Below are 142,890 nucleotides of genomic sequence, written 5' to 3' on the forward strand. Positions count from 1 at the left end.
GGCGCCTGGAGACAATGTCTGCATCCACCTACCGGAGGGTGGCTGGTCGGCAACCGCCGAGGTTCTCCGCCGCGTGGCTCCCCGCTCGTTCCTGGTTCGCCTGCCTGATGGCTCCATTTGCCGTCGTAATCGACGGGCCCTTCGGCTGCTTCCGCGCTCGCTACGTGATCATGCACCGTTGCCACGCCCTCCTGTTGTCCCTGCTGTTGACTTCATTGAGCTTCCTGCCACTCTGCCTATTCCTCTCTCGCCCGTGGCCAGGCCTGTTCCTCAGCCGGTGGATCCTGACCCACCCTTGAGGCGGTCAACCCGAATTCGTCGCCCACCTAATAGACTGGACTTATGAGCCTGTTTGCACATTGGACTCACTGAATTGTTTTGCAATAATGTTAACGTGTTTCTTTCTTGTCGTTCCAGGAGTTCTCTTTCGATATTTGTTTTGTTCGTGGTACGACCTCGTTGCTCTGTTGCACCTGACATTTTCCTCTGTATATAGTTTAGCCTCATGTACATGTTGTAAATATTGCACACACATACTCAGCCGCACTCAGTACACACCAATATTTATTACCATGTAGGCACATATTCTTGTGAAAAGGGGGGATGTCATGATATCCACATTAGCATATCATGGTACAATCACACACACACTGATGGACAGGTAGTTGGACCAACCAGCACAGACACAACATCGCAGCCAATCACCAGTGAGAGCACACGCACTATAAAACAGGGAACACCACAGTTCCCGCTCATTCTAACAGGAGATAGCTCAGAGCACAGAGCTCACAGCGCACCACTCAGACATACACCATGTGCTGAGTGCCTCTCTAAGATAGTGCTAGGGCTGGGTCCACAGGTTAGCTGGTGAAGTACGAAGTTAATAGTTATTATTGTACAGAATAATAAAACAGAGTTCTACCATCCACAACCGTGTTGGTTCGTTTGTGTATCGGAACACCCAACACAACACCATCTACAAGGTGCACTGCAGGAACTCACCAAGGTTCCTTAGGCAGCACCTTCCAAACCCACGACCACTACCATCTAGAAGGACAAGAGCAGCAGATACCTGGGAACCCCACCACCTGGAGATTCCCCTCCAAGTCACTCACCGCCCTGACTGGGAAATAGATCGGCCGTCCCTTCACTGTCGCTGGGGCAACATCCTGCAACTCCCTCCCTAACAGCACATCTGCTGCAGAGGTTCAAGAAGGCAGCTCAGCACCACCTTCTGAAGATGGGCAATAAATGCCGGCCGAGCCAACCACACCCACATCCCGGAAAATGAATTTAAACAAAATAATAATTGAGAATCAGGAAATGGCATAGGGGTTCAATAAATACTTTGCATCAGTCTTTATGGTGGCAGACACTCATAGACTTTCCAAAAATACTAAATAATCGAGGGACAAATGTGGGGCAGGAAATAAATACAATAAAAAAATCATCAGAGAAATAGTACTAGGGAAAGCAATGGGGCTAAAGGCTGTTGGGTACCCTGGACTGGATGGGTTGAGTCCAGGATATTAAAGGAAGGAGCTACAGAGATAGCGGATGCACTGGGAGTAACTTTAAAGAATCATTAAATTCTGGAAAAGTCCCAGCGGATTGGAGACCTGACAATGTAACACCCTTATTCAAAAAGGGAGAGAGACAAAAAACTGGTAACTATAGGCCAGTTAGCTTAACATCTGCCATTGGGAAAATGTTAGAGTCCATTATAAAGGATGCAACAGCAGAGCATTTAGAAATACAGAATATAATCAAACAGAGTCAGCATGGCTTCATGAAGGGAAAATCATGCCTGACAACTTTATTGGAATTCTTTTGAGGTAGTAGCAAGCAGGATAGATAAAGGGGAACAAGTAGATGTGATATACTTGGATTCCCAAAGGGTGTTCGACAACGAACTGCACAAAAGGCTACTGAACAACATAAGAGACCATGGTACTGGGGGCAGTACATTAGCAAGGATGGAGGATTAGCTAACTGATATAAGTCGAAGACATGGGAAGCGAGGAGCATTTTCAGGATGGCAACCTGTAACTAGTGGAGTGTGAGAGGGATTGGTGCTGGGGTCACAATTATTCATAATATATATCAATGACTTCGACGAGAGAAGTGAATGTACTATTGCCAAGCTGGTGAATGACTCAAAAATAGATGGGAAGCAAAGACCCGGAACAATGTGGTCTTACCTGCCAATCTCACTATTCAACGTTGATGCAAAACCTCTGGCAAAGAATTGAGGGTTGTGCGGCGGATGTGGTTGGGGAAGACCAGACCAGGTTTGTTAAGGGTTTGTTATTAGTGACTAACATACGGAGGCTGTTGGAAGGAGGTGGATTTGGATTTGGATTTATTGTCAGGTGTACCGATGTACAATGACAAGTAGTGTTGGCCAATGATAAATTGCCCTTAATGTCCAAATTGCCCTTGGTGTTGGGTGGAGGTGTTGAGTTTGGGTAGGGTGCTCTTTCCAAGAGCTGGTGCAGACTCAAAGGGCCGAATGGCCGCCTTCTGCACTGTAAATTCAATGATAATCTATGATTAATCTAGGACAAAGGTTCGGCACAACATCGTGGGCCGAAGGGCCTGTTCTGTGCTGTATTTTCTATGTTCTATGTTCTATGTTCTATGTTCTGCGTCCAGTCCAGACAAATCATTCCATACATTAGGACATAAATAAATACACAATGTAAACACATAGACACAGACATCGGCTGATAGGCAGCACGGTGGCGCAGTGGTTAGCACTGCTGCCTCACGGCGCCGAGGTCCCAGGTTCGATCCCGGCTCTGGGTCACTGTCCATGTGGAGTTTGCACATTCTCCCTGTGTCTGCGTGGGTCTCACCCCCACAACCCAAAGATGTGCAGAGTAGGTGGATTGGCCAAATTAAATTACCCCTTAATTGGAAAAAAAACCCATCTTGTGAAGCATTGGGTGAAGTGATGGTGACTGTTGGATGCGGAGAAGCCGACTGAGTGGAGTGGGCTCACCCCGAAGGTGAACGCTTTGACGAATGGGGTTAACTCTAAGTATTTCACCCTGCAGCGTGGGACGAGGCAGGGGTGTCCACTCTCTGCATTGCTCTTTGCCCTTGCGATTGAGCCATTGGTGATGGCTCTCAGGACCTTGAGGGAATGGAGTGGTATTGAGTGGGGGTGAGGGGGTGAGGAGGAGGGGGGGGGAGGGGATTGGAGCCCCGGGCCTCCCTTTATGCGGACAACCTCCTGCTGTATATTTCAAATGCTGAGAGTGCCTCGACAGGATATTGGAGATTCGGAACGAGTTCGGCACCTTCTCTGGTCATCAGCTCAACATGACAAAAGGCTCGGGCCAGATTCTCCAATCCCTGACACTGAAGTCACGTTCGCCGAGGGGGCGGAGAATCCCCCATGACGGGAAAATCAGGGACGCCACCGCTTTTCCGATGCTCCGCCCCCTGAAAAGCGGCGTATCCACGGCCTCCGGCCATTGCTTGAGGCCTGCCCACGATGCTCCGTCCCCGACTGGTCAAGTTCCCAGCGCCGTGGGACTCTCATTGTCTCACCCATCTTGAACGTAGCGTGGCGCCTGCGGACTCAATTCGGCGCTGCCAGAGTTGCGGGAGGGCTGATCCGCAGCACGGGGGGGGCTCCATTCAGGGCTGGGGGCACTGTGGGGGCAGGGGCAGTGCCAGATGTGCAATGATCTGGTAAATATGTCGCACTGTCACACTGCTCAGCTGGAGCCTTTGATGTTATGCCCGGTCCAGCAGATCCGCGAATGACAGGCACTGCAGGTGCAAACAAGGCCTCATGCGGAGCACCTTCTCTCCTCAGCCTGTTAGGCAGCCGGCTCTCTAACCTGGGAGGCTGCCACCTGCTCCGCTGCTGCCCGCTCCTCTGCTGCCCGCTCCTCTGCTGCCCGCTCCTTTCTGCAGCTTCCTCCTCCTCGAGCAGCTGCAGCTCGTACAGCCGCAGGGCATCCCCCAGGGCCCCACCCCAGCCGCCCCAGCCTGTGTCCGGCCCAGCAGCCGGCACTCACTCCTCTCCGGGTGCTACCTCCTCCCTCTCCCTCAGCAGCCACCACACCAGTTTCTCGCTTTTTAAAAGCACAAGTGAACCGCGCCATCGGGAATTTACTGTACGTGCGTTCTGGAACTTCTTCAAAAAGTACGAAAACATTGGGGGAGGGGGAGGGGGCAAGGGGGCGTTTGGGGGATATATTAGTTCTCTTTTATTTGGGGTAAGGGGTGGGTTGAGCGATATTTTGGTTAGAAAACTCTCTGAGGGAGTTCGGCAGTGCTGTATCTATGGCGGGTTGAGCATGTTATATTATTATATTGTTATATATGTTACTGCTTCACGGTTTGTTTGTTATGGCTCTTCGATTGTTTTTGTCTCCACATTTACCTCCAATAAACTATCTTAAAAAAATAATAGATGGGAAGGCAAGTGGTGTGGATGACACAAAGAGTTTACAGAGGGATATCGGCAAGTTAAGAGAGTGGGCAAACTTGGCAGGTGGAATATTATAGATGAAAATGTGAAGTTCTGCACTTTGGTAGGAAGAATAAAGGAGCTGAATATCATTTAAATGGAGAGAGACGGCAGAAAGCTGCAGCACAGAGGGATCCGGGGGTCCTAATGCATAAATCACAAAAATCTAGCATGCACATTCAGCAGGTAATGGATGGATTGGATTTGTTTATTGTCACGTGTACCGAGGTACAGTGAAAAGTATTTTTCTGCGAGCAGCTCAACAGATCATTAAGTACATGGGAAGAAAAGGGAATAAAAGAAAATACATAACAAGGCAACACAAGGTACACAACGTAACTACATAACACCGGCATCGGATGAAGCATACAGGGTGGAGTGTTAATGAGGTCAGTCTATAAGAGGGTCACTTAGGAGTCTGGTAACAGTGGGGAAGAAGCTGTTTTTGAGTCTGTTCGTGCGTGTTCTCAGACTTCTGTATCTCCTGCCCGATGGAAGAAGTTGGAAGAGTGAGTAAGCCGGGTGGGAGGGGTCTTTGATTATGCTGCCCGCTTTCCCCAGGCAGCGGGAGGTGTAGATGGAGTCAATGGATGGGAGGCTGGATGGGGGAAGGCAAATTAAAATTAGACCACACCCGGAATATTGTGGACAGGTATGGTCCCCTTATCTACAGAAAGATATCCCTACATTGGAGGCAGTGCAGAGAAGGCTCACTCGGTTGATCCCGGGTATGGAGGGATTTTCTGAGGAGAGGTTGAGTAGGCCGGGCCTATCCTCATTGGAGTTTAGAAGAATGGGAGGTGACCTTATTGACATTTAGGATTCTCAGGGGGTTTGACAGGGTCGATGCTGACAGGATGTTTTCCCTTGTGGGAGAGTCTAGGACCAGAGGCTGGTTTAGCACACTGGGCTAAATCGCTGGCTTTGAAAGCAGACCAAGGCAGGCCAGCAGCACGGTTCAATTCCCGTACCAGCCTCCCCGAACAGGTGCCGGAATGTGGCGACTAGGGGCTTTTCACAGTAACTTCATTGAAGCCTACTTGTGACAATAAGCGATTTTCATTTCAGAGGGCAGAATCTCAGAATAAGGGGTCACCATTTAAGACAGAGATGAGGAGGAATTTCTTCTCTCAGAGGGCAGTGAATCTGTGGAATTCTTTACCGCAGAGAGCTGTAGGGGCTGGGTCGTTAAATATGTTCAAGGCTGAGATGGACAGATTTTTAATCAGTCAGGGAATTGAGGATTATGGGGATAAGGTGGGAAAGTGGAGTTGAGGATTATCACATCAATGGTGGAGCAGACTCGATGGGCCGAATGGCCTACTTCTGCTCCTAAATCCTGTGGTCTTATGGACACACAATGCTGATTCTCTCAGGATAATTTACTGATGTTAGGAAAGTGGCTACAAGGAAATCACTACATTTACAAAACAATTCAACTCTGTAGCTAACACAACCTTACCATTTTTGCTTCTCTGGTCCCCACAATATACAGGGGTGGGATTCTCCGTTGCCTGATGCCAAAATCATGTTCGGTGATCAGGCACAGAATGGATTCCGTGCTGGAACTGGGGCCGGGGCTGGTTTGACGCTGGTCTGCCAATGCTCTGCCCTCACCAACCGGAATCGGCGAGGGCTCCGTGCCGATTTCCCTGTCATGAACCTCTTGCGGATTCTCCGTTTGCCTCAGAAACGGAGAATCCAGCCCCATAAATGGCAGTTCCCCCCTTTTATGCTGGTGGTACTATTCCCAGGACTTGCCGATTAGACATCTACCTGCAGCTTTGGAAAAGGGTAGGTTTAAACTTTGGTACATACTTGGTACAAAATCCATGGTCCAAGTATTCAGCATGACCTTAACCCAAGAACTGGATTGTTTCCCGTTCCCGCAGCAGCTGTCATACAAATCGTGACGAATTGTGGATTTAAACTTATGTCAGGTGAACCTAGGATGGAGTTGAGATTTGCAAAACCTTTCTTTAAGCAATCTCTCAGTGACAAATAGGGATTTCTTTCTCTGAGAAAACGGTTGATGATGAGTCAACACCTTGTTTACCATCAGTATTGTTTTTTCGTTTCTTACATTTATTTTGATGACGCCAAAGTTTTTCAATCCTCTGGTCCATCAACACAGCGTGTGATTGGGATGTGTTTGCGATAGGGCACGGTGGAAATTTAGACATCGATTTAGCTGCTGGTTTAAATTGAAAACAGAATTTTGAGAAATGCACAGCATTGAATTTTGTGGGAAAGAACTTAAAATGGGAGGCATTGCCGTCGTGGCATTTTCGCTGGACCAGTAATGCAGGGAGCCAGTGAAACATTGCCATCACTGCCGGGTTCCAATCCAACCACAACACATGGTGGAATTTGAATTCAGTAAACAATCTGGAATTAAAAATGTATTGAATCAATTATCGTAAAAACCCACCTGGTTCACGGACGTCCTGAAGAGAAGGAAATCTGCCAGCCTTATCTGGTCTGGCCTAAATGTGCCTCCAGACCCACAGCAACATGGCTGACTCTTAACTGCCCCACTGAAATAGCCCAGCAAACCACTCAGTTCAAGGGCAATTAGGGGTGGGCAATAAATGCTGGCCTTGCCAGCGATGATCACTTCCCCATGGAACAACAAAAGCAACAGCTTGCCCACACCCCCCACACCCTATCCAGACACAGAGCAGAATGTTTACCATTTTACAAGCAGATCCAGAGCTTCTGGGGATGACCTGTTGGGAATCTCGAAGCTGCCCCGAGCAGTGCAGCAATTCCAATGGAAGACCCGCGTAAATGTCGGTGCCCACTCCAATTTATTTCTAACGTTGCCTGTTCAGGTCTACAGCCCAGTGAGCTCGGGGATCCCACTAACCCTCGGGCTCTGCCAGCATTCCCGCCCCCCCCAGCATCGCCGCCCCCCCCCAGCATCGCCGCCCCCCCCCCCCAGCATCGCCTCCACCCCCCCCAGCATTCCCGCCCCCCCCAGCATCGCCTCCGCCCCCCCCCCAGCATTCCCGCCCCCCCCAGCATCGCCTCCACCCCCCCCAGCATTCCCGCCCCCCCCAGCATCGCCTCCGCCCCCCCCCCAGCATTCCCGCCCCCCCCAGCATTCCCGCCCCCCCCAGCATCGCCTCCGCCCCCCCCCAGCATTCCCGCCCCCCCCAGCATCGCCTCCGCCCCCCCCCCAGCATTCCCGCCCCCCCCCAGCATCGCCGCCCCCCCCCAGCATCGCCCCCCCCCCAGCATCGCCGCCGCCCCCCAGCATCGCCGCCCCCCCCCAGCATCGCCGCCGCCCCCAGCATCGCCCCCCCCCAGCATCGCCGCCCACCCCCCAGCATCGCCCCCCCCCAGCATCGCCGCCCCCCCCCCAGCATCGCCCCCCCCCCCCCCAGCATCGCCCCCCCCCCAGCATCGCCGCCCCCCCCCAGCATCGCCGCCCCCCCCCCAGCATCGCCGCCGCCCCCAGCATCGCCGCCCCCCCCAGCATCGCCCCCCCCCAGCATCGCCCCCCCCCCAGCATCGCCGCCCCCCCCAGCATCGCCCCCCCCCCCCAGCATCGCCCCCCCCCCAGCATCGCCGCCCCCCCCAGCATCGCCCCCCCCCCCAGCATCGCCGCCCCCCCCCCAGCATCGCCGCCCCCCCCCAGCATCGCCCCCCCCCCAGCATCGCCGCCCCCCCCCAGCATCGCCGCCCCCCCCCAGCATCGCCCCCCCCCAGCATCGCCCCCCCCCAGCATCGCCGCCCCCCCCCCCAGCATCGCCCCCCCCCCCAGCATCGCCGCCCCCCCCAGCATCGCCCCCCCCCAGCATCGCCCCCCCCCCAGCATCGCCGCCCCCCCCCAGCATCGCCGCCCCCCCCCAGCATCGCCGCCCCCCCCAGCATCGCCCCCCCCCAGCATCGCCCCCCCCCAGCATCGCCGCCCCCCCCCAGCATCGCCCCCCCCCCCCAGCATCGCCGCCCCCCCCCAGCATCGCCCCCCCCCCAGCATCGCCCCCCCCCAGCATCGCCGCCCCCCCCCAGCATCGCCGCCCCCCCCCAGCATCGCCGCCGCCCCCAGCATCGCCGCCCCCCCCAGCATCGCCCCCCCCAGCATCGCCCCCCCCCCAGCATCGCCGCCCCCCCCCAGCATCGCCCCCCCCCCAGCATCGCCGCCCCCCCCAGCATCGCCGCCCCCCCCCAGGCATCACCGCCCCCCCAGCATCGCCTCCGCCCCCAGCATCGCCGCCCCCCCCAGCATCGCCGCCCCCCCCAGCATTCCCGCCCCCCCCAGCATCGCCTCCGCCCCGCCCCCCCAGGCATCACCGCCCCCCCCCAGCATCGCTGCCCCCCCCCAGCATCGCCTCCGCCCCCCCCCCCAGCATCGCCGCCCCCCCCCACCATTCCCGCCCCCCCAGCATCGCCGCCCCCCCCAGGCATCACCGCCCCCCCAGCATCGCCTCCGCCCCCCCCCCCAGCATCGCCCCCCCCCCCAGCATCGCCTCCGCCCCCCGCAGCATCGCCGCCCCCCCCAGCATCGCCGCCGCCCCCCAGCATCGCCGCCGCCCCCCCCAGCATCACCGCCCCCCCACCATCGCCGCCCCCCCAGCATTCCCCCCCCAGCATCGCCGCCCCCCCCAGCATCGCCTCCCCCAGCATTCCCGCCCCCCAGCATCACCCCCCCCCAACATTCCTGCCCCCCCCAGCATCGCCTCCCCCAGCATCGCCCCCCCCCAGCATCGCCGCCCCCCCCAGCATCGCCTCCCCCAGCATTCCCGCCCCCCAGCATCACCCCCCCCAACATTCCTGCCCCCCCCAGCATCGCCTCCCCCAGCATTCCCGCCCCCCAGCATCACCCCCCCAACATTCCCCCCCCCCCCAGCATCGCCCCCCCAGCATTCCCGCCCCCCAGCATCACCCCCCCAGCATCGCCGCCCCCCCCCTCCAGCATCGCCGCCCCCCCCAGCATCGCCCCCCCCAGCATTCCCGCCCCCCAGCATCACCCCCCCAGCATCGCCGCCCCCCCTCCAGCATCGCCGCCCCCCCCCAGCATCGCCGCCCCCAGCATTCCCGCCCCCCCCAGCATCACCGCCCCCCCCAGCATCGCCGCCGCCCCCCCCCAGCATCACCGCCCCCCCCAGCATCGCCGCCGCCCCCCCCCAGCATCACCGCCCCCCCCAGCATCGCCGCCGCCCCCCCCCAGCATCGCCGCCGCCCCCCAGCATCACCCCCCCAGCATCACCCCCCCCAGCATCGCCGCCCCCCCAGCATCGCCGCCCCCCCCCCAGCATCGCCGCCCCCCCCCAGCATCGCCGCCGCCCCCAGCATCGCCGCCCCCCCCAGCATCACCCCCCCCCAGCATCGCCGCCCCCCCCAGCATCACCCCCCCCCAGCATCGCCGCCCCCCCCAGCATCACCCCCCCCCCAGCATTGCCGCCCCTCCCAGCATCACCGCCCCCCAGCATCGCCGCCCCCCCCCAGCATCACCCCCCCCCAGCATCGCCGCCCCCCCCAGCATCACCCCCCCCCCAGCATCGCCGCCCCTCCCAGCATCACCGCCCCCCAGCATTCCCGCCCCCCCCAGCATCGCCGCCCCCCCCCAGCTTCACCGCCGCCCCCAGCATCGCCGCCCCCCCCCCCAGCATCGCCCCCCCCCCCAGCATCGCCTCCGCGCCCCCCCTCCCACCTTACCCCCCACCCCCCCCCCCAGACTCTGCTCTATCTGCATACTCGGTACACGTGTCAATAAACAAATCCAATCCAATTCGATACTCCCGTTTTGTGATTCATTTACCAGGACACCGGGATACAGGAAAATAATGGAAAATAAGAAAATGATGGATGAATTGAACAGATATATTGTGACTATCGTCACCGTAAAAATAACACCCCAGAAGTAATTGGGAGTAAGTGTAAATTAGGAGGTGAAAGGGAGGGAGGAAGTTAAAACAATTCCAATGACCAGGTAATGTGCTGAGAAAATTATTTCAACTAACTTAATTGAGGCATACAAGATGATCAGAGGATTGGATAGGGTGGCCAGTGAGAGCCTTTTTCCTCGGATGGTGATGTCTAGCACGAGGGGGACATAGCTTTAAATTGAGGGGAGATAGATATACGACAGATGTCAGAGGTAGGTTCTTTACTCGGAGAGTAGTAAGGGTGTGGAATGCTCTGCCTGCAACAGTAGTGGACTCGCCAACACTCAGGGCATTCAAATGGTCATTGGATAGACATATGGACGATAAGGGAATAGTGTAGATGGGCTTTCGAGTGGTTTCACAGGTCGGCGCAACATCGAGGGCCGAAGGGCCTGTACTGCGCTGTAATGTTCTATGTTCTATGTTCTATGTAACGACTCTCCAGGTCCTGATCGACTTCACCCTAGAGTCTTAAAAGAAGTGATTGAGTCATACAGCACAGAAAGCCCTTTGGCGCATTGCGTCTATGCTGGTCAAAAACAACTACCAAACTATTCTAATCCCATTTCCCAGCACTGGGCCCCTAGCCGTGTCTGCCCTGGGATCGCAGGCGCACATCTAAATACTTAAATGTTCTGAGGGTCTCTGCCTCCACCCCCCTTTCAGGCAGCGAGTTCCAGACTCCCACCCCCCTCTGGGTGAAAGGGTTTTCCCTCACATCCCCCTCGAAACCTGCTGCCTCTCACCTTAAATCTCTGCCCCCTGGTCACTGATCCTCCACCAAGGGGAATAGTTTATTCCTGTCTACTCTGTCTATGTCCCTCATAATTTTATACATCTCAATCATGTCCCCCCTCAGTCTCCTCTGCTCCAAGGAAAACAACTCCAGTCTATCCAATCCCTCCTCATAACTAAAACTCTCCAGCCCAGGCAACATCCTGGTAAATCTCCTCTGCACCCTGTCCAGTGCTGTCACATCCCTCCTGTAATGTGGATTCCAGAACTGCTCACAATACTCTCGCTGTGGCCTAACCAACGCTTTATACAGTCCCAGCATAACCTCCCTGCTCTGAAACTCTACGGGCGTGATTCTCCGCTTCACTGGCAATGCACTCACGCCCATGGATTTCCCGACGGTGTGGGGGAGCCCACAATGGGAAACCTCATTGGCCGGCTGCCGGGAGGGATGATCCCGTTGCCAGGGGGAGTGCGCCTCCCCCAAAAATGGATGCATCTGGTCACCTCTTCGAAAAATTCAATCAAGTTGGTCAGACATGACCTCCCCGTAACAAAACTGTTCCTGATTAATCGCTGCCTCTCTAAACGCAGATTAATTCTGTCCCTCAGAATTGATTCCAATAGTTTCCCCACACTGAGGTCAGACTGACTGGCCCGTAGATTCCTGGTTTAACCCTTCCTCCCTTCTTGAATAACGGTACCACATTGACTATCCTCCAGTCCTCCAGAATCTAGGCTGTGAATCGCTATGATAGATTGGAGATAGTAGACACATTAGTTTTAATTTTTCAAAATTCTCTAGGTTCTAGAAAGGTCCCATCAGATTGTAAAATAGTGAATATGACTCCTCTATTCAAGAAAGGATGGAGATAGAAAGCAGGAAACTACAGGCCAATGGAATCTATTATTAAGAATGATATCGTGGGGCACTTAGAAAATCTGTGCAATCAGGCAGAGTCAACATGGTTTTGTGTAAGGGAAATTATATTTCACTATGAACACACCACCACCTGGAGTTTCCCCTCCAAGTCACTCACCCCCCTGACTTGGAAATATATCACCGTTCCTTCACTATTGCTGGGGCAACATCACGGAACTCCCTCCCTAACAGCACAGTGGGTATACCTACACCTCAAGAACTGCAACGATTCAAGAAGGCAGCTCACCACCATCTTCTCAAGGGAAATTTGGGAGGGGCAATAAATGCTGGTCTAACCAGTGATGCTCACATCCCGTAAATTAATTTTTCAAAAAGTACTATTCTTTGAGGAAGTAACAAGCAGGGTGGATAAAAGGGATGTTTTTTACTTAGATTTCCAGAAGGCATTTGACAAGGTGCTACATGAAATATTACTGCATAAAATAAGAGCTGATGGTGTAGTGGGTAACATATTAACGTGGATAGACGATTGGTGAGCTAACATGGAGCAGAGCATGTGTGTAAGTAGGTCATTTATGGGGCAGACAGGATGTGACGAGTGGAGTGTAACAGGATCAGTGCTGGGGCCTCAATATTTATAACTTACATCAATGACTAGTGTTACGGGCCAGGGTTTAGAGAACCCTAAAGTGTATCATGGAGTTTACCTGACCCACAACGTTTAATAGATTGTGGTATGAGGAGCACACGGCCCACTCTACAGGTGTGGGACAGCAGAAATGGAAAAGTATTTTTTAAAGCAAAACAATGTTTATTCTATGAACTCAAGTTAACCTTTTAAAAACATAGAGTGAACATCTTAGCAACCATTAATTCAAATACAACCCCCAAAGAATACAACACTAAGTAATCCTTTAAGCTTTCCTTTTAATATCCATAAGACTTAAAACACCTTTTGCCAGAAGCACATCAGGTTAAAGTCACTACTGTTATTAATTTTAAATCACCAGGATCGATTTACAGTCTTTAGATTACAGAGAGAGATTCATACACCTTCTGGCTGTGACTGCAGCTATCCAGCTCTGAAAACGAAACTAAAACACACCCTCTCTCACATGACACCTCCCCCCAAGAAAAAAAACATCAACTTAAAGATGGTTTCATTTTTCACCTTTTCACTATCCTTTAAGAAATTCACACAGTAAATATCCTTTTTGTTTAAAAAAACACACGCAAACAGGTACAATAATATAGTCCATTTCTTTTTTTTCTTCTTCCTCCAACTGAAATTGCTTTTGTTCATCACATTCGTGACAAAGCATCGGCTATCACGTCCTTCGTTGTCGTCCTGTAGAAGCACCGCACCTACGCCCACATCACTCGCATCAACAGCCACTTTGAATGGTTTGGGATAATATGGGATGACTAACACAGGAGCAGTGGTTAACACAGCCTTCAGGCCATCAAATGCCTGTTGACACTCCGCTGTCCACTGGAATTTGCTACGCTTCTTGTGCAAGTCCGTCAGTGGAGCGACCACACTGCTAACATCTGGTACAAATTCCCAGTAAAATCCACTCATACCAAGAAACCGCATTATTTCCCGTCGTGTCGAGGGTATCAGAAACTCCCCAATAACTTTTGTTTTCACATCCCGTGGGACCATTCGACCCTGTCCGATTGTGTGGCCAAGGAAAGTGACTTGGGCTTTTCCAAATTCACCTTTGGCTAGGTTTATCACCAAACCCGCCTCCTGAAGTCGATCGAATAACTCCATCAGATGTTTTAAATGTTCTTTCCACGTCTGGCTGAAAATTACCAGATCGTCGATGTACACCGCACAATTGGGTAATCCTGAAAAAAACTTTGTTAGTTAACCGTTGAAATGTGGCTGGGGCGTTTTTCATGCCAAATGGCATAACTTTGAATTGGTATATACCATCTGGAGTCACAAAAGCTGAAATCTCCTTCGCCCTTTCGGATAAAGGTACCTGCCAGTAACCTTTCAGTAAATCCAATTTGGAAATAAAAGCTGATTGTCCCACTTTCTCAATGCAATCCTCCAAACGTGGGATAGGACAAGTGTCTGTTCTTGTAACTGCATTAACCTTTCTATAGTCCACACACAACCGTTGGGTACCGTCTGGTTTTGGTACCATCACTATGGGTGAGCTCCATTGGCTGCAACCCACTTCAATTATGCCATTTTTAAGCATTCTCCCAATCTCTTTGTTAACCTGTGCCAATTTTACGGGTTAAGTCTGTATGGATGTTTGATTGGAACAGCATTTCCCACATCTACATCATGTATAGCCATTTTAGTACTCCCCAATTTATCTCCACAAACTTGCCCATGTGATATCAATAACTCTTTCAGGTCAGTTTGTTTTTCCTCTGGAAGGGAACTCAACAATTTATCCCAATTTTTAAGAACATCCTTGTTTTCCAATTTAATTTGAGGTATGTCAAATTCACAGTCATCTGGATTTGGTTCGTCACTGAGTCAGAATCATTAAAACCGCCTCCTTTCTCTCTCCCCCTTCAAAGTACCTTTTAAGCATATTCACATGACACACTCGGTGAGTTTTCTTTCTATTCGGCATTTTTAACCACATAATTCACCTCACTTAATTTCCATTCAATCTGATAAGGTCCACAAAACCTAGCTTTTAAAGGTTCACCTACCACTGGTAACAACACTAAAACTTTATCTCCAATGGCAAAACTATGAACTTTGGATTTCTTGTCCGCTACCCGTTTCATCACATTTTCTGAAACTTTTAAATGTTGTGTAGCCAATTCACCTGCTCTATTTAATCATTCCTTAAAATTTGACACGTAATCCAATAATGTAATTTCCGATTTCTCAATCACCAATTTTTCCTTAACCAATTTAAATGGTCCTCTTACCTCATGACCAAAAATTAGTTCAGAAGGACTAAAATTGGTTGACTCATTAGGTGCATCCCTTATTGCAAACAGTATGAATGGAATTCCTTTATCCCAATCCTCTGGATAATCTTGACAATAAGCCCTCAACATTGTCTTTAATGTCTGATGCCACCTTTCTAATGCTCCCTGCGATTCTGGATGGTACGCAGTTGATTTAAATTGTTTTATTCCTAAGCTATCCATACTTTCTTTGATTAACCTTGAGGTAAAATTTGATCCTTGATCTGATTGTATTTCTGTGAGTGGTCCATTTCTAGTAAAGAATTTAAGTAACTCCCCCACAATCTTTTTAGCTGTAATATTACGTACTGGAATGGCCTCTGGAAACCGAGTAGACACATCCATTATAGTCAAAAGATATTGATTCCCACTTTTCGTTTTAGGAAGCGGTCCTACGCAATCAATTAGGACCCTTATAAAAGGTTCCTCAACTGCTGGAATGGGTATTAAGGGTACTGGTTTTATCACTGCTTGAGGTTTCCTATCACTTGACATGTGTGACGTGATCGACAAAATTTAACTACATCTTTATGTAGTCCAGGCCAATAAAAATGTTTCTGGGTTTTAGCTTGAGTTTTCCTTATTCCCAAATGACCTCCCACTGGTACCTCATGTGCCACTCGCAACACCTCCTTTCCATACCCTCCCGGCAATACTACTTGATGAACGTCTGCCCACTTTTCATCCGCCTGCATATGTAAAGGTCTCCATTTTCTCATCAAGACATCACTTTTACGGTAATAACACTCTGGTATACACTCAGATTCCTCTTCCGTATATGCTTTCTGATACATCCGATTTATTTCTACATCTTTCTGTTGTAACTCCGCCAATTTTCCTGAACTAAAAATATTCGTCTCATCCTCCACCTGTTCTTGTTCTTTTCCAACCATCTGATCAAAAATCGTTTCTGATAATTGCACTTCAACTTCATCTTCGCTCTCTGATTTCTCCTCTTGTCTTAACCTGTGACTTTGCGACCTTGTTACTACACAATCCGGAAAAATCCCAGGATATTCGTCCTTCAACACTTCAGTTGTCTGATTTTCCACTGACTTATTCACCACAAGTAGGCATCACTCCCTTCTGCGATCCAGCTATATCATTACCCAAGATAAACTGTATTCCTGGACAAGATAGTTTCTCTATGACTCCTACTACCACTTCACCACTCTTCACTGGACTTTCCAACCTTACCTTATGTAATTTAACACTACTCCTCTCACCCTGAATTCCACATATTACCACATTTTCTGTCAACATTCTTCCCAAACTACATAACTCCTCATCTCTTACCATTAAAGATTGACTAGCTCCCGTATCTCTTAAAATTGTGACTTCTTTACCTGCTCCTCCTGATACACATGAGTAAACTTTACCCACACAAGTAAATTCTTTAAAGAGATCTGGCACCTTCTTATCAATCAACTCTTGATCAGGCTGTACAATCTTTTGCACCTCCTTCGCTTCCCTTGGGCTTTCCTTTACCCCTTTCACAAACCCCACTGTCTTATCCTGTTTTACCACATCAGCCTTCCCAGTGCTTTTCTTCAATCACCAACACTGTGACTTTACATGGCCTAGTTCATTACAGTTGAAACATTTGAAACTTTTCATTTCTTTTCCACCCTCCTGGATTTCTTTTTTAATCTGAGGTACACTCTCCTTATTATCTCCCATCAGATCACCTTTACCTTTACCACTTGAGTATTTCTCATGTCCTCAGTTTCTATCCCTCACAGGCTGAAACTGATGTTGGAAACCAAGCTTTGATTTTTGAACTAATTCATAATCATCTGCCATTTCTGCTGCTAATCTCGCAGTTTTAACCCTCTTCTTCCACATGAGTTCTCACTACATCAGGAATTGAACTTTTAAACTCCTTCAAAAGTATAATTTCTCTGAGAGCTTCATACGTTTGGTCTATTTTCAAAGCCCTTATCCACCTATCAAAATTACTCTGTTTGATCTTTTCAAACTCCATGTATGTTTGACCAAATTCTTTCCTTAAATTCTAAACCCTAGTCTGTAGGCTTCAGGCACTAGTTCATATGCACCTAAGATGGCTTTTTTCATCTCATACGTCCCAGAAACCTCCTCCGGTAGTGATACAAACACTTCACTAGCCCTACCTGCCAGCTTTGTTTGAATCAATAATATCCACATGTCCTGTGGCCATTTCATTTGTTTAGCTGCCTTCTCAAATGAAATGAAAAAACCTTCTACCTCCTTCTCATCAAACCTTGGCAATGCTTGGACATATTTAAATAGATCCCCACCAAGACTTTGACTTTGACGCTCTTTCCCACTATCCTCATCACTATCCACCAACTGTACGTTTCCCTTTATGTCTGCCAATTTTAACTGACTGTCATGTTTCATGGCCATTTTCTGAAGTTCAAACTCTTTCTCGTTATCTTTTTCCCTGATCTGTATCTCCCTTTCTCTATATTTTTGTTTTGCTTGGGCTATTCTTTCCGTTTTTCTTTCTTCTCTCTCTTTTTCCTCTCTCTCATTTTCACTTTCTCTTTCTTTTTCCTCTCTCTCTCTTTTGTATTCAAGCTGCTTTAATTCTTTCTCATGTTCCAATTGTTTAATTTGTAACTGAATTTTTGCCATTTCCAATGAGTCAAACAGTATCTCAGGCAACTTTAAATGCTTAGCCACCGCCATTATTACCTCAACGTTTCGCATTTTGACAGCTAATGTTAACTGCAATGTTTTTGCCAAATCTAACAGTCTGCTTTTAGTCTCTGTCCATAAGGTACTGCGTGTAACCGTCTCCACCCCCAAAAACTTCAGAGCCTCTGAAAGAGCCATTGTCCACAAAACACTCCCTACTTAAACTGAAATACCACACCTGAAAAGAACCACAATATTCACCCCTCACTGTCTTTACGTTCACTAAGTCAATCCAATAGATAAACTTTTATCCCGAATGAGCCCCCAATTTGTTATGGGCCAGGGTTTAGAGAACCCCAAAGTGGATCATGGAGTTTACCTGACCCACAACTTTTAATAGATTGTGGTATGGGGAGCACACGGCCCACTCTACAGGTGTGGTGCAACAGAAATGGAAAAGTATTTTTTAAAGCAAAACAATGTTTATTCTATGAACTCAAGTTAACCTTTTTAAAACATACAGTGAACATCTTAGCAACCATTAATTCAAATACAACCCCCAAAGAATACAACACTAAGTAATCCTTTAAGCTTTCCTTTTAACATGCATAAGACTTAAAACATCTTTTACCAGAAGCACATCAGGTTAAAGTCACGACTGTTATTAGGTTTAAATCACCAGGATCGATTTACAGTTTTTACAACACAGAGAGAGATTCATACACCTTCTGGCTGTCACTGCAGCTATCCAGCTCTGAAAACGAAACTAAAACACACCCTGCAGAAAACAGCCTAAAATGAAAGACAAAAGCTAACAGACAGCCCAGCTCCACTCACTCTCTGACATTACTGCGGTAATAAACACCCATTTCTTAAAGGTACTCTCACTGCAGATACCTATATACACACCCATTTATAAACACCCATTTCTTAAAGGTACTCTCACATGACACTTGGATGAAGGTTCGAATGTATGGTTGCTAAATTTGCTGATGACACTGTGATAACTTCGAGATTCAGTTCCTCCAGTTAACACCAGAAACAACCATTTATTCCAACAGTAAAAAACTATTTACAGAGTGCTTTAAAATGGTTTTTCCATTCTCAGCTGCAGGGTCAGCTCGGACAAGTCCCAACACGTCCCAGTGTATTCCCAGCTCACATCCCTGATTGGACTAGTGGTTTACATGACCCCTCTCTCAGAAAATGTCCCTTGAAGGGGCTAGCTTCTTAAAGGGGCCAGCTGCTACATCCCTCCCCTTTAAGTGCCTTTTTACGTATTGAAATAATTAAATTTCAGAATTGCCAAAACAGATCCTGTAAACTTTTACATTGAGTCTATCAATAATTCAGTCTGTTTGATGACTTCTTTCTTGTAGAGCAATGTAGCTCCAGTGACTGAGGTTCTTAGGCAGTTACTGTTGGCCTCATTCCACAAGGACTCACTCCTTGTACCAATGTTTCACCTTCCTCTGTTTCTGCTCTTGCCTGGGGGTAACACTCGGGCCTGTTACTCGCTGAACTGACAGCTCACTCCTTAGGCAACCCACACTGCTTCCTGCTGGTACAGAGGACCAGGTCGTAGCACTGCCTCTTGTAACGCCTCTCACCACACAAGTGGTCCACATGCTTCTTTTCAATCTTGTCCTGTACTTTCACCTCATTGGGCAAGGCCCTGTTCAGGCCACAACAACCACTGGAACCCAATTTTCCTGTTCACGAAATTCTTCCCAAACATTGGAGCCACGATCTCGAATGGAGGCAGAGACACTAAACTCTTTTAAAAATTACCTGGATCTGTACCTTAAGTGAACAAAGAACAAAGAAAAGTACAGCACAGGAACAGGCCCTTCGGCCCTCCAAGCCCGTGCCGACCATGCTGCCCAACTAAACTACAATCTTCTACACTTCCTGGGTCCGGATCCCTCTATTCCCATCCTATTCATATATTTGTCAAGATGCCCCTGAAATGTCCCTATCGTCCCTGCTTCCACTACCTCCTCCGGTAGCGAGTTCCAGGCACACACTACCCTCTGCGTAAAAAACTTGCCTCGTACATCTACTCTAAACCTTGCCCCTCTCACCTTAAACCTGTGCCCCCTAGTAATTGACCCCTCTACCTTGGGGAAAAGCCTCTGACTACCCACTCTGTCTATGCCCCTCATAATTTTGTCGACCAAGTGCCCAAGTGCTGTAAGACACAGGGCTATGGACTGGGTGCCAGAAGGTGCAGTTGGAAAGTGCACCTGGGTGTCTTTGGGACAGCATGGACAAGGTGGCCTGCATGGCCTCCCTTTGTGCTGTATCATTTCTATGGTTCTATGGAATGCCCTTGCACAGGGGCTGGTTTAGCACAGGGCTAAATCGCTGGCTTTGAAAGCAGACCAAGGCAGGCCAGCAGCACGGTTCAATTCCCGTAACAGCCTCCCCGAAAAGGCGCCGGAATGTGGCGACTAGGGGCTTTTCACAGTAACTTCATTTGAAGCCTACTTGTGACAATAAGCGATTTTCATTTAATTTAATCGAATTGTGGTTCCTCTTCCGGTTCCTCTGGCTTGTCTCCACCCTCCCCGCGATGTTTGGGAACATCAGGCTTAACCTGGTCCTCAACCAACGACCCATCAGCAGTTCAGCTGGAGAGACTCCAGGAGTTGTAAGCGGGCTCATCCTATATGACAGCAAGACCTGTGCCCGCCCTGGTGTTTAAAGATTTGGGTGGATGCTTCTTCAGGTCGCCCTCCCGGCCAGTCCATTGGGTGAAAGAAGGTACAGTGCCAGTCTGAGATGTTTAATCCCATGAAGTGTCACAGACCTGTGAAACATGGCACCATTGGAAACCGTTCCAGTCTCAGAAACGAGGACCTCTGTTCGCCCGCGGATTGGAAAACTCTGGCACAGCTTCTGAGCTGTGACGTACGCAGTTGTGGGTCTCATCACAAACACCGCCATCCACTTAGATTGGGCGCCCACGCACAACAAAAACATTGTGCCCATAAATGGTCCCACATAGTTTACGTGGACTCAAACCCATGGTCAGCTGGCCATTCCCATGGATGTAACTTCTGCTGAAATTGAAACTGATCACAGTGTTTTTCCGCTCTTTCAATTGCAGCATTGATACCAGACAACCACACTTAGCTTCTCACCAATATCTTCATTTTAAACTAGCCCGGATGGGCACCATGTAACTCTTCCAGTAATAATTCTCTTCCTGGCCTGGGGGCGATCACTATCAATCCCCACAGGGTGCTCCCATCCTCTTTGCCAATTTAATAACTTCAACAATTGGCTGCTCCAGTTAATTCATAAGATTTATGTCAACGATGAACAACTATTTGCAGCGAGCTTTAAGTTGGTCTTCCCACACTCAGCTCTGGGTCCAACCGTCAACACATCCCGGTGAATTCTGAACTCCTGTCCCTGGTTGGAATAGCAGGCCTCCTCCCTCAGAGAACATCCCTGAAAGGGGCTCGCTACTACAAACACAAACATAGGGAGAGTAAGTTGTGAGGAGGGCCTAAGGTACCTGAAAAGGTAATTAGCTGATACAAGTGACGGGGGAAACGTTTGGCAGATGGAGTACAATGTGGGAAAATGTGAACTTGCCCACTTTGGCACGAGGAGTGGAGAAGCAGGATATTCTTTAAGTGGAGAGAGGTTGCAGGAAGACGAAGGGAAGCTACAATGTAGACTCACCCTGGCAGAGGGCAGCAGACCCGAGTACCATAGAGGTCCTGTCACTTTGCTAGTGCAGCATCTGCTGGGTCAGGCTGTTGGGCTGTTCAGAGAATCTGCATGGCCTTTTGAACACTGAGACCCACAGCCATGGTCACTGCATTCTGGAACAGCCTGGAAACAAGCTGCTAATTCATTGCCTCAAGAGCATCCAGAGCATTTCCAGGAGGGGGAGAGAACGAGGGAGCCGGAGTGCAGCTTGGGATTCAGGTAGGTGCTTAAACTTACCCCCAGGTTCCAACGGCCTTCATTTCCGGGAGCGGGAGAGAGAGAGGGAGCCGGAGTGCAGCTTGGGAATCAGGTAGGTGCTTAAGTGTTTTATTTTGACCTGTATATAAGTTGGGCGGTTGCTAAACCCGAGACACTACACTTATAGTTTAAACCACCCTTCCACCTCCTCTAACCTAAGGGGGTGAGTTAAAATCAGGTAAGCTTTTTCTTTTCTTTTATCCGCAAGTTATAGCTTCAGATTCTCGGCGGGAGCAGTGGCCAGGGGTCTGTCGGGAAGGTAAGTTTCCTATTTAAAAACTTACCTTGCAGGAGAAGCGGCCTTCAGATTGGTAAGTAAAATCCTTATGCCTTTCACTTATTCATTATTTGATATTATATTTGTAAGCAGTTAAGGTAAAGTGTAAAAATGGCAGGAGATCCCAGACCCGTGTTATGCTCCTCGTGCTCAATGTGGGAATTCAGGGATTCGGCCGATTCCCCTGACTCCTTCATGTGCGGGAAGTGTGTCCAGCTGCAGCTCCTGTTAGACTGCATGACGGCTCTGGCGCTGCGGATGGACTCACTTTGGAGCATCCGCGATGCTGAGGAGGTCGTGGATAGCACGTTCAGTGAGTTGGTCACACCGCAGATTAGGATTGGTGAGGGAGACAGGGAATGGGTGACCAAAAGGCAGAGAAAGAGCAGGAAGGCAGTGCAGGTGTCCCCTGCAGTCATCTCCTTCCAAAACAGGTATACCGTTTTGGATACTGTTGGGGGAGATGACTCACCAGGGGAAGGCAGTAGTAGCCAGGCTCATGGCACTGTGGCTGGCTCTGCTGCACAGAAGGGCGGGAAAAAGACTGGCAGGGCTATAGTCAGAGGGGATTCAATCGTAAGGGGAGTAGACAGGCGTTTCTGTGGTCGAAAAAGAAACTCCCGAATGGTATGTTGCCTCCCGGGTGCACGGTCAGGGATGTCTCAGATCAGCTGCAGGACATACTGAAGGGGGAGGGTGAACAGCCAGTTGTCGCGGTGCATATAGGCACCAACGATATAGGTAAAAAATGGGATGAGGTCCTACAACAGAATTTAGGGAGTTAGGAGATAAGTTAAAAAGTAGGACCTCAAAGGTAGTAATCTCAGGATTGCTACCAGTGCCACGAGACAGTCAGAGTAGAAATTCAAGAATAGTCAGAATGAATACGTGGCTTGAGAGATGGTGCAGGAGGGAGGGGTTCAGATTTTGGGGACATTGGAACCGGTTCTGGGGGCAGTGGGATGATTACAAATCGGATGGTCTACACCTGGGCAGGACAGGAACCAATGTCCTAGGGAGTGCTTTTGCTAACACTGTTGGGGAGGTTTTAAACTAATGTGGCAGGGGGGTGGGAAACAGAATAGGAAGTTAGAGGTCAGTAAAGAGGCAGCAACTAAAGCCAGTAAGGTACTCGATAATAAACTCAATGTGACTAAGGGGAAGAGTAGACAGGGAAGAGATGATGAACGCAAAGGGGCAGATGGTCTGAAGTGCATTTGTTTCAATGCGAGAAGTGTAGCAGGTAAGGCAGATGAACTTAGGGCTTGGATTAGTACCTGGGAATATGATGTTATTGGTATTACTGGGACTTGGTTGAGGTAAGGGCAAGACTGGCAACTAGATATCCCAGGGTATAGATGCTTCAGGAGGGATAGAGAGGGAGGTAAAAGGGGTGGAGGAGTTGCATTATTGGTCAGAGATGATATCACAGCTGTGATTAAGGAGGGCACGATGGAGGATTCGAGCACTGAGGCAATATGGGTAGAGCTAAGAAATAGGAAGGGTGCACTAACATTGTTGGGACTTTACTACAGGTCTCCCAAAAGCGAGCGTGACGTAGAGGTACAAATATGTAGACAGACTATAGAAAAATGTAGGAGCAATAGGGTGGTCGTGATGGGAGATTTTAACTTCCCCAGCATTGAATGGGACTCATGTAGTTGGAGGTGTAGATGGAGCAGAATTTGTAAGGAGCATCCAGGAGAGTTTTTTAGGGCAGTATGTAAATAGTCCAACTCGGGAAGGGGCCATATTGGACCTGGTATTGGGGAATGATCCCGGCCAGGTGGTTGAAGTTTCAGTCGGTGATTACTTTGGGAATAGCGATCACAATTCCGTAAGTTTTAGAATACTCATGGACAAAGACGAGAGTGGTCCTAAAGAAAGAGTGCCAAATTGGGGAAAGGCCAAGTATAACAAAATTCGGCAGGAGCTAGGGAATGTGGATTGGGAGCAGCTGTTTAAGGGTAAATCCACATTTGAAATGTGAGAGTCTTTTAAGGAAAGTTTGATTAGAGTGCAGGACAGACATGTCCCTGTGAAAATGAGGGATAGAAATGGCAAAATTAGGGAACCATGGATGACGGGTGGAATTGTGAGACTAGCTAAGATGAAAAAGGAAGCATACATAAGATCTAGGCGACTTAAAACTGATGAAGCTTTGGAGGAATATTGGGAAAGTAGGACAAATCTCAAACGCGCAATAAAGAGGGCTAAAAGGGGTCATGAAATATCTTTGGCTAACAGGGTTAAGGAAAATCCCAAAGTCTTTTATTCGTATATAAGGAGCAAGAGGGTAACTAGAGAAAGGATTGACCCACTTAAAGGCAAAAGAAGGAATTTATGTGGGGAGTCAGAGGAAATGGGAGAGATTCTTAATGAGTACTTTGCATCGGTATTCACCAAGGAGAGGGACATGACGGATGTTGAGGATAGGGATGGATGTTTAAATACTCTAGGCCAAGTTGGCATAAGGAAGGGGGAAGTTTTGGGTATTCTAAAAGGAATTAAGGTGGACAAGTCCCCAGGTCTGGATGGGATTTATCCCAGGTTACTGAGGGAAGCGAGGGATGAAATAGCTGGGGCTTTAACAGATATCTTTGCAGCATCCTTGAGCACGGGTGAGGTCCCGGAGGACTGGAGAATTGCTAATGTTGTCCCTTTGTTTAAGAAGGGTAGCAGGGATAATCCAGGGAATTATAGACCTGTGAGCTTGACGTCAGTGGTAGGCAATTTGTTGGAGAAGATACTGAGGGATAGGATCTCTTCACATTTGGAAGAAAATAGACTTATCAGTGATAGGCAGCATGGTTTTGTGCAGGGAAGGTCATGTCTTACAAACCTAATAGAATTCGTTGAGGAAGTAACAAAGTTAATTGATGAGGGAAGGGCTGTAGATGTCATATACATGGACTTCAGTAAGGCGTTTGATAAAGTTTCCCCTGGCAGGTTGATGGAAAAAGTGAAGTCGTATGGGGTTCAGGGTGTACTAGCTAGATGGATAAAGAACTGGCTGGGCAACAGGGGACAGAGAGTAGTGGTGGAAGGGAGTGTCTCAAAATGGAGAAAGGTGACTAGTGGTGTTCCACAGGGATCCGTGCTCGGACCACTGTTGTTTGTGATATACATAAATGATCTGGACGAAGGTATAGGTGGTCTGATTAGCAAGTTTGCAGATGATACTAAGATTGGTGGAGTTGCAGATAGCGAGAGGGACTGTCAGAGAATACAGCAAAATATAGATAGATTGGAGAATTGGGCAGAGAAATGGCAGATGGAGTTCAATCCAGGCAAATGTGAGGTGATGCATTTTGGAAGATCCAATTCAAGAGCGGACTATATGGTCAATGGAACAGTCCTGGGGAAAATTGATGTACAGAGAGATCTGGGAGTTCAGGTCCATTGTACCCCTGAAGGTGGCAACGCAGGTCGATAGAGTGGTCAAGAAGGCTTACAGCATGCTTGCCTTCATCGGACGGGGTATTGAGTACTAGAGTCAGCAGGTCATGTTACAGTTATATAGGACTTTGGTTAGGCCACATTTGGAATACTGCGTGCAGTTCTGGTCGCCACATTACCAGAAGGATGTGGATGCTTTAGAGAGGGTGCAGAGGAGGTTCACCAGAAGGTTGCCTGGTATGGAGGGTGCTAGCTATGAAGAAAGGTAGAGTAGGTTAGGATTGTTTTCGTTAGAAAGACGGAAGTTGAGGGGGGACCTGATTGAGGTCTACAAAATTATGAGAGGTATGGACAGGGTGGATAGCAACAAGCTTTTTCCAAGAGTGAGGGGGGCAATTACAAGGGGTCACGATTTCAAGGTGGGAGGGGGAAAGTTTAAGGGAGATGTGCGTGGAAAATCTTTTACGCAGAGGGTGGGGGTGCCTGGAACGCTTTGCCAGCGGAGGTGGTAGAGGCGGGCACGATAGCGTCAGTTAAGATGCACCTGGACAGATATATGAACGGGCGGGGAACAGAGGGAAGTAGATCCTTGGAAAATAGGCGACAGGTTTAGATAAAGGATCTGGATCGGCGCAGGCTGGGAGGGCCGAAGGGCCTGTTCCTGTGCTGTAATTTTCTTTGTTCTTTGTTCTTGTTAGTATTTGGGCAGAATGTAAGACTGCCCCATTGAATAGGTTTGTAGGTGAGGGGCTTACTAAATGCAACAGGAAGCATGTCGCCCCCTGCCTCATCCCAGTTAGACCATTGGTGGAGTGGCATCACATGACCTTCATGTCCTGCACCTGAGGCCCTTAAGTGACAAATTAACAGTATCGGTGACTTGTCTCCAGAACTTGCCGCACCCCTAGCCAAGCTGTTCCAGTACAGCGACAACACTGGCATCTACCCGGCAATGTGGAAAATTGCCCAGGTGTGTCCTGTCCACAAGAAACAGGACAAATTCAACACAGCCAATTACCACCCTATCAGTCTACTCTCCACCATCAGCACAGTGATGGAAAGGGTTATGAACAGAGCTATCAAGCTGCACTTACTCCGCAATAACCTGCTCACGGACGCTCAGTTTGGGTTCCGCCAGAACACAGAACACAGAACATAGAACATTACAGCGCAGTACAGGCCCTTCGGCCCTCGATGTTGCGCCGACCTGTGAACCCACTCTAAAGCCCATCTACACTATTCCCTTATCGTCCATATGTCTATCCAATGACCATTTGAATGCCCTTAGTGTTGGCGAGTCCACTACTGTTGCAGGCAGGGCATTCCACACCCTTGCTACTCTCTGAGTAAAGAACCTACCTCTGACATCTGTCCTATATCTATCTCCCCTCAATTTAAAGCTATGTCCCCTCATGCTAGACATCACCATCCGAGGAAAAAGGCTCTCACTGTCCACCCTACCCAATCCTCTGATCATCTTGTATGCCTCAATTAAGTCACCTCTTAACCTTCTTCTCTCTAACGAAAACAGTCTCAAGTTCCTCAGCCTTTCCTCATAAGATCTTCCCTCCATACCAGGCAACATTCTGGTAAATCTCCTCTAGACCCTTTGCAATGCTTCCACATCCTTCCTATAATGCGGCGACCAGAATTGCACGCAATGCTCCAAATGCGGCCGCACCAGAGTTTTGTACAGCTGCAACATGACCTCATGGCTCGGAAACTCAATCCCTCTACCAATAAAAGCTAACACACCGTACGCCTTCTTAACAACCCCCTCAACCTGGGTGGCAACTTTCAGGGATCTACGTACATGGACACCGAGATCTCTCTGCTCATCCACACTGGCAAGAATCTTACCATTAGCCCAGTACTCTGTCTTCCTGTTATTCCTTCCAAAATGAATAACCTCACACTTCTCTGCATTAAACTCCATTTGCCACCTCTCAGCCCAGCGCTGCAGTTTATCTATGTCCCTCTGCAACTTGTAACATCCTTCCGCACTGTCCATAACTCCACCGACTTTAGTGTCATCTGCAAATTTACTCACCCATCCTTCTACGCCCTCCTCCAGGTCATTTATAAAAATGACAAACAGCAGTGGCCCCAAAACAGATCCTTGTGGTACACCACTAGTAACTGGACTCCAGTCTGAACATTTCCCATCAACCACCACCCTTTGTATTCTTCCAGCTAGCCAATTTCTGATCCAAACTGCTAAATCACCCTGAATCCCATGCCTCTGTATTTTCTGCAGTAGCCTACCGTGGGGAACCTTATCAAACGCTTTACTGAAATCCATATACACCACATCAACTGCTTTACCCTCATTCACCTGTTTGGTCACCTTCTCAAAGAACTCAATAAGGTTTGTGAGGCACGACCTATCCTTCACAAAACCGTGTTGACTATCTCTAATCAAATTATTCCTTTCCGGATGATTATACATCCTATCTCTTATAAACCTTTCCAAGATTTTGCCCACAACAGAAGTAAGGCTCACTGGTCTATAGTTACCGGGGTTGTCTCTACTCCCCTTCTTGAACAAGGGGACAACATTTGCTATCCTCCAGTCTTCTGGCGCTATTCCTGTAGACAAAGATGACTTAAAGATCAAAGCCAAAGGCTCAGCAATCTCCTCCCTAGCTTCTCAGAGAATCCTAGGATAAATCCTATCTGGCCCATGGGCAATCTATTTTCTATCTATTTTCACACTTTCCAGAATTGCTAACACCTCCTCCTTATGAACCTCAAGCCCTTCTAGTAGCCTGAATCTCCGTATTCTCCTCGACAACATTGTCTTTTTCCTGTGTGAATACTGACGAAAAATATGCATTTAGCACCTCTCCTATCTCCTCGGACTCCACGCACAACTTCCCACTACTGTCCTTGACTGGCCCTACTCTTACCCTAGTCATTCTTTTATTCATGACATATCTATAGAAAGCTTTAGGGTTATCCTTGACCCTGTCTGCCAAAGACTTCTCATGTCCCCTCCTGGCTCTTCTTAGCTCTCTCTTTAGGTTCTTCCTAGCTAACTTGCAATTCTCGAACGCCCTAACTGAATCTTCACATCTCATCTTTACATAAGCCTCCTTCTTCCTCTTGACAAGTGATTCGACTAGTTTAGTAAACCACGGTTCCCTTGCTCGACCACTTCCTCCCTGCCTGACAGATACATACTTATCAAGGACACGCAGTCGCTGTTCCTTGAACAAGCTCCACATTTCCATTGTGCCCATCCCCTGTAGTTTCCCTTCCCATCCGATGCATCCTAAGTCTTGCCTCATCGCATCGTAATTGCCTTTCCCCCAGATATAACTCTAGCCCTGCGCTATATACCTATCCCTTTCCATCGTTAAGTAAACGTAATCGAATTGTGGTCACTATCACCAAAGTGCTCACCTACCTCCAAATCTAACACCTGTCCTGGTTCATTACCCAGTACCAAATCCAATATGGCCTCGCCTCTCGTTGGCCTATCTACATACTTTGTCAGGAAACCCTCCTGCACACATTGGACAAAAACGGTCCCATCTAAAGTACTCGAAGTATAGCTTTTCCAGTCAATATTTGGAAAGTTCAAGTCCCCCATAACAACTACCCTGTTGCTTTCGCTCCGATCCAGAATCATCTTTGCAATCCTTTCCTCTACATCTCTGGAACTTTTCGGAGGCCTATAGAAAACCCCTAACAGGGTGACCTCTCCTTCCCTGTTTCTAACCTCAGCCCATACTGCCTCAGTAGACGAGTCCTCAACAAACAGGGATGGTGCAGGCGGGAGGGATTCAGATTTTTGGATAACTGGGGCTCTTTCTGGGGAAGGTGGGACCGCTACAGACAGGATGGTCTACATCTGAACCTGAGGGGCACAAATATCCTGGGGGGGAGATTTGTTAGTGCTCTTTGGGGGGGTTTAAACTAATGCAGCAGGGGCATGGGAACCTGGATTGTAGTTTTAGGGTAAGGGAGAATGAGAGTATAGAGGTCAGGAGCACAGATTTGACGTCGCAGGAGGGGGCCAGTGTTCAGGTAGGTGGTTTGAAGTGTGTCTACTTCAATGCCAGGAGTATACGAAACAAGGTAGGGGAACTGGCAGCATGGGTTGGTACCTGGGACTTCGATGTTGTGGCCATTTCGGAGACATGGATAGAGCAGGGACAGGAATGGATGTTGCAGGTTCCGAGGTTTAGGTGTTTTAGTAAGCTCAGAGAAGGAGGCAAAAGAGGGGGAGGTGTGGCGCTGCTAGTCAAGAGCAGTATTACGGTGGCGGAGAGGATGCTAGATGGGGACTCTTCTTCCGAGGTAGTATGGGCTGAAGTTAGAAACAGGAAAGGAGAGGTCACCCTGTTGGGAGTTTTTTATAGGCCTCCTAATAGTTCTAGGGATGTAGAGGAAAGGATGGCGAAGATGATTCTGGGTATGAGCGAAAGTAACAGGGTAGTTATTATGGGAGACTTTAACTTTCCAAATATTGACTGGAAAAGATGTAGTTCGAGTACAATAGATGGGTCGTTTTTTGTACAGTGTGTGCAGGAGGGTTTCCTGAAACAATATGTTGACAGGCCAACAAGAGGCGAGGCCACGTTGGATTTGGTTTTGGGTAATGAACCAGGCCAGGTGTTGGATTTGGAGGTAGGAGAGCACTTTGGGGACAGTGACCACAATTCGGTGACGTTTACGTTAATGATGGAAAGGGATAAGTATACACCGCAGGGCAAGAGTTATAGCTGGGGGAAGGGCAATTATGATGCCATTAGACGTGACTTGGGGGGGATAAGGTGGAGAGGTAGGCTGCAAGTGTTGGGCACACTGGATAAGTGGGGCTTGTTCAAGGATCAGCTACTGCGTGTTCTTGATAAGTATGTACCGGTCAGACAGGGAGGAAGGCGTCGAGCGAGGGAACCGTGGTTTACCAAGGAAGTGGAATCTCTTGTTAAGAGGAAGAAGGAGGCCTATGTGAAGATGAAGTGTGAAGTTTCGGTTGGGGCGATGGATAGTTACAAGGTAGCGAGGAAGGATCTAAAGAGAGAGCTAAGACGAGCAAGGAGGGGACATGAGAAGTATTTGGCAGGAAGGATCAAGGAAAACCCAAAAGCTTTCTATAGGTATGTCAGGAATAAGCGAATGAATAGGGAAAGAGTAGGACCAGTCAAGGACAGGGATGGGAAATTGTGTGTGGAGTCTGAAGAGATAGGCGAGATACTAAATGAATATTTTTCGTCAGTATTCACTCAGGAAAAAGATAATGTTGTGGAGGAGAATGCTGAGCCCCAGGCTAATAGAATAGATGGCATTGGGGTACGTAGGGAAGAGGTGTTGGTAATTCTGGACAGGCTGAAAATAGATAAGTCCCCGGGACCTGATGGGATTTATCCTAGGATTCTCTGGGAGGCCAGGGAAGAGATTGCTGGACCTTTGGCTTTGATTTTTATGTCATCATTGGCTACAGGAATAGTGCCAGAGGACTGGAGGACAGCAAATGTGGTCCCTTTGTTCAAAAAGGGGAGCAGAGACAACCCCGGCAACTATAGACCGGTGAGCCTCACGTCTGTAGTGAGTAAAGTCTTGGAGGGGATTATAAGAGACAAGATTTATAATCATCTAGATAGGAATAATATGATCAGGGATAGTCAGCATGGCTTTGTGAAGGGTAGGTCATGCCTCACAAACCTTATTGAGTTCTTTGAGAAGGTGACTGAACAGGTAGACGAGGGTAGAGCAGTTGATGTGGTGTATATGGATTTCAGCAAAGCGTTTGATAAGGTTCCCCACGGTAGGCTATTGCAAAAAATATGGAGGCTGGGGATTGAGGGTGATTTAGAGATGTGGATCAGAAATTGGCTAGCTGAAAGAAGACAGAGGGTGGTGGTTGATGGGAAATGTTCAGAATGGAGTACAGTCACAAGTGGAGTACCACAAGGATCTGTTCTGGGGCCGCTGCTGTTTGTCGTTTTTATCAATGACCTAGAGGAAGGCGCAGAAGGGTGGGTGAGTAAATTTGCAGACGATACTAAAGTCGGTGGTGTTGTCGATAGCGTGGAAGGATGTTGCAGGTTACAGAGGGATATAGATAAGCTGCAGAGCTGGGCTGAGAGGTGGCAAATGGAGTTTAATGTAGAGAAGTGTGAGGTGATTCACTTTGGAAGGAATAACAGGAATGCGGAATATTTGGCTAATGGTAAAGTTCTTGAAAGTGTGGATGAGCAGAGGGATCTAGGTGTCCATGTACATAGATCCCTGAAAGATGCCACCCAGGTTGATAGGGTTGTGAAGAAGGCCTATGGAGTGTTGGCCTTTATTGGTAGAGGGATTGAGTTCCGGTGTCGGGAGGTCATGTTGCAGCTGTACAGAACTCTGGTACGGCCGCATTTGGAGTATTGCGTACAGTTCTGGTCACCGCATTATAGGAAGGACGTGGAGGCTTTGGAGCGGGTGCAGAGGAGATTTACCAGGATGTTGCCTGGCATGGAGGGAAAATCTTATGAGGAAAGGCTGATGGACTTGAGGTTGTTTTCGTTGGAGAGAAGAAGGTTAAGGGGACACTTAATAGAGGCATACAAAATGATCAGGGGGTTGGATAGGGTGGACAGTGAGAGCCTTCTCCCGCGGATGGATATGGCTGGCACGAGGGGACATAACTTTAAACTGAGGGGTAATAGATATAGGACAGAGGTCAGAGGTAGGTTCTTTACGCAAAGAGTAGTGAGGCCGTGGAATGCCCTACCTGCTGCAGTAGTGAACTCGCCAACATTGAGGGCATTTAAAAGTTTATTGGATAAACATATGGATGATAATGGCATAGTGTAGGTTAGATGGCTTTTGTTTCGGTGCAACATCGTGGGCCGAAGGGCCTGTACTGCGCTGTATTGTTCTATGTTCTATGTTCTAAACGTCCTTTCTGCCACCGTAATATTGTCCTTGACTAACAATGCCACCCCTCCCCCTCTTTTACCACCTTCCCTGAGCTTACTGCAATATCTAAACCCCGGCACCTGCAACAACCATTCCTGTCCCTGCTCTATCCATGTCTCCGAAATGGCCACAACATCGAAGTCCCAGGTACCAACCCATGCCGCAAGTTCACCCACCTTATTCCGGATGCTCCTGGCATTGAAGAAGACACACTTTAAACCACCTTCCTGCCTGCCGATACACTCCTGCAACTTTGAAACCTTACTCATGACCTCACTACTCTCAACCTCCTGTATATTGGAGCTACAATTAAGGTTCCCAACCCCCTGCTGAACTAGTTTAAACCCTCCCGAAAAGCATTAGCAAATTTCCCCCCCATGATATTGGTGCCCCTCTGGTCCAGGTGTAGGCCATCCCATTTGTAGAGGTCCCACCGACCCCAGAATGAGCCCCAATTATCCAGAAATCTGAAACCCTCCCCCCTGCACCATCGCTGTAGCCACGTGTTCAACTCCTCTCTCTTCCTATTCCTCGTCTCGCTATCACGTGGCACGGGTAACAACCCAGAGATAATAACTCTGTTTGTCCTAGATCTAAGTTTGCACCCTAGCTCCCTGAATTCATGCCTTACATCCCTATCCCTTTTCCTACCTATGTCGTTGGTACCTATGTGGACCACGACTTGAGGCTGCTCCCCCTCTCCCTTAAGGATCCCGAAAACACGATCCGAGACATCACGCACCCTGGCACCTGGGAGGCAACACACCAACCGCGAGTCTCTCTCATTCCCACAGAATCTCCAATCTATCCCCCTAACTATGGAGTCGCCAATGACTAATACTCTATTCCTCTCCCCCCTTCCCTTCTGAGCAACAGGGACAGACTCTGTGCCAGAGACCTGTACCCCATGGCTTACCCCTGGTAAGTCCCCCCCCAACAGTATCCAAAGCGGTATACTTGTTACTAAGGGGAACGACCACAGGGGATCCCTGTACTGACTGCTTCCTCCCAGCCCCTCTCACCGTCACCCATCTATCTTTATTCTTCGGAGTAGCTACATCCCTGAAGCTTCTATCTATGACCACCTCTGCCTCCCGAATGATCCGAAGTTCCTCCAGCTCCAGTTCCCTAACGCGGTTTCTGAGGAGCTGGAGATGGGTGCACTTCCCACAGGTGAAATCAACAGGGACACAGGCGGCGTCCCTCACCTCAAACATTCTGCAGGAGGAACATTGCACTACCTTCCCTGCCATCCCCTCTAGATAAAACAAGAAAAAAAAAGGAAAAGCTTACCTGATAGTCACTCACCCCCTTAGGTTAGAGGAGGTGGAAGGGTGGGGGACACGACAAGTGTAGTGTCTCGGGTTTAGCAACCGCCCAACTTATATACAGGTACTAACAAATCTTCCCATAAATCCCCACGGCCGACTTCCTGCAGCTCTGAAGGTAAGTTTTCAACGACGTAAACTTACCTTCCCGACAGACTCCTGGCCATTGCTCCCACCCAAAATCTGAAGGCCGCTTCTCCTGCAAGGTGAGCTTTAAAGGTTAAACTTACCCTCCCGACAGACCCCTGGCTGATGTGTTGGGTGTTCGGGATCACATACAGATCACCAACACTTGAAATAGTGCAACACTATTTGATTGAATCATTAACTGTTTAAACATACTTAGACTGTGGGTTAACACGATACGAGCTTTAACTAAAGACCTCTGCCTTGTCCTAACCAGTCGATGCACTCAGCACATGGTGAATGTCTGTGTTGCAGGCTGTGAGCTCTGTCCTACTAGCTAGCTGCAACTCGAATGAGTGGGAACTCTGATGCCCCCTGTCTTTATAGTGCGTGTGCTCTCACTGGTGATTGGCTGCGGTGTTGTGTGTGTTGATTGGTCCCACTGTGTGTCCATCAGCGTGTGTCTGCACCATGATATACTAGTGTATATTATGACATCCCCCTTTTATAAAAAATGTACCTGTGTGACAATAAATAGAGTATGGTGAATGTTCCTGACTATGTGTGTGCGAAAAATTTACAGGACTATGTACATAAAACTAAGCTATTTACATGGGAAGGTGCCTGGTGCAGAAAAACAGTATGTCACAAGAATAAGGAGATGAACACTATGTACAAACCACTTGAACGATTAAACGGAAGAACAGAACAAATCAGAAAGTCCATAAGTCCACAAAGTTCACAAATTAAGTCTCTGAGGTGGGCGACGAATTCTGGTTGACCGTCAGGGTGGCACACCACTCATCGTCTGGATCGATGCTGTATACCGACAGCGGCTGGTGTCTTTGCTTCGGGGACAGCCTGTTTGTCGTTACGACACCGACTCGAAAAAGCGCCTTCGGGTCCTCGGTGTCACTGCTGTGTGGGAGGTCCGAATCGGACTCGGTGACCGTGGGTTGAATTGCCCGGACATTCCTGCGAGGCTGGCTGAAGCGATGGGAGTTGGCAGGCTGAGCTGGTCGATAGCAGGCAGCATATTGGTCAAGCCTTCCACATCGTTGGCATTGTCGAGATTTTGCGGGGCATTGCCGCTTTAAATGGGCGGAGCCACAGTTGCCGCACGTCGTGACGTCAGCACGTTCGCTGAGCCACCGCGCAAGCGCGATGCGGCCGTGCGTGGTGCGCGCCTGCGCATTACGTTCCTCAACGTCGCCGTCCCCTCGTTTGGTGCGTACAAGCGCGGGAGTCCGCGAAAAGCGCGCGAAATGGCCGCCCTCATCCAGGCTGAGGCCCTGAAGGTGCTCAATCACTTGGACCTGTTCCGCCTCGTGGGGACCTTGCCGCGCCGTTTCAGCCGCTTGTATATGGGAATACCGACTCGTGGCGTTTTCATGGAGGACACAGGTCTCGATGGCGGTCGCTAGGGTGAGTTGCTTTACTTTGAGGAGCTGCTGACGTAGGGGGTCCGACTGAACACCGAAAACGATCTGGTCGCGTATCATGGAGGCGGAGGTGGGCCCATAGCCGCAGGACTGCGCAAGGATGCGGAGGTGCGTGAGAAAGGATTGGAAAGGTTCATCCTTACCCTGCAAACGCTGCTGGAACTCGTAGCGTTCAAAACTTTCATTCACTTCTACGCTGCAGTGAGTGTCAAACTTGAGGAGGACCGTCTTGAACTTTGTCTTATCTTCGTCATCTGCGAAGGTGAGAGAGTTGAAAATGTGGATGGCATGGTCCCCGGCCGTGGAGAGGTATCCGAGGTACCCTCCCTGTCCGTGGCTTCGAGGAAGAGCTGGAAGCGCAGTTTAAAAATCTTCCAGTTGGCCCCGAGGTTGCCGTCGATGCAGAGCGGCGGCGGGATCATGTTGTCCATGTTGCAGGACGACGGAATGCTGACGGAAGAGATCACTTGCAGGTAGGTATAAGAAGTGCTAGTATCCCACCACACCTGGTATCATGATACTTAGACTGTGGGTTAACACGATACTAGCTTTAACTAAAGACCTCTGCCTTGTCCTAACCAGTCGATGCACTCAGCACATGGTGAATGTCTGTGTTGCAGGCTGTGAGCTCTGTCCTCCTAGCTAGCTGCAACTCGAATGAGCGGGGACTCTAATGCTCCCTGTCTTTATAGTGCGTGTGGTCTCACTGGTGATTGGCTGCGGTGTTGTGTATGTTGATTGGTCCCACTGTGTGTCCATCAGTGTGTGTCTGCACCATGATATACTGGTGTATATTATGACACTGGCCACTGCTCCTGTCGCAAATCTGAAGGCTGCTTCTCCTGCAAGGTACGTTTTTAAAGGTTAAACAACACTTTCTGAGCTGTGAGGCCCAGGCCTGACTCCGGGTGAGCCTCTGACCAGGCCCAGGCCTGACTCCGGGTGAGCCTTTGACCAGGCCCAGGCCTGACTCCGGGTGAGCCTTTGGCCAGGCCCAGGCCTGACTCCGGGTGAGCCTCTGACCAGGCCCAGGCCTGACTCCGGGTGAGCCTCTGACCAGGCCCAGGCCTGACTCCGGGTGAGCCTCTGACCAGGCCCAGGCCTGACTCTGGGTGAGCCTCTGACCAGTTCCAGGCCTGACTCCGGGTGAGCCTTTTGCCAGGCCCAGGCCTGACTCCGGGTGAGCCTCTGACCAGGCCCAGGCCTGACTCTGGGTGAGCCTCTGACCAGGCCCAGGCCTGACTCCGGGTGAGCCTTTTGCCAGGCCCAGGCCTGACTCTGGGTGAGCCTCTGGCCAGGCCCAGGCCTGACTCCGGGTGAGCCTTTGGCCAGGCCCAGGCCTGACTCCGGGTGAGCCTCTGACCAGGCCCAGGCCTGACTCCGGGTGAGCCTCTGACCAGGCCCAGGCCTGACTCTGGGTGAGCCTCTGACCAGGCCCAGGCCTGACTCCGGGTGAGCCTTTTGCCAGGCCCAGGCCTGACTCCGGGTGAGCCTCTGACCAGGCCCAGGCCTGACTCTGGGTGAGCCTCTGACCAGGCCCAGGCCTGACTCCGGGTGAGCCTTTTGCCAGGCCCAGGCCTGACTCTGGGTGAGCCTCTGGCCAGGCCCAGGCCTGACTCCGGGTGAGCCTTTGGCCAGGCCCAGGCCTGACTCCGGGTGAGCCTCTGACCAGGCCCAGGCCTGACTCCGGGTGAGCCTCTGACCAGGCCCAGGCCTGACTCTGGGTGAGCCTCTGACCAGGCCCAGGCCTGACTCCGGGTGAGCCTTTTGCCAGGCCCAGGCCTGACTCTGGGTGAGCCTCTGGCCAGGCTCTGAGCTGTGAGGCCCAGGCCTGTCTCTGGGTGAGGCTCTGACCAGTCCTGAGTCTGGGTGAGGCTCTGACCAGGTCCCAGGCCTGTCTCTGGATGAGGCTCTGACCAGGGCCCAGGTCTGTGTACGGATGAGGGCCCAGTGTAACTGATTTGAAAATGAAAATGAAAATTTCTTATTGTCACAAGTAGGCTTCAAATGAAGTTACTGTGAAAAGCCCCTAGTCGCCACATTCTGCCGCCTGTTCGGGGAGGCTGGAATGGGAATTGCTTCTGTTTGCCTCTCAGCATTTACAATACCCATAATTCTGAGCATTACTGACGCTTGTTTTCAGCAGTAGGAAACCTGTTGGCAGGCCCCACGAACAGCAGCTTCATCTTTTCACGAGGGCAATGTGAGGAGAATGTGAGGCATTGTGGCTGCTGCTCTATAAACCATCAGCCGATGTGAGGAGATTATTTGGGAGACTGGAAGTAAAGCTGAATACTGTGCTGAGTTACGCTCACCCACACCTTGATTTCTGTAGTTACAAAAACAAACTTCTTGCTAGTGTGGCAACTTTCCATTTTAAGTTTCTTTCATTTTCCAAATGGGAGCTGAAATTGCAATCTTTGAGAAATTAGAATCTTTCCTCAGGTCATTTTTCTTAAAAGGTACATCTAAAACAACAAATTCTATAATTAGTTGCATAATTCCCACAACACATGAGTCAGTTTAGCCGTTGCCGCCCTCTGCACTATCACAATAACAGCCAAGCTGACATTTTCACATTCAACTAGATTCGAAATACGCTGTGCCATATTTTCACTCCAGTTGAATGTAGGTTAATGAACCCACGGACCTTCTGTTCTCTGGCCTCACTAAACCTCCACATTGTTCCATCGCTACCGGAGACCCCTCTCTGCTGCCCACTCTCGCCAACTCAATAATACAAGAAATACGAGTGTAACAAACGCAAGGTAAACCAAAAAATTGTTTCCATTTGTAGGAGAAAAGAAAATCAGGATCACCAATATAAGTGAGTCAGTAATTTTCACCCCACCCCCAGGAGTGCATCCACCCCCCATATCCCCATGTGACCCCCAACTCCAACTCCAACCAGACCCCCTTCAACCCCCCCCACCCTCCAAACCCTCCCTCCACAACTCCCCCTCTGCCACCACTGAACCACACGTGTGGTTAACGATGCCCTCTCTGTGTCTCCTCAGGAAAACCTCTTCCATAATCGTCGGGAGAGGGCCCTGGCTGCTTGAGAATCCTCACCTGCTCCGGGCCATGGGGATGTCCTGTGTGGCCGAGGACAGAGCGGTCACCAACGCGGAGTCTGGCGGACGCCGCAGAGGTGAGGAACCACCGGGCCCCACCCGGAGGGCCTGTCAAACGTGAGTTGTTGTTGCCGTACTGACTGACCCATCCCTCCCACTGACCACATGTCCATTCTCCCGCAGGTCCTCCAGCCGACAGAGCCGTCCCGTCCCGGGAGGGGAGCTCCGAGGATGCAACTGTTATAGTCACGGCACAGCTGTGATCCCCACCCTCTCCCAGCGCAGAGACGCGCACCTCGGTGGGAGGTGTTAGTGGTCAGGCTTCTGGGGCACAGTCTGGTGAGCTCCACACTGCTGCTGATGTACATCAGGTGGAGGCAGGAACCCCCCCCCCCCAGGCCAGTCAGCAGTCGGGGGGCTGCTGGTCCCAGGACCCAGCTGGGTCCCAGCCTGATGCTGAGCCTCTGGAACAGGGTTACCCGGAGCTGATGGAGACGATAGGGAGCGGCCGGGACATTCAGAGGGAGATGCCAGCCTCACTCCAGCAGCTCCACAGCCGCTTGGAGGAGTCCCAGAGGCTCCGGGCGCTGGAGATGCCGCCGGCAATGCGTGGCACCGACGCCAACACTGCCAGGGTGGCGGCCGCAGTGGGAGCCTGGGGCACGGTGTCGGCACCGTGAGTGAAGGTGTCCGCGGCGTCGCGCAGTCGGGACGGACACGGCTGAGGGTCCCGGCAGAATGTCCGCCTCACTGGGGGATGTGCCCCAGGACCAGGCTGACCTTGATGAGGTTTTGCGGGACATGTCCCGCTCTCAGATAGGAATGGCCGAGGTGCTGCGGAGCTTGTCCCAGTCACTGAGGAGCATCGGCGAGGGCGTGGACACGATGGTGCGACCATGGGGAGCCGCCAGGGCTGGCAGAGCCAGACGATGCAGGGGCAGCCGGGGCTCAAACCAGCTGCCCCTCTGTCCCAAGGTGAACCCCAGGGCCCTATGGGCACTGACCGGGAGGAGGGGGCGCTGAGTGCCAACCCGGACCCGTCCCATGGAGTGGCGAGGGTGGCTACCAGCTCCTCCGGGTTCCACCCCTCTGAGGCCGCATCTCAAAGTCAGCACACGGGAAAGGGCGGCTCGGTGATGAGGGCGAGGGTGATGGGGAGGCGCCGGACCAGCGGGGGCGGCAGGACAGGAGGCAATAACAAGGGTCCGGCAAGCCCTGAGGGCCAGGGAGACCCTTCTACTCGCCCGAGTCACTGAGGACATGGCCTGGTCCGTCACCCTCCCATTCCCATTTCCCACCCTCCCAGGGTCTGTGTCACATCACTCCAGGGGGCTGGGGCTGTGTCGACACCATCAGCTGGTCACCGTCAAGGGAGCCGGGGCACCCAGAGGACACCCCCCAGGGGTATTGAACGAGGTAGGCAGCTGGTTGCCTCCACCTGGGGACACACCCAGACGTAAGGGTAGAGCTAGGAGAGGCACCACTGAGGGCACCGGGGGAGGGGGGAGGGTGTAGGGGAGGTGGGGAGAGGGTGGTGGGGGCATTGGGGTTTGGAAGGATGGGGCCCACACCATTGGGAAAGTGGGGAATTGTATTACACATTAAACAACCTTGTGCACAACCAGCGTGACGTCTCTGTCATTTTCTTCCGCAATGCGGGCCAACCTCCGAACCCTTGGCCCATCTCTCCAGGCAGGGTAGCACAGTGGTTAGCACTGTGGCTTCACAGCTCCAGGGACCCCCGGGGGCTCCGGTTTCCTCTCACCAGACCCGAAAGACGTGCTGTTCGGTGAATTGGACATTCTGAATTCTCCCTCTGTGTACCCGAACAGGCGCCGGAATGTGGCGACTAGGGGCTTTTCACAGTAACGTCATTGCAGTATTAATGTAAGCCTACTTGTGACACTAATAAAGATTACTATTATTATAATGCCCCCCTCCCTTCCGGGTGTAGGTGATGGGTGTGAGCGGGCACCCAGCAGACAGGCATGGTGTGGTAAACCACTGTTGTACCTATATTAGAGGGTGTACGGTAGAACCTGCACTACAGGTTCACCTGTGGCCCCTGCCTGCTGGCTCCGCCCAGGAGGCGGGGTATAAATATGCGTGGCCTCCTGCTCGCAGCCATTTCGCCAGCTGCTGTGGGAGGCCACACATCTGATAACAATAAAGCCTCAGTTTGGATTCAACTTTCGTCTTTAGTCAAATTGACCGTGCCTCAATTTATTGGTGTCAGTTTCGAAGGATGGACCTCTGTATTAATCCAGATCGCCTGCAGCTGGATCCGCACTCAAGCGACGCCAGAAAGGACTTCCAGCACTGGCTAGCTTGCTTCGAAGCGTATATCAACGCAGCCCCGACCCCTGTTCCAGAGGCTCAGTAGATTCAGATTTTATATTCCAGGCTGCCCTCCAAAGTCTTCCCACTAATCCAGGATGCGTCAGGACCATCAACCGGTACACGCAGCTCAACGCGCACCCCCTCCCACGCATATCTGACATGGTTAACCAAATAGCACAGTACCGGATCTTCTCAACGGTAGACCTGAAATCCGCTTACCACCAGCTCCCCATCCGTAAATCGGACCGGCCATACACCGCCTTCGAGGCAGACAGCCGCTTATACCACTTCCTTCGGGTCCCCTTCGGCATCACTAACGGGGTCTCGGTCTTCCAAAGGGAGATGGACCGAATGGTCGACCGGTACGGGTTGCGGGTCACGTTTCCGTACCTAGACAATGTCACCATCTGCGGCCATGACCAGCAGGACCACGACGGCAACCTTGCTAAATTTCTCCACACCGCTACTCTCCTAATCCTCACTTGCAACAAGGAGAAGTGCGTGTTCAGCACGAACCGTTTAGCCATCCTCGGCTATGTGGTCCAGAACTCCATTCTGGGGCCCAATCCCGACCGCATGCTCCCCCTCATGGAGCTCCCCCTCCCCCACTGCCCCAAGGCCCTCAAACGCTGCCTGGGGTTCTTTTCATATTACACTCAGTGGGTCCCAAACTATGCGGACAAGGCCCGCCCACTAATCCAGTCCACCCAGTTTCCCCCGACGGCCGAGGCCCAACAGGCCTTCGCCCGGATCAGAGCTGATATTGCCAAGGCCACAATGCATGCTGTCGATGAAACGCTGCCCTTCCAAGTAGAAAGCGACGCTTCAGACGTCGCCCTAGCCGCCACCCTCAATCAGGCAGGCAGACCCGTGGCATTCTTCTCCCGCACCCTTCATGCCTCTGAAATTCGGCACTCGTCCGTCGAAAAGGAGACCCAAGCTATCGTTGAAGCTGTGCGGCATTGGAAGCATTACCTGGCCGGCAGGAGATTCACTCTCCTCACTGACCAACGGTCGGTAGCTTTTATGTTCAACAACACACAGCGGGGCAAGATCAAAAATGATAAAATCTTGCGGTGGAGAATCGAGCTCTCCACCTTGTGGTAGTCTGTGTTAGGAGGATTACGGTACCTGATAATGCCGGAATACCATTGGTGGAGAATGTACTTGTTCCCATTGGTTAAGCTTGTATGTTAGCTCCGCCCTGCAAGGTGGGGTATAAGAGCCCGTGCCGCCCCAGCAGCTTTCTACTGTACCAGCGCTGCTGGGGGAAACATCTAGCGTATTAAAGCCTTCAATTGTCTCCAATCTCGCTTCTGGGGTTATTACTCAACGGCAACCTTCAAGCACTGGCTGGCGTGCTTCAACAGATATCTCAGAACGGCTGAAAACACACCCACGGTAGAACAGAAACGCCAAGTTCTGCACTCGAGGGTGAGCCCAGAAGTCTACACTCTCATCGAGGACGCGGACGATTTCGATGCAGCAATGGAGCTGCTGGAAGGACATTATATTCGCCCAGTAAACCAGGTCTATGCCCGACATCTATTAGCGACGAGGCGACAAATCCCTGGGGAATCACTGGAGTAATTCTACCGTGCGCTCCTGGTGTTGGGGAGAAATTGCAGCTGCCCGCAAGCTTCGGCGAGCGACCACACAGAACCTTTGATCCGGGACGCTTTCATTGCAGGTATGCTGTCCTCCCAAATCCGCCAGCGATTGCTGGAGAAAGAGACACTGGGCCTCAAGGAGGCACGGGCCCTTGCTGGCTCCCTGGATGTGGCCTCCCGAAATGCCCGCGCTTACGTCCCCGACCGCGCGGCAGGCCCCTGGGCAGCGTGGAATCCCCCGCGGCTGACCCCGAGACATCTCCCATCCCCCCACAAGCTTGTGCTGCGAGACTGCCAGGCCACCCCGGGGGGGCTATTTTTTCAGGCAAGCCAAGCACCCCCGACAGCGCTGTCTGGCCCGTTCATCCACCTGCAAGGGATGCGGTAAAAAGGGCCACTTCGTGGCGGTATGCCAGGCCCGGGCGGTCGCTGCGGTTTCCAGTGGTGAATGCGGACCGCCACCACAACCCTCTCCTCGGTCCCCGTGCGGCCAGCAGGCACCACCATCTTCCTCCTCCAGGGCCACGTGTGGCCTCCGGGCGCCGCCATCTTGTCCCGCGGGCGCCACGTGCGATGGATGGGTGCCGCCATTTTGTGCACCCCCAGCCATGTGCGAACAATGAACGCCGCCATTTTGGATGGACTCCCAGGACCCCAGTTCAGCTGACCACACACCGCCCGAAGAAAACATTCAACTGTAGCCTCGGTGACCCTGGACCAGTCTCGGCCCTGAACACTCTCGACTGCTATGACGACGGTGCTTATCAACGGGCATGAAACGTCCTGTCTGATCGACTCTGGGAGCACGGAGAGCTTCATACACCCCGACACGGCAAGGCGCTGTTCTCTCCTCATCCACCCCGTTAATCAAAAAATCTCCCTGGCCTCCGGTTCCCACTCAGTGGAGATAAAGGGGTTTTGTGTAGCTAATCTCACGGTCCAAGGAAGGGAGTTCAAAAACTACCGACTCTACGTCCTTCCCCGCCTCTGCGCGGCCACACTCCAAGGGTTGGATTTTCAGTACAACCTCCAAAGTCTAACTTTCAAATTCGGCGGCCCTATACCCCCCCTCACTGTCCGCGGCCTCGCGACCCTCAAGGTCGATCAGCCTTCCCTGTTTGCGAACCTCACCCCGGACTGCAAACCAGTCGCCACCAGGAGCAGACGGTACAGCGCCCAGGACCGGATCTTTATTGGGTCAGAGGTCCAAAGGCTACTGAGGGAAGGTGTCATTGAGGATAGCAACAGTCCCTGGAGAGCTCAAGTAGTGGTGGTAAAGACCAGGGAGAAGCATAGGATGGTCATTGACTACAGTCAGACCATCAACAGGTTTACGCAGCTGGACGCATACCCTCTCCCCCGTATAGCCGACCTGGTCAACAGGATCGTGCAATACAAGGTCTTTTCCAAGGTGGATCTTAAGTCCACCTATCACCAGCTCCCCATCCGCACCAGTGACCGCAAATACACTGCCTTTGAGGCAGACGGGTGGCTCTATCACTTCTTAAGGGTTCCCTTCGGTGTCACCAACGGGGTCTTGGCCTTCCAGCGCAAGATGGACCGAATGGTTGACCGGTACGGTTTACGGGCAACATTCCCGTATCTCGATAATGTCACCATCTGCGGCCACGACCAGCAGGACCACGACACCAACCTCCGAAAATTTCTCCAGACCGCTAAAATCCTTAACCTAACATACAACAAGGATAAATGCGTGTTTAGCACCGACCGTCTAGCCATCTTCGGCTATGTAGTGCGAAGTGGAGTTATAGGCCCCGACCCTGAAAGCATGCGCCCCCTTATGGAGTTCCCCCTCCCTCACTGCTCCAAGGCCCTGAAGCGCTGCCTAGGGTTTTTCTCTTACTACGCCCAGTGGGTCCCCAACTACGCGGACAAGGCCCGTCCCCTGATCCAATCCACAGTTTTTCCCTGTTGATAGAGGCCCGCCAGGCCTTCAGCCGCATCAAAGCAGACATTGCAAAGGCCACGATGCGCGCCATCGACGAGTTCCTCCCCTTCCAGGTCGAGAGCGATACGTCCGACGTAGCTCTGGCGGCCACCCTCAACGAAGCGGGCAGGCCCGTGGCCTTCTTCTCACGCACTCTCCACGCCTCCAAAAATCGCCACTCCTCAGTGGAAAAGGAGGCCCAGGCCATAGTAGAAGCTGTGCGACATTGGAGGCATTACCTGGCTGGCAGGAGATTCACTCTCCTCACTGACCAACGGTCAGTTGCTTTCATGTTTGATAATGCACAGCGGGGCAAGATAAAAAACGACAAGATCTTGCGGTGGAGGATCGAACTCTCCACCTACAACTACGAGATCTTGTATCGTCCCGGGAAGCTAAACGAGCCTCCTGATGCCCTATCCCGTGGCACATGTGCCAACGCACAAATGGACCGCCTCTGAGGCCTCCACGAGGACCTCTGCCACCCGGGGGTCACTCGATTTTTCCACTTCATCAAGACCTGCAACCTGCCCTACTCCATCGAGGAGATCAGGACAGCCACCAGGGACTGCCAAATCTGCGCGGAGTGCAAACCGCACTTCTACAGGCCAGAGAAAGCGCACCTGATAAAGGCTTCCCGTCCCTTTGAACGCCTCAGCATGGATTTCAAAGGCCCCCTCCCCTCCACCGACCGCAACACGTACTCCCTGGACGTGATTGACGAGTACTCCCGGTTCCCATTCGCCAACCCCTGCCCCGACATGACCGCAACTACCGTAGTAAAAGCCCTCCATAGTATCTTTACGCTGTTCAGTTTCCCCGCCTACGTACACAGCGATAGGGTGTCCTCCTTTATGAGCGACGAACTGCGTCAATTCCTGCTCAGCAAGGGCATCGCCTTGAGCAGGACGACCAGTTACAACCCCCGGGGAAACGGACAGGTAGAGAGGGAGAACGGATTGGTCTGGAAGACCGTCCTACTGGCCCTACGGTCCAGGAATCTCCCAGTCTCCCGCTGGCAGGAAGTCCTCCCGGATGCCCTCCACGCCATCCGGTCACTGCTCTGTACCACGACCAACCAAACACCTCACGAACGTCTCCTTGTCTTCCCCGGGAAGTCCTCCTCTGGGACCTCGCTCCCAACCTGGCTGGCAGCTCCCTTTCAATCTGTCCGTTCTGCTCCGAAAACACGCGCGGGTGCACAAATCGGACTCATTGGTCGAGAGGGTCCATCTCCTCCACGCTAACCCTCAGTACGCCTACGTGGCGTACCCCGACGGCCGTCAGGATACAGTCTCCCAACGGGGCCTGGTGCCCGCTGGAACCCCATACACCCCCCTCCACCAGTCCCACCCTCCCTCCCACCGGCGCACCCCACAGCCGCCCCCTTCCCAGGTCAGTCAGCCATTCCACCGGCCCCGTCTAGGGGTGATGAAGCTGCCACAGAAGCCGAAAGCACGCTCCTAGAGTCACAGACGCCCGAACCTCCACCGGCATCCCCACCAAAGCTACGACCATCGCCGAGGACGTCCAGGGCCCCCGATCGACTAATTGCTTCATTTTGAAATGAACATTACTGTTGTAAATAGTTAAGATGTAACGAGGCATTACGGTACCTTCATAACTGTAACTTCTACCACTTTTACCGCGTTGTAATACGAAGCCACCACCCCCGCCGGACTCTTTTTTAACAGGAGGTGAATGTGGTAGCCTGTGTTAGGAGGATTACGGTACCTGGTAATGCCGGAATACCATTGGTGGAGAATGTACTTGCTCCCATTGGATAAGCTTGTATGTTAGCTCCGCCCTGCAAAGCGGGGTATAAGAGCCCGTGCCTCCCCAGCAGCTTTCTTCTGTACCTGCGCTGTTGGGGGAAACATCTAGCGTATTAAAGCCTTCAATTGTCTCCTATCTCACTTCTGGGGTTATTGATCGTGCATCACACCTATAATTACGAGATTATGTATCGCCCTGGCAAACTCAACGAGCCCCCAGACGCCCTATCCCGAGGTACCTGTGCCAGCGCACAGGTAGACCGACTCCGGACCCTGCACGACAGCCTTTGTCACCCAGGGGTCACACGGTTGTACCACTTCATTAAGGCTCGCAACCTGCCCGACTCCGTCGAGGAAGTAAGGACAATCACCAGTGACTGCCAGGTCTGTGTGGAGTGCAAGCCGCACTTCAATCCCCCCCCCCACCCCAGGACCGTCCATCCCCCCCCTTGCCCACGCCCGTCGATGAAGAGGATTTCGGCACGCTCCCGGAGTCACCTTCGACCAGGCCAGCACCAACATGGCCGTCACCACAGCGTCGCTCCCAGAGGAACATCAAGGCCCCGGACCGGCTGAACCTCTGACCGGTCCACCGGACGACAAAGGACATTTGTTTTGCTCTGTAAATATTAAAATCATGATTGTACATTAGTTATCCACCCCCCCGCTGCACTCAATTTTAACGGGGGAGAATGTGGTAAACCACTGTTGTACCTGTTTGTTAGTGGGGGAGCATTTTGGAGATAGTGACCACAATTCTGTGACTTTCACTTTAGTAATGGAGAGGGATAGGTACGTGCAACAGGGCAAGGTTTACAATTGGGGGAAGGGTAAATACGATGTTGTCAGACAAGAATTGAAGTGCATAAGTTGGGAACATAGGCTGTCAGGGAAGGACACAAGTGAAATGTGGAACTTGTTCAAGGAACAGGTGCTACGTGTCCTTGATATGTATGTCCCTGTCAGGCAGGGACGAGATGGTCGAGTGAGGGAACCATGGTTGACAAGAGAGGTTGAATGTCTTGTTAAGAGGAAAAAAGAGACTTATGTAAGGCTGAGGAAACAAGGTTCAGACAGGGCATTGGAGGGATACAAGATAGCCAGGAGGGAACTGAAGAAAGGGATTAGGAGAGCTAAGAGAGGGCATGAACAATCTTTGGCGGGTAGGATCAAGGAAAACCCCAAGGCCTTTTACACATATGTGAGAAATATGAGAATGACTAGAGCGAGGGTAGGTCCGATCAAGGACAGTAGCGGGAGATTGTGTATTGAGTCTGAAGAGATAGGAGAGGTCTTGAACGAGTACTTTTCTTCTGTATTTACAAATGAGAGGGGCGATATTGTTGGAGAGGACAGTGTGAAACAGATTGGTAAGCTCGAGGAAATACTTGTTAGGAAGGAAGATGTGTTGGGCATTTTGAAAAACTTGAGGATAGACAAGTCCCCCGGGCCTGACGGGATATATCCAAGGATTCTATGGGAAGCAAGAGATGAAATTGCAGAGCCGTTGGCAATGATCTTTTCGTCCTCACTGTCAACAGGGGTGGTACCAGGGGATTGGAGAGTGGCGAATGTCGTGCCCCTGTTCAAAAAAGGGACTAGGGATAACCCTGGGAATTACAGGCCAGTTAGTCTTACTTCGGTGGTAGGCAAAGTAATGGAAAGGGTACTGAAGGATAGGATTTCTGAGCATCTGGAAAGACACTGCTTGATTAGGGATAGTCAGCACGGATTTGTGAGGGGTAGGTCTTGCCTTACAAGTCTTATTGAATTCTTTGAGGAGGTGACCAAGCATGTGGATGAAGGTAAAGCAGTGGATGTAGTGTACATGGATTTTAGTAAGGCATTTGATAAAGTTCCCCATGGTAGGCTTATGCAGAAAGTAAGGAGGCATGGGATAGTGGGAAATTTGGCCAGTTGGATAACGAACTGGCTAACCGATAGAAGTCAGAGAGTGGTGGTGGATGGCAAATATTCAGCCTGGATCCCAGTTACCAGTGGCGTACCGCAGGGATCAGTTCTGGGTCCTCTGCTGTTTGTGATTTTCATTAATGACTTGGATGAGGGAGTTGAAGGGTGGGTCAGTAAATTTGCAGATGATACGAAGATTGGTGGAGTTGTGGATAGTAAGGAGGGCTGTTGTCGGCTGCAAAGAGACATAGATAGGATGCAGAGCTGGGCTGAGAAGTGGCAGATGGAGTTTAACCCTGAAAAGTGTGAAGTTGTCCATTTTGGAAGGACAAATATGAATGCGGAATACAGGGTTAACGGTAGAGTTCTTGGCAATGTGGAGGAGCAGAGAGATCTTGGGGTCTATGTTCATACATCTTTGAAAGTTGCCACTCAAGTGGATAGAGCTGTGAAGAAGGCCTATGGTGTGCTCGCGTTCATTAACAGACGGATTGAATTTAAGAGCCGTGAGGTGATGATGCAGCTGTACAAAACTTTGGTAAGGCCACATTTGGAGTACTGTGTACAGTTCTGGTCGCCTCATTTTAGGAAGGATGTGGAAGCTTTGGAAAAGGTGCAAAGAAGATTTACCAGGATGTTGCCTGGAATGGAGAGTAGGTCTTACGAGGAAAGGTTGAGGGTGCTAGGCCTTTTCTCATTAGAACGGAGAAGGATGAGGGGCGACTTGATAGAGATTTATAAGATGATCAGGGGAATAGATAGAGTAGACAGTCAGAGACTTTTTCCCCGGGTGGAACAAACCATTACAAGGGGACATAAATTTAAGGTGAAAGGTGGAAGATATAGGAGGGATATCAGAGGTAGGTTCTTTACCCAGAGAGTAGTGGGGGCATGGAATGCACTGCCTGTGGAAGTAGTTGAGTCGGAAACATTAGGGACCTTCAAGCAGCTATTGGATAGGTACATGGATTACGGTTAAATGATATAGTGTAGATTTATTTATTCTCAAGGGCAGCACGGTAGCATTGTGGATAGCACAATTGCTTCACAGCTCCAGGGTCCCAGGTTCGATTCCGGCTTGGGTCACTGACTGTGCGGAGTCTGCACGTCCTCCCCGTGTCTGCGTGGGTTTCCTCCGGGTGCTCCGGTTTCCTCCCACAATCCATAGATGTGCAGGTTAGGTGAATTGGCCAATGATAAATTGCCCTTAATGTCCAAATTGACCTTGGTGTTGGGTGAAGGTGTTGAGTTTGGGTAGGGTGCTCTTTCCAAGAGCCGGTGCAGACTCAAAGGGCCGAATGGCCTCCTTCTGCACTGTAAATTCAATGATAATCTATGATTAATCTAGGACAAAGGTTCGGCACAACATCGTGGGCCGAAGGGCCTGTTCTGTGCTGTATTTTCTATGTTCTATGTTCTATGTACCTATATTAGAGGGTGTACGGTATAACCTGCACTAAAGGTTCACCTGTGGCCCCTGCCTGCTGTCTCCGCCCAGGAGGCGGGGTATAAATATGCGTGTCCGCCTGCTCAGGTGGGAGCTATAAAATAAATGGCTGATGCACTAAGCGTCAAGAACCACAAAGACATGTGAGACTTTAACCAAGGCTTTAATACACTACATAGGAAGCTTACTCGACACAGACGACCCCAGACAAAATGGGTCCGGTCTCAGAAGCTGGTCTTATACCTAACTCCTGGGGGAGTGGCCAAGGCGGAGCTCTCCGTGGCCAAGGCGGAGCTCTCCGTGGCCAAGGCGGAGCTCTCCGTGGCCAAGGCGGAGCTCTCCGTGGCCAGGTCAGGTTACATACAGGTGACCGAACCTCTACAGAGCTACAGTACAATACACAGTGCAATACACAGGATTACAGGGCCACGTTACACACAACTGTTATATAACTATGTACAATGCTGGGGAAGTACAGTGGCGTATCACCACAATGGCAGAACCATCAGGAGCAGAGAGACACAGAGAGATCTGGGCGTGCAGGTCCACAGATCCTTAAAAGTGGCAGCACAGGGGGAAATGGTGGTATAGAAACATCTGGCATGCTTGCCTTCATAGGACGGGGTATCGAGTATAAAAGCTCAAAAATTATGTTACAGTTATATAGAATGTTGGTTAGGCCACATTTGGAATACTGGGTCCAATTCTGGTCACCGCACTACCAGAAGGATGTGGAGGCTTTGGAGAGAGTACAGAAAAGGCTAACCAGGATATTGCCTGGTATGGAGAGTATTAGCTATGAGGAGAGATTGAATAAACTGGGATTGTTCTCCCGAGAGAAATGGGGCAGGATTCTCCGACCCCCGCCGGGTCGGAGAATCCCCGGGGGGCGGCGTGAATCCTGCCCCCGCCGGCTGCGGAATCCTCCAGTGCCGGGGATTTAGCGGGGGCGGGAATCGCGCTGCGCCGGTCGGCGGCCGCTGGCAGTGCCCCCCCCCCCCCCCCCCCCCCCGGGCGATTCTCCGGCCCACAATGGGCCGAGTGGCCACTCGCTTTCGGCCGGTCCCGCCAGCGTAAATTAGAGTAGGTCCTTACTGGTGGGACCTGGCTGTGCGGGTGGCCTCCGGGGTCCTTGGGGGGGGCGCGGGGGGAACTGGCCCCGGGAGGTGCTCCCACGGTGGCCTGGCCCGCAATCGGGGCCCACTGATCCGTGGGCGGGCCTGTGCCGTGAGGGCGCCCTACTCCTCCACACCGGTGACTGTAGGGGTCCGCCATGGCATGTGCGGAGACGAACCCCTCTGCGTATTCGCTGGGATGATGCCAGCACACGTTGGTGCTTCCGCGCATGTGCCAACTCGCGCCGGCCAGCGGAGGCCCTTCCCCGTCAGCCGGCGTGGCGCAAAGCACTCCGGGGCGGCCCGACGCCGAAGTGGTTCACGTCAATCCTCGGCGCAGGATCCCCCCGCCCCGCCGGGAAGGGGAGAATCCCGCCCACGGAGGCTGAGGGGCGACCTGATAGAAGTTTATCAAATTATGAGGGGTGTAGATAGGGTGAGCAGTTGGAGGCTTTTTCCCAGGGCGGAAATGACAATTACCGGGACACAAGTTCAAGGTGAGGTGGGGTAGGTTCAGTGGAGGTGTGCGGGGGAAGTTTTTTGACAGAGGGTGGTGGTGGCCTGGAATGCACGGCCGGGTGAGGTGGTTGATACGTTAACGATCTTTAAGACTTATCTGGATAGGCCCATGAACAGACGGGGTACAGAAGGATACAGGCGGTTGGTCTCGATGGGACACGTGATCGGCGCAGGCTTGGAGGGCCGAAGGGCCTGTTCCTGTGCTGTATTGTTCTTTGTTCTATGTTCTAGAATCTTGAGATCGTGTCCGTCCTGCCTGTGCAAACATCTTCTCTGCCCTGTTTGAAAAACTTTATAAGCTTTCATGATTTTTCTCACCATGTCTGCACCACCCTTATACCTCATCACAGTCATCAGTGGGTTCATTGTTCATGATCTTTTTGTTAACAGCTCATGGTTTATCTTCTTGGGCTGCAGACCTCAAATCTCCTGAAATTGCTAACCATGCAATATATTCTTGCATGTTGCAAACACTCACTCAGTGACTCATCAGTGGGTTATGTACATCTGCCTTAAATAGAAGCAGAGGGCGTAGGGTCTAGGCAGTGTGTAATATTAGCCAATGTGCACCAGTGCGAGATAGATTTGCATTTTGGTCGCACCTTCTCAGAACATCCCACAGCCAATGAGTGTTTCTGAAATGATGCCACTCTTGTGATAGAGGAAATGCAGCAGCCAATTTATGCACAGTAAGCTCCCACAAATAGCAAGGACATAAATGGCCAATTGAATTGCTTTACAAACAACAAGAACTTATGTTTATATAACACCTTTAAAGTAATAAAAAATTGCAAAGTTCTTCAAGAGCCAGGAGCGAAATGCTTTACTGATGTTGGTCATTTCAGAAGTACATCATTGGTTATAAAATAAACTATGGGACGTTCTGAGGTGGTAACACAATGGTTAGCACTGTTGCTTCCCAGCACCAGGGACCCGGGTTCGATTCCCGGCTTGGGTCACTGTCTGTGCGGAGTCTGCACGTTCTCCCCGTGTCTGCGTGGGTTTCCTCCGGGTGCTCCGGTTTCCTCCCACAAGCCCCGAAAGACGTGCTGTTAGGTGAATTGGACATTCTGAATTCTCCCTTTGTGTACCCAAACAGGCGCCGGAATGTGGCGACTAGGGGCTTTTCACAGTAACTTCATTGCAGTGTTTATGTAAGCCTACTTGTGACAATAAAGATTATTATTATTATTAAAGGCACCAAATAATTACAGATACTTCTGTTCTTAATGTTGCAGCTACCTGTATAATTTCAATGAGGATGTGCAGTCAGTGGGATGGCCACATTAGGAACTTCCCAGTCATACTGTTCAGTCTAGTGTTCCCCCCCTTAATCTTTTATAACATAATTTTTCCTTTCACTTGTTCATGCAATGGTAAGTGAAGATGAGTTGGCATTCTCTGAAAGCTGTGCTATAATAATGCATTCGTTACCTCGGAGCATTTTCCATTGTATGGGCAGTGGGGGAAAATATGATTGCAATGTCGTTTGTGAAAATATGCCGTGTGGAGGAATGAGAATCGTTACCTTCCACGTGTGTGCAAAGAGCAAGATTCTAGATAAGGTGGAACTGAGAGTGGGTGAGAATATTTCATACCTTCTGCCAGGTAGAGTTTCCATCTCAGGCTGGGCACGCTCTAACTTCAGGGAGAGTTGACAACCTCTTTCATTTTTAACATGTTGTGTTCCTTTCCTGACTGTGAACCCTCATTCGCCTGTCAACAGCATCACCCCCACCCCACCTTTCAATCCCCATGTCAACCCCCTCTTCCTGCTAGTGCAACGTCTATTCCAAACCTGCTACTTCATCCACACTCTCATTCCACATCCCACTCCATATCCAGCAGTTTTCCCCTGCCTCAGACAGAGATCCCCGGGAGGGGGGCACCTTTGGAGACACACAGGCTGTGGAACATTGCACCAAAGTATAAACCAATCATTGGAATTCTGATGTGGACTCAGCTCTACTCAAACACGTTTCCGTCTCAGCCATTTTATAATTAGGAATATATGTGGGTGCTTCCTGATGAATGCTGATTGGTTAAGAGAACATTGCGCATGTTAATGGATCTACACAAAGAACTTGGCGAAACAGAGGGAACTTTGGGGCAGCACGGTAGCACAGTGGTTAGCACTGTGGTTTCACAGTGCCAGGGTCCCAGGTTCGATTCCCCGCTGGGTCACTGTCTGTGCGGAGTCTGCACTTTCTCCCCGTGTGTGCGTGGGTTTGCTCCGGGTGCTCCGGTTTCCTCCCACAGTCCAAAGATGTGCAGGTTAGATGGATTGGCCGTGATAAATTGCCCTTAGTGTCCAAAAATTTTCGGAGGGGTTATTGGGTTACGGGGATAGGGTGGAAGTGACGGCTTATGTGGGTCGGTGCAGACTCGATGGGCCGAATGGCCTCTTTCTACACTGTATGTTCTATATTGTTAAGGGGGCTGGATTCTCTGCTTTTGGGTATATGTCTGGAGGATCTGTGGAGTTTTATGTGGGAAAAGCCAGCGAGGCCCCCGCACCGATCCTCCGACCGGTCAGGGTCTGGCAGCCACGCCACATAAAACGCACGGCCTTCCCGATATAAACGGCTGGAGAATGGCCGGTCCGTGGCTGCGCATGGCGACGACCTGCGGCGGTCGCACCGTACAACATGGCGCCGGTCAAGCGCGGACCCGAGCTGCCAAATAGAGCCCCCCTGGACACCCCGCACCAGTCCTACCAGCCCTCGCCGAAGCCCCCCGGCCAGCAGCATGGCCCCCGCCTGACTGTGGCCGCCTGTAACACAGTCCACAGCCGCCAAGCCGGGTTCCCGACATCAACCGCGCGGTCGGGAACTCGGCCCATCGGGGGCATCGGGGGAGGGCCTTCGGGTAACGCCCTGAGGCCGTCCCAATGGCATGCGGTGTACTCCCCGATGATGCCGGTTTGGGGGGGCGGAGCTTCCAAAAACAGGCACCGCCTCCGATTCGGTCGTAAACAGGGACTCTGCCCGATCGGCGATTACGGGATCGGCGTCGACACGCGGAGAATCCCACCCAGGGACTTTTCTCCATGGGGCAGAGAAGGTTAAGGGAACATTTAATAGTGATGTTCAAAACCATGAAGAGTTTTGATTGAGTAGCAAGGGAGAATTTAGGTGAGATTTTCTGGTTTATATAGAAGCCCGACAGTGCAGAAGGAGGCCATTCAGCCCATCGAGTCTGCACCCACCCTCTAAAAGAGCACCCTACCCAAGCCCACTCCCCGCCCTATCCAAATAACCCCTTCCAGTTTTGGGGGCGCAGAAAGGGGCAATTTATCACGGCCAATCCACCTAACTTGCACATCTTTCGGGACTTGGGGGAGGAAACCGGAGCACCCGGAGGAAACCCACGCAGACATGGGGAGAACGTGCAGACTCCGCACAGTCACCAAAGGCTGAAATTAAACCCGGGTCCCTGGCAGTGAGGCATCAGTGCTAACCACTGTGCCACGGTGCCACCCAGCCGCGTGTTTGTGGGCAGCATGCTGTTGGTTGGCGGTGGGATTCCATCCTCCCGCTGCTTGTCAATAGGATTTTCTATTGTAACCTCCCAACGCCACCGGGATTCCCGCTGAGTGGGCGCTCTGCCAGCAGGAGAAGTAAATCCCAATGACCAGAGAATTCCGGTCAGCAGGTTCACCAACCAGGGGGCACAGATTGAAGAGAGGGGACAAATAGAAGTTGCACAGTGTGTTGCGATCTGGAACGTGCTGCCTAAACAGACAGGAAGCAGATTCAATAGGAACTTTCGATCAGGGATTGGTTAAATACTCGAAAGGGAAGGTTTATAGAGCAGTGAGTGGGTCTGATTGGATAGTTTTACCAAGCAGCTAGCACAGACCTGATGGGCAGATTGGCTTCCTTCTGCGCTGTTAGATTCTCTGATTCTTTGCTCTGCATTGGCTTCTAGTTTGGAAGGTTCTGATCTGCCAACCGACCCACCAGAGAGAACACAAACTGATGTAAACATTCAATCAACTCTCACCCTTAAAAGTAGGAAAACTTTCCAACACACAATCGGAGGAGAAAAGAGAATCTTTATTTGTTTCTGTATTTTACATGAAAAATAGCTAAATTGTATTCAAAGGTAACATTTCTTATATAAATATTGACAAAAATAAGCAATACTGTAAAACGATTCATGAAATGTGAACAATTTAATCAAATAAATAGGTTAATCTTAATATTATTAAACAACAGGTAACACTGACAATTGCAAAAGTATTGTAGTCACTCAGTTAGGAATATTTCTTGGAATGTGTTTGCTGTACAAAATACCCCAAACACTCAGAAAAATACAACTACCCTGATGTACACAGACAGAAATATGTGTAAGCCTGCTCTTATAATTATAAACTTCACAAGTGCAATTTAATTAATCCTGTTCCAGAATATGATAAATAAGATGCAAAAGAAAACATTTTCAGAAAGGACTGAAATGCACATTGAGATTCAGAGTGCCATTTTAACATCCTTGCAAACATTCATGACAGCACAGAGCTCCCAGTAACACTTGCAACTATTAACTGCCTGACACACTTTTCCCAGGACGGGGATAATGGGAATAATTAGTGCTTTGTGCAAAAAACGAACCCCTGCAAAGTCTTCTGCTTTTCCAGTGCATTGACAGGTGCTCCCCGTGGTGAAGATCACACACCGACGATCAGCACAGTTTGGTTTGATTGACGGACAGTGTACAAACTCCATTGTGCTGTGGAGACTTGTTACACGGGACAGTTTGGTCTATCTTGTTTATGTAGAATGAAGTCAGTGACAAATTTAGGAGGAAAGTTACTTTTGCAATAGCAAAATTTTGTTTAGCAAGAAGTGCTGAAGTGGTAACACATTATTTAAAAGCTTCACTTCCTGAGTACCTATGGTTGGGTTCCACCTTATCAAACATAAATCGCTTCTATTGTCAAACCACTTCAGAGGAATAATGGAATAGAATGAGTCTATTTAAAGCTGTTTATCTGTGAAGTTACTGAGGCGTTTAATGCGCCTTTTCAAATACAATGCTTTATGCATACTATAAGAATAATATTATTGTCAATACATTTTGAAAGATGATGAATATGCAATCGTAACCCAGTAAGCCCACCTGACCTTTTGGACACCAAGGGGCAATTTAGCACGGCCAATCCACCTAACCTACACATGGACTGTGGGAGGAAACCGGAGGAAACCACACAGACACGGGGAGAACGTGCAGACTCCGCACAGTCACCAGAGACTGGAATCGAACCTGGGACCCTGCCGCTGTGAGGCAGGAGTTCTAACCACTGTGCCACCGTGCCGTCCCGTGGACATAGTTTTACCATAATGATGGTCCTCTCACGTTAGAGATAAACTAATGCGCTGCAGTGAGGTACTCATCGATATTCACTCCTCTTCATACTTGTTCACAGTTTTTTCCGCTTAGGCAAGAAGAGCAGGACAATGCAGTGCACACAATGCTCACTCGTAAGTAGCTTTGCCCCACTGCTGTTGGCCTGTGGCTTTCTGTTTACAAGCTGGAGGCTGCGTCTCTGACAGGATGCATTTATCAACCATCTCAAGTCAACACTTCAATCAGTCCTTGCTAAACAGTGTAGGTTTAATCAGAAATTCGGTGAAGCAAAATACCCCCCCCCCCCCCAAAGCTGGACATTTAAAGGGAAGTAGATTTTCACAGTAACTTCATTGCTGTGGTAATGTAAGCCTACTTGTGACACTAATAAAGATTATTATTATTTGCGTAAATGACCATTTTGAACACAACTGATGGTGATTCTGAAAATGGGACTGCTGTTCATACCCAGAATCAGTCTGAAGCACATGTACCAAACAGCCAATTCCAGGTGTGGGGTAAAGGTCAACCCCAACTGGTAAAGTGTGGCCTGAAATATCAGTGAGCCTTGATCAAGGGAACAGGTATTTATTTCAGTATCAGTTTCCTGCACGTGTGACTGAAGTGGAAGGTCCGTGTGAGCAAATGTGTAAGGGTTTGCGGAACTGCTTCGACTGACTATCTCTGATGTTTTTCGGGTGCTGATCTGTAGGATCAGCCATTTTCCATCATTTCTATATAAAACTCTGAAAGAATAAAATGGGGTTTAATTTACCTCGGAACCTGGGACCCCTGCCGTCGAAAGGACTGATTAAGAAATGTTGAAAAGTTGGAATGTGTCGTTGCTGGCTGTAAAAGTATGAAATCTTGCAGATTCCTTTGGGAAAACTCTGCGGGAGGAGCAGTTCAAAGCAACGAGTCACTGGCAAACTGAGCTGTCGGGAAACGGAACTGCTTTCTGGGAAACCTTACGTCACGCTTTAACAGAGGAATTAAAGGTGAAAGATGCCAAAGTAAGTGGCTCTGTCATAACTAAGTAGGTCTGCTTGAGTAACAGTTACAAACAACTTGTCCCCTGTTTTTAACTCAAACACTCCTCCTTGATTGACTGAGTTGAAACTAGCAGTTTGCTTTTTGTCGACTGGTGTTTTGGACGCCTTCATTAGTAGAGTTGTTTGTTTCTCTATTCTTTGTAAGTAGATGTACTGAAGAAATGGTACGCTGGATGAGCTGTCAGTGACGTTATTGGTTAGTCGAAAACTAACCTGGCAATACACATAGTAAAATCCGGGCTGGGTTATAACTAGCTTACCACTGGTATAGTTTATATTGTGTGTAAAAGCGGGAAAGCCTTGTGCCATCCACTGTTTTATTGGTTGTCCCTTGTTATGAGGAAAGGCAGAATCTAATGGAAGGAAAGAAAGTCAACAGTTATAGAATGCGCTGTTACACAGGACACATGTACACCATTATACAGGACACGTGTACACCATTATACAGGACACATGTACACCATTATACAGGACACATGTACACCATTATACAGGACACGTGTACACCATTATACAGGACACATGTACACCATTATACAGGACACGTGTACACCATTATACAGGACACGTGTACACCATTATACAGGACACGTGTACACCATTATACAGGACACATGTACACTATTACACAGGACACATGTACACCATTATACAGGACACATGTACACTATTACACAGGACACATGTACACCATTATACAGGACACATGTACACTATTACACAGGACACATGTACACCATTATACAGGACACATGTACACCATTATACAGGACACATGTACACTATTACACAGGACACATGTACACCATTATACAGGACACATGTACACTATTACACAGGACACATGTACACCATTATACAGGACACATGTACACCATTATACAGGACACGTGTACACCATTATAGAGGACACGTGTACACTATTACACAGGACACGTGTACACCATTATACAGGACACATGTACACTATTACACAGGACACGTGTACACCATTATACAGGACACATGTACACCATTATACAGGACACGTGTACACCATTATACAGGACACATGTACACCATTATACAGGACACGTGTACACCATTATACAGGACACGTGTACACCATTATACAGGACACGTGTACACTATTACACAGGACACATGTACACCATTATACAGGACACATATACACTATTATACAGGACACATGTACACCATTATACAGGACACGTGTACACCATTATACAGGACACGTGTACACCATTATAGAGGACACGTGTACACTATTACACAGGACACGTGTACACCATTATACAGGACACATGTACACCATTATACAGGACACGTGTACACCATTATACAGGACACATGTACACCATTATACAGGACACGTGTACACCATTATACAGGACACGTGTACACCATTATACAGGACACGTGTACACTATTACACAGGACACATGTACACCATTATACAGGACACATATACACTATTATACAGGACACATGTACACCATTATACAGGACATGGAATAATGTGAACAAATTGTCACAGGCTGGTACTAGAATCACAATGAGACAAACATTAGACTCTTAAATGTTTGACTTTTTGTGTACAATTGTCTTTCTAATTAGCCTTTTCTGTCCTAAATCTTGATTGCCAACTAACCCAAGAGTGATTTGAACCATGATTTCAGCAGTCACCGAATCTCAGAATTGTTACGGTGCAGAATGAGGCCATTCAGCCCATCGTGTCTGCACCGTCTCTCCAAACGAGCACCATGACTTTGAGCCATTCTCCTGCCTTTTCCCCGTACCCCTGCACATTCAAATAATCATCCAATGCCCTCCGGAATGCCTCGATTGAACCTGCCTCCACCACACCTCCAGGCCGTGCATTCCAGATCCCAACCCCTCACTGGGTAAAAAAGATTTTTCTCACATCACATTTGCTTCTTTTGCAAATCGCTGTAAATCTGTTCCCTCTCGTTCTTGATCCTTTTACAAGTGGGAACAGTTCCTCCCCGTCTACTCTTTCCAGCCGCATCATGATTTTGAACATCTCGATCAAATCTCCTCCTAAACCTTCTTCTCTCCGAGGAAAACAGTCCCAGCTTACCCGAACAGGTGCCGGAATGTGGCGTTGAGGGGCTTTTCACATTGCCCATCACTGCCCATTCCCCCCATTGCCCCATCACTGCCCATTCCCCCCATTGCCCCATCACTGCCCATTCCCCCCATTGCCCCATCACTGCCCATTCCCCCCATTGCCCCATCACTGCCCATTCCCCCCATTGCCCCATCACCGCCCATTCCCCCCATTGCCCCATCACTGCCCATTCCCCACATTGCCCCATCACTGCCCATTCCCCCCATTGCCCCATCACTGCCCATTCCCCCCATTGCCCCATCACCGCCCATTACCCCCATTGCCCCATCACTGCCCATTCCCCCCATTGCCCCATCACTGCCCATTCCCCCCATTGCCCCATCACCGCCCACTCCCCCCATTGCCCCATCACTGCCCTTTCCCCCATTGCCCCATCACTGCCCATTCCCCCATTGCCCCATCACTGCCCATTCCCCCCATTGCCCCATCACTGCCCTTTCCCCCATTGCCCCCTCACTGCCCATTCCCCCCATTGCCCCATCACTGCCCTTTCCCCCATTGCCCCATCACTGCCCATTCCCCCCATTGCCCCATCACTGCCCATTCCCCCCATTGCCCCATCACTGCCCTTTCCCCCATTGCCCCATCACTGCCCATTCCCCCCATTGCCCCATCACTGCCCATTCCCCCCATTGCCCCATCACCGCCTATTCTCCCCATTGCCCCATCACTGCCCATTTCCCCCATTGCCCCATCACTGCCCATTCCCCCCATTGCCCCATCACTGCCCATTCCCCCCATTGCCCCATCACCGCCTATTCCCCCCATTGCCCCATCACCGCCCATTCCCCCCATTGCCCCATCACTGCCCATTCCCCCCATTGTCCCATCACCGCCTATTCCCCCCATTGCCCCATCACCGCCCATTCCCCCCATTGCCCCATCACTGCCCATTCCCCCCATTGTCCCATCACTGCCCATTCCCCCCATTGCCCCATCACTGCCCATTGCCCCCATTGCCCCATCACTGCCCATTCCCCCCATTGTCCCATCACCGCCAATTCACCCCATTGCCCCATCACTGCCCATTCCCCCCATTGTCCCATCACCGCCCATTCCCCCCATTGCCCCATCACTGCCCATTCCCCCCATTGTCCCATCACCGCCCATTCCCCCCATTGCCCCATCACTGCCCATTCCCCCCATTGCCCCATCACTGCCCATTCCCCCCATTGTCCCATCACCGCCAATTCACCCCATTGCCCCATCACTGCCCATTCCCCCCATTGTCCCATCACTGCCCTTTCCCCCATTGCCCCATCACTGCCCATTCCCCCCATTGCCCCATCACTGCCCATTCCCCCCATTGTCCCATCACCGCCTATTCCCCCCATTGTCCCATCACTGCCCATTCCCCCCATTGCCCCATCACTGCCCATTCCCCCCATTGCCCCATCACTGCCCATTCCCCCCATTGTCCCATCACCGCCCATTCCCCCCATTGTCCCATCACCGCCCATTTCCCCCATTGCCCCATCACTGCCCATTCCCCCCATTGTCCCATCACCGCCCATTCCCCCCATTGCCCCATCACTGCCCATTCCCCCCATTGTCCCATCACCGCCCATTCCCCCATTGCCCCATCACTGCCCATTCCCCCCATTGTCCCATCACCGCCCATTCCCCCCATTGTCCCATCACCGCCCATTTCCCCCATTGCCCCATCACTGCCCATTCCCCCCATTGTCCCATCACCGCCCATTCCCCCCATTGCCCCATCACTGCCCATTCCCCCCATTGTCCCATCACCGCCCATTCCCCCCATTGCCCCATCACTGCCCATTCCCCCCATTGTCCCATCACCGCCCATTTCCCCCATTGCCCCATCACTGCCCATTCCCCCCATTGTCCCATCACCGCCCATTCCCCCATTGCCCCATCACTGCCCATTCCCCCCATTGTCCCATCACCGCCCATTCCCCCCATTGCCCCATCACTGCCCATTCCCCCCATTGCCCCATCACTGCCCATTCCCCCCATTGTCCCATCACCGCCCATTCCCCCCATTGTCCCATTACCGCCCATACTTGTGACACTAAAAGGTTATTATTTTAAAAATTATTATTATTCTTGTAAACCTCTTCTGCACTCTCTCCAAAGTGACGGGGCAATGGGGGGCGGGGGGGGGGGGGGGGGGGGCGGGGGGATGGGCAGTGACTGGACAATGGGGGAATGGGCAGACACCATTTACCTACTTGGACTGGAATCTCCTCGGACAGGAGGTAAGGGGGCAGAGGGACTCTGGAACTGCAACTGCCCCACATTCTGCCCCATATTCTGCCTGCCTGGCCTGGATATCCTGTGGCCAATTCCGCCACCAGTTGTAAAATGCCCAAGGTGGAATACTGCCTGCAATCTGGTGGAGTTTGACAGTCTGTCTCAGAGGTCCCTAGGGGCTGAGCTGTGAAATGAGAAAGGTCGCAATAGTACCATAGAATTTACCATAGAATTTACAGTGCAGAAGGAGGCCATTCGGCCCATCAAGCCTGCACCGGTTCATGGAAAGAGCACCCTACCCAAGGTCAACACCTCCACCCTATCCCCATAACCCAGTAACCCCACCCAACTCTAAGTGCAATTTTGGACACTAAGGGCAATTCATCATGGCCAATCCACCTAACCTGCACATCTTTGGACTGTGGGAGGAAACCGGAGCACCCGGAGGAAACCCACGCACACACGGGGAGAACGTGCAGACTCCGCACAGACAGTGATCCAAGCCGGAATCGAACCTGGGACCCTGGAGCTGTGAAGCAATTGTGCTAGCCACAATGCTACCTTGCTTCCGGTACAGTAGGCACTTCTGAGGTTATGGCTGAGGTTAAAGCAATTGTGTGAGAGCAGCACAGGAACATTACTCACACCTCACACTACAGTTGACCCGAAAATACTTCATGCTGATGCTAAAAATGTATTCCATTGACATCTTACATCTGAATAGCAGAAAAATGGTATGGTGAGGATAAGACCTGCAAATTCTTTTCACTTTCAACAAGTAACAGAGCTCTAAAGTTATGAATCATTTTCATTCTGAAACACATTCATTTAAAATTCATTTCAAGATGTTAATCGACCTCCCAAGGCCGGGATCTGACCATGCACTGGGCTCTGACCGTGTACTGGGATCTGACCATGCACTGGGCTCTGACCATGCACTGGAATCTGACCATGCACTGGATTCTGACCATGCACTGGATTCTGACCATGCACTGGGATCTGACCATGCACTGGGCTCTGACCATGCACTGGGATCTGACCATGCACTGGGCTCTGACCATGCACTGGGGTCTGACCATGCACTGGAATCTGACCATGCACTGGATTCTGACCATGCACTGGATTCTGACCATGCACTGGGATCTGACCATGCACTGGGCTCTGACCATGCACTGGGCTCTGACCATGCACTGGGATCTGACCATGCACTGGGCTCTGACCACCCACTGGGCTCTGACCATGCACTGGGCTCTGACTATGCACTGGGCTCTGACCATGCACTGGGCTCTGACCATGCACTGGGCTGTGACCATGCACTGGATTCTGACCATGCACTGGGCTGTGACCATGCACTGGACTCTGACCATGTACTGGGCTCTGACCATGCACTGGGCTGTGACCATGCACTGGGCTCTGAGCATGCACTGGAACCTGACCATGCACTGGTTTCTGACCATGCATTGGGATCTGACCATGCACTGGGATCTGACCATGCACTGGAACCTGACCATGCACTGGGTCTGACCATGCACTGGAATCTGACCGTGCACTGGGAGCTGACCATGCACTGGGCTCTGACGCTGCACTGGGATCTGACCATGCACTGGGCTCTGACCATGCACTGGGCTCTGACTATGCACTGGGATCTGACCATGCACTGGGCTCTGACCATGCACTGGGAGCTGACCATGCACTGGGATCTGACGATGCACTGGGAGCTGACCATGCACTGGGCTCTGATGCTGCACTGGGATCTGACCATGCACTGGGCTCTGACCATGCACTGGGCTCTGACTATGCACTGGGATCTGACCATGCACTGGGCTCTGACCATGCACTGGGAGCTGACCATGCACTGGGATCTGACGATGCACTGGGAGCTGACCATGCACTGGGAGCTGACCATGCACTGGGCTCTGACCATGCACTGGGCTCTGACCATGCTCTCGGACCTGACCATGTACTGGGATAGGACCATGCTCTCGGATCTTATCGTGTACTGGGATCGGACCATGCACTCGGATCTTATCGTGTACTGGGATCGGACCATGCACTGGGCTCTGATCATGCACTGGAATCTGACCATGCACTGGGATCTGACTGTGTACTGGGATCTGACCATGCACTGGAATCTGACCATGCACTGGGCTCTGATCATGCACTGGATTCTGACCATGCACTGGGATCTGACCATGCACTGGATTCTGACCATGCACTGCAATCTGACCGTGTACTGGGATCTGACCATGCACTGGGCTGTGACCATGCACTGGGCTCTGACCCTGTTTTTTTTGCACTGAGTGCTGAATTTGGTGCTTTTGAGTGCTATAGTAAGAGTTTGGTGACCGAGGGAGTATAAGGCTTCATTTTTATCTCAAGTTTAGTCTTTCTTTTATTTCGTTAATTAACTTAAAAGTTGCTGTTTGGTTTAGAAGAAGGTGAATTTTCAATCAGCTTTAAACAGGCTTCTACTTGTAGGCACTTGCAGCTGGAGCTTGTTAATTAGTTAATTGGATTAGGCCAGTTTTTCAGAGGCTAGATTCACAGTACAAAAGTGATCCCCTACAGTGCAGACTTTGTTTGCACTGAGTGCTGAATTTGGTGCATTTGAGTGCTATAGTGAGAGTTTGGTGACTGAGGGAGTGCTGAATTTGGTGCATTTGAGTGCTATATTGAGAGTTTAATGACTGAGGGAGTGCTGAATTTGGGTGCATTTGAGTGCTATAGTGAGAGTTTGGTGACCGAGGGAGTTAAGTGAGGAGGGAGTAAGGTGCTTCTTTCATTTTGTTTCCGACATTTCCGCAAAGAGTGAGAAGAGAGCCAGGCGTTTACAGAAAGTGTAGCTGACTGGGAGCAGAGTCGGAGGGCGGAGATCTAGTTAGTCCACAGGGCAGCTATATTCTGTCAGGTAAGAGGGGATGGAGGCTAGGCCAGTTGCATGCTCCTCCTGTAGATGTGGGTGGTGAGCGATAGCACTGGTGTCCCCGCTGACTATACCTGCAGGAAGTGCACCCAACTCCAGCTCCTCAAAGACCGTGTTAGGGAACTGGAGTTGAAGCTGGATGAACTTCGGATCATCCGGGAGGCACAGGAGGTGATTGAGAAGAGTTACAGGGAGGTAACCACACCCAAGGTACAGGACAAGAATAGCTGGGTTACAGTCAGGGGGGAAAAAAACAAACAGGCAGACAGTGCAGGGATCCCTCATGGCCGTTCCCCTTCAAAACATGTCTACCGTTTTGGATGCTGTTGGGGGGGATGACCTACCCGGAGAAGGCCCTAGCGGCCAGGTCTCTGGCACGGAGTCTGGCTCTGGGGCTCAGAAGGGAAGGGGGAAGAATAGAAAAGCAATAGTTGAGGGAGATTCAATGGTTAGGGGAATAGATAGGAGATTCTGTGGTCGCGAGCGAGACTCCCGGAAGGTATGTTGCCTCCCGGGTGCCAGGGCCAGGGATGTCTCGGATCGTGTCTTCAGGAACCTTAAGGGGGAGGGGGAGCAGCCAGAAGTCATGGTGCACATTGGTACCAACGACATAGGTAGGAAAAGGGGTGTGGAGGTAATAAACAAGTTTAGGGAGTTAGGCTGGAAGTTAATAGCTAGGACAGACAGAGTTGTCATCTCTGGTTTGTTGCCGGTGCCACGTGATAGCGAGGCTAGGAAGAGGGAGAGAGTGCAGTTGAACACGTGGCTGCAGGAATGGTGTAGGAGGGAGGGCTTCAGGTATTTGGATAATTGAAGCGCATTCTGGGGAAGGTGGGACCTGTCCAAGCAGGACGGGTTGCATCTGAACCAGAGGGGCACCAATATCCTGGGAGGGAGGTTTTCTAGTACTCTTCGGGAGGGTTTAAACTAATTTGGCAGGGGAATGGGAACCGGATTTGTAGTCCAGCAACTAAGGTAGCCGATATTCAGGACACCAAAGCGTGTAGTGAGGCAGTGGGGAAGGGAACACTGACAAAGGAGAGTACTTGCAGGCACGGAGATGGGTTGAAGTGTGTATACTTCAACGCAAGAAGCATCAGGAATAAGGTGGGTGAACTTAAGGCATGGATCGGTACTTGGGACTACGATGTGGTGGCCATCACGGAAACTTGGATAGAAGAGGGGCAGAAATGGTTGTTGGAGGTCCCTGGTTATAGATGTTTCAATAAGATTAGGGAGGGTAGTAAAAGAGGTGGGGGGGGTGGCATTATTAATTAGAGATAGTATAACAGCTGCAGAAAGGCAGTTCGAGGAGTATCTGCCTACTGAGGTAGTATGGGTTGAAGTCAGAAATAGGAAAGGAGCAGTCACCTTGTTAGGAGTTTTCTATAGGCCCCCCAATAGTAGCAGAGATGTGGAGGAACAGATTGGGAAACAGATTTTGGAAAGGTGCAGAAGTCACAGGGTAGTAGTCATGGGTGACTTTAACTTCCCAAATATTGAGTGGAAACTCTTTAGATCAATTAGCTTGGATGTGGTGGTGTTTGTGCAGTGTGTCCAGGAAGCTTTTCTAACACAGTATGTAGATTGTCCGACCAGAGGAGGGGCAATATTGAATTTAGTACTTGGTAATGAACCAGGGCAAGTGATAGATTTGTTAATGGGGGAGCATTTTGGAGATAATGACCACAATTCTGTGACTTTCACTTTAGTAATGGAGAGGGATAGGTGCGTGCAACAGGGCAAGGTTTACAATTGGGGGAAGGGTAAATACGATGTTGTCAGACAAGAATTGAAGTGCATAAGTTGGGAACATAGGCTGTCAGGGAAGGACACAAGTGAAATGTGGAACTTGTTCAAGGAACAGGTGCTACGTGTCCTTGATATGTATGTCCCTGTCAGGCAGGGAATAGATGGTCGAGTGAGGGAACCATGGTTGACAAGAGAGGTTGAATGTCTTGTGAAGAGGAAAAAGGAGACTTATGTAAGGCTGAGGAAACAAGGTTCAGACAGGGCATTGGAGGGATACAAGATAGCCAGGAGGGAACTGAAGAAAGGGAGTAGGAGAGCTAAGAGAGGGCATGAACAATCTTTGGCGGGTAGGATCAAGGAAAACCCCAAGGCCTTTTACACATATGTGAGAAATATGAGAATGACTAGAGCGAGGGTAGGTCCGATCAAGGACAGTAGCGGGAGATTGTGTATTGAATCTGAAGAGATAGGAGAGGCCTTGAACGAGTACTTTTCTTCTGTATTTACAAATGAGAGGGGCGATATTGTTGGAGAGGACAGTGTGAAACAGATTGGTAAGCTCGAGGAAATACTTGTCAGGAAGGAAGATGTGTTGGGCATTTTGAAAAACTTGAGGATAGACAAGTCCCCCGGGCCTGGCGGGATACATCCAAGGATTCTATGGGAAGCAAGAGATGAAATTGCAGAGCCGTTGGCAATGATCTTTTCGTCCTCAATGTCAACAGGGGTGGTACCAGGGGATTGGAGAGTGGCGAATGTCGTGCCCCTGTTCAAAAAAGAGACTAGGGATAACCCTGGGAATTACAGGCCAGTTAGTCTTACTTCGGTGGTAGGCAAAGTAATGGAAAGGGTACTGAAGGATAGGATTTCTGAGCATCTGGAAAGACACTGCTTGATTAGGGATAGTCAGCACGGATTTGTGAGGGGTAGGTCTTGCCTTACAAGTCTTATTGAATTCTTTGAGGAGGTGACCAAGCATGTGGATGAAGGTAAAGCAGTGGATGTAGTGTACATGGATTTTAGTAAGGCATTTGATAAAGTTCCCCATGGTAGGCTTCTGCAGAAAATAAGGAAGCATAGGATAGTGGGAAATTTGGCCAGTTGGATAACGAACTGGCTAACCGATAGAAGTCAGAGAGTGGTGGTGGATGGCAAATATTCAGCCTGGATCCCAGTTACCAGTGGCGTACCGCAGGGATCAGTTCTGGGTCCTCTGCTGTTTGTGATTTTCATTAATGACTTGGATGAGGGAGTTGAAGGGTGGGTCAGTAAATTTGCAGACGATACGAAGATTGGTGGAGTTGTGGATAGTAAGGAGGGCTGTTGTCGGCTGCAAAGAGACATAGATAGGATGCAGAGCTGGGCTGAGAAGTGGCAGATGGAGTTTAACCCTGAAAAGTGTGAGGTTGTCCATTTTGGAAGGACAAATATGAATGCGGAATACAGGGTTAACGGTAGAGTTCTTGGCAATGTGGAGGAGCAGAGAGATCTTGGGGTCTATGTTCATACATCTTTGAAAGTTGCCACTCAAGTGGATAGAGCTGTGAAGAAGGCCTATGGTGTGCTCGCGTTCATTAACAGAGGGATTGAATTTAAGAGCCGTGAGGTGATGATGCAGCTGTACAAAACCTTGGTAAGGCCACATTTGGAGTACTGTGTACAGTTCTGGTCACCTCATTTTAGGAAGGATGTGGAAGCTTTGGAAAAGGTGCAAAGGAGATTTACCAGGATCTCCTTGCATTGGAGATTTGCGTGGAATGGAGAGTAGGTCTTACGAGGAAAGGTTGAGGGTGCTAGGCCTTTTCTCATTAGAACGGAGAAGGATGAGGGGCGACTTGATAGAGGTTTATAAGATGATCAGGGGAATAGATAGAGTAGACAGTCAGAGACTTTTTCCCCGGGTGGAACAAACCATTACAAGGGGACATAAATTTAAGGTGAAAGGTGGAAGATATAGGAGGGATATCAGAGGTAGGTTCTTTACCCAGAGAGTAGTGGGGGCATGGAATGCACTGCCTGTGGAAGTAGTTGAGTCGGAAACATTAGGGGTCTTCAAGCAGCTTTTGGATAGGTACATGGATTACGGTAAAATTATATAGTGTAGATTCATTTGTTCTTAAGGGCAGCACGGTAGCATTGTGGATAGCACAATTGCTTCACAGCTCCAGGGTCCTAGGTTCGATTCCGGCTTGGGTCACTGTCTGTGCGGAGTCCGCACATCCTCCCCGTGTGTGCGTGGGTTTCCTCCGGGTGCTCCGGTTTCCTCCCACAGTCCAAAGATGTGCAGGTTAGGTGAATTGGCCAATGATAAATTGCCCTTAGTGTCCAAAATTGCACTTGGTGTTGGGTGGAGGTGTTGAGTTTGGGTAGGGTGCTCTTTCCAAGAGCCGGTGCAGACTCAAAGGGCCGAATGGCCTCCTTCTGCACTGTAAATTCAATGATCATAGAATCATAGAATTTACAGTGCAGAAGGAGTCCATTCGGCCCATCGAGTCAGCACCGGCTCTTAGAAAGAGCACCCTACCCAAGGTCAATACCTCCACCCCATCCCCATAACCCAGTAACCCCACCCAACATTAAGGGCAATTTTGGACACTAAGGGCAATTTACCATGGCCAATCCACCTAACCTGCACATCTTTGGACTGTGGGAGGAAACCGGAGCACCCGGAGGAAACCCACGCACACACGGGGAGGATGTGCAGACTCCGCACAGACAGTGACCCAAGCCAGAATCGAACCTGGGACCCTGGAGCTGTGAAGCAATTGTGCTATCCACAATGCTACCGTGCTGCCCATGATAATCTATGATTAATCTAGGACAAATGTTCGGCACAACATCGTGGGCCAAAGGGCCTGTTCTGTGCTGTATTTTCAATGTTCTATGTTCTATGTACTGGGCTCTGACCATGCACTGGGCTCTGACCATGTACTGGGATCGGACCATGCTCTCGGATCTGACCTTGTCCTGGGATCGGACCATACTCTGGGATCTGACCGTGTACTGGGATCGGACCATGTTCTAGGATCTGACCGTGTACTGGAATCGGACCATGTTCTAGGATCTGACCGTGTACTGGGATCGGACCATGTTCTCGGATCTGACCGTGTACTGGGATCGGACCATGCTCTCGGATCTGACCGTGTATGGGATCGGACTGTGTTCTAGGATCTGACCATGTACTGGGATCGGACCATGTTCTAGGATCTGACCGTGTACTGGGATCGGACCATGTTCTCGGATCTGACCATGTACGGGATCGGACCATGCTCTCAGATCTGACCATGTACTGGGATCGGACCATGTTCTAGGATCTGACCGTGTACTGGAATCGGACCATGTTCTAGGATCTGACCATGTACTGTGATCGGACCATGTTCCAGGACCTGACCGTGTACTGGGATCGGACCATGCTCTCGGATCTGACCGTGTACTGGGATCGGACCATGTTCTCGGATCTGACCGTGTACTGGGATCGGACCATGCTCTCGGATCTGACCGTGTACTGGGATCTGACCATACTCTCGGATCTGACCGTGTACTGGGATCGGACCATGCTCTCGGATCTGACCGTGTACTGGGATCGGACCATGCTCTCGGATCTGACCATGTACTGGGATCGGACCATGTTCTCGGATCTGACCGTGTACTGGGATCGGACCATGCTCTCGGATCTGACCGTGTACTGGGATCTGACCATACTCTCGGATCTGACCGTGTACTGGGATCGGACCATGTTCTCGGATCTGACCGTGTACTGGGATCGGACCATGCTCTCGGATCTGACCGTGTACTGGGATCTGACCATACTCTCGGATCTGACCGTGTACTGGGATCGGACCATGCACTCAGATCTGACCGTGTACTGGGATCGGACCATGTTCTCAGATCTGACCGTGTACTGGGATCGGACCATGCTCTCAGATCTGACCGTGTACTGGGATCGGACCATGCACTGGGATCGGACCATGCTCTCGGATCTGACCGTGTACTGGGCTCTGACCATGTACTGGGATCGGACCATGCTCTCAGATCTGACCGTGTACTGGGATCGGACCATGCTCTCAGATCTGACCGTGTGCTGGGCTCTGACCATGTACTGGGATCGGACCATGCTCTCAGATCTGACCGTGTACTGGGATCGGACCATGCTCTCAGATCTGACCGTGTACTGGGATCGGACAATGTTCTCAGATCTGACCGTGTACTGGGATCGGACCATGCTCTCAGATCTGACCGTGTACTGGGATCGGACAATGTTCTCAGATCTGACCGTGTACTGGGCTCTGACCATGTACTGGGATCGGACCATGCTCTCAGATCTGACCGTGTACTGGGATCGGACAATGTTCTCAGATCTGACCGTGTACTGGGATCGGACCATGTTCTCAGATCTGACCATGTACTGGGCTCTGACCGTGTACTGGGATCTGACCATGCTCTCGGATCTGACCGTGTACTGGGATCGGACCATGCACTGGGCTCTGACCGTGTACTGGGATCGGACCATGCTCTCGGATCTGACCGTGTACTGGGATCGGACCATGCACTGGGCTCTGACCGTGTACTGGGATCGGACCATGCTCTCGGATCTGACCGTGTACTGGGATCGGACCATGCACTGGGCTCTGACCGTGTACTGGGATCGGACCATGTTCTCGGATCTGACCGTGTACTGGGATCGGACCATGCACTGGGCTCTGACCGTGTACTGGGATCGGACCATGTTCTCGGATCTGACCATGTACTGGGATTGGACCATGCACTGGGCTCTGACCGTGTACTGGGATCGGACCATGCTCTCGGATCTGACCGTGTACTGGGATCGGACCATGTACTTGGCTCTGACCATGTACTGGGCTCTGACCATGTACTGGGATCGGACCATGTTCCAGGACCTGACCGTGTACTGGGATCGGACCATTCTCTCGGATCTGACCGTGTACTGGGATCGGACCATGCTCTCGGATCTGACCGTGTACTGGAATCGGACCATGCTCTCGGATCTGACCGTGTACTGGGATCGGACCATGCTCTCGGATCTGACCGTGTACTGGGCTCTGACCATGTACTGGGATCGGACCATGTTCTCGGATCTGACCGTGTACTGGAATCGGACCATGCTCTCGGATCTGACCGTGTACTGGAATCGGACCATGCTCTCGGATCTGACCGTGTACTGGAATCGGACCATGCTCTCGGATCTGACCGTGTACTGGGATCGGACCATGCTCTCGGATCTGACCGTGTATGGGATCGGACCGTGTTCTAGGATCTGACCATGCACTGGGCTCTGACCATGCACTGGGCAGTGACCATGTACTGGGCTCTGACCGTGTACTGGGATCGGACCATGCTCTCAGATCTGACCGTGTATGGGATCGGACCGTGTTCTAGGATCTGACCATGCACTGGGCTCTGACCATGCACTGGGCAGTGACCATGTACTGGGCTCTGACCGTGTACTGGGATCGGACCATGCTCTCAGATCTGACCGTGTACTGGGATCGGACCATGTACTGGGATCGGACCATGTTCTCGGATCTGACCGTGTACTGGGATCGGACCATGCTCTCAGATCTGACCGTGTACTGGGATCGGACCATGTACTGGGATCGGACCATGTTCTCAGATCTGACCGTGTACTGGGATCGGACCATGTTCTCAGATCTGACCATGTACTGGACTCTGACCGTGTACTGGGGTCGGACCATGTTCTCAGATCTGACCGTGTACTGGGATCTGACCATGCTCTCGGATCTGACCGTGTACTGGGATCTGACCGTGTACTGGGATCGGACCATGTTCCAGGACCTGACCGTGTACTGGGATCGGACCATTCTCTCGGATCTGACCGTGTACTGGGTCGGACCATGCTCTCGGATCTGACCATGTACTGGGATCGGACCATGCTCTCGGATCTGACCGTGTACTGGGTCGGACCATGCTCTCGGATCTGACCATGTACTGGCATCGGACCATGCTCTCGGATCTGACCGTGTACTGGGATCGGACCATGCTCTCGGATCTGACCGTGTATGGGATCGGACCGTGTTCTAGGATCTGACCATGCACTGGGCTGTGACCATGCACTGGGCAGTGACCATGTACTGGGCTCTGACCGTGTACTGGGATCTGACCATGCACTGGGCAGTGACCATGTACTGGGATCGGACCATGCACTGGACTCTGACCATGCACTGGGCTGTGACCATGTACTGGGATCGGACCATGTTCTCGGATCTGACCATGTACTGGGATCGGACCATGCTCTCGGATCTGACCATGTACTGGCTCTGACCATGTACTGGGATCGGACCATGTTCTCGGATCTGACCGTGTACTGGGATCGGACCATGCTCTCGGATCTGACCGTGTACTGGGATCGGACCATGTTCTCGGATCTTACCATGTACTGGGATCGGACCATGTTCTCGGATCTGACCGTGTACTGGGATCGGACCATGTTCCAGGATCTGACCGTGTACTGGGATCGGACCATGTTCTAGGATCTGACCGTGTACTGGGATCGGACCATGCTCTCGGATCTGACCGTGTACTGGGATCGGACCATGTACTGGGATCGGACCATGCTCTCGGATCTGACCGTGTACTGGGATCTGACCATGTACTGGGATCGGACCATGCTCTCGGATCTGACCGTGTACTGGGATCGGACCATGTACTGGGATCGTACCATGTTCTCGGATCTGACCGTGTACTGGGATCGGACCATTCTCTCGGATCTGACCGTGTACTGGGATCGGACCATGCTCTCGGATCTGACCGTGTACTGGGATCGGACCATGTTCTCGGATCTTACCATGTACTGGGATCGGATCATGCTCTCGGATCTTACCGTGTACTGGGATCGGACCATGCACTGGGCTCTGACCATGTACTGGGATCGGACCATGCTCTCGGATCTGACCATGTACTGGGATCGGACCATGCACTGGGCTCTGACCATGTACTGGGATCGGACCATGTTCTCGGATCTGACCGTGCACTGGGATCGGACCATGCTCTCGGATCTGACCGTGTACTGGGCTCTGACCATGTACTGGGATCGGACCATGCTCTCGGATCTGACCGTGTACTGGGATCGGACCATGCTCTCGGATCTGACCGTGTACTGGGATCGGACCATGCTCTCGGATCTGACCATGTACTGGGATCGGACCATGTTCTCGGATCTGACCGTGCACTGGGATCGGACCATGCTCTCGGATCTGACCGTGTACTGGGCTCTGACCGTGTACTGGGATCGGACCATGTTCTCGGATCTGACCGTGTACTGGGATCGGACCATGCTCTCGGATCTGACCGTGTACTGGGATCGGACCATGCTCTCGGACCTGACCATGTACTGGGATCGGACCATGTTCTCGGATCTGACCGTGTACTGGGATCGGACCATGCTCTCGGATCTGACCATGTACTGGGATCGGACCATGCTCTCGGATCGGACCGTGTACTGGGATCGGACCATGCTCTCGGATCTGACCATGTACTGGATCGGACCATGCACTGGACTCTGACCATGTACTGGGATCTGACCATGTACTGGGATCGGACCATGCAATGGACTCTGACCATGTACTGGGATCGGACCATGTTCCAGGATCTGACCGTGTACTGGGATCGGACCATGCTCTCGGATCTGACCGTGTACTGGGATCCGACCATGTTCCAGGATCTGACCGTGTACTGGGATCGGACCATGCTCTCGGATCTGACCGTGTACTGGGATCGGACCATGCTCTCGGATCTGACCGTGTACTGGGATCGGACCATGCTCTCGGATCTGACCATGTACTGGGATCGGACCATGTTCTCGGATCTGACCGTGTACTGGGATCGGACCATGCTCTCGGATCTGACCGTGTACTGGGATCTGACCATGCTCTCGGATCTGACCATGTACTGGGATCGGACCATGCTCACGGATCTGACCATGTACTGGGCTCTGACCATGTACTGGGATCGGACCATGTACTGGGATCGGACCATGTTCCAGGATCTGACCGTGTACTGGGATCGGACCATGTTCTCGGATCGGACCGTGTACTGGGATCGGACCATGCTCTCGGATCTGACCATGTACTGGGATCGGACCATGCACTGGACTCTGACCATGTACTGGGATCTGACCATGTACTGGGATCGGACCATGCAATGGACTCTGACCATGTACTGGGATCGGACCATGTTCCAGGATCTGACCGTGTACTGGGATCGGACCATGCTCTCGGATCTGACCGTGTACTGGGATCCGACCATGTTCCAGGATCTGACCGTGTACTGGGATCGGACCATGCTCTCGGATCTGACCGTGTACTGGGATCGGACCATGCTCTCGGATCTGACCGTGTACTGGGATCGGACCATGCTCTCGGATCTGACCATGTACTGGGATCGGACCATGTTCTCGGATCTGACCGTGTACTGGGATCGGACCATGCTCTCGGATCTGACCGTGTACTGGGATCTGACCATGCTCTCGGATCTGACCATGTACTGGGATCGGACCATGCTCACGGATCTGACCATGTACTGGGCTGTGACCATGTACAGGGATCGGACCATGTACTGGGATCGGACCATGTTCCAGGATCTGACCGTGTACTGGGATCGGACCATGTTCTCGGATCTGACCGTGTACTGGGATCGGACCATGTTCCAGGATCTGACCGTGTACTGGGATCGGACCATGCTCTTGGATCTGACCGTGTACTGGGATCGGACCATGCACTGGACTCTGACCATGCACTGGGCTGTGACCATGTACTGGGCTCTGACCATGTACTGGGATCTGACCATGCACTGGGCTCTGACCATGTACTGGGATCTGACCATGCACTGGACTCTGACCATGCACTGGGATCTGACCATGCACTGGGCTCTGACCATGTACTGGGATCTGACCATGCACTGGGCTCTGACAATGCACTGGGCTCTGACCATGTACTGGGATCTGACCATGCACTGGGCTCTGACCATGCACTGGGCTCTGACCGTGTACTGGGCTCTGACCGTGTACTGGGCTCTGACCATGCACTGGGCTGTGATCATGCACTGGGCTCTGACCATGTACTGGGATCGGACCATGTTCTCGGATCTGACCGTGTCCTGGGATCTGACCATGTACTGGGCTCTGACCGTGTACTGGGATCTGACCATGCACTGGACTCTGACCGTGTACTGGGCTCTGACCGTGTACTGGGCTCTGACCATGCACTGGGCTGTGATCATGCACTGGGATCGGACCATGCACTGGGATCGGACCATGTTCTCGGATCTGACCGTGTCCTGGGATCTGACCGTGTACTGGGATCGGACCATGCACTGGACTCTGACCATGCACTGGGCTCTGACCATGCACTGGGCTCTGACCATGCACTGGGCTCTGACCGTGTACTGGGCTCTGACCGTGTACTGGGCTCTGACCATGCACTGGGCTGTGATCATGCACTGGGCTCTGACCATGTACTGGGATCGGACCATGTTCTCGGATCTGACCGTGTCCTGGGATCTGACCATGTACTGGACTTTGACCGTGTACTGGGCTCTGACCATGTACTGGGATCGGACCATGTTCTCGGATCTGACCGTGTCCTGGGATCGGACCATGCTCTCGGATCTGACCGTGTACTGGGATCGGACCATGTACTGGGCTCTGACCGTGAACTGGGATCTGACCATGCACTGGACTCTGACCGTGTACTGGGATTGGACCATGTTCTCGGATCTGACCGTGTACTGGGATCGGACCATGCTCTCGGATCTGACCATGTACTGGGATCGGACCATGCTCTCGGATCTGACCATGTACTGGGATCGGACCATGTTCTCGGATCTGACCGTGTACTGGGATCGGACCATGCTCTCGGATCTGACCGTGTACTGGGCTCTGACCATGTACTGGGATCGGACCATGCTCTCGGACCTGACCGTGTACTGGGATCGGACCATGCACTGGGCTCTGACCGTGTACTGGGATCGGACCATGTTCTAGGATCTGACCGTGTACTGGGATCGGACCATGTTCTCGGATCTGACCGTGTACTGGGATCGGACCATGCTCTCGGATCTGACCGTGTACTGGGCTCTGACCATGTACTGGGATCGGACCATGCTCTCGGACCTGACCGTGTACTGGGATCGGACCATGCACTGGGCTCTGACCGTGTACTGGGATCGGACCATGTTCTCGGATCTGACCGTGTACTGGGATCGGACCATGCACTGGGCTCTGACCGTGTACTGGGATCGGACCATGTTCTCGGATCTGACCGTGTACTGGGATCGGACCATGTTCTCGGATCTGACCGTGTACTGGGATCGGACCATGCTCTCGGATCTGACCATGTACTGGGATCGGACCATGCTCTCGGACCTGACCGTGTACTGGGATCGGACCATGCTCTCGGATCTGACCGTGTACTGGGATCGGACCATGTTCTCGGATCTGACCGTGTTTTGGGATCGGACCATGTTCTCGGATCTGACCGTGTACTGGGATCGGACCATGCTCTCGGATCTGACCGTGTACTGGGATCGGACCATGCTCTCGGATCTGACCGTGTACTGGGATCGGACCATGCTCTCGGATCTGACCGTGTACTGGGATCGGACCATGCTCTCGGATCTGACCGTGTACTGGGATCGGACCATGCTCTCGGATCTGACCGTGTACTGGGATCGGACCATGCTCTCGGACCTGACCATGTACTGGGATCGGACCATGCACTGGGCCCTGACCATGTACTGGGATCGGACCATGTTCTCGGATCTGACCGTGTACTGGGATCAGACCATGCTCTCGGATCTGACCGTGTACTGGGCTCTGACCATGTACTGGGATCGGACCATGTTCTCGGATCTGACCGTGCACTGGGATCGGACCATGCTCTCGGATCTGACCATGTACTGGGATCGGACCATGCTCTCGGATCTGACCATGTACTGGGATCGGACCATGCTCTCGGATCTGACCATTTACTGGGATCGGACCATGCTCTCGGATCTGACCGTGTACTGGGATCGGACCATACTCTCGGACCTGACCATGTACTGGGATCGGACCATGCTCTCGGATCTGACCGTGTACTGGGATCGGACCATGCTCTCGGACCTGACCATGTACTGGGATCGGACCATGCACTGGGCCCTGACCATGTACTGGGATCGGACCATGTTCTCGGATCTGACCGTGTACTGGGATCAGACCATGCTCTCGGATCTGACCGTGTACTGGGCTCTGACCATGTACTGGGATCGGACCATGTTCTCGGATCTGACCGTGCACTGGGATCGGACCATGCTCTCGGATCTGACCGTGTACTGGGCTCTGACCATGTACTGGGATCGGACCATGTTCTCGGATCTGACCGTGTACTGGGATCGGACCATGCTCTCGGATCTGACCGTGTACTGGGATCGGACCATGTTCTCGGATCTGACCGTGTACTGGGATCGGACCATGCTCTCGGATCTGACCATGTACTGGGATCGGACCATGCTCTCGGATCTGACCATGTACTGGGATCGGACCATGCACTGGACTCTGACCATGCACTGGGCCCTGACCATGTACTGGGATCGGACCATGCTCTCGGATCTGACCATTTACTGGGATCGGACCATGCACTGGACTCTGACCATGCACTGGGCTGTGACCATGTACTGGGCTCTGACCATGTACTGGGATCGGGCCATGTTCCAGGATCTGACCGTGTACTGGGATCGGACCATGCTCTCGGATCTGACCGTGTACTGGGATCGGACCATGCTCTCGGATCTGACCGTGTACTGGGATCGGACCATGCTCTCAGATCTGACCGTGTACTGGGATCGGACCATGTTCCAGGATCTGACCGTGTACTGGAATCGGACCATGCTCTCGGATCTGACCGTGTATGGGATCGGACCGTGTTCTAGGATCTGACCATGCACTGGGCTCTGACCATGCACTGGGCATTGACCATGTACTGGGATCGGACCATGCACTGGACTCTGACCATGCACTGGGCTGTGACCATGTACTGGGATCGGACCATGTTCTAGGATCTGACCGTGTACTGGAATCGGACCATGTTCTCGGATCTGACCGTGTACTGGGATCGGACCATGTTCTCGGATCTGACCATGTACTGGAATCGGACCATGTTTTAGGATCTGACCGTGTACTGGGATCCGACCATGTTCCAGGATCTGACCGTGTACTGGGATCGGACCATGCTCTCGGATCTGACCGTGTACTGGGATCGGACCATGCTCTCGGATCTGACCGTGTACTGGGATCGGACCATGCTCTCGGATCTGACCATGTACTGGGATCGGACCATGCTCTCGGATCTGACCGTGTACTGGGATCTGACCATGCTCTCGGATCTGACCATGTACTGGGATCGGACCATGCTCTCGGATCTGACCGTGTACTGGAATCGGACCATGTTCTCGGATCTGACCGTGCACTGGGATCGGACCATGCTCTCGGATCTGACCATGTACTGGAATCGGACCATGTTTTAGGATCTGACCGTGTACTGGGATCCGACCATGTTCCAGGATCTGACCGTGTACTGGGATCGGACCATGCTCTCGGATCTGACCGTGTACTGGGATCGGACCATGCTCTCGGATCTGACCGTGTACTGGGATCGGACCATGCTCTCGGATCTGACCATGTACTGGGATCGGACCATGCTCTCGGATCTGACCGTGTACTGGGATCGGACCATGCTCTCGGATCTGACCGTGTACTGGGATCGGACCATGCTCTCGGATCTGACCGTGTACTGGGATCTGACCATGCTCTCGGATCTGACCATGTACTGGGATCGGACCATGCTCTCGGATCTGACCGTGTACTGGGATCGGACCATGCTCTCGGATCTGACCGTGTACTGGGATCGGACCATGCTCTCGGATCTGACCATGTACTGGGATCGGACCATGTTCTCGGATCTGACCGTGTACTGGGATCGGACCATGCTCTCGGATCTGACCGTGTACTGGGATCTGACCATGCTCTCGGATCTGACCATGTACTGGGATCGGACCATGCTCACGGATCTGACCATGTACTGGGCTCTGACCATGTACTGGGATCGGACCATGTACTGGGATCGGACCATGTTCCAGGATCTGACCGTGTACTGGGATCGGACCATGTTCTCGGATCGGACCGTGTACTGGGATCGGACCATGCTCTCGGATCTGACCATGTCCTGGGATCGGACCATGCACTGGACTCTGACCATGTACTGGGATCTGACCATGTACTGGGATCGGACCATGCAATGGACTCTGACCATGTACTGGGATCGGACCATGTTCCAGGATCTGACCGTGTACTGGGATCGGACCATGCTCTCGGATCTGACCGTGTACTGGGATCCGACCATGTTCCAGGATCTGACCGTGTACTGGGATCGGACCATGCTCTCGGATCTGACCGTGTACTGGGATCGGACCATGCTCCCGGATCTGACCGTGTACTGGGATCGGACCATGCTCTCGGATCTGACCATGTACTGGGATCGGACCATGTTCTCGGATCTGACCGTGTACTGGGATCGGACCATGCTCTCGGATCTGACCGTGTACTGGGATCTGACCATGCTCTCGGATCTGACCATGTACTGGGATCGGACCATGCTCACGGATCTGACCATGTACTGGGCTCTGACCATGTACTGGGATCGGACCATGTACTGGGATCGGACCATGTTCCAGGATCTGACCGTGTACTGGGATCGGACCATGTTCTCGGATCTGACCGTGTACTGGGATCGGACCATGTTCCAGGATCTGACCGTGTACTGGGATCGGACCATGCTCTTGGATCTGACCGTGTACTGGGATCGGACCATGCACTGGACTCTGACCATGCACTGGGCTGTGACCATGTACTGGGCTCTGACCATGTACTGGGATCTGACCATGCACTGGGCTCTGACCATGTACTGGGATCTGACCATGCACTGGACTCTGACCATGCACTGGGATCTGACCATGTACTGGGATCTGACCATGCACTGGACTCTGACCATGCACTGGGCTCTGATCATGCACTGGGATCGGACCATGCACTGGACTCTGACCATGCACTGGGCTCTGACCATGCACTGGGCTCTGACCATGCACTGGGCTCTGACCGTGTACTGGGCTCTGACCATGCACTGGGCTGTGATCATGCACTGGGCTCTGACCATGTACTGGGATCGGACGATGTTCTCGGATCTGACCGTGTCCTGGGATCTGACCATGTACTGGGCTCTGACCGTGTACTGGGATCTGACCATGCACTGGACTCTGACCGTGTACTGGGATCGGACCATGTTCTCGGATCTGACCGTGTACTGGGATCGGACCATTTTCTCGGATCTGACCGTGTACTGGGATCTGACCATGTACTGGGCTCTGACCGTGAACTGGGATCTGACCATGTACTGGGATCGGACCATGCAATGGACTCTGACCATGTACTGGGATCGGACCATGTTCCAGGATCTGACCGTGTACTGGGATCGGACCATGCTCTCGGATCTGACCGTGTACTGGGATCCGACCATGTTCCAGGATCTGACCGTGTACTGGGATCGGACCATGCTCTCGGATCTGACCGTGTACTGGGATCGGACCATGCTCTCGGATCTGACCGTGTACTGGGATCGGACCATGCTCTCGGATCTGACCATGTACTGGGATCGGACCATGTTCTCGGATCTGACCGTGTACTGGGATCGGACCATGCTCTCGGATCTGACCGTGTACTGGGATCTGACCATGCTCTCGGATCTGACCATGTACTGGGATCGGACCATGCTCACGGATCTGACCATGTACTGGGCTCTGACCATGTACTGGGATCGGACCATGTACTGGGATCGGACCATGTTCCAGGATCTGACCGTGTACTGGGATCGGACCATGTTCTCGGATCTGACCGTGTACTGGGATCGGACCATGTTCCAGGATCTGACCGTGTACTGGGATCGGACCATGCTCTTGGATCTGACCGTGTACTGGGATCGGACCATGCACTGGACTCTGACCATGCACTGGGCTGTGACCATGTACTGGGTTCTGACCATGTACTGGGATCTGACCATGCACTAGGCTCTGACCATGTACTGGGATCTGACCATGCACTGGACTCTGACCATGCACTGGGATCTGACCATGTACTGGGATCTGACCATGCACTGGACTCTGACCATGCACTGGGCTCTGATCATGCACTGGGATCGGACCATGCACTGGACTCTGACCATGCACTGGGCTCTGACCATGCACTGGGCTCTGACCATGCACTGGGATCTGACCATGTACTGGGCTCTGACCGTGTACTGGGATCTGACCATGCACTGGACTCTGACCGTGTACTGGGATCGGACCATGTTCTCGGATCTGACCGTGTACTGGGATCGGACCATTTTCTCGGATCTGACCGTGTACTGGGATCTGACCATGTACTGGGCTCTGACCGTGAACTGGGATCTGACCATGCACTGGACTCTGACCGTGTACTGGAATCGGACCATGCTCTCGGATCTGACCGTGTACTGGGATCGGACCATGTTCTCGGATCTGACCGTGTTCTGGGATCGGACCATGCACTGGGCTCTGACCGTGTACTGGGATCGGACCATGCTCTCGGATCTGACCGTGTACTGGGATCGGACCATGCTCTCGGATCTGACCGTGTACTGGGCTCTGACCATGTACTGGGATCGGACCATGCTCTCGGACCTGACCGTGTACTGGGATCGGACCATGCTCTCGGATCTGACCATGTACTGGGCTCTGACCGTGTACTGGGATCGGACCATGTTCTCGGATCTGACCGTGTACTGGTATCGGACCATGTTCTCGGATCTGACCGTGTACTGGGATCGGACCATGCTCTCGGATCTGACCGTGTACTGGGATCGGACCATGCTCTCGGATCTGACCATGTACTGGGATCGGACCATGCTCTCGGATCTGACCATGTACTGGGATCGGACCATGCTCTCGGATCTGACCATGTACTGGGATCTGACCATGTACTGGGCTCTGACCGTGTACTGGGATCGGACCATGTTCTCGGATCTGACCGTGTACTGGGATCGGACCATGCTCTCGGATCTGACCATGTACTGGGATCGGACCATGCTCTCGGATCTGACCATGTACTGGGATCGGACCATGTACTGGGCTCTGACCGTGTACTGGGATCGGACCATGTTCTCGGATCCTACCGTGTACTGGGATCGGACCATGTTCTCGGATCTGACCGTGTACTGGGATCGGACCATGTTCTCGGATCTGACCGTGTACTGGGATCGGACCATGCTCTCGGATCTGACCGTGTACTGGGATCGGACCATACTCTCGGACCTGACCATGTACTGGGATCGGACCATGCACTGGGCCCTGACCATGTACTGGGATCGGACCATGCTCTCGGATCTGACCGTGTACTGGGATCGGACCATGCTCTCGGACCTGACCATGTACTGGGATCGGACCATGCACTGGGCCCTGACCATGTACTGGGATCGGACCATGTTCTCGGATCTGACCGTGTACTGGGATCGGACCATGTTCTCGGATCTGACCGTGTACTGGGATCGGACCATGCTCTCGGATCTGACCGTGTACTGGGCTCTGACCATGTACTGGGATCGGACCATGTTCTCGGATCTGACCGTGTACTGGGATCGGACCATGCTCTCGGATCTGACCGTGTACTGGGATCGGACCATGTTCTCGGATCTGACCGTGTACTGGGATCGGACCATGCTCTCGGATCTGACCATGTACTGGGATCGGACCATGCTCTCGGATCTGACCATTTACTGGGATCGGACCATGCACTGGACTCTGACCATGCACTGGGCTGTGACCATGTACTGGGCTCTGACCATGTACTGGGATCGGGCCATGTTCCAGGATCTGACCGTGTACTGGGATCGGGCCATGTTCCAGGATCTGACCGTGTACTGGGATCGGACCATGCTCTCGGATCTGACCGTGTACTGGGATCGGACCATGCTCTCAGATCTGACCGTGTACTGGGATCGGACCATGTTCCAGGATCTGACCGTGTACTGGAATCGGACCATGCTCTCGGATCTGACCGTGTATGGGATCGGACCGTGTTCTAGGATCTGACCATGCACTGGGCTCTGACCATGCACTGGGCATTGACCATGTACTGGGATCGGACCATGCACTGGACTCTGACCATGCACTGGGCTGTGACCATGTACTGGGATCGGACCATGTTCTAGGATCTGACCGTGTACTGGAATCGGACCATGTTCTAGGATCTGACTGTGTACTGGGATCGGACCATGTTCTCGGATCTGACCGTGTACTGGAATCGGACCATGTTTTAGGATCTGACCGTGTACTGGAATCGGACCATGTTCTAGGATCTGACTGTGTACTGGGATCGGACCATGTTCTCGGATCTGACCGTGTACTGGGATCGGACCATGCTCTCGGATCTGACCGTGTACTGGAATCGGACCATGTTCTAGGATCTGACTGTGTACTGGGATCGGACCATGTTCTCGGATCTGACCGTGTACTGGGATCGGACCATGTTCTAGGATCTGACCGTGTACTGGAATCGGACCATGTTTTAGGATCTGACCGTGTACTGGAATCGGACCATGTTCTAGGATCTGACTGTGTACTGGGATCGGACCATGTTCTCGGATCTGACCATGTACTGGGATCGGACCATGCTCTCGGATCTGACCATGTACTGGGATCGGACCATGCACTGGGCCCTGACCATGTACTGGGATCGGACCATGTTCTAGGATCTGACTGTGTACTGGGATCGGACCATGTTCTCGGATCTGACCATGTACTGGGATCGGACCATGCTCTCGGATCTGACCGTGTACTGGGATCGGACCATGCTCTCGGATCTGACCGTGTACTGGAATCGGACCATGTTCTAGGATCTGACTGTGTACTGGGATCGGACCATGTTCTCGGATCTGACCGTGTACTGGGATCGGACCATGTTCTAGGATCTGACCGTGTACTGGAATCGGACCATGTTTTAGGATCTGACCGTGTACTGGAATCGGACCATGTTCTAGGATCTGACTGTATACTGGAATCGGACCATGTTTTAGGATCTGACCGTGTACTGGGATCCCTACTCCTTCTATCAAAATGCATCACCCCACACTTGTCTGTATTAAATTCCATTGGCCACTCGCCTGCCCATTCCGCTCGACTGTTGCACTCGATTACGATCATTCTGACTTTTGCCTCTCCTGCCAGCTGGATAATAGTATTCCAGTTTCCAAGCTCACACTGCCCCTCGGGAAACATCACCCGTTACCACCTCCTGTCAACACCACTGCCTATCACCCTGCTGAGCGATATTAAAATCATAATATATGAATTATAATGGCAATCATCTTTATCTGTTTCAATCTATTAGAAATTTTACATTCACGAGCATTTCCCATTGACTTTTTTCATTTATAAATTCCTTGGTCTGTATTTCTAACACAACCTGTGTCAACCTGTCACTGCCGCTCGTGAGGCAATCTTTCAAAATAATTCTTGCATCTTACCTGGTATATTTTCAGCTTTATTTGTAGCAATGAGATGTGCTGCAGTTCGACGAGGGCTGTTGACGCTGTCGGTTATTGTGGTGCGATGGTTACCTAAATATCAAGATAAACAACATTGGAGGAATCTTAAAAACTGTGTCACACTTGATAACTACAGGTAGTCTTCAAAACCTGTTGCATTTCTCTGTAGAACTTGCTTTTCCATTGCATCTTTAACACCCTTAGGAAATCCCAAAGTACTTTACAGCCAAGCAAAATACTTTGTGAACTGTCGTCATTGTTTAAATGTAGGAAATGCAACAACCAATATATACACAGCAATAATGTGATAATGACCAGAGAATCTGTATTCAGGTGTTAAATATTGATTATTGATGAGGACACCGGGATAACTCCTTTGCTCCTCCTTAAATAGCATCTACCTGAGAGGGAAGAGAGGGGCTCAGTTTAAAGTGCCATCCGAGGGTGTGCAGCCCCTTCGCTGTTGTGTCAACATCAATTTTGTTTTAAATCTTTTGAGTGGAGTTTGAACCCACAACCGCCTGACACGGTGCAGAGGGTGAGTGAAGCTGCAATTATCAATGTGGCCAATATGTCATTTTGTCACCACGGAGAAGATGAAAGGAAGTTAGAAGGAAGCAAGATTTTGAGCTCCAGTGAATGCAGGAACAAAAACCAGGGCAGCCTCCTGGAGTGTGAGAGACTCAGCCTGAGACAATGCTACAAGTCGGTTCTGCTCCACGTGTTAAATATCGTTAGTTCAGGAAATCACTCTGCAGTCCCTCCTAAACTGAGAAATAACTGTGCTCCTGTCAATAATAATCTTCCTCAGCCTGAATGCTGAGCACTCCAAACTTTGGAAGGTGGCCTTGGAGAGACCAATTCGCTGGACTCGGTTCCCAAGAAGCCATCGGACTCAAAACATGAATTTCATTTCTCTCTCCACAGATGTTGCCATATCTGCTGTTTACCCGGAATTCCTGATTTTACTTCCCTGGACTGAGCTGTTCTTTGCGTGTCACAGGCACCCCATCAATCTTTAATGGGATTAAGGATAAAGCACGTGGTAGGAACAGATATTTAGGATTGAGCATTTGGGAAAAGCACATAAAGCATCTTCATAGAATTTACAGTGCAGAAGGAGGCCATTCCGCCCATCGAGCCTGCACCGGCTCTTGGAAAGAGCACCCTACCCAAGGTCAACACCGCCACCCTATCCCCATAACCCAGTAACCCCACCCAACACTAAGGGCAATTTTGGACACTAAGGGCAATTTATCATGACCAGAACAGCTGATACCCCATACAGCCTGTCCACACCCCTCACAATCTTATTCACCTCAATCCGGTCCCCTCTCCACCTTCTCCCATCCAAAGAAAACAACCCGAGCTTATCCAGCCTCTTCATAGCATAAACGCTCCATTCCAGGCTCATCCTGGTGAATCTCCTCTGCACCCCCTCCAGTGCAATCACATCCTTCCTATAATGTGGTGACCAGAACTGCACACAGTGCTCCCTCTGTGGCCTCACCAAAGTCCTGTACAACTGCCCTGCTCTTATCATCTATGCATGATGGATAAAGACAAGTGTCTATTTGCCTTCTTAACTCTATTAACCTGTCCCGCCACATTCAGGGATATGTGGACAAGCACTCCAAGATCCCTCTGAGCTTCCTGGTGTCCTCCCATTCATTGAGTTCTCCCTTGTGTTACTCCTTCCAAAGTCCATCACCTCAAACATTTCAGGGTTAAATTCCACCTGCCACTAATCTGCCCTTCTGATCAATCTGTCTATATCCTGTAACCCAAGATCATCTTCTCCACTGTCAACTGCCCGGCCAATCTTTGTATCATCTGCAAACTTACTTATCATCTGCCCCACATCTTCTTCTATATTGTTTATATATATCACAAACAATTAGGGACCCAGCACTGCTCCCGGTGGTAGGCCCCTGGACACCAGCGTACCGTCACACAAACAGATTCTGCTACCCTCTGTCTACTATCTCTAAGCCAATTTTGGATCTAACTTGCCACATTACCCTGGATCACATGTGTTTTCCCTTCTTTATCAGTCTCCCATGTGGGATCTCGTCAAAGGTTTTGCTGAAATCCATGTAAACTACATCAGCAGGTAGCACAGTGGTTAGCACATTTGCTTCACAGCGCCAAGGTCCCAGGTTCGATTCCCGCTTGGGTCACTGTCTGTGCGGAGTCTGCACGTCCTCCCCGTGTGTGCGTGGGTTTCCTCCGGGTGCTCCGGTTTCCTCCCACAGTCCAGGTTAGCTGGATTGGCCCCTTAAAAGGTTAGATGGGGTTACTGGGTCATGGGGATAGGGGGGAGGTGTGGGCTTGGGTAGGGTGCTCCTTAGGGCTGGTGCAGACCCGGTGGGCCAAATGGCCTCCTTCTGCACTGTAGAATCTATGATTATATCAGCTGCACTACCCTCGTCTGCACACCTGGTCACCTCCTCAAAAGATTCGATTGAATCTGTTAGGCATGAGCCCCCCCCCCATCGCCCCCCCCTCAGATTTTTAATAATAATCTTTATTGTCACAAGTAGGTTTACATTAACGCTGCAATGAAGTTACTGTGAAAAGCCCCTAGTCGCCACACTCCGACACCTGTTCAGGTACACAGAGCGAGAATTCAGAATGTCCAATTCACCTCACAGCATGTCTTTCGGGGCTTGTGGGAGGAAACCGGAGCACCCGGAGGAAACCCACGCAGACACGGGGAGAACGTGCAGACTCCGCACAGACAGTGACCCAAGCCGGGAATCGAACCCGAGACCCTGACGCTGTGAAGCAACAGTGCTAACCACTGTGCTACCGTGCCACCCAGATAAAGCCATACTGACTGCCCCTGATCAAACCTTGCCCCTCCAAGAGGATTCTGTCCTTCAGATTGTCCAAGAATTTCCCAGCCACTGATGTGAGACTCACTGATCTGTAATTCCCTGGTTTATGTCTACTTCCCTCTGGAACAAAGTCGCGGGGCTGGATTCTCCGCCGTCGCGATTCTCCACTTTGCCGGCATCCTGGGGGCTTCCCGAAGGCGCGGGGCTGCCCCACAATGGGAAACCCCATTGAACAGCCAGCAAAACAGAGCATCCCACCGGCGTAACGGAGCAGCCCACCGGCGTAACGGAGCAGCCCACCGGCGTAACGGAGCAGCCCACCGGCGTAACGGAGCATCCCACCGGCGTAACGGAGCAGCCCACCGGCGTAACGGAGCATCCCACCGGCGTAACGGAGCATCCCACCGGCGTAACGGAGCAGCCCACCGGCGTAACGGAGCATCCCACCGGCGTAACGGAGCATCCCACCGGCGTAACGGAGCATCCCACCGGCGTAACGGAGCAGCCCACCGGCGTAACGGAGCAGCCCACCGGCGTAACGGAGCAGCCCACCGGCGTAACGGAGCAGCCCACCGGCGTAACGGAGCAGCCCACCGGCGTAACGGAGCATCCCACCGGCGTAACGGAGCATCCCACCGGCGTAACGGAGCATCCCACCGGCGTAACGGAGCAGCCCACCGGCGTAACGGAGCATCCCACCGGCGTGCTGAACCAGAAATCTGGCACGGCGGGACAGAGAATCCAGCCCAAAGAATTTAAGCCGAGTTCTGCAGCATGTGAATCCGCAGAAGTACAAAACGCCGGTGTCAGAATAATGCAAACCACACCAAACCACACCAAACCAAACCATACCAAACCACACCAAACCACACCAAACCACACCATACCAAACCACACCAAACCACACCAAACCACACCAAACCACACCAAACCACACCACACCATACCAAACCACACCATACCACACCAAACCACACCATACCAAACCACACCAAACCACACCAAACCACACCATACCAAACCACACCATACCAAACCACACCATACCAAACCACACCAAACCACACCAAACCACACCATACCAAACCACACCATACCAAACCACACCATACCAAACCACACCAAACCACACCAAACCACACCATACCAAACCACACCAAACCATACCAAACCACACCATACCACACCAAACCACACCAAATCACACCAAACCACACCATACCACACCAAACCACACCAAACCACACCATACCACACCAAACCACACCAAACCACACCATACCAAACCACACCAAACCACACCAAACCACACCAAACCACACCAAACCACACCAAACCACACCATACCACACCATACCAAACCACACCATACCAAACCACACCAAACCATACTAAACCATACCAAACCATACTAAACCATACCAAACCATACTAAACCATACTACACCATACTAAACCATACTAAACCATACCATACCATACCAAACCATACTAAACCATACCAAACCATACTAAAATATACCAAACCACACTAAACCATACCAAACCACACTAAACCATACCAAACCATACCAAACCATACTATCCATACTAAACAATACCAAACCATACCAAACCACACTAAACCATACAAAACCATACCAAACCATACTAAACCATACCAAGCCATACTAAAACATACCAAACCATACCAAACCATACTACAACTTACCAAACCATACCAAACCATACTAAACCAGACCAAACCATACTAAACCATACTACACCATACTAAACCACACTAAACCATACAAAACCATACCAAACCATACTAAACCATACCAAGCCATACTAAAACATACCAAACCATACCAAACCATACCAAACCATACTACAACTTACCAAACCATACCAAACCATACTAAACCATACCAAACCATACTAAACCATACTACACCATACTAAACCATACTAAACCATATCATACCATACCAAACCATACTAAACCATACCAAACCATACCAAACCATACTAAATCACACTAAACCATCCCAAACCATCCCAAACCATGCCATACCATACCAAACCATCCCAAACCATACCAAACCATACCAAACCATACTAAACCATACCATACCAAACCATACCAAACCATACTAAACCATACCAAACCATACCAAACCATACTAAATCACACTAAACCATCCCAAACCATCCCAAACCATGCCATACCATACCAAACCATCCCAAACCATACCAAACCATACTAAACCATACTAAACCATACCAAACCATACTAAAGCATACCAAACCATACTAAACCATGACACTGAAGTCCATTGTCTTGTCAGTCTATTTCATAGTGCAATGTCCAACTGCAACAGAGAAATTCAAAGATGTGTTGGTGAGGTGGATTGGCCATGCTAAATTGCCCCTTAGTGTCCAATGGTTAGGTGGGTTTACGGGTTAGGGTGGGAGTGTAGGCCTAGGTCAGGTGCTCTTTTGGAAGGTCGATGCAGAATCGATGGGCCGAATAGTCTCCTTCTGCACTGTAGAGATTCTATGATTCTATGATTATCACTTAATGGGTTGCATTACACACATGTTCTTGAGGTATTTGTTAGGGTTTTATCATTACTGGGTATGGTAAATTAATAACTATGTTAGTGGATTGAAATCTCAGAGATGATGAGTTTAAGTTATGAAATTGTGTTTAAGAAATCTGACGATAAATGGAACTGCTGACAAAAACCAATTGGTTCACTGATACCTCAGAGGGAGATGTATCTGCTGTTGTTAACCAGTCTGACCGACCCTGATTCCATGTTTCGTTATTGGGCCTTAACTGCCTTCAGCGTAACTGGGGACCCGGCAATAAACGCTGCCCACGTTCCACTTACACATTGCACAATCTAAAACAATCCAGGCAGGGCAGGAAGTCTCTTTACTCTTGAGCAGGAATGCGTGCACCTCCCTCACTAACCTGGCACACATGACACGCTAACCAGAGCCCTGTGTCAGTGGCTTCATGGTTTCACAAACTTTCCCCATTTGGATTTCTGTGTTGTGCAAATGCAAATGTTGATGGTGACTGTGTGCACTGAGGGAGCGCAGTGGCTGGCACATTTCAATGTAAGTTAGCAGACAGCACCATTTAACGGCAGATCAAAGGAGGTTTCAAAACCCCATTCAAAGCAGCAAACCCACTGACTCGAAGTTGAGCTGGTTAGTAATTGTCGGAACAACGTAACTGCTGCAATCTACTATTGAGACTTTTACAAACTAGTTATTTGCTACTCAGGGTAGAGTCTCTAATAGTCAAGAGATATTAACTCAAATCCCACCGTTGCAGCCACAGATTTTGGATTCCGTGACAATAAGAGCAGGTATAAATGGGGCTGCGGTAAAAACCCGAATGCTTCATTAATGTGTTGCCATGTCACGGAAACAGCGGCAATCTGCTGTGCTCAGCAGCTCTGACCTTTCCAACCCCCCCTTCAGCCTCCGCCCCATTATCGAGGCCCCCTCCGCCCACAGCCTCAGGGAGGCCCCCAGGAACATCCCCTAACGCCCCCACCATTTGGTAAGCCCACCCCGGGCCCAATCCCTGGCAGTGCCAACATGGCATCTGGCACCTGGGCTCTGCTATGCTGGCACCCAAGCAATGTCTCTTCAGGGTGCCAGGCTGACAATGCTATGGTGCCCGGGTGCCAGAGGGAGTGGCAGGGTGCCACCCTGCCCTATCCCCGAACACCTGGGGGTCTCCAATGGCCTGAGAGACCCCACAGCTGCCATTTTGACTGGTCACATTTGTGGAAACCAGTACTAAACTGTGCCATGGTCAGTGTGCCCTGGTGAGTGTGTCCCGGTGAGTGTGACTCTGAGTAATACACACAGAGTTACAGTGTGACCCTGAGTAATACACACAGAGTTACAGTGTGACTCTGAGTAATACACACAGAGTTACAGTGTGACCCTGAGTAATACACACAGAGTTACAGTGTGACACTGAGTAATACACTCAGAGTTACAGTGTGACTCTGAGTAATACACACAGAGTTACAGTGTGACACTGAGTAATACACACAGAGTTACAGTGTGACTCTGAGTAATACACACAGAGTTACAGTGTGACTCTGAGTAATACACACAGAGTTACAGTGTGACCCTGAGTAATACACACAGAGTTACAGTGTGACACTGAGTAATACACACAGAGTTACAGTGTGACCCTGAGTAATGCACACAGAGTTACAGTGTGACCCTGAGTAATACACACAGAGTTACAGTGTGACACTGAGTAATACACACAGAGTTACAGTGTGACTCTGAGTAATACACACAGAGTTACAGTGTGACTCTGAGTAATACACACAGAGTTACAGTGTGACACTGAGTAATACACACAGAGTTACAGTGTGACACTGAGTAATACACACAGAGTTACAGTGTGACACTGAGTAATACACACAGAGTTACAGTGTGACACTGAGTAATACACACAGAGTTACAGTGTGACACTGAGTAATACACACAGAGTTACAGTGTGACACTGAGTAATACACACAGAGTTACAGTGTGACCCTGAGTAATACGCACAGTGTTACAGTGTGACACTGAGTAATACACACAGAGTTACAGTGTGACCCTGAGTAATACACACAGTGTTACAGTGTGACACTGGGTAATACACACAGAGTTACAGTGTGACTCTGAGTAATACACACAGAGTTACAGTGTGACACTGGGTAATACACACAGAGTTACAGTGTGACCCTGAGTAATACACACAGAGTTACAGTGTGACACTGAGTAATACACACAGAGTTACAGTGTGACCCTGAGTAATGCACACAGAGTTACAGTGTGACCCTGAGTAATACACACAGAGTTACAGTGTGACACTGAGTAATACACACAGAGTTACAGTGTGACTCTGAGTAATACACACAGAGTTACAGTGTGACTCTGAGTAATACACACAGAGTTACAGTGTGACAGTGAGTAATACACACAGAGTTACAGTGTGACACTGAGTAATACACACAGAGTTACAGTGTGACACTGAGTAATACACACAGAGTTACAGTGTGACACTGAGTAATACACACAGAGTTACAGTGTGACACTGAGTAATACACACAGAGTTACAGTGTGACACTGAGTAATACACACAGAGTTACAGTGTGACTCTGAGTAATACACACAGAGTTACGGTGTGACTCTGAGTAATACACACAGAGTTACGGTGTGACACTGAGTAATACACACAGAGTTACAATGTGACACTGAGTAATACACACAGAGTTACGGTGTGACCCTGAGTAATACACACAGAGTTACAGTGTGACACTGAGTAATACACACAGAGTTACAGTGTGACACTGAGTAATACACACAGAGTTACAGTGTGACACTGAGTAATACACACAGAGTTACAGTGTGACACTGAGTAATACACACAGAGTTACAGTGTGACACTGAGTAATACACACAGTGTTACAGTGTGACACTGAGTAATACACACAGAGTTACAGTGTGACACTGAGTAATACACACAGAGTTACAGTGTGACACCGAGTAATACACACAGAGTTACAGTGTGACACTGAGTAATACACACAGAGTTACAGTGTGACCCTGAGTAATACACACAGAGTTACAGTGTGACACCGAGTAATACACACAGAGTTACAGTGTGACACTGAGTAATACACACAGAGTTACCGTGTGACCCTGAGTAATACACACAGAGTTACAGTGTGACACCGAGTAATACACACAGAGTTACAGTGTGACACTGAGTAATACACTCAGAGTTACAGTGTGACACCGAGTAATACACACAGAGTTACAGTGTGACACCGAGTAATACACACAGAGTTACAGTGTGACACCGAGTAATACACACAGAGTTACAGTGTGACACCGAGTAATACACACAGAATTACAGTGTGACCCTGAGTAATACACACAGAGTTACAGTTTGACACCGAGTAATACACACAGAGTTACAGTGTGACACTGAGTAATACACTCAGAGTTACAGTGTGACACTGAGTAATACACACAGAGTTACAGTGTGACACCGAGTAATACACACAGAGTTACAGTGTGACACTGAGTAATACACACAGAGTTACAGTGTGACACCGAGTAATGCACACAGAGTTACAGTGTGACACCGAGTAATGCACTCAGAGTTACAGTGTGACACCGAGTAATACACACAGAGTTACAGTGTGACACCGAGTAATGCACACAGAGTTACAGTGTGACACTGAGTAATACACTCAGAGTTACAGTGTGACACTGAGTAATGCACACAGAGTTACAGTGTGACACTGAGTAATACACACAGAGTTACAGTGTGACACTGAGTAATGCACACAGAGCTACAGTGTGACACTGAGTAATACACTCAGAGTTACAGTGTGACACTGAGTAATACACACAGAGTTACAGTGTGACACTGAGTACTGCACACAGAGTTACAGTGTGTCACTGAGTAATGTCCACAGACAGAGTTACAATGTGACACTGAGTAATACACACAGAGTTACAGTGTGACCCTGAGTAATACACACAGAGTTACAGTGTGACACTGAGTAATGCACACAGAGTTACAGTGTGACACTGGGTAATGTCCACAGAGTTACAGTGTGACACTGAGTAATACACACAGAGTTACAGTGTGACACTGAGTACTGCACACAGAGTTACAGTGTGTCACTGAGTAATGTCCACAGACAGAGTTACAATGTGACACTGAGTAATACACACAGAGTTACAGTGTGACACTGAGTAATACACACAGAGTTACAGTGTGACACTGAGTAATGCACACAGAGTTACAGTGTGACTCTGAGTAATACACACAGAGTTACAGTGTGACACTGAGTAATACACACAGAGTTACAGCGTGACACTGAGTAATGCACACAGAGTTACAGTGTGACTCTGAGTAATACACACAGAGTTACAGTGTGACTCTGAGTAATACACACAGAGTTACAGTGTGACACTGAGTAATACACACAGAGTTACAGTGTGACTCTGAGTAATACACACAGAGTTACAGTGTGACACTGAGTAATACACACAGAGTTACAGTGTGACACTGAGTAATACACACAGAGTTACAGTGTGACACTGAGTAATGTCCACAGACAGAGTTACAATGTGACACTGAGTAATACACACAGAGTTACAGTGTGACACTGAGTAATGTCCACAGACAGAGTTACAATGTGACACTGAGTAATACACAATGCTATAATTCCATTCTGCTGACAATCAATTTATCAATTAACAATTGTCTCTTTGAACTTTACAGTCGCAATACCTTCACATCCTGAAAGCTCCACCAGATCACATTGTGGCTACTTAGCACGAATTTCATTCACATTTTCATTATCTTATTTTCACATTTTCAAAAATAGTATATTAGACAAATAATTAGAAATCTAATCCATATAAATAGAGAAATTGTTAGTTTGGCATGGTACACTTTCTGCACCCTCGTTTGTCAGGCCCGTGGTGAATATAGTTAATTAAAGATGGCTTTGAGCTGTGAAATACCTATCTGTCTTTCTTGCGATGGAACTCCTGCGCCATGTAGCTGTTCCCTGGTGTTGTTGGTTAGGTACTGAATGGAGAGAAATCACACAGTTAGCATTGTGAAGGTGACAGCATGCAGAATCCGAGAGAAGACCATTCAGCCAATCGACCTCACACTCAGCCTCTCTCAATCATTTTACCATGTTTACCACTTTCCTTTTCAATCTCTGTTTACAAAAAAAACTAACAATGCTTTTAAATGTCTGTCAGTTTCCCCTTCTGGCAGATATCTACAAAGGAAAATGTACCCAAAAGGCCAATTATTGAATCACGTCCGTTCCATCCACAATCCATGGATGAAACATGCTGAATTTATATGGCACCTATTGCATCTCAGAATTACACCCCCTGCAATAGGGCGGGCCCCAGCTCATGGGTAATTTTGGTGAAATTAGTTGACGAACGAATGTGGGCTCTTCTTCCATTGGTCGCTAATGTCCATCTCCGAAGAACATCTTAGCTAAAGGAGAACGCATGCGACAGTGCAGCACTCCCTCAGCACTGCCCTGAAGTGCCAGCCTGCATTCTGTACAATTCGCAAAGTCCCCCATTGGCTTCCATTTCTCCTCTGGAACAAGGTTTTGTGGAAGATGTCCAACATCAAATAAAATCCAATAAAACATTCCAAACCTAATGTTTCATGTTGTTTGGGCTTGAGTTGGCATCACCCCCCCCCCCCCCCCTCTGCCCCAGCAACTCAAATTCCAAGGCATTATTTGTCATTTCTATTGTTGTTTGAACAATCCTCAATTCTACACACTCACACATTAACCCGATATTTTTACCAACATGTCCATTGGTTTAATGTTGAGTGTTTATTCCAGTACTCTCGATCAGTGGTCTGATCGATGGATCTCTGAAACTAATTTATTATTTAAGATGTTGCTGCCGCACAAGGCAATCTTGAAAAGCAGAAACAAACATTTGTTTTTGCAGTTGACCTAGTTTTAATAAACATGTTTAGAGATCAAAAGACCAGCAAAGTGACCGCACTAATCAAACCATCTCCAGGTCTCTAGAAAGTACTTTTGTCTATTTCATCGACAGAATTCCTGGTCAAAAGGGTTTACTGTGCAAAACCTTTACCTTCTGAATGAGATGCTGTAGTTCGGATCTTTTACCATCACAAAAAATATTGTTCTTTTCAACCTGATTCTTATTTTCACATCGTTTTATACTGCGCAGGAACATATATTCTGGATCTGCATTCACAATTTCCTGAACCTGTTGGGAGAGGTAACAAAAGAAAAAAGTGTAAAAATACCTCATGCCAGTGAAAGAGTTTGAAAACTCGATAACAACAGTTACATTTCCATCGATCTTTGACATGACTGACCCACTCCCCAATACTAATTGATTTCTGAATGTAATAAGATTCTGGAATGGACAGACATATAGAAACATCCTCCTCTCTCTAATGTCACTCATAAACAGGATGGAGGAATCTTTTGGGGATGCCGTTGTGTAACCAGTTCCACATTTTTCTCATTTATTAATTGCCCTCCAGGCAGTGATGGTTAAAGATGACCATCGCCTCTTCAGCTACATCCTGAGCAGGATGGTGTTTTGCTGGATTCTGAAACATACGAGAATAACTCACTAACTTGGCTTCTGTGCATTCCCCTGAATTTAATGTGCATTTCAATATTCAATCCAACTTTGCAGACAGATGAAAAAAAAATACACTCTGTCCAGAGAATAGTAAAGTTAATAAAAAGAACCGTTGAATTAATATTAAAAACATCACCAATGCAACACCTGGACTAAAGAAGCTCTTCCACTTTGCTCACCTTGTCAAGTTTCATTGAAAAGTAGACATATAACAAGGCGCTTGTAACCATGTGGCCAAGCAGTAGGGCAGTGATCAGGTAGATTAACACCCGGACAGAGACAGAGGGCTGGTGTTCGCAAACCTTCCGTGGCTCAGTTAACTTGTTTGACGTTTCGTTCATATTATCGACCAGTGCAGACACTGTCAGCACAGTCTCCTCTGTTACAGTGCAGTTGCCAGGACGTAACATTCAATCTCTTGTCATCTCGCACCTTTCAGGAAACTAAATAAGTTATACAGCACATTTCTTCAAAGCCCACACTTCCTGCATGGAAAATATGTCTCGCCCTTGTCAGATGTGCAGAGAAGTGTGTACCAGCAAACCACCCCTCTTCCTTTCTTCCTCAACTAGACTTTCCCCTCTTACTGGATCAAATGAGCAAGAGGAGTCTTGCCCTGGTTGCAACTTTAATCCAGAAAGCCAATTTTATTGTTTGAAGCCAATAGTCACAGAGTTAATCTCTCGATCAATTCGCATTTCCTGTATGAACTATTTTCTTTTCTTTTTTTTTCTAACCATCCTCTTGCAAACTGTTTGCAAAGTGTTCTTTTCCTCTTTGCATGAGAATACTTTTGTTCCAAAATCATTTCCACACAGCAAGTTTGCTTTTCAATATTGGTGACATGGAAAGTGCTGAAAATTTGCAATTTAAGAGTCCAACTTTTCAAAGTGTAAAACAGTTTCTGCATCGCCTTCCTTCTCACACTGCTGCATTCAATTGTTCTTGTTAACTGTACAGGCCGCTTCGGAACCATATTGTGTGCAACTGGAACACCCACGTTATCTTAGTCCGTGATGTATATGAAGTAAGCTTTGCGTTCAGCCGTGGATTTGACTCTCCTAATGTGTGAGGCTAATGTCTCAATGGTTTATGTTTGAGGGCACAGATTGTTTCTAACAGAACATTGACTTACAGACTTTCACCAGGTTCAATGGCAAATACATTTAAACGTTAAGGGCAGCACGGTAGCCAGGGTCCCAGGTTCGATTCCCTGCTGGGTCACTGTCTGTGCGGAGTCTGCACGTTCTCCCCGTGTGTGCGTGGGTTTCCTCCGGGTGGTCCGGTTTCCTCCCACAGTCCAAAGATGTGCAGGTTAGGTGGATTGGCCGTGATAAACTGCCCTTAGTGACCAAAAAGGTTAGGAGGGGTTATTGGGTTACGGGGATAGGGTGGAAGTGAGGGCTTAAATGGGTCTGTGCAGACTCGATGGGCCGAATGGCCTTCTTCTGTACCGTATGTTCTATGTTCTATCTTCTATGTTAATGCAGACGCACCCACATTGATTTCACAGTCTTTGTGTCTTAGTATGGGCGGCATGGTTGCGCAGTGGTTAGCACAGCTGCCTCGTGGTGCCGAGGACCCGGGTTTGATCCCGGCTCTGGGTCACTGTCCGTGTGGAGTTTGCACATTCTCCCCGTGTCTGCGTGGGTTTCGCTCCCACAACCCAAAGATGTGCAGGTTAGGTGGATTGGCCATGCTAAATTGCCCCTTAATTGGAAAAAAAAATTAATTGGGTACTTTAAAATCAAACAAATAATTTTTGTAATGATGCTGATTTTAACTTCTATTTGTCAATGAGATTTGCATTGTTTAGAGAAAAAATTGGTTCTGCCTCAGCTGGGATATTGGGCACAGTTCTGGGGGCCACATTTTAGGAAGGATGTGAAGACATTGGAGCGAGTGCTGAAAAGATTCATGGGAATGGTTCCAGGGGTGAGGAATTTTAGTTATGAAGATAGATTGAAAAAGTTGGGATATTTTTCTGGAAAAGGAAATGTTGCGAGGAGATTTGATAGCGGACGTTCACAATGATGAGGGGCCTGGACAGATAGAGAGGGAAACTGTTCCCATTGGTGGAAAGGATGGAGAAGCAGTGGACACAGATTTAAGGTAATTGGATGAAGAAGCAATGGCAACGCAAGGGAAAACCTTTTGGCGCGGCGAGTGGTTAGGGTCTGGGGTGCACTGCTTGAGAAGATGGTGGAGGTCGGTACAATTGAGAATTTCAAGAGGAAGTTAGATTATTATCTGAAGAGGAAGAATGTACAGGGCTATGGGGAGAAGAGCGGGTAAGTGGCACTTGCTGAGTTGTACATTCGGGGGACATGATGGGTGTAGAAATTCTGTGATTCTGCATTGTCCCAGAGTCATGTAGAATTACAGTTAACATGCAACGTTCCACACTGCATTACATCTCAGAGGTAACTTCTTAATTCATATAATGTGACTTTTTAAACAACTAAATCTGAACATAGAGAGTGCAGAAACATAATCCACATTTCTAACATGTTGCAGGGAAAGCATTAATAATTAAAAATCTCTGTGCTCTACTCTTCGACAAATCATTTCCAGCCGTGTTGTGTTTCTTCACTTCTTCACATCCTTTTCCTCAGCTCACTTGCTTACTCTGCTCTTCAGTGTTAATGGTCAGTGTTGCTTTTTAACTTTGCAATTCTATTTTGTAAATGTTAAAGTAGGAACACTGCAGAAGGATAAAAGGCTGAGATTTAAACCTGGAGTTCTGTTGCTGTTCATGATCCAATCAAACATCACGGCCAGAGTTAACATTTCCATTTCCATGTGCCGCCCCCCCCCCCCCGCCTGACAAAATCCCCCAGGACACCACATCAATTATTGTTTCAAACCTGTCATTATTGTAGTGTTGGCAAATTCAATAAATAGATTCCACCAACAATGTGAGATGATTGTCCAGGGAATTGGATTATTATCTGACAGGGAAGATATAATAAATGGAATAAACTGTTAGTTGTTCGGAGCAATTTGACAATCCTAGAATGCTACAATCTAAATCATTCCTGTGACTTTTTGAATGATCTGTATAACTCCCCACTTCCCCGCTCTTCCCCATATTCCTGTCAGATGTTACATAGAACATAGAACATAGAACGATACAGCGCAGTACAGGCCCTTTGGCCCACGATGTTGCACCGAAACAAAAGCCATCTAACCTACACTATGCCATTATCATCCATATGTTTATCCAATAAACTTTTAAATGCCCTCAATGTTGGCGAGTTCACTACTGTAGCAGGTAGGGCATTCCACGGCCTCACTACTCTTTGCGTAAAGAACCTACCTCTGACCTCTGTCCTATATCTATTACCCCTCAGTTTAAAGTTATGTCCCCTCGTGCCAGCCATATCCATCCGCGGGAGAAGGCTCTCACTGTCCACCCTATCCAACCCCCTGATCATTTTGTATGCCTCTATTAAGTCTCCTCTTAACCTTCTTCTCTCCAACGAAAACAACCTCAAGTCCATCAGCCTTTCCTCATAAGATTTTCCCTCCATACCAGGCAACATCCTGGTAAATCTCCTCTGCACCCGCTCCAAAGCCTCCACGTCCTTCCTATAATGCGGTGACCAGAACTGTACGCAATACTCCAAATGCGGCCGTACCAGAGTTCTGTACAGCTGCAACATGACCTCCCGACTCCGGAACTCAATCCCTCTACCAATAAAGGCCAACACTCCATAGGCCTTCTTCACAACCCTATCAACCTGGGTGGCAACTTTCAGGGATCTATGTACATGGACACCTAGATCCCTCTGCTCATCCACACTTTCAAGAACTTTACTATTAGCCAAATATTCCGCATTCCTGTTATTCCTTCCAAAGTGAATCACCTCACACTTCTCTACATTAAACTCCATTTGCCACCTCTCAGCCCAGCTCTGCAGTTTATCTATATCCCTCTGTAACCTGCTACATCCTTCCACACTATCGACAACACCACCGACTTTAGTATCGTCTGCAAATTTACTCACCCACCCTTCTGCGCCTTCCTCTAGGTCATTGATAAAAATGACAAACAGCAACGGCCCCAGAACAGATCCTTGTGGTACTCCACTTGTGACTGTACTCCATTCTGAACATTTCCCATCAACCACCACCCTCTGTCTTCTTTCAGCTAGCCAATTTGTGATCCACATCTCTAAATCACCCTCAATCCCCAGCCTCCGTATTTTTTGCAATAGCCTACCGTGGGGAACCTTATCAAACGCTTTGCTGAAATCCATATACACCACATCAACTGCTCTACCCTCGTCTACCTGTTCAGTCACCTTCTCAAAGAACTCAATAAGGTTTGTGAGGCATGACCTACCCTTCACAAAGCCATGCTGACTATCCCTGATCATATTATTCCTATCTAGATGATTATAAATCTTGTCTCTTATAATCCCCTCCAAGACTTTACCCACTACAGACGTGAGGCTCACCGGTCTATAGTTGCCGGAGTTGTCTCTGCTCCCCTTTTTGAACAAAGGGACCACATTTGCTGTCCTCCAGTCCTCTGGTACTATTCCTGTAGCCAATGATGACATAAAAATCAAAGCCAAAGGTCCAGCAATCTCTTCCCTGGCCTCCCAGAGAATCCTAGGATAAATCCCATCAGGTCTCGGGGACTTATCTATTTTCAGCCTGTCCAGAATTGCCAACACCTCTTCCCTACGTACCTCAATGCCATCTATTCTATTAGCCTGGGGCTCAGCATTCTCCTCCACAACATTATCTTTTTCCTGAGTGAATACTGACGAAAAATATTCATTTAGTATCTCGCCTATCTCTTCAGACTCCACACACAATTTCCCATCCCTGTCCTTGACTGGTCCTACTCTTTCCCTAGTCATTCGCTTATTCCTGACATACCTATAGAAAGCTTTTGGGTTTTCCTTGATCCTTCCTGCCAAATACTTCTCATGTCCCCTCCTTGCTCGTCTTAGCTCTCTCTTTAGATCCTTCCTCGCTACCTTGTAACTATCCATCGCCCCAACCGAAACTTCACACCTCATCTTCACATAGGCCTCCTTCTTCCTCTTAACAAGCGATTCCACTTCCTTGGTAAACCACGGTTCCCTCGCTCGACGCCTTCCTCCCTGTCTGACCGGTACATACTTATCAAGAACACGCAGTAGCTGATCCTTGAACAAGCCCCACTTATCCAGTGTGCCCAACACTTGCAGCCTACTTCTCCACCTTATCCCCCCCAAGCCACGTCTAATGGCATCATAATTGCCCTTCCCCCAGCTATAACTCTTGCCCTGCGGTGTATACTTATCCCTTTCCATCATTAACGTAAACGTCACCGAATTGTGGTCACTGTCCCCAAAGTGCTCTCCTACCTCCAAATCCAACACGTGGCCTGGTTCATTACCCAAAACCAAATCCAACGTGGCCTCGCCTCTTGTTGGCTTGTCAACATATTGTGTCAGGAAACCCTCCTGCACACACTGTACAAAAAACGACCCATCTATTGTACTCGAACTATATCTTTTCCAGTCAATATTTGGAAAGTTACCCTTCAATTATGAATCCAATTCCCCTTTTGGATGTTCTTAATGAATCTGTTTCCCCCTTTTAGACAGCATCTACGAGATCACAACAACTCACTAAAGAAATCTCCCCATCTTCCCCCTGGTTCTATTGACAATTACCTTCAATCTGAGTCCCCTGGTTCCTGACCCACCTGACATGGGAAATGACTTCTCCTCTATCAAATCTGCCAAGATTTTGAACAGCTCGATTAAATCTCCCCTTACCCTTCTCAGCTCTGAGGAGAACAATCCCAGTTGCTCCAGTCCCTCCATATTAACCGACGTTCCTCCTCCCTGGTACACTCTAATCAATCTCCTCTCCAGCCTTGCAAACCTTCCTCATGAAATGCTGAGAATTGGACACAATCCTCCTGCCAGAGTCTATTCCTGGCTTTGCAAAGGGACAGTATAATTTCCTTGCTTTTTTACTCGACGCCGCTATTTATGAAGCCAAGGACACTGCAGGACTGCCTTCTTAACCCACCCTGCCAGTTTTAAAGGTGCACTCCATGGCTCTTGGTTCCTGCACATTTTAAAACTCTACCATTTTATTTTATACGGCTCCCCTTATCCTGCCAGCCAAAATATATCACTTTCCTTCCCTCTGTTATATATATATATTTTTTAAAGAGCCCGTTTCTTATTTTTTCCAATTAAGGGGCAGGTTAGCATGGCTAATCTACCTGCCCTGCACATCTTTGGGTTGTGGGGGGTGAGAGCCACCCAGACTCGGGGAGAATGTGCAAACTCCACACAGTCAGTGACCCAGGGCCGGGATCCAACCCGGATCCTCGGTTCCTTGAGGCAGCAGTGCTAACCACTGTGCCACCGTGCCGCCCTCCCCTCTGTTATATTTAATCTGTCGTGTGTCTGCCCATTTCACCAGGTCTGTCGATGAAATCTGCGTCTGGTAATTTTATCATTCACTATGTTTCAGAGTTTTGTGATGTGCAGACTTTGGAAGTTTGCCCTGTATATCCAAGCGCAGCTTCTTAATGTTGGAACGTTGGCCATCAAACAGGAAAAGGAAGAGACGATTCAGTCCATCGTACCTGGCGATCAGTACCTCATTTTGTCTCAACTCCAATTCCCTTCGCACTGAACAAAAAACAAACTATCTTCATTTTTAAAATGTCATTTAATTCCCTGCATTCAAATCTTTCTGAGCAGTTCCAGATTTCAGCTTCCCTTTGTGTGACAATATACTTGCTGATTCTCTCCTGAATGACCCACCTCTGAAGTTAAGATTGTGACAACTTTTTCTGCATTCTTTGCCAAAGGAACAACGTTTCTCTATCATTCTCTCGTGTCGCTCAGTCTCCCTCGTTTCTCTATCAGTCCTTCTTGTTTCTCTATCATTCTCTCATTTCTCTATCAGACTCTCTTATTTCTCTGACAGTTCTTAATGGAGGAATCTGGAACACTATTAACAATTAGGGATCTCCATTTGAGATGGTGGTGAGGAGGAATTTCCTCCCTCAGAGGGCTGTTAGTCGTTGGAATTCTCAGAGAGCAGTGCAGGCTGGGCCGTTGAATGTCATCAAGGCTGAGTTAGACAGAGTCCTGTTAGACAGGACAGTCGAGCATTATAGGAGATGAGCAAGAAAGTAGAGTTGAGGGCAGTTCTGCCATGATCTGCTGTGATCTTCTTGAATGATGGAGCAGGCGTTTTGAGGACAATGTTGAACCTGTGCCCTCAGTAGTTAAGGACGGTGATAGTGGATTCAGAGGTGAGCAGAGCAAGGATCGTTTCTGAAACATCTCAGTGAATTGTTGACAATTACTAATCTCTGCTGTAAACAGGCACCGATGCGGATCATATTTCTGTCTTGTCCAGGAAGACAGAATTTGATGTAACATTTGATTCAAAGGATATTTATTACCTTTGAGAGTGCAGCACTCCCTCAGTATGACACTGAAACATCACTGCAGATTAACTTGCACAAATACCTGGTGTGAGATTTGAACTCTCTTTGGCTAAGGGTGAGTGTGAGCGGCTATTCCATGTGAGACATTACCAAGTCTATCCCAGATGTCCATTGACAAAGATTTCATACTGAATTTCACCGTTGTCAATGATGTGTTAATTGTAAGATACACAGGTGAAAGGCATTGTTTAATCTACTACCTGGAGCATTTATAAAGAGAGACTGCTTCCATGCCCGGTGGGCACCGGGGGGCTGCCGCACTTCCTTACCCCCACAAAATGCATTTGTTACAGTGCCCCTTAGGGGCTACCAGTTGGTTTAATTGCTTTTTCCAATTGGTAAATTTGTGCATTTGTTTAACTCAGAAGAATATCAAGAGAGACTGGGTCTTCTGTGGCCAATGGGGGCTGCCGGGGTTGGATTCCTTCCTCATCCCATAAAATAACATTTTGATTTAGTTGGGTGAGTTTCCTTTGTGGTTTTGTTTCAGTTACTGTGTCCCTTTGAGGGGTTATGCCTTTATTTGTTTATTGGCCCCGTTTTTTAATTGTTGAGCTGTATAAAAAGGGACTGCTGGACCCTGTGGGTAGTAGGTAGGGAGTAGCTCTCGTGATGATATGCATAAAGCAGTTATGTACATAATGTTATGCATGACCTCTGACCACTAGGTGGCAGTGTTAGCCCACCATGTGACTCTGGTTCTGGGAGTTGGGAGTAGGTCGTGCTAGGAGACAGACGTGTTTTGCACTAGCTCTACATTGGTTAATTAGTTTTGTTTGTTCATTATTTTATTTATCTTCGTTATCTTAATCACATAGTTGTTAAATAATACATTATTTAAATTAGATGTTCTGTAGTTTATCATTCACTTCGGCCAGTCTACAGAACATGACAGGTGTATATTTTTCTGAAATCTGTGAATAAACCTATTATCGAGAAAAAGTATTAATGTCCGGCTTCACATTTTATTAATTGGCTAGGATTGGTAGAACAAATCAGTTTTCATGATTTCATGAACCAAGTGATGTTTTGCAGTTGTACAAAGAGAGAAGAAAGTAACGATATAGTTAGAATCTATATCATTCCTGATTCAACAATGCCTTGTTTTAAAATCAAGTTTGTTTCAATGTCACTAGCTTTCGGAGCGCTGCTCCTTCCTCAGGTGAATGAAGTCAATGAGCACTCAACTCATCGATCGATAGTTCCAACGCGCCACAGCGAAAAACCGCACTGACATCCTCAGAAGACAAACATGGGACACAACCGACAGAATACCCTTCGTCGTCCAGTACTTCCCCGGAGCGGAGAAACTTCGACATCTTCTTCACAACCTTCAACACGTCATTGATGACGATAAACATCTTGCTAAGGTCATCCCCACACCCCCACTACTTGCCTTCAAACAACCGCGCAACCTCAAACAAACCATTGTTTGCAGCAAACTACCCAGTCTTCAGAACAGTGACCACGACACCACACAACCCTGCCATGGCAATCTCTGCAAGACGTGCCAGATCATCGACATGGATACCACTATTACACGTGAGAACACCACCCACCAGGTACGCGGTATGTACTCGTGCGACTCGGCCAACGTTGTCTACCTCATACGCTGCAGGAAAGGATGTCCTGAAGCGTGGTACATTGGCGAGACCATGCAGACGCTGCGACAACAAATGAACGGACATCGCGCAACAATCACCAGGCAGGAATGTTCCCTTCCAGTCGGGGAACACTTCAGCAGTCAAGGGCATTCAGCCTCTGATCTCCGGGTAAGCGTTCTCCAAGGCGGCCTTCAGGACGCGCGACAACGCAGAATTGCCGAGCAGAAACTTATAGCCAAGTTCCGCACACATGAGTACAGCCTCAACCGGGACCTGGGATTCATGTCGCATTACATTCATCCCCCACCATCTGGCCTGCGAAATCCTACCAACTGTCCTGGCTTGACACAATTCACACCTCTTTAACCTGGGCTTACCCCATCTCTGGATCTGTAAAGATTTAATCACCTGCTAATGCTCGCATTCCAAACATTGTCTGGCATCTTTGAATCAGTCTATATATATGTATCTGGAACCTACCTCTTCATTCACCTGAGGAAGGAGCAGCGCTCCGAAAGCTAGTGACATCAAAACAAACCTGTTGGACTTTAACCTGGTGTAAGACTTCGTACTGTGCTCACCCCAGTCCAACGCCGGCATCTCCACATCTTGTTTTAAAATGTTGTGTCCTTATGTTCAAACTCTTCCAGCTTGATCTCTGAAATCTTATCCGGTCCCTATATCTCTGCTCTCTAACTCTGGCCTCACATGCAGCTCTGGCGTCCAGTGTTTCAGTATTGGTTACTGTGTCTCCAGCTGTGCGGACCCTGAGATCTGGAATTCCCTCTCAAAACCTCGTTGCTTCTCTGCTCTTTGCATCCTACCTGGAGCCAACCTTTGGTCACCGATGTTAATATATTCATCTTTGGCTCAATGTCAAATTTTGTCTGATTACTCTCCTGCGAGGCTATTTCAGGTTTTGCCACTTTTACAGTTACATAAACGCATCTTGGTGTGAATTCATTTTTACACCTTGATGGGACCTCCACCTCTTGGCTTGAATTTGTGTTTAAAAGCATTTTGTTCTGTGCATACATTCCACAAGTTAAGTTTCCTTTTGCCGATTTCACTGTCCAGACATTGCGTTGCCATCGCTAAGGTTTTAAATCTCCTTCTGTGAATGTCCTGCGATTAAACAGCCAACTGTGCGTTTCCCACAGAACTCTGCAGGGCAAAAACTAACCAAGGCATCCGAAATTACCACAGGATGTGGGGAGCCTGTAAACTATCAACAAGAAGCAGGAGCACAAAACGACACTTACTAAATGAATAGAAATGAGAGACGAGAGCCACTGGGGTGTGGCCATTGCTGACAGGGCCCAGGATTTACTGGCCATCCCTGAGGGTGTTTCATTATTGAAAAAAATATTTTATTCAAGGCATTTTCACATATACACACACATATACATCAGAGCAACAATAAAAACAACTCAATAAACAACAAAATCCACCTGCCTCGCAACACTAATTCCCCGCCACAACTCATCTTCCCCATTTTAACCCCCTTACCCCCCACCCCACAGACCCCACAACCCCCGACCGTCCCCTCCCCTTACTGACCCTCAACCCCCATCCCCCACAACCCCCGCCCCCACCCCCGACCCCCACTCCCCTTACTGACTCCCACCCCCCAACCCCCAACCCCTGACCCCCACCCCCTGACCCCCACCTCCCAACCCCCACCCACTGACCCCCACCCCATGACCCCCACCCCCCAACCCTGACCCCCACCCCCCACAACCCCCACCCCCTGACCCCCACCCCCTGACCCCCACCCTCCCAACCCCCACCTCCCAACCCCCACCCCCTGACCCCCACCCCCCCGACCACCACACCCCCCGACCCCCCACCCCCTGACCCCTACCCCCCAACCCCAACCCCCTGACCCCCACTCCCCCAACCCCACTCCCCTTACTGACCCCACCCCTGTCCCCCAACCCCCGACCCCCACCACCCCCGACCCCCAACCCCCCTGACCCCAACCCCCCCAACTCCCACCCCCCCAACCCCCCCGACCCTCACCACCCCCGACCCCCACCACCCCCGACCCCCACCCCCCGATCCCTACACCCCGACACCCATCCCCCGGCCCCACCCCCCCCTGACACCCACGTCCCCAACTCCCAACCCCCCAAACCCCCTGACCCACCCCCCCGACCCCTACCCCCCCGACCCCCACCCGCGACCCCCACCCCCTCAACCCCCAACACCCTGACCCCTGACCCCCACCCCCTTGCTGACCCCCCCCTGACCCCCATGCCCCCGACCCCCACCCACTGACCCCCACCCACTGACACCCACCCCCCTTGCTGACCCCCCCGGCCCCCAGCCCCGAACTCCCACCCCCGACCTCAACCCCCCCCGTCCCCAACCCCCCCTGACCCCCACCCCCGACCCCACCTCCTCGACCCCCTACGCCCCGACCCCCATCTCCTCGACCCCAACACCCCGACCCCCACCCCCCTCGCTGACCCCTCTATCCTCCTTAAAGAAATGGATGAACGGTTTATGCCTCTGGGTGAATCATTCACTGACCCTCGCAGAGCGAACCTGACCTTCTCCAGCCTCAGGAATTCGGCCAGGTCGCTCACCCACACTCCCGCTGTCAGCAGCTCCCAGTCCCTCCACCCAAACAAAACCCGTCTCCGGGTTATCAGGGAGGCAAAGGCCAAAACATCCGCCCCTCTCACCCCCTGGACTCCTGGGACTTCTGACATCACAAATATCACCACCTCTGGACTCGCAATCACCCAGCCCTCAGTCATCGTGTCCACGTACCCCTGCCAGAACCCCCCTGAACACGTGGACATGATTCGTAAGCTGCCCTCGCACCGCCCACACCTATCCTCTGCCCCTCAAAGAACCTGCTCATCCTCGCCACCGTCATGTGTGCACTCTCTACCACTTTAAACTGGATGAGACTTAACTTTGCGCAGGGGGAGGAGGGTTGAGGGTGGGGAGGAGGGTTGGGTTCACCACCACCTTCTGAAGGGCGACTAGGGAAGTGCAATAAATGCTGACCTAGCCAGCGACGCCCACATCCCGTAAAAATGAATTAAAAATAGTTAATAGTTAAATCAGGTTAGTTAGACCAAAGCGCCGGGGGAAGATGAGGAGAATGGTTTTTCCGCAGCAAAGTGGGATCTGGATGGTGCTGCCTGTAAGGACAGTGAAAGCAGATTCAAAATAACTTTTGTGAGAAATTGGAAACACTCTGGAATAGGAGAAACCTGGATGCTATCGGGAAAGGGTAGAGTGGCTGGAATTTAATGGATAGACCCTTTCAAAGAGTTAGAACAAGCATGATGGGGTGAATGGCCTCCTGTGCTGTAAGATTGTGTGAGTTATCGAGAGGGAGCATGAAAATTTCACAAAGCAGAGCAGGAACCATCAATCTGGAATCTGGTGGAAGAGACAGGCAGGTCCTCCCGGGGGACTGGATGATTGAACCAATGGGAAATCTCCACGTCAGATCCACTGGCTTCTCAAGCCCCAAGATGACCAGGCCAGGGGAGGCGGTGGTGCAGTGGTACTACCATTGGATGGATTGGATTTGTTTATTGTCACGTGTACCGAGGTCCAGTGAAAAGTATTTTTCTGCGAGCAGCTCAACAGATCATTAAGTACATGGGAAGAAAAGGGAAGAAAAGAAAATACATAATAGGGCAACACAAGGTATACAATGTAACTGCATAAAGAGAGAGATTAGTGATAATGTTAGTCTTAGAATTACATTTTAAAAGAATAGAACGAGTATAAGTTAAGTAAGATGTGGATGTGTTGGGGAGAGCTCGCAGAGAGTCGCCTCGCTCCGGCGCCATCTTCAGTGATGTCATCACTGGTTAACAAGAGAGCCAGAGTAATGCTCCGGGGACCGAGGTTCAAATCCCACTGCGGCAGATGGTGAACTTTGAATTCAATAAAATATTTGGAATTAAAACGAATTAATGATGACCATGAAACCATTGTCGATTGTTGTAAAAACACATCTGGTTCACCAATGGGTGGCACGGTAGCACAGCGGTTAGCACTGTGGCTTCACAGCGCCAGTGTCCCAGGTTCGATTCCCGGCTTGGGTCACTGTCTGTGCGGAGTCTGCACGTTCTCCCCGTGTCTGCGTGGGTTTCCTCCGGGTGCTCCGGTTTCCTCCCACAAGTCCCGAAAGATGTCCTGTTAGGTGATTGGACATTCTGAATTCTCCCTCTGTGGACCCGAACAGGCGCCGGAATGTGGCGACTAGGGGATTTTCACAGTAACTACATTGCAGTGTTAATGTAAACCTACTTGTGACAATAATAAAAATCATTGACAACACCACTTGCAGTCCATGAAATAATTTTTTAAAATGATGAATGAATGGATTGCAGAGAGAGTGTGAGGGCTGTGATTTACGTCAGGGGTTTTGCTCGTATCCATCGCTCAATGAAACTGCAGGCTTGGATCCTGAGGTGCGAACTCTGTCAAGGTTTATATTTGCATAGTTGTCTAGTCTTTACATCTGAGAATTATCTCAAGGTGCCTTACATAAATTACTGTCAAAGAATATTCGCCACTGACCACTGTAGCTATTTTGTACACAATCAGATCCCACAAACAAGAGGAGATGAATCACCCAGTTCTCAGTTTTTAGTTACCTTACCACACTCCTGGTTGTCCATTTGCATTTCCGGATATTTCAATTGATAATTTAATATCTCCCACCCTGTGACAATGGGGGAAATGTCTCTCTCCTGACCCAAAGACAGTAAACAACTGGTTTTCTTTCACACATTTCATCGAGGACAATATCACAAAGAGCATTGATCAGACAAAACTGACACTGAGTTAGGACAGGGGACCTCAGCTTGGTTAAAGAGGCAGGTTTTAAAGGAACGTTTAAAAGGAGAGGGATAGTTTTAAAGAGAGAATTCCAGAGCTTATGGTAAAGGGGGTTGAAGACAGAGCAGCCAATGGTGCCGCCAAAGAAGTGGGAGATACAGCAGAAATACACAAGGGACCATCGAACATCGAACATTACAGCGCAGTACAGGCCCTTCGGCCCTCGATGTTGCGCCGACCTGTGAAACCACTCTAAAGCCCATCTACACTATTCCCTTATCGTCCATATGTCTATCCAATGACCATTTAAATGCCCTTAGTGTTGGCGAGTCCACTACTGTTGCAGGCAGGGCATTCCACGCCCTTACTACTCTCTGAGTAAAGAACCTACCTCTGACATCTGTCTCATATCTATCTCCCCTCAATGTAAAGCTATGTCCCCTCGTGCTAGACATCACCATCCGAGGAAAAAGGCTCTCACTGTCCACCCTATCCAATCCTCTGATCATCTTGTATGCCTCAATTAAGTCACCTCTTAACCTTCTTCTCTCTAACGAAAACAGCCTCAAGTCCCTCAGCCTTTCCTCATAAGATCTTCCCTCCATACCAGGCAACATTCTGGTAAATCTCCTCTGCACCCTTTCCAATGCTTCCACATCCTTCCTATAATGCGGCGACCAGAGTTTCACGCAATACTCCAAATGTGGCCGCACCAGAGTTTTGTACAGCTGCAACATGACCTCATGGCTCTGAAACTCAGTCCCTCTACCAATAAAAGCTAACACACCATACGCCTTCTTAACAACCTTCTTAACAACCCTTTCAACCTGGGTGGCCACTTTCAGGGATCTATGTACATGGACACCGAGATCTCTCTGCTCATCCACACTGCCAAGAATCTTACCATTAGCCCATACTCTGTCTTCCTGTTATTCCTTCCAAAATGAATCACCTCACACTTTTCTGCATTAAACTCCATTTGCCACCTCTCAGTCCAGTGCTGCAGCTTATCTATGTCCCTCTGTAATTTGTAACATCCTTCCGCACTGTCCACAACTCCACCGACTTTAGTGTCATTTGCAAATTTACTCACCCATCCTTCTACACCCTCCTCCAGGTCATTTATAAAAATGACAAACAGCAGTGGCCCCAAAGCAGATCCTTGTGGTACACCACTAGTAACTGGACTCCAGTCTGAACACTTCCCATCAACCACCACCCTTTGTCTTCTTCCAGCTAGCCAATTTCTGATCCAAACTGCTAAATCTCCCTGAATCCCATGCTTCCATATTTTCTGCAGTAGCCTACCATGGGGAACCTTATCAAAAGCTTTATTGAAATCCATATACACCACATCAACTGCTTTACCCTCATCCACCTGTTTGGTCACCTTCTCAAAGAACTCAATAAGGTTTGAACAAAGAACAAAGAACAAAGAAATGTACAGCACAGGAACAGGCCCTTCGGCCCTCCAAGCCCGTGCCGACCATACTGCCCGACTAAACTACAATCTTCTACACTTCCTGGGTCCGTATCCTTCGATTCCCATCCTATTCATATATTTGTCAAGATGCCCCTTAAATGTCCCTATCGTCCCTGCTTCCACTACCTCCTCCGGTAGCGAGTTCCAGGCACCCACTACCCTCTGCGTAAAAAACTTGCCTCATACATCTACTCTAAACCTTGCCCCTCTCACCTTAAACCTATGCCCCCTAGTAATTGACCCCTCTACCCTGGGGAAAAGCCTCTGACTATCCACTCTGTCTATGCCCCTCATAATTTTGTATACCTCTATCAGGTCGCCCCTCAACCTCCTTCGTTCCAGTGTGAACAAACCGAGTTTATTCAATCGCTCCTCATAGCTTATGCCCTCCATACCAGGCAACATTCTGGTAAATCTCTTCTGCACCCTCTCTAAAGCCTCCACATCCTTCTGGTAGTGTGGCGACCAGAATTGAACACTATACTCCAAGTGTGGCCTAACTAAGGTTCTATACAGCTGCAACATGACTTGCCAATTCTTATACTCAATGCCCCGGCCAATGAAGGCAAGCATGCCGTATGCCTTCTTGGCTACCTTCTCCACCTGTGTTGCCCCTTTCAATGACCTGTGGACCTGTACTCCTAGATCTCTTTGACTTTCAATACTCTTGAGGGTTCTACCATTCACTGTATATTCCCTACCTGCATTAGCCCTTCCAAAATGCATTACCTCACATTTGTCCGGATTAAAATCCATCTGCCATCTCTCCGCCCAAGTCTCCAGACAATCTAAATCCTGCTGTATCCTCAGACAGTCCTCATCGCTATCCGCAATTCCACCAACCTTTGTGTCGTCTGCAAACTTACTAATCAGACCAGTTACATTTTCCTCCAAATCATTTATATATACTACAAACAGCAAAGGTCCCAACACTGATCCCTGTGGAACACCACTGGTCACAGCCCTCCAATTAGAAAAGCATCCCTCCATTGCTACCCTCTGCCTTCTATGGCCTAGCCAGTTCTGTATCCACCTTGCCAGTTCACCCCTGATCCCGTGTGACTTCACCTTTTGTACTAGTCTACCATGAGGGACCTTGTCAAAGGCCTTACTGAAGTCCATATAGACAACATCTACTGCCCTATCTGCATCAATCATCTGAGTGACCTCCTCGAAAAACTCTATCAAGTTAGTGAGACACGACCTCCCCTTCACAAAACCGTGCTGCCTCTCACTAATACGTCCATTTGCTTCCAAATGGGAGTAGATCCTGTCTCGAAGAATTCTCTCCAGTAATTTCCCTACCACTGAAGTAAGGCTCACCGGCCTGTAGTTCCCGGGATTATCCTTGCTACCCTTCTTAAACAGAGGAACAACATTGGCTATTCTCCAGTCCTCCGGGACATCCCCTGAAGACAGCGAGGATCCAAAGATTTCTGTCAAGGCCTCAGCAATTTCCTCTCCAGCCTCCTTCAGTATTCTGGGGTAGATCCCATCAGGCCCTGGGGACTTATCTACCTTAATATTTTTTAAGACACCCAACACCTCGTCTTTTTGGATCACAATGTGACCCAGGCTATCTACACCCCCTTCTCCAGACTCAACATCTACCAATTCCTTCTCTTTGGTGAATACTGATGCAAAGTATTCATTTAGTACCTCGCCCATTTCCTCTGGCTCCACACATAGATTCCCTTGCCTATCCTTCAGTGGGCCAACCCTTTCCCTGGCTACCCTCTTGCTTTTTATGTATGTGTAAAAAGCCTTGGGATTTTCCTTAACCCTATTTGCCAATGACTTTTCATGACCCCTTCTAGCCCTCCTGACTCCTTGCTTAAGTTCCTTCCTACTTTCCTTATATGCCACACAGGCTTCGTCTGTTCCCAGCCTTTTAGCCCTGACAAATGCCTCCTTTTTCTTTTTGACGAGGCCTACAATATCACTCGTCATCCAAGGTTCCCGAAAATTGCCGTATTTATCTTTCTTCCTCACAGGAACATGCCTGTCCTGTATTCCTTTCAACTGACACTTGAAAGCCTCCCACATGTCAGATGTTGATTTGCCCTCAAACATCCGCCCCCAATCTATGTTCTTCAGTTCCCGCCTAATATTGTTATAATTAGCCTTCCCCCAATTTAGCACATTCATCCTCGGACCACTCTTATCCTTGTCCACCAGTACTTTAAAACTTACTGAATTGTGGTCACTGTTACCGAAATGCTCCCCTACTGAAACATCTACCACCTGGCCGGGCTCATTCCCCAATACCAGGTCCAGTACTGCCCCTTCCCTAGTTGGACTGTTTACATATTGTTTTAAGAAGCCCTCCTGGATGCTCCTTACAAACTCCGCCCCGTCTAAGCCCCTGGCACTAAGTGAGTCCCAGTCAATATTGGGGAAGTTGAAGTCTCCCATCACCACAACCCTGTTGTTTTTACTCTTTTCCAAAATCTGTCTACCTATCTGCTCCTCTATCTCCCGCTGGCTGTTGGGAGGCCTGTAGTATACCCCCAACATTGTGACTGCACCCTTCTTATTCCTGATCTCTACCCATATAGCCTCACTGCCCTCTGAGGTGTCCTCTCGCAGTATAGCTGTGATATTCTCCCGAACAAGTAGCGCAACTCCGCCTCCCCTTTTACATCCCCCTCTATCCCGCCTGAAACATCTAAATCCTGGAACGTTTAGCTGCTAATCCTGCCCTTCCCTCAACCAGGTCTCTGTAATGGCAACGACATCATAGTTCCAAGTAGTAATCCAAGCTCTAAGTTCATCTGCCTTACCCGTAATGCTCCTTGCATTAAAACATATGCACTTCAGGCCACCAGACCCGCTGTGTTCAGCAACTTCTCCCCGTCTGCTCTGCCTCAGAGCCACACTGTCCCTATTCCCTAGTTCTCCCTCAATGCTCTCACCTTCTGACCTATTGCTCCCGTGCCCACCCCCCTGCCATACTAGTTTAAACCCTCCCGTGTGACACTAGCAAACCTCGCGGCCAGGATATTTATGCCTCTCCGGTTTAGATGCAACCCGTCCATCTTATACAGGTCACACCTGCCCCGGAAGAGCTCCCAGTGGTCCAGATAACGGAAACCCTCCCTCCTACACCAGCTGTTTAGCCACGTGTTTGTCTGCTCTATCTTCCTATTTCTAGCCTCACTGGCACGTGGCACAGGGAGTAATCCCGAGATTACAACCCTAGAGGTCCTGTCTTTTAACTTTCTGCCTAGCTCCCTGAACTCCTGCTGCAGGACCTCATACCCCTTCCTGCCTATGTCGTTAGTACCAATATGTACAACGACCTCTGCCTGTTTGCCCTCCCCCTTCAGGATTCCCTCTACCCGTTCGGAGACATCCTGGACCCTGGCACCAGGGAGGCAACATACCATCCTGGAGTCTCTTTCACGTCCACAGAAGCGCCTATCTGTGCCCCTGACTATAGAGTCCCCTATTACTATTACTCTTCTGCGCTTTGACCCTCCCTTCTGAACATCAGAGCCAGCCGTGGTGCCACTGCTCTGGCTGCTGCTGTTTTCCCCTGATAGGCTATCCCCCCCGACAGTATCCAAAGGGGTATATCTGTTCGAGAGGGGGACAACCACAGGGGATTCCTGCACTGACTGCCTGCCCTTTCTGGTGGTCACCCATTTCTCTGCCTGCACCTTGGGTGTGACCACATTTACATAACTGCGATCTATGACGCTTTCCGCCTTGTGAGGCATGACCTACCCTTCACAAAACCGTGTTGACTATGTCTAATCAAATTATTCCTTTCCAGATGATTATACATCCTATCTCTTATAAACCTTTCCAAGACTTTGCCCACAACAGAAGTAAGGCTCACTGGTCTATAGTTACCGGGGTTGTCTCTACTCCCCTTCTTGAACAAGGGGACAACATTTGCTATCCTCCAGTCTTCTGGCGCTATTCCTGTAGACAAAGATGACTTAAAGATCAAAGCCAAAGGCTCAAGAATCTCCTCCCTAGCTTCCCAGAGAATCCTAGGGTAAATCCCATCCGGCCAGAGTTGGAGCAATGCAGAGTTCTCAGAGGGTTGGAGGAATGGAGGACATTAACAATTCTTTGTGATTCAGTCCTATCAACATAAATATCGGTGCACTGGCTTCATTCAAATAGAAACAGTGTGCAGGGGTACGGGGAAAAGGCAGGCCACTGAGTCATGATGTTCGTTTGGAGAGCTGGTGCAGACTGGATGGGCCGAATGGCCTCCTGTGTGTTGAAGCAATTCTGTGATTCACTGCAAATTTTGTCAAAAGATCAAACTAAATCTGGACATTCAGTCGGATTTCAAACAATGACGAGACAGAGTACAGGAATGAGATAGAGAATCTGGTGAACTGGTGCGACGACAATAATCTCTCCCTCAATGTCAACAAAACGAAGGAGATTGTCCTCGACTTCAGGAAGCGTAGTGCAGAACATGCCCCTGTCTATATCAATGGGAACGAAGTAGAAAGGGTCGAGAGCTTCAAGTTTTTAGGTGTCCAGATCACCAACAGCCTGTCCTGGTCCCCCCATGCCGACACTATAGTTAGGAAAGCCCAGCAATGACTCTACTTTCTCAGAAGGCTAAGGAAATTTGGCATGTCAGCTACGACCCTCACCAACTTCTACAGATGCACCATAGAAAGCATTCTTTCTGGTTGTATCACAGCTTGGTATGGAGCCTGCTCTGCCCAAGACCACAGGAAATTACAAAAGGTCGTGAATGTCGGCCAGTCCATCCGCAAACCAGCCTCCCATCCATTGACTCTGTCTATAATTCCCGCTGCCTCAGAAAGGCAGCCAGCATAATTAAGGGCCCCACACACGCCGGACATACTCTCTTCCACCTCCTTCCATCAGGAAAAAGATACCAAAGTTTGAGGTCACGTACCAACCGGCTCAAGAACAGCTTCTTCCCGACTGCCATCAGACTTTTGAATGGACCTACCCCGTATTAAGTTGATCTTTTCTCTACACCTTGCTATAACTGTAACATTATATTCTGCAGTCTCTCCTTCCTTCCCTATGTACGGTATGCATTGTTTGTACAGCATGCAAGAAACAACACTTTTCACTGTATACTGATACATGTCGATTTCGGCGTGAGAACAGCTGGTGAGTCAGTTTCAGCGGGAGCATTGCGGAAGTGGTTGCTGGGAGGTAAGTCTGTCCTTTAAAAGCACTTGTCTTTGCAGGGGCAGGCCAGTCGATTTCGGCGGCGTGAGAACAGCTGGTGAGTCAGTTTCAGCGGGAGCACTGCGGAAGGAGGTTGCTGGGAGGTAAGTCAACCTTTAAAAGCACTTGTCTTTGCAGGGGCAGGCCAGTCGATTTCGGCGGGAGAACAGCTGGTGAGTCAGTTTCAGCAGGAGCAGTGCGGAAGTGGTTGCTGGGAGGTAAGTCAACCTTTAAAAGCACTTGTCTTTGCAGGGGCAGGCCAGTCGATTTCGGCGGGAGTGGAGCTGGCTGGTTAGTTAATTTCAGCAGGAGCTGAGAATTTTTCTTTTTTTTTAAATTAGTTTTTTAGGCGGGAACAGGAAGTCGACCCGCGGACGTCTGGGAAGACCCTCACCAATAAATTCTGGTGGAGAGGAAACCCGAGACACTACACGTGTAGTGTCTCCCACCCGCCCTCCTCCTTTAACCTAATAATAAAACCCATTGGTCTGAGGTAAGTACCATATTTTATTATATTATTATTATTTTTTATAAAAATTTAATTTAGTTGTTAGCCAGATCTTGGTAGAAAGTTAGAGGAATGGCAGGGAAGGGAGTGCAATGTTCCTCCTGCAGGATGTTTGAGGTGAGGGATGCAGTTAGTGTCCCTGCTGATTTTACCTGCAGGAAGTGCTGCCATCTCCAGCTCCTCCAAGACCGAGTTAGGGAACTGGAGCTGGAGTTGGAAGAACTTCGGATCATTCGGGAGGCAGAAGGGGTCATAGATAGCAGCTTCAGGGAATTAGTTACACCAAAGATTGGAGATAGGTGGGTAACTGTAAGAGGGAATGGGAAAAAGCAGTCAGTGCAGGGATCCCCTGCGGTCGTTCCCCTGAGAAACAAGTATACCGCTTTGGATACTTGTGGGGGGGCGGGACTTACCAGGGGTAAGCCATGGGGTACGGACCTCTGGCACGGAGTCTGTCCCTGTTGCTCAGAAGGGAAGGGGGGAGAGGAGCAGAGCATTAGTAATTGGGGACTCTATAGTCAGGGGCACAGATAGGAGATTTTGTGGGAGCGTGAGAGACTCACGTTTGGTATGTTGCCTCCCAGGTGCAAGGGTACGTGATGTCTCGGATCGTGTTTTCCGTGTCCTTAGGGGGGAGGGGGAGCAGCCCCAAGTCGTGGTCCACATTGGCACTAACGACATAGGTAGGAAAGGGGACAAGGATGTCAGGCAGGCTTTCAGGGAGCTAGGATGGAAGCTCAGAACTAGAACAAACAGAGTTGTTATCTCTGGGTTGTTGCCCGTGCCACGTGATAGTGAGATGAGGAATAGGGAGAGAGAGCATTTAAACACGTGGCTACAGGGATGGTGCAGGCGGGAGGGATTCAGATTTCTGGATAACTGGGGCTCTTTCTGGGGAAGGTGGGACCTCTACAGACAGGATGGTCTACATCTGAACCTGAGGGGCACAAATATTCTGGGGGGGAGATTTGTTAGTGCTCTTTGGGGGGGTTTAAACTATTGCAGCAGGGGCATGGGAGCCTGGATTGTAGTTTTAGGGTAAGGGAGAATGAGAGTATAGAGGTCAGGAGCACAGATTTGACGTCGCAGGAGGCGGCCAGTGTTCAGGTAGGTGGTTTGAAGTGTGTCTACTTCAATGCCAGGAGTATACGAAACAAGGTAGGGGAACTGGCAGCATGGGTTGGTACCTGGGACTTCGATGTTGTGGCCATTTCGGAGACATGGAGAGAGCAGGGACAGGAATGGATGTTGCAGGTTCCGGGGTTTAGGTGTTTTAGTAAGCTCAGAGAAGGAGGCAAAAGAGGGGGAGGTGTGGCGCTGCTAGTCAAGAGCAGTATTACGGTGGCGGAGAGGATGCTAGATGGGGACTCTTCTTCCGAGGTAGTATGGGCTGAAGTTAGAAACAGGAAAGGAGAGGTCACCCTGTTGGGAGTTTTTTATAGGCCTCCTAATAGTTCTAGGGATGTAGAGGAAAGGATGGCGAAGATGATTCTGGATATGAGCGAAAGTAACAGGGTAGTTATTATGGGAGACTTTAACTTTCCAAATATTGACTGGAAAAGATATAGTTCGAGTACAATAGATGGGTTGTTTTTTGTACAGTGTGTGCAGGAGGGTTTCCTGAAACAATATGTTGACAGGCCAACAAGAGGCGAGGCCACGTTGGATTTGGTTTTGGGTAATGAACCAGGCCAGGTGTTGGATTTGGAGGTAGGAGAGCACTTTGGGGACAGTGACCACAATTCGGTGACGTTTACGTTAATGATGGAAAGGGATAAGTATACACCGCAGGGCAAGAGTTATAGCTGGGGGAAGGGCAATTATGGTGCCATTAGACGTGACTTGGGGGGGGATAAGGTGGTGAAGTAGGCTGCAAGTGTTGGGCACACTGGATAAGTGGGGCTTGTTCAAGGATCAGCTACTGCGTGTTCTTGATAAGTATGTACCGGTCAGACAGGGAGGAAGGCGTCGAGCGAGGGAACCGTGGTTTACCAAGGAAGTGGAATCTCTTGTTAAGAGGAAGAAGGAGGCCTATGTGAAGATGAAGTGTGAAGTTTCGGTTGGGGCGATGGATGGTTACAAGGTAGCGAGGAAGGATCTAAAGAGAGAGCTAAGACGAGCAAGGAGGGGACATGAGAAGTATTTGGCAGGGAGGATCAAGGAAAACCCAAAAGCTTTCTATAGGTATGTCAGGAATAAGCGAATGACTAGGGAAAGAGTAGGACCAGTCATGGACAGGGATGGGAAATTGTGTGTGGAGTCTGAAGAGATAGGCGAGATACTAAATGAATATTTTTCGTCAGTATTCACTCAGGAAAAAGATAATGTTGTGGAGGAGAATGCTGAGCCCCAGGCTAATAGAATAGATGGCATTGAGGTATGTAGGGAAGAGGTGTTGGCAATTCTGGACAGGCTGAAAATAGATAAGTCCCCGGGACCTGATGGGATTTATCCTAGGATTCTCTGGGAGGCCAGGGAAGAGATTGCTGGACCTTTGGCTTTGATTTTTATGTCATCATTGGCTACAGGAATAGTGCCAGAGGACTGGAGGACAGCAAATGTGGTCCTTTTGTTCAAAAAGGGGAGCAGAGACAACCCCGGCAACTATAGACCGGTGAGCCTCACGTCTGTAGTGGGTAAAGTCTTGGAGGGGATTATAAGAGACAAGATTTATAATCATCTAGATAGGAATAATATGATCAGGGATAGTCAGCATGGCTTTGTGAAGGGTAGGTCATGCCTCACAAACCTCATTGAGTTCTTTGAGAAGGTGACTGAACAGGTAGACGAGGGTAGAGCAGTTGATGTGGATTTCAGCAAAGCGTTTGATAAGGTTCCCCACGGTAGGCTATTGCAAAAAATACGGAGGCTGGGGATTGAGGGTGATTTAGAGATGTGGATCAGAAATTGGCTAGCTGAAAGAAGACAGAGGGTGGTGGTTGATGGGAAATGTTCAGAATGGAGTACAGTCACTAGTGGAGTACCACAAGGATCTGTTCTGGGGCCGTTATCAATGACCTAGAGGAAGGCGCAGAAGGGTGGGTGAGTAAATTTGCAGACGATACTAAAGTCGGTGGTGTTGTCGATAGTGTGGAAGGATGTAGCAGGTTACAGAGGGATATAGATAAGCTGCAGAGCTGGGCTGAGAGGTGGCAAATGGAGTTTAATGTAGAGAAGTGTGAGGTGATTCACTTTGGAAGGAATAACAGGAATGCGGAATATTTGGCTAATGGTAAAGTTCTTGAAAGTGTGGATGAGCAGAGGGATCTAGGTGTCCATGTACATAGATCCCTGAAAGTTGCCACCCAGGTTGATAGGGTTGTGAAGAAGGCCTATGGAGTGTTGGCCTTTATTGGTAGAGGGATTGAGTTCCGGAGTCGGGAGGTCATGTTGCAGCTGTACAGAACTCTGGTACGGCCGCATTTGGAGTATTGCGTACAGTTCTGGTCACCGCATTATAGGAAGGACGTGGAGGTTTTGGAGCGGGTGCAGAGGAGATTTACCAGGATGTTGCCTGGTATGGAGGGAAAATCTTATGAGGAAAGGCTGATGGACTTGAGGTTGTTTTCGTTGGAGAGAAGAAGGTTAAGAGGAGACTTAATAGAGGCATACAAAATGATCAGGGGGTTGGATAGGGTGGACAGTGAGAGCCTTCTCCCGCGGATGGATATGGCTGGCACGAGGGGACATAACTTTAAACTGAGGGGTAATAGATATAGGACAGAGGTCAGAGGTAGGTTCTTTATGCAAAGAGTAGTGAGGCCGTGGAATGCCCTACCTGCTACAGTAGTGAACTCGCCAACATTGAGGGCATTTAAAAGTTTATTGGATAAACATATGGATGATAATGGCATAGTGTAGGTTAGATGGCTTTTGTTTCAGTGCAACATCGTGGGCCGAAGGGCCTGTACTGCGCTGTATTGTTCTATGTTCTATATGTTCTATGTAACAATAAAAAATCAAATCAACTCAAACATTGGACAAAGACTGGCAGTCGTGAGTATGAACGAGAAGGGGGGACAAACACCAATCCAGCCTTAGCTATTCTACCTTGAGCTGGGTAAAGAAGATTTGCTTTGGCAGTCGGGAATGTGACATCCTAAGCACATGTCCGACCAGCAGTGTTGGTTACGGATGATCATGGCCTTGATGCTGCTTTTCTTGACTCCTTCAAGCACACTATGTTCGTACACCTGTCCTCCTAGCTGATGCGGAGAATCTGTCTCAGACAGCGTTGTTGATACCTCTCCAGGACCTCGAGGTACTCCAGGCTTTTGATCCATATTGAAGAATTGTGAGGACGGCCGTCGTGCACACGAGGACCTCGGTGTTAGCATGGATGTTATGGTCGTCTAAAACTCTCGTCCTTCGGCGTCCGAAGGAGGCGCTCACAGATTGGATGTTGGATCTTGGCCCTGGAGGAGAGATGGTTCCCATGAATGGGAAATGTTCCCGATTTGGGATGGTTTCTCCGCTGGTCTTGATGGAGGGAGAGACTGGATTTGCCCCGGAGCAGGTTGGTAAAAGACTTGTGTCTTCTTGAGGATGAAGCTGAGACCGATTCTTTGGTATGTTTCCGCGAGGATGTCAAGCACGGCTTGGAGGTTATCTTCTGAGAGAGTGGAGATGGCGATGTCATCCACATGCTGAAGTGACGTCAGTGCCATTTTTTCTTGGATTTCAACCAGTTGAGGTTGGAAATTTTTCCGGCCATCCTGCAGATAATGTCCACTCCACTGGGATATCCCCCAACTCCCCAGCAAAGATGATCTTAAACTCCCACCAAGTGCAGACAAAATCAAAGCCGCCATTAAACACGTGAAGAATGGAAAAGCCACAGGAGTGGGCAGGATTCCAGGAGAGATTTTCAAACTTGGAGGAGAAGAGATCACATGTCATCTCCATCAGCTGCTCCTGAAAATCTGGGACAGAGAAGAAATTCCTGCTGATCTGAGGGATGCCGTCATCACCACCAACTTACAAAAAGGTACAAAGCAGACTATGGGAACTACCGAGGGATCTCCCTGATCTCCGTTACCGGGAGGATCATCGCCCGAATCCTTGCTGGTCGCCTTCTCCCGGCTTCTGAAGAATCCTTCCGCAAAGCCAGTGCGGCTTCCGACCAAACTGCGGAACAGACGACATGGGCCAGGATTCTCTGAAAACGCGGCTAAGTGTTGACGCCGGCGTAAACACCGGAGTTTAGATGAGGGAAATGCATTTGACGTTTTCCATTTGGACTTCAGCAAGGCTTCTGATAAGGTGGGAGACTGATAGCAAAGGTAAGAGCCCATGGGATCCAAAGAAATTTGGCAAATTGGATCTAGAATTGTCTGAGTGGCAGGAAGCAGAGGGGGATGGTCGAGGGGTGTTTTTCTGACAGGAAGCCTGTGTCCAATGGGGTCCCGTAGGGCAGCACGGTAGCATTGTGGATAGCACAATTGCTTCACAGCTCCAAGGTCCCAGGTTCGATTCCGGCTTGGGTCACTGTCTGTGTGGAGTCTGCACATCCTCCCCGTGTGAGCGTGGGTTTCCTCCGGGTGCTCCAGTTTCCTCCCACAGTCCAAAGATGTGCAGGTTAGGTGGATTGGCCGTGATAAATTGCCCTTAGTGTCCAAATTGCCCTTAGCGTTGGGTGGGGTTGCTGGGTTATGGGGATAGGGTGGAAGTGTTGACCTTGGGTAGGGTGCTCTTTCCAAGAGCCGGTGCAGACTCGATGGGCCGAATGGCCTCCTTCTGCACTGTAAATTCTATGAAATCTCTGACATTCTAGGGATCAGTGTTGGGGCCCTTGCTGATTGTGGCTTAGATAAATGATTTAGACATGAATGATACGAAATTGGTGGGGTGGTAAATAGTGAGGAGGATAGCCTTCGATTACAGGAGGGTATCGACGGGCCGGTCAGACGGGCTGATCAGAGGCAAATGGAATTCGACCCGGATAAGTGTGAGGTGATGCACTTGGGCAGGACAAACAAGGCAAAGGGAATACAGGATAAACGGCAGGATCCTGGGAAGCCCCGAGGATCAGAAGGAGCTTGGAGTGCATGTACACCCGTCCCTTAAGGTAGCAGAGCCGGTGGGTACAGTGGTTAAGAGGCCTGTGGTAAACTTGTCTTCATTAGTCGAGGCGGAGAGTTTAAGAGCAGGGAGGTTATGCTGGGACTGTATAAAGCGTTGGTTAGGCCACAGCGAGAGTATTGTGGGCAGTTCTGGAATCCACATTACAGGAGGGATGTGCTAGCACTGGACAGGGTGCAGAGGAGATTTACCAGGATGTTGCCTGGGCTGGAGAGTTTTAGTTATGAAGAGAGATTGGATAGACTGGAGTTGTTTTCCTTGGGGCAGAGGAGACTGAGGGGGACATGATTGAGATGTATAAAATTATGAGGGACATAGACAGAGTAGGCAGGAATAAACTATTCCCCTTGGTGGAGGGTCAGTGACCAGGGGGCAGAGATTTAAGGTGAGGGGCAGGAGGGTTAGAGGGGGATGTGAGGGAAAACCCTTTCACCCAGAGGGGGGTGGGAGTCTGGAACTCGCTGCCTGAAAGGGGGGTGGAGGCAGAGACCCTCAGAACATTGAAGTATTTAGATGTGCGCCTGCGATCCCAGGGCAGACACGGCTAGGGGCCCAGTGCTGGGAAATGGGATTAGAATAGTTGTTTTTGACTGGCGCAGACTCGATGGGCGGAATGGCCTTTTCTGTGCTGTGACTCCATGACTCCTCCACAACAAGATGTCGGTGAGAGTCCTCACCAACGGAAATAAGACAGAAACCTTTGAGGTGGAGACTGGAGTCAAGTGGGAATGTCTCTTCGTACCCACCCTTTTCTCAATCTTCATCATCATCATCCTTCACTTTGGCAAGAATTGGCGGCGTAACAAGGTTCTCAACATTTTATCAATTTACTCACTCTCTCAGGCTGCGCCTCAGAGTTCTGCTCACCCTCTGCAACATCAATGCCACCTACACCAACCTCTATAACATTATCCCATCTCCATCCCTGCCTTAACTTTCCAGCTAAGAAAACTTGCAATGCCTTTCTTACCTCGAGACTCACTTATTCCAGTTCTCTCCTGGTCAGCATCCCACCTTCCGACCTCCGTAAACGACAGCTCATCCAAAATATCTAACTCATACCAAGTCACATTCACTCTTCAGCTGCTTCATCAATGACCTTCCTTCCGTCATCGGGTCAGACATGGGGATGTTTGCGGGTGACTGCACAATGTTCAGCACCATTCGCAACTCCTCAGATAATGAAGCAGTCCCTGTCCAACTGCAGCAAGACCCGGACAATATCCAGGCTTGGGCTGACAAGTGGCAAGTTAGATTTGTGACACACAAGTGCCAGGCAATGACCATCTCCTACAAGAGAGGATCTAACCATCGCTCCTTGACATTCAATGGCATCACCATTGCTGAATCCCCCACAATCAGCATCCTGGGGGTTACCATTGATCAGAAACTGAACTAATTAGCTATATAAATACTGTGGCTTCAAGAGCATGTTGAGGCTGGGAATTCTGCGACAAGTAACTCACCTCCTGACTCCCCAAAGCCTGTCCACAAGGCACAAGGCACAGGTCAGGAGTGTAATGGAACACTCTCCACTTGGATGAGCGCAGCTCCAAAAACATTCAATAAGCACAACACCATCCAGGACAAAGCAGCCCGCTTGATAGGAACCCCATCCAACATTCACTCCTTCCCCATCGATGCACAGTGGCAGCCGTGTGTACCATCTACAAGGTGCACTGCAGTAACTCACCAAGGTTCCGTAGACAGCACCTTCCAAACCCACGACCACTACCATCTAGAAGGACAAGAGCAGCAGATACCTGTGAACCCCATCACCTGGAGGTGGCCCTCCGAGTCACTCACCATCCTGACGTGGAAATATATCGGCCGCTCCTTCACTGTCACTGGGGCAACATCCTGGAACTCCCTCCCTAACAGCACAGTGGGTGTACCTACACATCAAGGACTGCAGCGGTTCAAGAAGGCAGCTCACCCCCACCTTCTGAAGGACAACTAGCGATGGGCAATAAATACTGGCCTAACCAGCGACGGCCATGTCCAGAGAATGATTTTTTAAAAATCTTTAAATGTAAATAAATTTGCCCCATCAAAGTATAAAATTGAGAAAAGTTTTAATCAAGTACATTTGAATTTTCTGACAACTTGCTAATTCTTGCTCATCTCATTTTTTGGAATGTTGTTGATGAAATAGAGAATTAATTTATTAATATCTCACATTTTGCATTTTCACCTTTTCATTTTCCTCCTCAGGAGATTTGACTTCACATCATTTACTCAAATTTACTGTTTAAAATTCCAAATTGAACCATAATTATCACAAAGTGGATTTAAAAACAAGTGTGAGTTATCGGTTTCAGTTTCAACATTTCCACATTTTTTCGATTGTGTTTTTTTAATTGGGGCCAATGACTAAGATTTGTATCACTTTGATACCCAAATGAGTGTACAATCAACCAACTTGGGATTGATTTTTCTTTACATAATCCTTACTGTATTCTTTCATCACCACACTGCTCTGACTCACTCTAGACACAGAGCCAGAAACCACTCACTCTGCGACTTGGAACTGCTGTTTTATTGTAAATCGCATCATTGGCACCGTGACTACAAACTGCACCCCCCCCCCCCCCCCTCCCCCCCCCAGCATTGTGCGAAGTATCAATGATTCACCTCACATCTCTGTGGGATAAAATCCCAACTCATGTGACGTTGTGTGCGCTGCTGACACGTTTTGGGTGCTCAAGATTTAAAAAAAATAAATTTACGGGATGTGGGTGTCGCTGGTTAGGCCCAGCATTTATTGCCCATGCCTAACTGCCCTTCAGAAGGTGGGGGTGAGCTGCCTTCTTGAATCGCTGCTGTTCCTAAGGTGTAGGTACACCCACTGTGCTGTTAGGGAGGGAGTTCCAGGATGTTGCCCCAGCGACAGTGAAGGAACGGCGATATATTTCCCAGTCGGGATGGGGAGTGACTCGGAGGGGAACCTCCAGGTGGTGGGGTTCCCAGGTATCTGCTGCTCTTGTCCTTCTAGATGGTAGTGGTTGTGGGTTGGGAAGGTGCTGACTAAGGAACCTGAAGTGTTGGATTTTATTTCAATGAACTATTAACATATTAAACTCTGGTATTCAGCACATGGTGAACGTCTGAGTGGCTGGCAATGAGGTCTGTGCCCTGAGCCCTGTCCTGCTCGAGTGCCCAGGAAGTGTCGTGTTCCCTGCTTTGTACTGTGTATGCTCTTGTCCGTGATTGGCTGTCGTGTTTTGTGTGTTGATTCGTCCGTTGATCTGTCCATCATTATGTGTGTATGTATGTGATGTTCATCTGAATATCATGACATCCCCCTTTTTTACAGGAGTATGTGCCTACGTGTTTATAAATAGAGATGTGTACTGAGTGCACCTAAATGTGTGTGTGCGCAATATTTACAGCTTGTACATGGGGCTTAACTATGTACAAGGGGCGATGTCGGGTGTGACATAACAACGAGGTTGTACCATAAACAAAGAACGGGGAAATGTTGAACGATAAAACAAATTCCTGTAACGATAAGAACATAAACATATTAACAAAGTGGTTGCATTAGTTCAATGTATAAACAGTCTCATAAGTCCAGTCCAGTAGGTGGGCGACGAATTCAGGTTGACCGCCTCAAGGGTGGGTCTGGAACCACCGGCTGAGGAACGGGCCTGGCCACGGGCAACGACGGAAGGGGCATGGTAGCAGGCAGCTCCACAAAGTCGAAATCAGGAACAACAGGAGGGCGCGGTGTCAGTGTAAGGTCTCGTAGCGAGCGTGGAAGCAGGCGAAGAGCCCGGCGATTGCGCCTACGAACGGATCCATCAGGCATGCGAACCAGGAACGAGCGGGGAGCCACGCATCGGAGAACTTCGGCAGGTGCTGACCAGCCACCTTCTGGTAGGTGGATGCGGACTTCGTCTCCAGGGGCCAGGGCGGGAAGATCAGTTGCCCGTGTGTCATATGACCTCTTCTGGCGACCGCGCTGCAGTTGCATCCTGTGCAGTACCGGAGCATGGTCGATTGTGGGCACCAGAATGGAAGGCACAGTGGTCTTGAGGGCGCGACCCATCAACAGCTGGGCTGGTGAGAGACCAGTGGCTAGTGGGGCCGAGCGATAGGCCAACAGGGCGAGGCAGAAATCCGACCCGGCAGCAGCAGCCTTACAGAGGAGCCGCTTGACGATGTGAACGCCCTTCTCCGCCTTTCCGTTGGACTGGGGATGCAGAGGGCTGGACGTCACGTGTGTGAAGCCATACGAGGCAGCAAACGATGACCATTCCTGGCTGGCGAAACAGGGCCCATTGTCCGACATGACAGTCATCGGAATGCCGTGGCGAGCGAAGGTGTCAAATCGTGCAGGCGTATGACTTCTGGGTAGTTGGAGAAGTAGTCAACGACGATGACATAGTCCCTGCTGAGCATGTGAAGGAGGTCCACATCCACCTTCGCCCATGGGGACAGAAGCGTTTCAGAAGGTTGCGCCAGCTGAAACCTTTGGCAGGTTGGGCAGTTGAGCACCATATTGCCAATGTCATCACTGATGCCCAGCCAGTATACTACCCCTCGGGCCCTCCGTCTGCACTTCACGACCCCCAGGTGGCCTTCGTGTAGTTGGTCAAGAACCAGCTTGTGCATGCTGTGCGGAATCACAAGGACACCATCAATGACGGCCAAGTCATCTCGGACATTGTAGAACTACTATGGGCGTCACTGCCGATTCCGGCGTCGGAGCCGATTCCAGCGTCGGAGCCGATTCCAGCGTCAATGCCGATTCCAGCGTCACAGCCGATTCCGGCATCGGTGCCGATTCCGGCGTCGGAGCAGATTCCAGCGTCGGAGCCGATTCCAGCGTCGGAGCCGATTCCGGCGTCACTGCTGATTCCAGCGTCACAGCCGATTCCGGCGTCGGTGCCGATTCCAGCATCGGAGCCGATTCCGGCGTCACTGCCGATTCCAGCGTCACTGCCAATTCCAGCGTCACAGCCGATTCCGGCGTCGGAGCCGATTCCAGCGTCGGAGCCGATTCCGGCGTCGGAGCCGATTCCGGCGTCGGAGCCGATTCCGGCGTCGGAGCCGATTCCAGCGTCACTGCCGATTCCAGCATCGGAGCCGATTCCGGCGTCGGAGCCGATTCCGGCGTCACTGCCGATTCCAGCGTCGGAGCCGATTCCGGCGTCGGAGCCGATTCCGGTGTCGGAGCCGATTCAAGCGTCGGAGCCGATTCCAGCGTCGGAGCCGATTCCGGCGTCACTGCCGATTCCGGCGTCGGAGCCGATTCCAGCGACGGAGCCGATTCCGGCGTCGGTGCCGATTCCGGCGTCACTGCCGATTCCGGCGTCGGAGCCGATTCCAGCGTCGGAGCCGATTCCGGCGCCACTGCCGATTCCGGAGTCGGAGCCGATTCCAGCGTCGGAGCCGATTCCGGCGTCGGTGCCGATTCCGGCGTCGGAGCCGATTCCAGCGTCGGAGCCGATTCCGGCGTCGGAGCCGATTCCGGCGTCGGAGCCGATTCCAGCGTCGGAGCCGATTCCGGCGTCGGAGCCGATTACAGCGTCGGAGCCGATTCCAGCGTCGGAGCCGATTCCGGCGTCACTGCCGATTCCAGCGTCGGAGCCGATTCCATCGTCGGAGCCGATTCCATCGTCGGAGCCGATTCCAGCGTCGGAGCCGATTCCGGCGTCACTGCCGATTCCAGCGTCGGAGCCGATTCCATCGTCGGAGCCGATTCCATCGTCGGAGCCGATTACAGCGTCACTGCCGATTCCGGCGTCGGAGCCGATTCCGGCGTCGGAGCCGATTCCATCGTCGGAGCCGATTACAGCGTCACTGCCGATTCCGGCGTCGGAGCCGATTCCGGCGTCGGAGCCGATTCCAGCGTCGGAGCCGATTCCGGCGTCGGAGCCGATTCCGGCGTCGGAGCCGATTCCAGCGTCAATGCCGATTCCAGCGTCACAGCCGATTCCGGCATCGGTGCCGATTCCGGCGTCGGAGCAGATTCCAGCGTCGGAGCCGATTCCAGCGTCGGAGCCGATTCCGGCGTCACTGCTGATTCCAGCGTCACAGCCGATTCCGGCGTCGGTGCCGATTCCAGCATCGGAGCCGATTCCGGCGTCACTGCCGATTCCAGCGTCACTGCCCATTCCAGCGTCACAGCCGATTCCGGCGTCGGAGCCGATTCCAGCGTCGGAGCCGATTCCGGCGTCGGTGCCGATTCCGGCGTCACTGCCGATTCCAGCGTCACAGCCGATTCCAGCGTCGGAGCCGATTCCAGCGTCACAGCCGATTCCAGCGTCGGAGCCGATTCCGGCGTCACTGCCGATTCCAGCGTCACTGCCCATTCCAGCGTCACAGCCGATTCCGGCGTCGGAGCCGATTCCGGCGTCACTGCCGATTCCAGCGTCGGAGCCGATTCCGGCGTCGGAGCCGATTCCGGCGTCACTGCCCATTCCAGCGTCACAGCCGATTCCGGCGTCGGAGCCGATTCCGGCGTCACTGCCGATTCCGGCGTCGGAGCCGATTCCGGCGTCGGAGCCGATTCCGGCGTCACTGCCGATTCCAGCGTCGGAGCCGATTCCGGCGTCGGAGCCGATTCCAGCGTCACTGCCGATTCCGGCGTCACAGCCGATTCCGGCGTCGGAGCCGATTCCGGCGTCGGTGCCGATTCCGGCGTCGGAGCCGATTCCAGCGTCGGAGCCGATTCCGGCGTCGGAGCCGATTCCGGCGTCGGAGCCGATTCCGGAGTCGGAGCCGATTCCGGCGTCACAGCCGATTCCAGCGTCGGAGCCGATTCCGGCGTCACTGCCGATTCCAGCGTCACTGCCGATTCCGGCGTCGGAGCCGATTCCGGCGTCGGAGCCGATTCCAGCATCGGAGCCGATTCCGGCGTCGGAGCCGATTCCAGCATCGGAGCCGATTCCGGCGTCACAGCCGATTCCAGCGTCACTGCCGATTCCGGCGTCGGAGCCGATTCCGGCGTCGGTGCCGATTCCAGCGTCGGAGCCGATTCCGGCGTCGGAGCCGATTCCGGCGTCGGAGCCGATTCCGGCGTCGGAGCCGATTCCGGCGTCGGAGCCGATTCCGGAGTCGGAGCCGATGCCGGCGTCGGTGCCGATTCCAGCATCGGAGCCGATTCCGGCGTCACAGCCGATTCCGGCGTCGGAGCCGATTCCGGCGTCGGAGCCGATTCCAGCATCGGAACCGAGTCCGGCGTCGGAGCCGATTCCAGCGTCGGAGCCGATTCCGGAGTCGGAGCCGATTCCGGCGTCGGAGCCGATTCCGGCGTCGGAGCCGATTCCGGCGTCGGAGCCGATTCCAGCGTCGGAGCCGATTCCGGCGTCGGAGCCGATTCCGGCGTCGGAGCCGATTCCGGCGTCGGAGCCGATTCCAGCGTCACTGCCGATTCCAGCATCGGAGCCGATTCCGGCGTCGGAGCCGATTCCGGCGTCACTGCCGATTCCAGCGTCGGAGCCGATTCCGGCGTCGGAGCCGATTCCGGTGTCGGAGCCGATTCAAGCGTCGGAGCCGATTCCAGCGTCGGAGCCGATTCCGGCGTCACTGCCGATTCCGGCGTCGGAGCCGATTCCAGCGACGGAGCCGATTCCGGCGTCGGTGCCGATTCCGGCGTCACTGCCGATTCCGGCGTCGGAGCCGATTCCAGCGTCGGAGCCGATTCCGGCGCCACTGCCGATTCCGGAGTCGGAGCCGATTCCAGCGTCGGAGCCGATTCCGGCGTCGGTGCCGATTCCGGCGTCGGAGCCGATTCCAGCGTCGGAGCCGATTCCGGCGTCGGAGCCGATTCCGGCGTCGGAGCCGATTCCAGCGTCGGAGCCGATTCCGGCGTCGGAGCCGATTACAGCGTCGGAGCCGATTCCAGCGTCGGAGCCGATTCCGGCGTCACTGCCGATTCCAGCGTCGGAGCCGATTCCATCGTCGGAGCCGATTCCATCGTCGGAGCCGATTCCAGCGTCGGAGCCGATTCCGGCGTCACTGCCGATTCCAGCGTCGGAGCCGATTCCATCGTCGGAGCCGATTCCATCGTCGGAGCCGATTACAGCGTCACTGCCGATTCCGGCGTCGGAGCCGATTCCGGCGTCGGAGCCGATTCCATCGTCGGAGCCGATTACAGCGTCACTGCCGATTCCGGCGTCGGAGCCGATTCCGGCGTCGGAGCCGATTCCAGCGTCGGAGCCGATTCCGGCGTCGGAGCCGATTCCGGCGTCGGAGCCGATTCCGGCGTCACTGCCGATTCCGGCGTCAGAGCCGATTCCGGCGTCCGAGCCGATTCCGGCGCACTGCCGATTCCAGCGTCACTGCCGATTCCAGCGTCGGTGCCGATTCCAGCGTCGGAGCCGATTCCGGCGTCACTGCCGATACCGGCGTCGGAGCCGATTCCAGCGTCGGAGCCGATTCCGGCGTCACTGCCGATTCCAGCGTCACAGCCGATTCCAGCGTCACTGCCGATTCCGGCGTCGGAGCCGATTCCAGCGTCGGAGCCGATTCCAGCGTCGGAGCCGATTCCAGCGTCGGAGCCGATTCCGGCGTCACTGCCGATTCCGGCGTCGGAGCCGATTCCAGCGTCGGAGCCGATTCCAGCGTCGGAGCCGATTCCGGAGTCGGAGCCGATTCCGGCGTCGGAGCCGATTCCGGCGTCGGAGCCGATTCCGGCGTCACAGCCGATTCCGGCGTCACTGCCGATTCCGGCGTCGGAGCCGATTCCGGAGTCACTGCCGATTCCAGCGTCGGAGCCGATTCCGGAGTCGGAGCCGATTCCGGCGTCGGAGCCGATTCCGGCGTCGGAGCCGATTCCAGCGTCGGAGCCGATTCCGGCGTCACTGCCGATTCCGGCGTCGGAGCCGATTCCAGCGTCGGAGCCGATTCCAGCGTCGGAGCCGATTCCAGCGTCGGAGCCGATTCCGGCGTCGGAGCCGATTCCGGAGTCACTGCCGATTCCGGTGTCACTGCCGATTCCGGCGTCGGAGCCGATTCCGGAGTCACTGCCGATTCCGGCGTCACTGCCGATTCCGGCGTCGGAGCCGATTCCAGCGTCGGAGCCGATTCCAGCGTCGGAGCCGATTCCAGCGTCGGAGCCGATTCCGGCGTCACTGCCGATTCCGGTGTCACTGCCGATTCCGGCGTCGGAGCCGATTCCGGAGTCACTGCCGATTCCGGCGTCACTGCCGATTCCGGCGTCGGAGCCGATTCCAGCGTCGGAGCCGATTCCGGCGTCGGAGCCGATTCCGGAGTCGGAGCCGATTCCGGAGTCACTGCCGATTCCGGCGTCACTGCCGATTCCGGCGTCGGAGCCGATTCCAGCGTCGGAGCCGATTCCAGCGTCGGAGCCGATTCCAGCGTCGGAGCCGATTCCGGCGTCACTGCCGATTCCGGCGTCACTGCCGATTCCGGCGTCGGAGCCGATTCCAGCGTCGGAGCCGATTCCGGCGTCGGAGCCGATTCCGGCGTCAGAGCCGATTCCGGCGTCGGAGCCGATTCCGGCGTCACAGCCGATTCCAGCATCGGAGCCGATTCCAGCGTCACAGCCGATTCCGGCGTCGGTGCCGATTCCAGCGTCGGAGCCGATTCCGGCGTCGGTGCCGATTCCGGTGTCACTGCCGATTCCGGCGTCGGAGCCGATTCCAGCGTCACTGCCGATTCCAGCGTCGGAGCCGATTCCGGCGTCGGAGCCGATTCCAGCGTCGGAGCCGATTCCGGCGTCGGAGCCGATTCCAGCGTCGGAGCCGATTCCGGCGTCGGAGCCGATCCCGGCGTCGGAGCCGATTCCGGCGTCACAGCCGATTCCGGCGTCGGAGCCGATTCCGGCGTCGGAGCCGATTCCGGCGTCACTGCCGATTCCAGCGTCACTGCCGATTCCAGCGTCACTGCCGATTCCGGCGTTGGAGCCGATTCCAGCGTCGGAGCCGATTCCGGCGTCGGAGCCGATTCTGGCGTCACTGCCGATTCCAGCGTCGGAGCCGATTCCGGCGTCGGAGCCGATTCCAGCGTCGGAGCCGATTCCGGCGTCGGAGCCGATTCCGGCGTCACTGCCGATTCCGGCGTCACAGCCGATTCCGGCGTCGGAGCCGATTCCAGCATCGGAGCCGATTCCGGCGTCACAGCCGATTCCAGCGTCACTGCCGATTCCGGCGTCGGAGCCGATTCCGGCGTCGGTGCCGATTCCAGCGTCGGAGCCGATTCCGGCGTCGGAGCCGATTCTGGCGTCGGAGCCGATTCCGGCGTCGGAGCCGATTCCGGAGTCGGAGCCGATGCCGGCGTCGGTGCCGATTCCAGCATCGGAGCCGATTCCGGCGTCACAGCCGATTCCGGCGTCGGAGCCGATTCCGGCGTCGGAGCCGATTCCAGCGTCGGAGCCGATTCCGGCGTCGGAGCCGATTCCGGCGTCGGAGCCGATTCCAGCATCGGAACCGAGTCCGGCGTCGGAGCCGATTCCAGCGTCGGAGCCGATTCCAGCGTCGGAGCCGATTCCGGAGTCGGAGCCGATTCCGGCGTCGGAGCCGATTCCGGCGTCGGAGCCGATTCCGGCGTCGGAGCCGATTCCGGCGTCGGAGCCGATTCCGGCGTCGGAGCCGATTCCGGCGTCGGAGCCGATTCCAGCGTCACTGCCGATTCCAGCATCGGAGCCGATTCCGGCGTCGGAGCCGATTCCGGCGTCACTGCCGATTCCAGCGTCGGAGCCGATTCCGGCGTCGGAGCCGATTCCGGTGTCGGAGCCGATTCCAGCGTCGGAGCCGATTCCAGCGTCGGAGCCGATTCCGGCGTCACTGCCGATTCCGGCGTCGGAGCCGATTCCAGCGACGGAGCCGATTCCGGCGTCGGTGCCGATTCCGGCGTCACTGCCGATTCCGGCGTCGGAGCCGATTCCAGCGTCGGAGCCGATTCCGGCGCCACTGCCGATTCCGGAGTCGGAGCCGATTCCAGCGTCGGAGCCGATTCCGGCGTCGGTGCCGATTCCGGCGTCGGAGCCGATTCCAGCGTCGGAGCCGATTCCGGCGTCGGAGCCGATTCCGGCGTCGGAGCCGATTCCAGCGTCGGAGCCGATTCCGGCGTCGGAGCCGATTACAGCGTCGGAGCCGATTCCAGCGTCGGAGCCGATTCCGGCGTCACTGCCGACTCCAGCGTCGGAGCCGATTCCATCGTCGGAGCCGATTCCATCGTCGGAGCCGATTCCAGCGTCGGAGCCGATTCCGGCGTCACTGCCGATTCCAGCGTCGGAGCCGATTCCATCGTCGGAGCCGATTCCATCGTCGGAGCCGATTACAGCGTCACTGCCGATTCCGGCGTCGGAGCCGATTCCGGCGTCGGAGCCGATTCCAGCGTCGGAGCCGATTCCGGCGTCGGAGCCGATTCCGGCGTCGGAGCCGATTCCGGCGTCACTGCCGATTCCGGCGTCGGAGCCGATTCCGGCGTCCGAGCCGATTCCGGCGTCACTGCCGATTCCAGCGTCACTGCCGATTCCAGCGTCGGTGCCGATTCCAGCGTCGGAGCCGATTCCGGCGTCACTGCCGATTCCGGCGTCGGAGCCGATTCCAGCGTCGGAGCCGATTCCGGCGTCACTGCCGATTCCAGCGTCACAGCCGATTCCAGCGTCACTGCCGATTCCGGCGTCGGAGCCGATTCCAGCGTCGGAGCCGATTCCAGCGTCGGAGCCGATTCTGGCGTCACTGCCGATTCCGGCGTCGGAGCCGATTCCGGAGTCACTGCCGATTCCAGCGTCGGAGCCGATTCCAGCGTCGGAGCCGATTCCGGAGTCGGAGCCGATTCCGGCGTCGGAGCCGATTCCGGCGTCGGAGCCGATTCCGGCGTCACAGCCGATTCCGGCGTCACTGCCGATTCCGGCGTCGGAGCCGATTCCGGAGTCACTGCCGATTCCAGCGTCGGAGCCGATTCCGGAGTCGGAGCCGATTCCGGCGTCGGAGCCGATTCCGGCGTCGGAGCCGATTCCAGCGTCGGAGCCGATTCCGGCGTCACTGCCGATTCCGGCGTCGGAGCCGATTCCAGCGTCGGAGCCGATTCCAGCGTCGGAGCCGATTCCAGCATCGGAGCCGATTCCGGCGTCGGAGCCGATTCCGGAGTCACTGCCGATTCCGGCGTCACTGCCGATTCCGGCGTCGGAGCCGATTCCGGAGTCACTGCCGATTCCGGCGTCACTGCCGATTCCGGCGTCGGAGCCGATTCCAGCGTCGGTGCCGATTCCAGCGTCGGAGCCGATTCCAGCGTCGGAGCCGATTCCGGCGTCACTGCCGATTCCGGTGTCACTGCCGATTCCGGCGTCGGAGCCGATTCCGGAGTCACTGCCGATTCCGGCGTCACTGCCGATTCCGGCGTCGGAGCCGATTCCAGCGTCGGAGCCGATTCCGGCGTCGGAGCCGATTCCGGAGTCGGAGCCGATTCCGGAGTCACTGCCGATTCCGGCGTCACTGCCGATTCCGGCGTCGGAGCCGATTCCAGCGTCGGAGCCGATTCCAGCGTCGGAGCCGATTCCAGCGTCGGAGCCGATTCCGGCGTCACTGCCGATTCCGGCGTCACTGCCGATTCCGGCGTCGGAGCCGATTCCAGCGTCGGAGCCGATTCCGGCGTCGGAGCCGATTCCGGCGTCAGAGCCGATTCCGGCGTCAGAGCCGATTCCGGCGTCGGAGCCGATTCCGGCGTCGGAGCCGATTCCGGCGTCACAGCCGATTCCGGCGTCGGTGCCGATTCCAGCGTCGGAGCCGATTCCGGCGTCGGTGCCGATTCCGGTGTCACTGCCGATTCCGGCGTCGGAGCCGATTCCAGCGTCACTGCCGATTCCAGCGTCGGAGCCGATTCCGGCGTCGGAGCCGATTCCAGCGTCGGAGCCGATTCCGGCGTCGGAGCCGATTCCAGCGTCGGAGCCGATTCCGGCGTCGGAGCCGATCCCGGCGTCGGAGCCGATTCCGGCGTCACAGCCGATTCCGGCGTCGGAGCCGATTCCGGCGTCGGAGCCGATTCCGGCGTCACTGCCGATTCCAGCGTCGGAGCCGATTCCGGCGTCGGAGCCGATTCTGGCGTCACTGCCGATTTCAGCGTCGGAGCCGATTCCGGCGTCGGAGCCGATTCCAGCGTCGGAGCCGATTCCAGCGTCGGAGCCGATTCCGGCGTCACTGCCGATTCCGGCGTCGGAGCCGATTCCGGCGTCACAGCCGATTCCGGCGTCGGAGCCGATTCCAGCGTCGGAGCCGATTCCGGCGTCGGAGCCGATTCCAGCGTCGGAGCCGATTCCGGGGTCACTGCCGATTCCGACGTCACTGCCGATTCCGGCGTCGGAGCCGATTCCAGCGTCGGAGCCGATTCCGGCGTCACTGCCGATTCCGACGTCACTGCCGATTCCGGCGTCGGAGCCGATTCCAGCGTCGGAACCGATTCCAGCGTCGGAGCCGATTCCAGCGTCGGAGCCGATTCCGGCGTCGGAGCCGATTCTGGCGTCACTGCCGATTCCAGCGTCGGAGCCGATTCCGGCGTCACTGCCGATTCCGGCGTCGGAGCCGATTCCAGCGTCGGAGCCGATTCCGGCGTCGGAGCCGATTCCAGCGTCGGAGCCGATTCCGGAGTCGGAGCCGATTCCGGCGTCGGAGCCGATTCCTGCGTCGGAGCCGATTCCAGCATTGGAGCCGATTCCAGCGTCGGAGCCGATTCCAGCGTCGGAGCCGATTCCGCCGTCGGAGCCGATTCCGGCGTCGGAGCCGATTCCAGCGTCACTGCCGATTCCGGCGTCACTGCCGATTCCGGCGTCGGAGCCGATTCCGGCGTCACTGCCGATTCCAGCGTCGGAGCCGATTCGGCGTCGGAGCCGATTCCAGCGTCGGAGCCGATTCCGGCGTCGGAGCCGATTCCAGCGTCGGAGCCGATTCCGGCGTCGGAGCCGATCCCGGCGTCGGAGCCGATTCCGGCGTCACTGCCGATTCCAGCGTCACTGCCGATTCCGGCGTTGGAGCCGATTCCAGCGTCGGAGCCGATTCCGGCGTCGGAGCCGATTCCGGCGTCGGAGCCGATTCCGGCGTCGGTGCCGATTCCAGCGTCGGAGCCGATTCCGGCGTCACTGCCGATTCCGGCGTCGGAGCCGATTCCAGCGTCACTGCCGATTCCGGCGTCGCAGCCGATTCCAGCGTCGGAGCCGATTCCGGCGTCACTGCCGATTCCGGCGTCGGAGCCGATTCCAGCGTCACTGCCGATTCCGGCGTCGGAGCAGATTCCAGCGTCGGTGCCGATTCCAGCGTCGGAGCTGATTCCGGCGTCGGAGCCGATTCCGGCGTCGGAGCCGATTCCAGCGTCGGAGCCGATTCCGGCGTCACTGCCGATTCCGGCGTCGGAGCCGATTCCAGCGTCGGAGCCGATTCCAGCGTCGGAGCCGATTCCAGCGTCGGAGCCGATCCCGGCGTCGGAGCCGATTCCGGCGTCGGAGCCGATTCCAGCGTCGGAGCCGATTCCGGCGTCACTGCCGATTCCGGCGTCGGAGCCGATTCCAGCGTCACTGCCGATTCCGGTGTCGGAGCCGATTCCGGCGTCACTGCCGATTCCGGCGTCGGTGCCGATTCCGGCGTCGGAGCCGATTCCGGTGTCGGAGCCGATTCTGGCGTCACAGCCGATTCCGGCGTCGGAGCCGATTCCAGCGTCACTGCCGATTCCGGCGTCACTGCCGATTCCAGCGTCGGAGCCGATTCCGGCGTCGGAGCCGATTCCAGCGTCGGAGCCGATTCCGGCGTCACTGCCGATTCCAGCGTCACAGCCGATTCCGGCGTCGGAGCCGATTCCAGCGTCACTGCCGATTCCGGCGTCGGAGCCGATTCCGGCGTCGGAGCCGATTCCAGCGTCGGAGCCGATTCCAGCGTCGGAGCCGATTCCGGCGTCGGAGCCGATTCCGCCGTCAGTGCCGATTCCAGCGTCGGAGCCGATTCCAGCGTCGGAGCCGATTCCGGCGTCGGAGCCGATTCTGGCGTCACTGCCGATTCCAGCGTCGGAGCCGATTCCGGCGTCACTGCCGATTCCAGCGTCGGAGCCGATTCCAGCGTCACAGCCGATTCCGGCGTCGGAGCCGATTCTGGCGTCACTGCCGATTCCGGCGTCGGAGCCGATTCCGGCGTCACTGCCGATTCCGGCGTCACTGCCGATTCCAGCGGCGGAGCTGATTCCAGCGTCGGAGCCGATTCCGGCGTCGGAGCCGATTCCAGCGTCACAGCCGATTCCAGCGTCGGAGCCGATTCCAGCGTCGGAGCCGATTCCGGCGTCGGAGCCGATTCCAGCATCGGAGCCGATTCTGGCGTCACTGCCGATTCCAGCGTCGGAGCCGATTCCAGCGTCGGAGCCGATTCCGGCGTCGGAGCCGATTCCGGCGTCGGAGCCGATTCCAGCGTCGGTGCCGATTCCGGCGTCACTGCCGATTCCGGCGTCGGAGCCGATTCCAGCGTCACTGCCGATTCCAGCGTCGGAGCCGATTCCGGCGTCGGAGCCGATTCCAGCGTCGGAGCCCATTCCAGCGTCGGAGCCGATTCCAGCGTCGGAGCCGATTCCAGCGTCGGAGCCGATTCCGGCATCGGAGCCGATTCCAGCGTCAGAGCCGATTCCGGCGTCGGAGCCGATCCCGGCGTCGGAGCCGATTCCGGCGTCGGAGCCGATCCCGGCGTCGGAGCCGATTCCGGCGTCACTGCCGATTCCAGCGTCGGAGCCGATTCCGGCGTCACTGCCGATTCCAGCGTCGGAGCCGATTCCGGCGTCACTGCCGATTCCGGCGTTGGAGCCGATTCCAGCGTCGGAGCCGATTCCGGCGTCGGAGCCGATTCCAGCGTCGGAGCCGATTCCGGCGTCGGAGCCGATTCCGGCGTCACTGCCGATTCCAGCGTCGGAGCCGATTCCGGCGTCGGAGCCGACTCCAGCGTCGGAGCCGATTCCAGCGTCGGAGCCGATTCCAGCGTCGGAGCCGATTCCAGCGTCGGAGCTGATTCCGGCGTCGGAGCCGATTCCGGCGTCACAGCCGATTCCAGCGTCGGAGCCGATTCCGGCGTCGGAGCCGATTCCAGCGTCGGAGCCGATTCCGGCGTCGGAGCCGATTCCGGCGTCGGAGCCGACTCCAGCGTCGGAGCCGATTCCAGCGTCGGAGCCGATTCCGGCGTCGGAGCCGATTCCGGCGTCACTGCCGATTCCAGCGTCGGAGCCGATTCCGGCGTCACTGCCGATTCCAGCGTCACTGCCGATTCCAGCGTCGGAGCCGATTCCGGCGTCACTGCCGATTCCAGCGTCGGAGCCGATTCCGGCGTCACTGCCGATTCCGGCGTTGGAGCCGATTCCAGCGTCGGAGCCGATTCCGGCGTCGGAGCCGATTCCAGCGTCGGAGCCGATTCCGGCGTCGGAGCCGATTCCGGCGTCGGAGCCGATTCCAGCGTCGGAGCCGATTCCAGCGTCGGGGCCGATTCCGGCGTCGGAGCCGATTCCAGCGTCGGAGCCGATTCCGGCGTCACTGCCGATTCCGGCGTCGGAGCCGATTCCGGCGTCGGAGCCGATTCCGGCGTCGGAGCCGATTCCGGCGTCGGAGCCGATTCTGGCGTCGGAGCCGATTCCGGCGTCGGAGCCGATTCCGGCGTCGGAGCCGATTCCGGCGTCGGAGCCGATTCCGGCGTCGGAGCCGATTCCGGCGTCGGAGCCGATTCCGGCGTCACTGCCGATTCCGGTGTCGTAGCCGATTCCGGTGCCGGAGCCGATTCCAGCGTCGGAGCCGATTCCGGAGTCGGTGCCGATTCCGGCGTCACTGCCGATTCCGGCGTCTGAGCCGATTCCGGCGTCGGAGCCGATTCCAGCGTCGGAGCCGATTCCGGAGTCGGAGCCGATTCCGGCGTCACTGCCGATTCGGGAGCCGGAGCCGATTCCGGCGTCGGAGCCGATTCCGGCGTCACAGCCGATTCCAGCGTCGGAGCCGATTCCAGCGTCACTGCCGATTCGGGAGCCGGAGCCGATTCCGGCGTCGGAGCCGATTCCGGCGTCACAGCCGATTCCAGCATCGGAGCCGATTCCGGAGTCGGAGCCGATTCCAGCGTCACTGCCGATTCCGGAGTCGGAGCCGATTCCGGCGTCACTGCCGATTCGGGAGCCGGAGCCGATTCCGGCGTCGGAGCCGATTCCGGCGTCACAGCCGATTCCAGCATCGGAGCCGATTCCGGAGTCACTGCCGATTCCGGCGTCGGAGCCGATTCCGGCGTCGGAGCCGATTCCGGCGTCGGAGCCGATTCCGGCGTCGGAGCCGATTCCGGCGGCGGAGCCGATTCCAGCGTCGGAGCCGATTCCAGCGTCACTGCCGATTCCGGCGTCGGAGCCGATTCCGGCGTCGGAGCCGATTCCGGCGTCGGAGCTGATTCCGGCGTCACTGCCGATTCCGGCGTCGGAGCCGATTCTGGCGTCGGAGCCGATTCCGGCGTCGGAGCCGATTCCGGCGTCACTGCCGATTCCGGCGTCGGAGCCGATTCCAGCGTCACAGCCGATTCCGGAGTCGGAGTCGATTCCAGCGTCACAGCCGATTCCGGAGTCGGAGCCGATTCCGGCGTCGGAGCCGATTCCGGTGTCGGAGCCGATTCCGGCGTCACTGCCGATTCCCGCGTCTGAGCCGATTCCGGCGTCGGAGCCGATTCCCGCGTCTGAGCCGATTCCGGCGTCGGAGCCGATTCCGGCGTCGGATCCGATTCCGGCGTCGGAGCCGATTCCGGCGTCGGAGCCGATTCCAGCGTCACTGCCGATTCCGGCGTCACTGCCGATTCCGGCGTCACTGCCGATTCCAGCGTCGGAGCCGATTCCGGCGTCGGAGTCGATTCCGGCGTCACAGCCGATTCCAGCGGCGGAGCTGATTCCGGCGTCGGAGCCGATTCCGGCGTCGGAGCCGATTCCGGCGTCGGAGCCGATTCCGGCGTCGGAGCCGATTCCAGCGTCGGAGCCGATTCCGGCGTCACTGCCGATTCCAGCGTCACTGCCGATTCCGGCGTCGGAGCCGATTCCGGCGTCGGAGCCGATTCCGGCGTCACTGCCGATTCCGGCGTCGGAGCCGATTCCGGTGTCGGAGCCGATTCCAGCGTCGGAGCCGATTCCGGAGTCGGAGCCGTATGCGGCGTCGGAGCCGATTCCGGCGTCGGAGCCGATTCCAGCGTCGGAGCCAATTCCGGCGTCGGAGCCGATTCCGGCGTCGGAGCCGATTCCAGCGTCGGAGCCGATTCCGGAGTCACAGCCGATTCCGGCGTCGGAGCCGATTCCAGCGTCGGAGCCGATTCCGGCGTCACAGCCGATTCCGGCGGCACTGCCGATTCCGGCGTCGGAGCCGATTCCAGCGTCGGAGCCGATTCCGGCGTCGGAGCCGATTCCGGCGTCACAGCCGATTCCGGCGGCACTGCCGATTCCGGCGTCGGAGCCGATTCCAGCGTCGGAGCCGATTCCGGCGTCGGAGCCGATTCCGGCGTCACTGCCGATTCCGGCGTCGGAGCCGATTCCGGCGTCGGAGCCGATTCCAGCGTCGGAGCCGATTCCGGCGTCGGAGCCGATTCCAGCGTCGGAGCCGATTCCAGCGTCACTGCCGATTCCGGCGTCGGAGCCGATTCCAGCGTCGGAGCCGATTCCGGCGTCGGAGCCGATTCCGGCGTCACTGCCGATTCCGGCGTCACTGCCGATTCCGGCGTCGGATCCGATTCCAGCGTCACTGCCGATTCCAGCGCCGGAGCCGATTCCGGCGTCACTGCCGATTCCGGCGTCGGAGCCGATTCCAGCGTCACTGCCGATTCCAGCGTCGGTGCCGATTCCAGCGTCAGTGCCGATTCCGGCGTCACTGCCGATTCCGGCGTCAGAGCCG

General features: G+C 51.8%; 1 protein-coding gene across 1 annotated transcript; it reads right to left on the reverse strand.

The window, feature by feature from the left end:
• Positions 1-54,859: 54,859 nt before the first annotated feature.
• LOC140422815 (CD40 ligand-like) lies at positions 54,860-97,484 on the reverse strand. Its single transcript, XM_072507720.1, has 5 exons — positions 97,083-97,484; positions 96,379-96,516; positions 95,254-95,320; positions 84,833-84,925; positions 54,860-57,539 (listed from the first exon to the last, which is right to left on the reverse strand). Exons 1-5 carry the CDS (start codon positions 97,311-97,313, stop codon positions 57,127-57,129), a joined length of 942 nt encoding a protein of 313 aa, XP_072363821.1. The 5' UTR covers positions 97,314-97,484; the 3' UTR covers positions 54,860-57,126.
• Between the last annotated feature and the right edge of the window lie 45,406 nt (positions 97,485-142,890).

Source organism: Scyliorhinus torazame, chromosome 5 (genome assembly GCF_047496885.1).
Source record: "Scyliorhinus torazame isolate Kashiwa2021f chromosome 5, sScyTor2.1, whole genome shotgun sequence".
Classification (NCBI taxonomy): Eukaryota; Metazoa; Chordata; class Chondrichthyes; order Carcharhiniformes; family Scyliorhinidae; genus Scyliorhinus; species Scyliorhinus torazame.

What these genes read in the sequence shown, in the direction of transcription:
- LOC140422815 (XM_072507720.1), bottom strand. Translation starts at nt 97,313, where the DNA reads ATGTTACGTCCTGGCAACTGCACTGTAACAGAGGAGACTGTGCTGACA. An exon ending in TACAGCATCTCATTCAGAAG is followed by an intron (nt 95,321 to 96,378) that starts GTAAAGGTTTTG and finishes CTCTCCATTCAG; the next exon opens with TACCTAACCAACAACACCAG. An exon ending in ATCGCAAGAAAGACAGATAG is followed by an intron (nt 84,926 to 95,253) that starts GTATTTCACAGC and finishes CTTGATATTTAG; the next exon opens with GTAACCATCGCACCACAATA.